The sequence below is a fragment of the Macrotis lagotis genome, chromosome 1, assembly GCF_037893015.1.
Source record: "Macrotis lagotis isolate mMagLag1 chromosome 1, bilby.v1.9.chrom.fasta, whole genome shotgun sequence".
In the NCBI taxonomy this organism is placed as follows: domain Eukaryota; kingdom Metazoa; phylum Chordata; class Mammalia; order Peramelemorphia; family Peramelidae; genus Macrotis; species Macrotis lagotis.
In genome coordinates, this window is record NC_133658.1 from 88,583,958 (window position 1) to 88,728,136 (window position 144,179).

General features: G+C 35.8%; 1 protein-coding gene across 4 annotated transcripts; it reads right to left on the minus strand.

Moving 5' to 3' along the window:
* Nucleotides 1–11,220: 11,220 nt before the first annotated feature.
* On the minus strand, nucleotides 11,221–51,542 carry THUMPD2 (THUMP domain 2 tRNA and snRNA guanosine methyltransferase). Of its 4 annotated transcripts, none has more exons than XM_074204387.1 (10): nucleotides 51,408–51,542; nucleotides 46,527–46,662; nucleotides 38,329–38,726; nucleotides 34,775–34,852; nucleotides 32,700–32,752; nucleotides 28,493–28,580; nucleotides 27,171–27,242; nucleotides 23,671–23,785; nucleotides 14,208–14,316; nucleotides 11,221–12,655 (listed from the first exon to the last, which is right to left on the minus strand). In XM_074204387.1, the coding sequence occupies exons 1-10, from the start codon at nucleotides 51,528–51,530 to the stop codon at nucleotides 12,319–12,321; spliced, it is 1,509 nt and encodes a 502-aa protein (XP_074060488.1). In that variant the 5' UTR covers nucleotides 51,531–51,542; the 3' UTR covers nucleotides 11,221–12,318. The 4 variants fall into 4 exon arrangements, with proteins under 4 accessions (XP_074060488.1, XP_074060481.1, XP_074060493.1 ...); XM_074204380.1 differs by lacking the exon at nucleotides 51,408–51,542 and adding an exon at nucleotides 50,872–51,042; XM_074204392.1 differs by lacking the exon at nucleotides 51,408–51,542 and adding an exon at nucleotides 50,641–50,733.
* Nucleotides 51,543–144,179: the final 92,637 nt, after the last annotated feature.

Consider the following 144,179-nt stretch of genomic DNA (forward strand, 5'->3'; position numbering starts at 1 on the left):
GACCCTTTGAAGACTTGGTCATAAATCACCAGAGCTTTGCATACAGAAGATTATTCTAAAAGAGTGGAGAGGGTATAGAGTCTAGAACACCTAGACTGGATTGGTGATGAGGGTCTGTACAAGGGTGGTCAAAGTGAGACAAGAAAGGGATGGATGCCAAACTGATCAGATTTGGTGACTGACTTAGGATAAGAGATGATGGCATGAGCAACCTTCGAGAACACATCAAAAACTGCAGGAGCCCGAGGATATGCCAGTCATTTTAATACTCTTCTTGGGTATTCCAAAGAAGATTCCTTATTCAGGAATAAGTCACTAGGACTAGGATGGATAGAGCCAGAGAATATCCCTGGATGAACGTACAATCTCCTTCTACCAAAGAAGCTTAGCATTGTCTTCATAACTCAGAGGCTTACAGAGTTTCTTAGAAGAATTCAAGGACTTGCCCAGGGTCTCAACAGGCAGCACTCAGACTCAGATTTTCCTGGCTCTAAAGTCAGTTCTTTACCCAGTGTGCCATGCAGTTTCTCATTAAAAAGTGATTGTTATTCAAGAGGGCCTTCCTTCCTATGTTTGTGGCTGGCATCACAGAAAATTATTTCAGATTACTTTTCTTTATTCCTTTTATTGAAAAAAATTTACTTTGAACCTAATTATTAACAAGCATAAACGCTCCTTTTAAATTTAATACTTAAGAGAAGTTTGTAGTTTCATGTGAAATTCTTTTTTTCTTTGAATATTGGAATGTTTATGCTTGTTAATGATTAAGTTCAAAGTAAATTTTTTTCTCACTGCCCACTAACTCACCCATTCTTCTCCTTGACCTCAAAAAAATAGAAGACCTCCTTTGTAACAAGTTTAGATGAGTGGGGAAAAAGAAACAACACTTTGAAAAAGTATGTCTCATTCTGAGTTTTTAGTCCATCACATCTCTTCTACAAGCCAGGAGGCATGCTTCATCCTGATGACTTTTCTTGATTTGTGGTAACAGTTGATGCAAAAGGAGGTCATGTGATTAGATTTCAAGGTCAATAACTCAAAAACTTTTGAATTTCAGGTTTGATGGTCATAGTGACTCTGAAAGAGTACCTGTTGGAATGAGGAAGGATCTGTCCTGATTCCCTGGGATCTTTAAAACAAGGGTGCAGAGGGAGTCAACTCCAAACACCTATGATGCCTTTTACTTGCTTCATTCAAAGTGAATTTAAATCATGACATTTTTAAAATTGCATAAGAAATAAGGTATAAAAAAATTTTAAAAACCATGTGATGGTGGATCATTAAAAGAATACTATCCACATCTCTGGCAAATCATAATCATAATCTTAGGCATTAGGGAATCTCTTTTTCTGAGAAAGAAGTTCCCAAATTTTTGGTTTTAGGACACTTAAAAATTATTGGGGACCCTCTTCCCATCAAAAACAACCTATACAACTTGATTTGCACAATATTTCTCTCTCTCTCTCTCTCTCTCTCTCTCTCACACACACACACACACACACACACACACACACACACACACACAGTTCTGTTCTCTATCTCTGTTTCTATCTCTATCACTATATCTCCAGCTCCCTCTCTGTCTCTCTGTGTATGTCTCTGACTGTTTCTGTCTGTTTTCTCCATCTTGCTTTTGGTCTCTATCTCTGTCACCCTCTCTTCTTTTCCCTCTCCCCCACCCCCTTCTCTGTATCCACTTGATGAACCCAGTCTTTCTTTGAAGCCCTCTGGTGAGGTTGCCCACTTCCAATTCTAAATATCAGGAAGTTCTTTATACAAAGGTCAGGATCCCTATGCCAAGGTCACCCCCTCTCTTTACTGTTAGGAGACACCCTGTTTTCCAGAGCTAAAGTCCAATAAGCAGGTTGTGTCTTGAGCTTGGCCTAACAGCAATCCTTCATGTGTCATTCTATAGATGATCTCAGAATTATTTCATAACAGCATCAGGTAGTCCCTGAACTTGGACAGCACCTGTTGTGACTGTGTTCTGGTCATGAAGTCTTTCTATGAATCAAATTTTTCTCATTGTTACTTTTACTCATCCATTGTCAGGGCCACAACTCACTGGAATAAGCCATTAGAATAAGTACTGAGACTTGTCCACACAGCAGTTCTCCTGTGGGAGCTGGGGAGGGAGGTGAGAGTAGGGGAAGACAATATATATGTATCTGGTTTCCCTCTTCCAATAGAATAAAGATAGCTTTTTTGCTTATAACAACTGTTAGCATTTTGATTTTATTTTGTTTTATTTCATTTTATCAACCTGTGGTTTTGCTAACTTGTGCGGGTTCTGGTTTTAAGTGACTTGCTCAGCATCACATAGCTAGGTAATTATTAAGTGTCTGAGGTTGGATTTGATCTCAGGTCTTCCTGACTCCAGGTCCAGTATTCTATTCACTGTGTCACCTAGCTGGCCTATTTGTTTATTTAAGTTAGCAGTTGCGGAAATGCTGGGGCTCTTTGGTCATTTGGTAAGAATTGACACAAGTTTCACTTACTGCTTCAAGTTCAGCTTCTTGGGGCTAAAAAGATAAAGTTTAATCCCCTTTCCAGGTGAAGCACCTTCAAATACTTGAAGACAGTTATTATATTCCTAAATTTTCTCTTTTCCAGACTATATCCATAGTTCCCCCTAACAGCTACTTATGGTTTGAATTTAAAACTTTTCACAGTCCTGGTTGCCTTTGAGAGGTTCTTAACCTGGCATCCATGAATGCTTACAAAAATATTTTGATAACTATTTCTATTGTGATATTTGACAAGGTCATGAGATGTAGTTTCTGAGTAATTAATCATTTTACTAATAATGCTAACATATTACCAATAAAATGGGTCAGTAACTCACACAAATGCCAAAGATGAATCATGGCAGTGGTCTCACAGTTTATATGTCCTTGGAAGAGCAAATGTTCCTGAGGGTGGTAATCAACTCCTTTAGGCAAACAATTAATTATAGAATAAATATTATAGTGAAAGATGGACTTATTCCATTGAGGGTCTTGAGGTATAGTACTCTAAACACCCAAATCTTAGTCAAAGAGATTTATCAGTTTCATTTCACCTGTCTGACAAAAGAGAATTCATGCATTTTTCCAGATCTGTCCATATAGACATGCAGGAACTATTCATTTACCTATTTCTTTACTGTCTTTAATTAGATCTTATCTTTCCTGGCTTGGTAAGTCTTTAAGCAATGTTTACCAAGCTGTTCGATTTCTGGATGAGGAAATAGAAAAGGGAAAAAAAATCTTGATCCTGATTCAACAATTAGTTATTCAATACAATAGAGAAATAATCATTTTTCTCACTGTGTAATGGGTTTCCTTGGCAATCCTACGAAATTTATTTTATACACTCAAAAACTTACTCTCAGGAGTTCACGGTCTTCACCAGATTGTAAAAGGGGTCACAGACCCCAAAATAATTAAGAACCCTGTTCTTATCAATGCCCAAATTGTATATTACCATTTTTAAAACAAGAAACAAAGATTCAGGGATGTCAAATGACTTTCCTGGGGTCATCCAGAGTCACATACCCAGAGCTTCATAATTTTGAGTCCAGTGGCTTTTTTTCTTTCTAACATCACACATTCTTGGATAGTTGATTAAAGCCTGGTTATTATTTTCATTTTTAACATAAGATAATTGAGATTGATTAGCATTTTTTCTGAGATTATAAAACAAGCCATTATCAGGAAATGTAATCCAAGCTGTCCAACTCCTCAGTCAGGGTATGTGGACTTTGTATATCAAGGTTGTCCCTGTGAACCCCTCTTGCTCTTGCAAACACATTTATAGACTATCAATCACCTTTTTATAGGCTACACATAAGCTTCCAGTAAATTACTATCATGACAACAGGTTACTCCAATAAAAAAAAGACTAAAGAATTGAAATTATCCAACTATGAAAGATAATCAAGGGTTTATAACAATGCAATTAGTATGATATGGATGTGATGGATTGGGTAGATTTTTAAATAAAGAATATTTCAGAGAGAGTCAGGACATAAAGACAACAAAGCTCAGAGAAACTAGGACCCTTCTGAAGAAAAATAGATCAGAGGAGAGAGAAGCACAGGACAAACTGGGGTTAATCTGGGGAGCTAGATCAGTGGATGAGGGCTATATGACCTGAAAGTGGACAATGAATGTTCTTTGTCGGTTTCTCTTTTCCTAGTTCCTGCTAAAGAAAACTGAAAAACGTGGCCAGGGGAGACCAAAGCTTTCATTTTACATCTAGCTCATTTTTTTGTTATTTTTTGAAAAACCCTGAATATAACTAATAACAATCATCCCCAGTGTGGGTCTGTGGAACGCCTACAGAACCAAAGAAGGTGTCAAAGAAAATGTCAAGCCCGTTCCCAGTAACGATTGAGCAGCTGGTTCTGTGCAGGATAATTACATGCCTGAAGACTGGTACACAACATAACAAAGAAAGAACGAAAAATGAAATCTTTAGAAGTGTGTTCATCATGGAATGACATGTGAGCATCCTGGGCAGCTCTGACTATAGATGATGTCAGCTGTGTGGGGCAGCCAAAAGAGGGTCAGCCTTGAAGTCAGAGATCCTGGGGACAAATCCTATCCCTGACACTCATGTCATCATTTAATATGTACGAGCCTCGGCTCGCTTATTTCTAAAATGGGGATACTAATGTTTGTACTGCTGTCCCTTCCACATTGCAAGAATTAGGGTTGTGGTTGCCCCCATAATTTGGAAAATTTGTGTAAAAATTGTTGGCCCTCTCAAAAGAAGAACCAGAGAATAAATTTTTCCTTTTATGGGGTGTTTACAGTACCTTATTTGAAAATTTGGTTGATATTGTGCAATTCTCTCTCTCTCTCTCTCTCTCTCTCTCTATATATATATATATATATATATATATATATTATATATATATAATGCATTTCTGAGTTTCTAGATATTTTCTTTGTCATCTGTTGGACTTCATTGTCTAAAACTCCTCCTACCTTCCCCTTTAATTTCTTAAGCTGACAATCTTATCCCTGCCCACAATTCAACAAAACTGAGAAACCGAAATGGGGGATGTCAGATGTAGAAGGGAAAACTGTACTCCAAAGGACTGTAGCGAGAGAACTCAAAGGTGCTATATAAAGGTGCACTGTTAATATTAGAAGGTGGTAATGAGTAATAATTAAGGAATTGGTGATGGAATAGGTTGAAAGCAAGCACAGTCCTACAGATAAATATATTAAATGCAGTATGGTTCCAGGAAGAAAAAAGTGAACCCTAATTCTTTTGGATTAGACTGCTGTTGTATTTTCTAAAGTAAAAAAAAAATGATCAGAAAAGGAAGCAGTTCATGTCTGTAGCCAGATAGAGGGATCACTTCTAAGCATTCCAAGAATAATCCTGGAAAGTTAGGGGAAAAGAAGAGACATTATTAAACATCTATTACAGACCAGGTACTTTTTACAAATTTTTTTTTCATTTAATCCTCAAAATAATCCTGAAAGTTAATGTAATTATTATCTCCATTTTACAGTTGAAGAAATTGAGGCAGAGAGACAAAGTGACTTACCTAGGGTCACACAGCTATTAAGAGTCTGAGACCAGATTTGAACTCAGATCTATTGGACTTCAGGTCCTGTACTGTACTAACAATGTTACCAGATGTTTCTGTGACACCATAGAGATAGGACGAGGCAAGAAGAGATCTGCTTAAACAATATGATTCAAAGTTGTTGAAGATCATTGTGTCTTTTTATATTTGACAGTCAAAAGTTTCTGTGCCTTAACTGACTTTATTTTACCATCCACTTGATTCCCAAATAAAATTTTCTAATATTCACTACATCTTTGTTGAATTTAGGGGAAAAGGGCATTTTTAACCATGTCTGGGCAAAGGCCATCCATCTCCACTCTCTGGCCAAGTCATTAACTTTTTATTCTGTTTCTTCATCTATAAAATAGGGTAATAATAACATCTATCTCATGGGTTGTCATGAAACTGAAATGAGACATTTGTAAAACACCATGCAAACCTTAAAATTCTAGTTATTGTCTCATTATTATAAATTGTCTGGTGCTCTGATCCGGAACTTGGAGGAAGAAAAGAGAGTCAATCCATGCATTTTATCTCATTTGGTATGACTAGGAAAGTTTATTAGCTTAATAACTGTATAACAGGTTTGGGTGTGTTTTATTTGCAATTTAATTAAATTATTCATATTTTTAAATGTTCATTATCATCTCTTCCTCCCTCATCTCAAGACTGAAGAGACAATTTGAATATCGGCGTCAGGAAAGGGAAGAATTAGTCCCAATTTCCTACACTTTGGGAAAACTCTACTGACTGAGGGAGTTGAAAGAAAAATTACATTATTAAGCAACAATAATTTGTAATTATGAGTTTGAATCTATGATTTATTTGTGTGATGGACACTTTGGTATGGAAAATCTTTCTACTGATATAGATCAGTAAATTATTTAATCTTCTAAGAGATTTGCAGGGAGAGGAAAAGTGGTTTTCCCATAGTCATTGTCAGTATTCAGCACAAGCAACCTGTGAATTCTGGTTGCCTTAATTTCAGGGCTGGTCCTTTCATTACCATGGTATAATGGTTCTCAAGCAATAATATAATATTTTAAGTTTTGAGCAAGCTTTTAATTTGTTGATCTTTACAACAATTTAATGAGGCTTTGTAGATATTAAAATCCTCATTTTACACTTGGGGAAACTGAGGTTCAAAGGTATTAAAGTGACTCCTCATGGTCATGCCTCTGGTGAGTGTGGGAGAGAAGATTTCAATGCCAAGCTTCCTAACTTTTTCTACTTTGTTTGAAACACTCAGATGGCAAAAATAGATTCCAGAATTTCTACATTTTCTAAGGATAATGAATTTCTGGAATCTTAATTTAAAAAATTCTTCACATAACAAGGAGTACTTTGAAATTTCAAACATTGTTTTTTTTCTGAACATTGCCCACTAATCAGTTGTTATGCTTGACGGTACTTTCCATGGATTACACTTGATTCTTCTTCTCAATCTTTCTCTTTTACCCACCCCCCCTCCTGTTTTTAGAGTTTAAAGATATATCTTTTCTAAACCATTTGCCTTATAAAATAGCATAGGTAGATTTCTACCAACAGCAAAGGACCTGAGATTTGTCTTTGGACTTCCTAGAGATGTCTTTCCTTGCCTTCCTCCTATTAAGTAATCATAATAATACTAGCCCCCAAATCACTTTGGTTTCCATTGATTAGCCAACAATAAGTCCCAGGCCAAGTGATACTTGGTCATTGGTTGAACCTATGGACCTAGATTGACTAAGAGAGAATCTAAATAGCAATTGTTTCTATTTTGATCAGAAAAATAGGTCCTCCTCTCTCAGATTGTTTTTTTTTTTTTTTTTTAACTAGATAACAGAGGCCTTTCTTTGCTTCATTTCTTTCTTACCTGGCCTAATCACTGAAGGGACATTGTCTCAGTCAAACTGAGACCTGTTAAAGACTTTAGCTTAAAAAGTCCAAGATCTCCCACTATATCCAGGGCCATTTCTAGTCAACCTGACTTATATCTGGCCACTGAACTCAGATGGCTCCAAAAGAAGAAAATGAGGCTGGTGACTTTGCATGGTCCTTCTTCACTTAAATTCAATTTACTTGCATGTCATAGAACCACATCCCTGAGATTATTATGATCCTTTTCAAGACCGAAGGACAAACAATTATTCATGTGACCTTAGGCAAGTCATTTCTCCTTGATTTTCTCATCTGCAAAATTAAGTAATTGGACTAGGTTTTCTTCAAGGTTGTATGGAACTCTAAAACCCCATGTGGAGAAGATAAAAATTAATTGAAGGACTAGACAGGTTTGGCCAGTCTGGGGAAATTAAGAACAACTATCTCCTAAACCAGACAAAGCTAAACTTTGATCTACCATAATTATCTCTTTATAATTTATCCTCTCTGCCTGTGATAGAGTAGTTTTTAAGGTACTCATGAAAATCTCAACCTTGTTATTATTATGATTACTTAATAGGAGGAAGGCAAGGAAAGACATCTCTAGGAAGTCCAAGAAAAGAAGGCCTTCTCTGTTGGCCAGGTTCTGCTGAACTAAGATTTATATCTAATCTAATCTATATATCTATATCTGTACACCCATACATACTTGTACATATACCCACATACACATATAGTTACATGTGTATCTTATATGTTTGTATATGTATATATGTATGTGTTTTGTGTATTTATATGTATCAGAGCAACTAGGTGGTGCAGTGAACAGAGCACTGGCCCTGAAGACAAGAGGACTTGAGTTCAAATCTGCTCTCAGATGCTTGACACTTACTAGCTGAGTCACGTTGGGCAAGTCACTTAACTCTGTCCCCCATCCAGCTCCATCTCCAGTCACCCTGATTCATTTCTGGCCACTGAACCCAGATGAGTCTGGAGGAGAAAGTGAGACTGGTGTTTTAGCAAAGCACCCCCTCCCCACTCAAATCCAACTCACATGTTTGTTATGGCATCACCTCCCTGATGTCATGGTCATTTTCAAAAATGAAGGACAAACAAAATTTGCATGTGTGTAAGTGGATACGTATTTGTATTCATTCCTCTGTTCTTTATCACAGAGCTGTTTAGTGATGTTAGATTTGTCTTTGATTTATTGTTTTGTTTTTTCAAACCCAGAGCCTTTTGGTTCCTGCTGGAGAAGCCAAAGAAGAATCTTCAATTTATTTATTAACCTTTAAATGAATTATACTATTGTCAAATATTGCAATTTCACAAGAGTTCAGCTGTTATCACAAAGACATTACATTATGGGTCCACATGAGAGGAGGAAATACATCATAGCATGGGATAGAACTGTAGTCAACTGCCTACCCCCCCCAAAAGCCCCCAAACTTATAGTAAAGTGTTTATTTTAAAAGTAAGATGTATATCAGACTGATTAAAATAATTTTTATTCTAAATGACGTAAAAATAGTTTCTTCATGTCAAGTTTATGTAACATGTATAAAATGTGGGTTGTGTTTATTCTAGCCAAGAGTATACATGAAAAAAAACACCACAAAGGCAAAAGTAAAAGATCTGAAATGCATGTATACTTTTCATTTGAAAAAAATATTCTGTAGTTGTAATTCTGAAAGATGAAAATGGGACAACATAATTCTGAAATATGATACAGAACTTAAACAATTTTAATTATATAATTCAATAATATTTAAGATGCAAGATGTATCATTTCTGCAAAGTTTCAAAAGCACTTCTCATTCATTGCATGTACAAGAGATGTTAGTACAAGCTAAAAATGGGTCATTAGATGACAGAAGTATATTAAGTCCCTGGGACTGCTATGTTGGCTCTTGTAATTTACACTGATGCCAGCCAAGTCAGTGAAAAACACATTTTTTCTACCTGCTGTTTGCTGCAACTTGGTTACACCCACACAGATGTCCACCCACACAAATTTTTCCCCCTACAAATCAGGACTGGGAATAATTGGAAAGAAAAAGAACGTATTGTCCAAAGTCTTTGGTTTTGAGGTGGTCTTTTTTTTAAGTGATTAAAATTTGAAATTCAAAGTAGGATAGATAAAAATATCAATGACAGAATAGCAGATCAGAAGCGGGTATGCCTTTGAGGGACATTGTGTGGAGAGGCCTTTGTAAACCTTAAAGGCTTAATGGAGCTAGGATTTCACTGGTGCGGCTATGCCCTCTGCTGACCACAGCCCATTTTTCCCTTCATAGTGGGTCAGATCATGACTGAAGAATGGATCTGCAGCCCACCTGGAGACTTAGCTTGGTTGGGTTAACATTTAAGAGTGGTCTACTTTCCATGCCATGGTGAGGCATTGGAGGAGGATTTTGTTGAAGTAAACTATATACGTATGTATATGTTTGTATGTACAGATGTCTATGTATTTTGTGTGTACATACAAATGTCATGTTGTTCTTTTGTTTTAGAAGAGGGTCATATGGCATGACTTGCATTACTTGCAGTCTTGACTAGCATGTAAGTTAGACTTAAGTCGCTCTACTGGAGTCATGGCAGGGGCAAGACAAAGACTCTGTATAGGCCAGAATGCAGTGGGTGACCTGGGCATCTTCAATATTTGACCACCTCTAAGCCCTCCAAAGCACCTGCTTCATCCACCTCCATGGCCATTGGGACAAATTGTTCTTGTCTTCCCATTCTACCAGGGGAAATCACATGTTTGGGGGAGACATTCCCCTAACGCTGATGGGTTTAAGGCATCTGCCAAGATGCTTTTTACCAAGATGTGGCCGCTGTGCACACTATAGCGTCTTGGAGTCACAGGTGAGAGTTGAGTGAAGGGTGGTTGCTGAAGTCTGAAAAGTTTCTTTTAGCCCTCATGTTAGACCTCTCTGAACACCCCATAGAGCTGGGTAATGCAATGGATGGAGCTCCAGGTTTGTAGTCAGGAGTACCAATGTTCAAATGCTGCCTAGGTGAGTGACCCTGAGCAAGTCAGGCTGTCTGCCTCAGTTTCCTCATCTGTAAAACGGGGATAGTGGCAACCACCTTGCAGAGTTGGTATGAAGATCAAACGAGGTAACTGTAAGGTGCTAAGAATAGTACCTAGTACACCATAGGTGCTATATAGAATGTTATCTATTAGGATAGATTTAGATACATTCACATATGTATCTGTCTTCATGGAGATCTACACAGATGTATGTATGCATTTACTTCTGGAAGCTTGGTGGTGCAGGAGATAAGAGAGTCCACTTAAGTCAGGAAGTTTAAATTTAGCCTCAGATAAACTATTCCTGGGGCCCTGGGCAAGTCCCTAAACCCTGTTTGTCTCATTTTCCTCATCAGTAAAATGAGCTGGAGAAGGAAATAGCAAACCCCTCTGGTCTTTGCGAAGAAAACCTCAAATAGGGTCACAAAGACCACACACACACACACACACACACACACACACACACACACACACGGTATTAAAGTACTATATATAAGTAAGCAATTGTGATTACTTGTGTCAAACTTTAGAATGCTATTATTGTTGTTACTTGCACTGCAAAAGGGAAGGAAGAATTTATCATTCTGAATGTGTTTTAGTAATTAGACTATCAAATATACCCATGAATCAGAGAAGATTATTATCACAAAAAGAAAAATTTCTTCATTTCTCAGAACTCTAGGTCTCCTCTGAAATGATAGGAAAGGAGGAAACAGGTTTTTACATAAGAAAGGTGACAACTACACAATACTTTAAAATGTTTTATTTTTTATTATCCTAAATATGTTAGCATTGCTGACATTTGCATTATCAATTCACTGACATCCTTAATATGGGTGATACAATATACTGAAAATGATAATAATTCTCATTCTTACAAAGCAGAAAAATACAAGGTGTAATAAAAGTTTAGGTTCATATCAAAATAGCTTTACAGAATAGTTTTCTATTTAAGAAAATAAGAATTTCTATAGTTATAAATTAAATATAATACAAAACACCCATTCAGTGGCACATCATATTTGCTTTCAATATACTTAATTTGAACTACTAAAAGGATTAAAAAATTTTATCTTTTTAATGAAATGCCTGACCAATAAACAGTGTTTTGGTTAGCTACACCTCATACTTTGAGAGAGTGCCAGCACCAGTTCTTTAAATTCTATCACTTATAATAGCATTTTAAAAGATATTTTAGTGAATACACAAAACTAAATCTCTTGAATAAACAAAGTACTATGAAAGCAGAATTCTTAAAGTGAGAATCTATGATTGAATGTAAGAGCATTTCTTAAACACTATCTGACACTGGATAACTGGTATACACAAGTGAAATTGTCTTTGCTCTCAAAGAGCTCCCACTCTAATTGCAAGATTGCCTATCAAAGAAAGCTGCAATGGGGATGGGACAGTCTGGAAATCCTGAGAGGCACCACTGAACAGACAGTTACCTCAATAAGCCAGATACACAGAAGCGGTGTCAGGAGGTATTGGGAGGGCAGACTGGAAAGTCTGGTTAGCGGTCCTCTAATTCATCAGAAAAAATACAATTGTGAATCCTACCTCAATGAAGTCAAGTGGACATATAAGGATTCTGGATAGATTCTGGAGGACTCTGCCCAGAGGAGGGGCTCAGGGAAAGAAAGGGGTGAAGATGCCCTGGTGGTTGTGTTTTCTTTGCTGACTGGACATCGTGGGTAACATCAAAGCCTTTGGAGGGCAGGTAACATCTTTCCACTGCTCATGTCTGTGGTATAATTTTAATGGAATTTGATTATGTAGAGAGTGATAGGAAGATCATTGGTCTTCTACCAATGTACACCTAAACTGCTAAACTTATGACCTAAACCAATTAAGAAGATTGTTGTAGTCCAGAAGTATGAATTTTCTTATATTTTGATATGAATGCCTCGGTTCTTCCAAGGCTAACTTTGTGGCATTCCATCTGCACCAAGGTGCCAAAAAGTGGCTTTTTGTCCAAACATTCTTGTCTATGGTCTTGAAATGAAGATGAAACATTGACTGGAATTCCATTTTTTTCTTCAGAATTCACATACCTTACAATTTTGAATTCATTTGTGTTGTCCTTACTGGAATTCCATATGATGTCACTTCCCTTATACTCTTGCAAGGATCTGTGGAGGTCTTCACTAAGCAACAATACAATAGTCCCTCCAACACACAGTACTCTGTAACAAAAAGATATAATGGGTAGGAATAGTTGATCTTATTTGGATACATACAACTAGATTACATGTTTAAAGGATTAAATGTACTTTCAAGTTAAAATTTAATTTTATCAATTTAAATTCTAGGATGTAGTGAACTAGCTAATGTTTTCTAAAATGCAGACATTAAAAAAAATTGCCAAATTCACTAGAATGAAATTCACTTTAATTATCTATTTTCACTCTAAAGAAAAGGAAAATCAAATAATTAACTTAAGAGTCATACCTCAATAAACAAAGTGAAAAATATGAGCAAGTCACATAATTCAATTGCTCTCTCCAAAGTTACCAGTGATCTCTTGATTGTCAAATCTAATGGCCCTGTCTCAGTTCTGATCCTCCCTGACCTCTCTGCATCCTCACACTGTTGGTGGTCACCTTCTTCCCTTAAACTCTCTTCTCTCTAGGTTTCTGTGACACTGTTCTGGCTGGTTCTCTCATTATGTTGGTGATGTCCTCCTCACTCTCCCTTACTCCACTATCCCATCAGTTGGCAAATCTCTGTGTTTCTACCTCTAATGTTTTTGCACCTGACCACTTGTCTCTACTCTGTCTCACACTGAGAAAGCTAGTTCAAACCCTTTCCATTTCACTTAGATTACTGCAATAGGTTTTCCTCCTAATTGGCTTTTGGACTCAATTTTCTCACTACTCTAGTCTAATCTCCACAATGCAGGCAAAGTGATTTTCTTTAACAGAAGGTTTTACCATGTGACTGGTTAGCTTTTAGCTCTGCTTTGCTGCTTAGCCCTGAAGATCTTGTGTCTCACTGGACAGGACCCTGGTCTTCTGTCTAATCTTCCCAGGTAATCCTCCAGCTCTTGTATCAGGGTCTTTGTCCTGGTATCCCCCCATGACTAGAATGTCCTCCTTTTCACCTCCACTTCAAAGATATCTCTCAAAAACTAACTTCGATATGAAACCATTCCCAATTCCCTCTTCTCTGCTACCAGGCTGCTAGCATTTTAGTACTTTGTATTTACTTTCTCTATACATATTATATGTACATAAGTACATAACTTGTCTTCCCATTAGACTGTTAAGTTCCTCATTAGCAGGAATTGCTTTGTTTGTCATATCTGTGTTCTAGCATAGTGTCCAGTACATTTGTTGTTCAGTCTGCCGTGTCCAACTCTACATGAACCCAGAGACACAAGTATCCATGGAGTTTTTTGGCAAGGATGACTTGCCATTTCCATCCTCCCAACAGAGGTTAAGTGACGTGCTTCAGGTCACACAGCTAGTAAGTGTCTCAGGCCAGTTCTGAACTGGAGATCTTCCTGATTCCAGGATCAGTGTTCTCTCTACTGAGTCATCTAGCTTTAGTTAGGTCATATTTAACTTTGAAATTCTAGAAAATGGCTATGACCACCTATAACACAAGAGTTAAATAAGGAGATTTTAAAATTAGTTATCATTTTGCTAAATTTTGTTAAATGTTACATATTAAAATGACCATAAAGTCCAGACATGTCTCCAAACAAAATATAGAGTGAAAATACATTATACTTGCCTTTCCATTTCATCAAGAATGCTTTTTATGTCATTTCCTAATTTAAATTTTTTTCCAAATGGAATATCAGAAATAATAACATCAACACTTTCAGAAAGTAATGGCAATTCTACAAAATAGAAATCAAAGTAATTAAATTATAAGATATTACTGTTTACTTAGAATCCAAACAACAATAAAATTTTAAAAAGGGACTTTTCTGTTCTCCTGAATTCCATATAATGAAAATTGGTGTTCATGACTTTGTGGAAGGGAAAGACTTTTTTTTTTAGGTTTTTGCAAGGCAAATTGGGTTAAGTGGCTTGCCTAAGGCCACACAGCTAGGTAATTATTAAGTGTCTGAGGCTGATCTTGAACTCGGGTCCTCCTGACTCCAGGGCTGGTGCTCTATCCACTGAGCCACCTAGCCATCCTCCACTGCGCCACCTAGTTGCCCTGAAGGGAATGATTCTTAAATGCCTCTAGAATCATCAAAGAAAGATGATTTTTATATATAATGTTATATGATACTTATACAATTTCTGGTAGAGATGATATGAATCTTGGGCGGAGAGGGGAGAGTAACTATGTTACACTGGAATATAAGAGAGAGGGGAGAGGAGAGGCATACTCTGACATGTATCTTCTTTTTTTGTGGGTCTGGAATATTGCATTTATTGCTATGCAGTAATATAACAAAATGAAAAAAAACAAAAGGTATTAACAAAATAACATAACAATTTAAAAATATAATGCCAGAACTGCCAAAGTTTAGAATGAATTAAGACTAAGGGGGAAAGCTGAGGGCATTAAAAAGTTTTTTGTTTTGTTTTGTTTTTTAAGCTTTATTAGAGAACAGAAAATCAAAGAAAGGATAGGTTTGTTGCTTGGGAGGACAAAATGATGAAAATGGATGAATGAATAAAAACATACTACTCAGTTATAATTTTCCTTTTGTTTTCTCTGCCACAGAGAATGCACATTGGTCTTGAAAGGATAGAACAAATATAATTAATGGGAAAATGATATCTGAGAAAAGTAAGAGATACCCTTGCTGCACAGGATGAATTCAATAACCATATCTAGTTAAAGAAGTGATATATAAAATTATCATTTTTGAGCTGTTGCCACTGATCTCTGAGAGATTATAAATAACATAAATACCACATTTCAATTTTTTGAGAAAGGGTATATAAAAAATATGGGCCAGTAAGACTGATTTTGATTGTTGGCAAAAGTCTATAGCATATCACTAAAGGGATGGTTAGTGTTTGCCTTTTTATCCCCAAAGTGTAGCACAGACCTTGACACAGTATAGCATTTAATAAATGCTTTCTAACTGATCAGTGAAATATTTGAAGGTTTTCTTTTGGAAGAGGGATTATTACATTGGTTCTGTTTGGTCCTGGAGTGAAGATCTAAGAATCAATGGGTAGAAGTTTCGGAGGGGAAGATTTCAGCTTGAGATAAAACAAACAAAAACTTCCTAATAATTAGAGTGATTAAACAACGAATGAAGTATCTTGGGAGATACTGAGTTCCTTCTCCCTAGAGCCCCTCAAAGGAAGGCTGGATAGTCATTTTTTGGGGAGAGCTATAGTGAGAATTGTTGATCAAATTCAGGTTGGGGGTAGCTAGGTGGCACAGTGGATAGAGCACCTGCCCTGGAGTCAGCAGTACCTGAGTTCAAATCTGACCTCAGACACTTAATAATAATCTAGCTGTGTGGCCTTGGGCAAGCCACTTAACCCCATTTGCCTTGCAAAATCCTAAAAAAAAAAAAAAAAAAATTCAGGTTGGACTAGATGGTCTCTGAAGATCTTTCCAACTCAGATTTTGTGACTTTGGTTCAGCAAGGTCAAAGGTTACACAGAGAAAGAATGTTAAGACATGCTTATTCTAAAGCATGAATACTAGGTTTTTATTGGATTATCCTTTCTTCTACAATAATGGTCCAGCTTTCTCAGATGAGTGTTAACAACTGGAATCTAAGCAGAATCTTGATGACTCTGATCTCATTCTATTCAACTCGACAAAACTGAGTAAGAAAGGAGAATTTAAACCTTTTTTTTGTCCTACTTTAAATTCTATATGGTTAAGTCAGAAATAAAGGGTTTAGTGACTGGTGTTCAGGTAAGTCCATCAAAGTTTATCTTAGTAGAGCTGAATAAGGTTATTATTTTATTCAACAACTGCTTTAGTCTTTGAGCACCCGAATCCATAAAATGCAGAGCATAAAGAAATCTCTCAAAATATAAAGTGCTTTGACTGTGAAGTCATAAATCACCTGTGCTGGATAATACAAAGTTTGCCTGTAACTAAGGAGATACAATCTTTAAACAGAAAAACAGAACCCAATATATAAACTAGTAGATAAGTAAGAAGCATTAGCTGAGTGCATTCAACTGCTGGGACAAAACAGGATCTATAAACTGTGAAATGTCAAACAAGTAAGTAAAAAATGTCTGCTCCTTTCTGTGACTGCAGAATGATTCAGAGATAGGAAAAACATTTACATTTCAGAAGCATGATACACAGGGTGTGGGGGAGGTACTTCATTCTTCTCCCTTTCTCTCAAAGAAAAAAGGGAGAGAGAGAGACCAGCTAACTTGGGACCTTCAGATTAAGGCTTCTGATGAATGTTCAGGTTCACCTTTATTCATTCAACATTCAAAATTCACTAAACACTTGAGAGGCACCATCATGTGCAGCATGGGATAAAGAACAAAGGGAAAGGGCATATGAGTCTTCCAAAGCTTACAGTTTAATTGAGAAAATAAAAAATGTATAAACAGAAGGGTTTAAACACAACAGAAACCAAGGGCCTAAGAGAAGCAGAAAGTGCTCCTAGAATTCAGATGAAGGAAAAAATTACTGGATGGGGAGGAAGATCAGGGGAGGGATGTTAGAGGCCATCTCTGGAGATCTCCATGGTGGGGGGGGGGGATTATCTCCCAAGACTTAGATTTAAGTGTTGGAAAATTTCTTAACCCTTTTAAAGAGTCTGAATTTTGCCTTACTACAACTTCCTCAATGCCCTTGTAATGACTTTCTAATTGGATTCTCTGACTCAAGTCTCTCACCAATCCAGTTCATACTACAGTCAATGGCCAAATGAAAAAAATGGGGTATTAGCATGTTTTATTATAAATCCTCTAGAACGGTACTGGTCTCTGAGTCGATTGGTGCTTTATCTTTGTAATATAATCATTACTGTATAGATGATTCTCCTGGTGCTGTCTACATTACTTCAGTTGATACAACTCTTTAAAGGTTTCCCTAAAACTACATTCAGAATATCATTATTTTCACATGCTATAATTTGTAAAACTATTTCTCACTTGATGGAATCTCCTTTCAGTTTCAAATTCTATGCTAACAGTAAAAAAAAAAGCTAGAGATTGTTTATATTTATATATGTACTTATTATCTTCCCCATTAGAATGCAAGGTCCTTCAGAGTAATGATAGTTTCATTCTCTAAACTTCTATCATCAATACCTCACACATTGCTAGGCACATAATAGGCATTTAATATATGTTTATTTGCTGACTGAATCATCGATTATTCCTAATTTGCCTTCTGGTGCCAAGCAGAAGTTTGAGAAATGGAATGATAAAAGATACACCAAGGTTTAAAATAGAGAACACTGAGTGAATGGTGGTGTAACAGACAAAAATAGTAAAATCAGTGAGAAGAGTAAATTTAAGCAAGAGAGATAATGAGTTTCTCATCTGAGATTCCTTGATTTTGTTATGCCAGAGGAATGTCCACATGAGTGGAGTGACCTGCCAGAGATGCAGGTCTGGAATATCTAAGAAGTCAGGGAAAAGGACTGAGGTCTGGAAGCCATCCACCTAGAAGCAGTAATTTATGTGGTGGGAATAAACTGGCAAATTAGAGAGTATAATGAGAGAAGAGATAAGACAGCCAAGGACAGACCCCTGGGGAACAAACCCATTAATTAACCCAGCTCTGTGAGCTGTAAAGAAAAAAAGAGAAAGAAGTTGTCAGTAACAACTGAGCTGGGTCATAAAGGATGACAGGTAAATTTTCAAAAGAAAAACATGGGAGCTGGGGGAAAGGAAGAAAGAGAGGCAGTTAAGGTGTGAGGAACAGAAAAAATGAAGGGCTGATATCTGAAATAACAGTATTTACCTAGCACTTTAGGGTTTATAAATATCTTTACAAAGATTAAGTCATTTGATTTTTCACAAGAATAAATGTTACAATCATCCTTAGTTTAGAGATATGGAAACTGAAGCAGAGGGAGTTTAAGTGATTTGTCCAGGATCATGCAGTTAGTATTGGAGGCAAGACTAGACCTCAGCTCTGCCTAACGCAAGGCCAGTGCAGGTCATTATGTGGTTTTCTAGAATGTGGAAGGGGGACAACAGCCCTTTGGTATCTGAAACTGACACCAAGAATATGGAGTCAGTCTTTAAAAGATGATACCTGCTTTTTTCCCTAATATGCAATGTTTGCAAAATTAATTTTTTCATATCACTGAAATATCCTACAGTTGGGGAAAGAAGAGGAATCATTTGATTTTTTAATAAATTTAATTGTTTATAGATCCTAACTCTTAGGTATCTCCCAATAAATTAGATTAGGGATCTCTAGTTAATGAGTAAACTAAGTAGTTGTTGTAAGGTTAGTTGCAATATAGATTATGTGAGGGGAAGTATTGTGAGATAAGGATGGAGGTTTTAGACCTGAAATACATTAGGGATAGATCTGAAAAAGTAATTTCAGGCCTCTGGATTAGAGGTCCTTCATTTGTAAAACCTTCCCACCTCTAAAAATCCAGAGTACACAAATTCCTTAGTAAAGCTCTCCATAAGGTGGCCTTACCCTACCCTTCCAAGGGCTCACAGCTATATTACTTGACTGCCTCCATCCAGAACTCCTTCTATATGCCTGGAAACCTAAGGAATTTGGGTTTTAACCCTTCCCAAAAGACTTTCCTTTGACAGAGGAGGTTTCATTTTTAGTCAGTCCAAGCCACCAAAAACCCATGACTTTAAACTTTTTTTAAGACTTAAAAACCTCTCTTCATTATGAAAAGATAATTCAGCAATCAGAAAACACTATATATTCTTTTTTTTTTTTTTAGGTTTTTTGCAAGGCAAATGGGGTTAAGTGGCTTGCCCAGGGCCACACAGCTAGGTAATTATTAAGTTATCTGAGGCTGGATTTGAACTCAAGTACTCCTGACTCCAAGGCCGGTGCTCTATCCACTGCACCACCTAGCTGCCCCGACACTGTATATTCTGAAACCTTGTTGCATCTTGGAAAAATTTTTTCAATACTTCCAATAATGATAATTAAGAAAAATAATTCAGAGGACTTCAATAGTTCAAGGAAGTCATTCTTTTTCTTTATCCTATCTAATAAGTCCATATATGGAGCAGACCCTTAACAAATGCTAATTGACTAAGGAGGGCCAGGTTTCTTTGGCTTGCTACAAATGACTGCATTAACAAGGACACATTCTTTTCTTAAGAACAATTTAAGCTTCCTCTTTTTATTTTAATATGTACTTCTCGTGCCTATATGCCCAACCTGATCCTACCAACTCCTTTCTAAGAAATGTGTCATTTCTTACTCTCTCTTGGTTGTGTAGCTTAGGAAGAGAGAATACAAATACACATGTCAACTACAACACTGTGAGACACACGTCTATCACCTCCTGATGGTGTGTGATGTCATATGTGAATGCATACCTTGTAGTATATCTGTCTGTAATCTATGCTAGCTTAATTGAACAGCAGCTGGCAAGGACTCTGAACATTCTTATGACAAGGACTTACTCTGTGCCAGAAATTTAAAAACAAAGGTGAAACATTCATTTCTGCTGTAGTTGACTTTTTTGAGAGTTGTTTTCATAGCTTTCATTTTTCCCACTGGTGTTAATACAAGTTATTTTCTTATGTTGCAGGAGGAGTTCTCATAAGATTATCTTTAGTAGCTTCCCAGAGGAGCCAAAACGATTGGGTTTTTATTGGTACTTTCCAAGAAACAAAACAATCTTTCTAGGGGTGAGAGATGGACTTGGCTAGAATTTTAAGTTAGAATTTTATTTAATCAAATACTGACAAGTTTCTATTAAAGGCAGCAATGCTTGTTACTTAGAACAGGAAAAAAAATTCATTTTGCTAAATTGAATTACTAGCTCATAATGAGTTTTTTGATATGGACAATTTGGTTCAAGTTTTGAAGCAAGAAATTTCAGGAACAAAACTTTAAAGGTTCTTATATTTGGAAATATGGATATATTGTATTTATGTGTGTATTGTGTATAACAATGTATATATATAAATATATATATACACAAATTTATATGTGAGTTTGTGTGCATATAATAATTGTGTGTGTGTGTGTGTATATACACACACACACACGTTTCCATAAAAAAGAGTGCTTTAATGGTTGATAGTAAGCACTTAATCTTTGTTGATTTATCTACCTTTTTATAATGTTTCGTAGAGGGTCTGCCTTGTGCACTATGAAGGTGATCTGCTGGTTCTTTTTCATGTTTTCTGGCCATTTATTTTGATACAATTGAATTGTTTATCCCCTATTCTAATTAATCTGCTCTTCAGCTTTCGAATGTTTTTGAATTATGTGATTATATTTAGTTTATTCTTTCAAACTGGTAAGTTTTTTTTCTTCAGACTAACAATACATTTATATATTCAGGGTTTCCCAAATGATTTAGTGAAGTTTTAAGCTTTTATACTCACACACACATAAATATATAGACATGTACACAAACATATATGTACACAATACAATACACATGTGTCCCCAAAGTCTTAGTATAGTTTTAAGTAATTTGTACTGTCTTTTGAGATACTTGAACATTTGTATAAATGTTTGATTAGGGATTTGAAAGAGTAGATAATATCACTGGTCTCAAAAGGCAATGGAAAATCAGAGAACAGATTTAAGTGAATAGGGGATAAAAGATAAACAGCCTGATTGTCACAAATTAAGTAGCCAGAAAATATAAAAATACACCTGCAGACAACCTTTACAAGGCACTTCCAATATGGAAGATTATAAAAAGACAGATGGGTCAAGTCAAAAGAATTCATTAAGTATCTTCTATGCGCCAGGTGCTAGAGAGTCAAAGAAAAGTCAAAGACAGGCCCTGTCCTGGAGGAACTCCCAGTCTAATGGGAGAGACCATCCAGAAAGCAAAAAAAAAAAAACAAACACCAGGAACAAACAAGCCACAAGGGAAGGAAGGCAGGAGTTGAGAGGAGGGAGAGAGTACTAGATTGGGGCGGGGGGGGGGGGGGGGGGGGGGGGGAGGCAGCCATGAAAAATGCACAGGTGAGCATGCTGTAAGATGCAATCTGTCCGGGAGACCAGGAGTCCATTCAAGGAGTGAAATAAACCATGAAATGTATTTCTGTGCCAATATACTGCAATTCTCATTCTTGTACATGGTGTGCCACTAGGGACTTCTTTATTTTGTAGATTCAGAGAAGGTAGAACTCAAATCAATGAACAGAGATCAAAGAAAAGGTTCCAGGTCAACAGCTATGAAATGGATAGTTCCATCTGGAAGATGGGAATTTTTAAAAACAACAATAAAATCCAATAGTCTGAGGCGTTCATAAATGGAGAAAAATATTTTGTGGATCAAGTCAATTCCTTTCATTTTTATCCAAAGTATGAATTTTGTATACAAGATCCTGCCACTGAGAAGTGACCATTTAGTTTTTTTTTCCCTGAAGACCTCCAATTCTAGAAAATTCACTAATCCTGGAGAAATTTCATTCCATTTTAATTATAATGATAACAGTGAGAACAAGCAGTATTTATATAACACTTTGAAGTTTGCAAACTGGGTTGAGCATACTATATACTCTACCACCCAGCTGTCTCTTTCTCTAATTGTTAGGACATTTTCCCTTATATGAAGTTAAAATCTACTTTTCTCTAATTTTCATTTACTGGTCCTAGTTCACTTTATTTGGGTTTAATAGAATTAAGTTTAATCACTTTTCTACGTGAGAACCCTTCAAATTTTGAAGACAGTTATCATGTCCTTTAAAAAAATCTTTTCTTCCCTCTTAATGATTCTCAAATTAACATCCCTAGCTCCCTAAACTAAATCTCTGTATTGTTTCTGAGTCCCCTCAGCAGCCTAAGCAACTCCTTCTCCATTGGTTCCAACCCATCAATTTCTCCTTTAAAAATGTGATGCCTAGAACTGAACTCAATACTCCTGACATAATCTGACCAGAGCAAATCACTCCAAGCCTATCAAATTATCATTTGGTTGTCATATCACAATGAATCATATTGAGTTTGCACACCACTAAAAGTCCTATTTTTTTCACATAATTTACTTTTCAAACTATTTTCTTCTCATCTAGTATTTTATGGCTGCTTTTAAAAATTCAAACTTAGACTTTTGCAGTTCTATATATCAAATTTCATCGTTACCTTCAAGCCTTTCATGATGCTTTTAGATCATGATTTCATCATCTAGTGTATTAGATTTTCCTCTTTGCTTTGTGTCATCCATAAAATTAATAAGCATGTATATGATCTATGGTTTATCCAAGTCACTAATTAAAACGATCAAAAGAGGAAGGTGAAGTAGTAAATTCTCCATTACTGAAAGTATTTTAGCTGAGGCTGATAGAAAATCAGTCTGGGACATTGCTGAGGAGAATTTGACCTGGGATGTGAGGCTGAATGGATAACCTCAATGGGTTCTTCCAAGACTGAGAAACTACATTTCTAGTTCTGTTACTGGCAAGTCCTTTTTTTATTTTCATGCCTGAATACACATTTGGTTTGGTAATTTCTTTTTACCATAGAGTGGGAAAAAACACTTAATACACAAAATATCCTAAAATGACTGAAAGACATTCAATGAATTATTGATCTTTGGTTTTTCTTTTAAAATCTATTCTATATAATATGCAATTTTAAGAAAATTTTCAAATTCATTAAATGCATTTTAAAACAAAGTTGGACATATCGAAGGGGCATCCGATTACTTTTCTGAATATGTATGGAAAAATGACTGGTTACTTGAATCACACTTTTCAAAAATAAACTTCTGGAGAATATTATAATTTCTTTTCTTTTAATAACTATAATCAATACTGAGATGCACAAAGTATAAATTTCACTAATAAAATACTTTTTATTCTTTAAGAAATATGCCTTTCAGGGGGTGGCTAGGTGGCACAGTCGATAAAGCACCGGCCCTGGAGTCAGGAGTACCTGAGTTCAAATCTGGCCTCAGACACTTAATAAGTACCTAGCTGTGTGGCCCTGGGCAAGCCACTTAACCCCATTCGTCTTGCAAAAAAAAAAAACAAACCTAAAAAAAAAAAAGAAATATGCCTTTCTAATTATATGTAGAAAACCAAATTTGCTAGACATGTCCTGATACCAAACATATACTGAGTTGCACCTGATTTTGATTGCCCTTGTATTTTGAACAGCTTACCTGTTACGGAGAATTTAAGTAATTCTATTCTGCTCACCAGACCAGCAGTTTTCAGATTGTCACAAGCACCCAATAATTGTGAGTCACTTACATCAGCACCCAAATAAGAGGCATGCTAGGAAGAAAAACATTTTTTTGAAAAATAAGCAAAATTATGAAATATGTTGTTTATCTAAGCAAGTCTATTTCAATTTTTTAAAATGAAAGAGAATACACATGTAGCAAAATGTAGAATGTTTCAAAAAACTGGATGATAACATAAAGACAAATTTCAATTTTATGTCTTAATACTGCTGTTAAGAATATATTATAGAAAATCTTCATTGGTCAGGTAGGCTATCTATAAAAGGAAGCCAGTAACAAAGGCACCTTCAAGAACAGATGATGGCACAATAATTTCCTTTTCTTTTTTAATAGGATTATTAGAATGGAAGATCAGAGTTATAAAACATGAATCAGAGAGAGGTCTAAACCAGATTAAAATGTAATTGGCAAACATTTAACAGAATAAAAATAATATGATGGAACAAAGAAAATGTTATTATGTGGTTTCAAAAGTCAATAGGCAGCTGTTAGTATCTTTACATAGGGGTTAGTGGCCTGATTCTATTTGAATTTGATATCGCTGCTATAGATAATAGTCTAACTAGACAGTAGATTATCAGACAAAATCTCGTTTTGTTCTTGTGGAAAAGATGACTGTAAATGTAGATTCAGAACTGGTTGACTGTTCAGACCCAAAGAACAGTCATAAATAGTTCATTGTCAACAGAGGAGGTTTTTAATAGACTGCGCTAGTGACAGGGGCTTGGCTGGAGGGTATACGACATTTTTATCAATTATTTGGGCAAAGACAAAGAGAATGCTCCTCAAATTTGCACATGACATAAGGCTGGGACTGATATGTACCAAACTATGCCAGAGGCAGGGTCCAAAAAAATTCTGACAAGTTAGACTGTTAGGCTGAATCAAATAGTAGCAATTAGTCTGAAAAACACTGGAGGGTTTGATGGAGAGGTCATATGGTGTTAATGAGGGATGCTCTGAAGTTGGAGTGCCTGGGTTCCCATTTTCACTCTGCTATTGTCCACCTGAGTGACTCTGACCAAGTCACTTAACTTCGGCTTCAGATTTCTCATCAGAAAAAGAAAGGAGTTGGATTAAAATAGCGATTATTCTCCTGAGGTCTGTAAACCAGGTTTAAAAAATACATCTTTATTTCAATATAATTGTTCTCTTTTATAATCCTATGTATTTAAGCATTTAAAAAAAATCTTCCTGAGAAGGGGTGGTCCATAGGTTTCACCAGACTGTTGCAAAAGGGGTCTGTGACATAAAAGAGGTTAAGAATCCTCGATCAAGATGGACCTCTACATCTTTTTCAGTTCACACTCTGAAATACTATGATTTTAAGGATAAGAACCAAAAGGCAAATATGATGTTACTCTGCTTTGAGAGCTACTCTGCCTAAGGCAAGGTCTTGTGTTCTCTTCTGGTCAGACCTCATTTGGGCTACTGTATGTTCTGGGCACCATATTTTAGAAAGAATTTAGAGGGAAAAAAAAAGAGTCACCAGCAGGTCAAACAGAAAGGTAAAAAGCTTTGAGATAATGCTAGTGATGGAGGCAGCCAATGTTTAGCCTAAAAAAAGGACTATTCAATCCATCTTCCACTGAACTGCCAAAGTGATATTCTTAAAGCACAGTGAGGTATATAATATTACTTGCTAGATCTGTGAACTCCCCCTCTCCCTTTTACTTTTCTCTCTTTTACCAAAACCAAATATGAATTCCACCATTGAGTCTATCAGGCCTTCAGACCTGGTTTCAACTTATCTTTCCACAACGGTGACATCCCTCCCATTCTTACAGTCATTATTCTAGTCAGACCTACATTCTTCCCGCGCCTTTCCTACCTCTTGTCTTCTAGCCTTTACACTGACTGTCCCCTGTGCCTTCTCCTCTCTACCTCATATTTAGTTTCTTTCAAAACTCAATTCCAATGCCATCCCCTATGTGAGGCTTTTCCTGATGCCCGAGGTGCTGGTGCCTACTCTTTAAATTACCTTGCAGTTAGTTTGGGGCACAGTAATTCCCCTTTTAGAATGTAAGTTAGCTGACAAAAGGACCATTTCCTTTAGTCTTTGTGTCTCCAGTGCCTAGCATAGCACAGCTTCTGATCCATAATACCCATTTAAAAATACTGTTTGATTGTATGCCTCTGGCATATAGTTTGGTACATATGAGTTCTAGCCTTATGTCATGTGCAAATCTGAAAAGCATTCTCTTTGCCCAAATAATTGATAGAATGCCGTATAACCTCCAGCCAAGTCCCTGTCACTAGCGCAGTCTATTAAAAAAACTCCTCTGTTGACAATGAACTATTTATGACTGTTCTTTGGGTCTGAACAGTCAAACAGTTCTGAATCTACATTTACAGTCATCTTTTCCATAAGAACAAAAGAGATTTTGTCTGATAATTGATAATGTTAATTATCTTAAGGTCTTGCCATGTGGAAGGAAAAGGACATTAATGCTTCCATTATTTAGGTAATTATCTTATAATATTATAAATTCTTCAAGGTAAGGGATATATATATATATATATATATATATATATATATATATATATATATATATATATATGTATACCCCTACTATCTAGAATAGTAGCACTTTTCACATAAGTGTTTAACACTGTTTGTTGAAATGAATTTTTGAAATATTTGTATATTTTTCTAAAATGGTAAAAGAAACAGATAATCCAATCACTTATTGGTTTGAGTATGCATTACATTTATGCTTTGCTTCCATAAAAACTCATTACCTGCTATTGTACTATAACAGGCCCCATGAAAGGTACAAGAGAAGAAAAATACCGTACCTTCTGGAGATACTTATAACTGAATTAGAGATAAGTTAAACATGTGCAAAACAACCAAAGAATTATAAAGCAACATATACATAAGCTTATAAAACATGGCATGTAATCATTTTCCTACAACAAATTTATTTCATTATTTATTAGTTTATTATAGATAATATTCATTTTAGTTTGTATTCCATTGCAGAGGAGGCAGTATCTTAGGGCTGTATGCTACAACTAAGAGCCATAGATTTGGAATTAGCGAACCTAGGGTCAATTCTTACACTTTTGTGTACATTATGTCACTTTGGACAAGTCAATCATAAGTTTTCCCATCTATACAGTGAGGGTATTAGACTAAATGACCTCTAAAGACTTCATTTTAAATTTAAAGTCCTATAATTTTTCAAAAAATAAGGAAAATTTACCTACAAATGAAGATTGGTTACAAAGGACTGTATTCATGTAAATATCCTTAGAGTAATGGACAGACAGCTGGCCTCAGAGGTAATCAGGTCTAGATTCAAGTCCTGCCTCTGAGGCACAGGCTATGTGACCCTGGGTCAATCTCTTAACTTCTCAGTGGCCCAAACAGCTCTAGCTTTAGTCAACCCCTTCTTAGCTTAAGAACTTACAGGCCATTCCTTGGCAGCTTCCAACAGGATTGTTCCAAGTCCACACATTGGATCCAAAACTAATGCACCAACCTTTAGAAAGAAAAATAGATTTTAGGGGGCTGCTAGGTGGCACAGTGGAAAAAGCACTGGCCCTGGAGTCAGGAGTACCTGGGTTCAAATTCGGTCTCAGACACTTAATAATTACCTAGCTGTGTGGCCTTGGGCAAACCACTTAACCCCATTTGCCTTGCAAAAAAAGAAAAACAGATTTTTGAGTGACAGTCATAGTGAAGAAATATCCATGTTTATGTCTCTTGGGGAGGTCCATAGATAGATCTTTGGGGAAAAACACTAACAATGAGAGGGATCAGGAATGGCTTCAGGGAGTTAAGGGGCCCTTCAGTCAGGAATCCTGACAATAGAAATGAGGAGGGCATTCCAGGCACAGGGAATGACCTCTGTGGAAGCCCATGGGGGAAATGGAATGATGTATATACATATGTGGATATCCGGGGCAACTAGAATGGTCTTCATATTTGTAGTTCTGTATATGTGTGTGTGTGTGTGTGAATGTGCAGTAAAGTGAAATAAATCCATATAACAAGTCTGACTAAGCCAGACTACAAAGGGTTTAGGAAGCAGCAGGTGAGAGTGCCAGGGCTGGAGTCAGGAAGACCCGAGTTCCGATTCTGCTTGGACCCTTACTACCTATTTCAGTCTGGCAAGTCCTCCAGTGTCAATGGGAAGAATAACAGCATCTCCCTGCAGAGTTGTTGTGAGACTTAAATGAGATAATGTCTGTAAATCACTGAGTACAGTGCTATAGAAATGTTGGTTATTTTGACTGTTGAGGTAACTAAGAGAGATTAGGAAATATAGGATGACGATTTAGTAATGAAGGTCCAGCTGGGACTAGGTAAAAAAAATGTGTAATGGACCACTTCCTCCAGGAGTGTTCAGAAGCCAGAGGAATAGAGAAAGATGGAGGAAAGGCTGAGATTGGGAAGGAAAAGACCCAGGGTTGGTAGGTGGAAAGGAGGGCATTTCTTTTTATACCAGGAAAGTAAATGAATAGAAGAGAATCCATAATTCTGAGTACTAAATAATCATGTTTTTGAGAAATGTTTTTGATGATATAAGAGAGTCTGAAATTGTCTTCAATCTTGCCTATCATAGGAATAAATGTATTAAGTGGTTTTACTAAAATCTACAACCTAAATAACTTTCACTTTAGGGGATGGAGATGAGGACCATGGAGGTGAATTATGTCAAGGTATATTTCTTGCACCCATTTTAAATCAAAAGCATTCCCATGTACAACAATGACATTTTTTCCTTACACTAATTTCAGCAAGAGATGCCATTGTCCAAGCTATAGTAGAACGAAGTCCTGCCATCTTGATATAAGCTCTGCTTGCCAAAGAAAGTCTACAAAAGATTTGGTTATAAGGTTAACAAGATTGGACATCAAATTAATACACATTACTGAAGATGTAAAATAAGGAAAAATCATGTATTCCCTTATATTCACAGACATGGAATAAAATGTTGAAGATAATATATTGTTTTTAACTTTATAATATAAAAACATTTGTTACCTGGCAGAGTCGGACTTGAGGCATTCTAGATAAGTTGAGTTTTCTAGGCAACTGAAATTAATTAGGTAGGCAGTATGAAACAGTGGAAAGAATACTGAATTAGGAGTCAGTAGACCTGATTTCTTGTTCTAGAACAGCCACTTACTAACAGTCGGAGAGCCTGAGTATTCATTTGTCTTTTTCTACAGATAAGTTTCCAAGGTTATTTTGAAGGATCGCAGAATATAGAAGTTTGAAGGGACATTTGAGACCATACTGTTCACGTACCATAAAGGTGGTTTATAAAGACTTTGTTGGTAGATCTCCAATGAGGCTGAGAGAATCGTAGACTTAAAACTAAAAGGAACCTTTGAGTTCCAATCTAATTCTCTCATTTTTCAGAAGAAACTGAGGCCTACAGAGATTTGGCCAAGAGCTGGGATTTGAATTCAGGTCTCTGACTTCTGATACAGAGTTCTTCCTACTCTAATCATTAGTCTTTCCTTCTATCCAGCCTGATCCTGCCTCTGCAAATTCAACTCACAATTCCTAGTTCAGTACTCTAGGATTCAGCAGAATATGTCTAATTTAATGTGAATAAATAATTCTCATTATTTCAGCAATATATGCAAGGTTGTTTTGGGGAAGTAAATCTTCATTAGAAGAAAAAAGATAATTCTGTAAAAACAGACACTAGGATATAATTTGCTCCAAGTTTTTCTTAATATTTGGGATTCAAAAAAGGGAAGAAACTGGATTATATAAACTATAGACCAATGGATTTGATATCTACCTAAAACAAATTTCTAGAATAAGCTAATAAATAACTGGCTTGGAAACTTTAACGAAAGGAAACAGTCAAAAAAAATGGAACAAGTTATGCTATCTCGTTCCTCTTTGAAATAAGTTGATATAAAATTCATATAAATACAAGCTATAAATGAACATGGGCTCCACTCCCTCATATGAGATATTTTAGAGAAAAACATATATAACAGTGAATGCTAATTATATAAAAATTAGTGAAAAAATAATATATTTACTACAAAAAATGTAAAATTGATGAAGGGCACAGGAGTTTCAAGCATGTCTTGAAATTGTTCAAATGGGGCCCAAGGGAAGGGGTCCTGACGTCTAAGTTTGCAGGAAGTGGGTACTGCTGGCAAATGCAGAGACCCTCATTAAAGTGAGAAATTTTTAAAAAAGATTTATTGTTGCCATTGTTCAGCTGTATATGACTCTTTGTCACCCTTTTTGGAGGAGTGGGGAAGAAATTTCTTGGCAAAGATACTGGGATGATTTACCACTTCCTTCTCTAGTAGAGCAGGCAAACAGAGATTAAGTGACTTGCCAGGGTTATCGAGATAGTGTCTGGGCTATATTTGAACTCAGGTCTTCCTGACACTTTGCCTAAGTGCTCTATCTACTGACCCATTCAGCTGTCTCTTTTAAAAGATCAGTAGGGATTAACTGAAATTTCAAATTTCTTGAGGATAAGAACTCAATAATTTTTTTAAAATTTTATATGCCTAGCTCACGGACTGCAGACAGTAGCTGATGAATAAATATTTGCTGAATGACCTTTCTGTTTTAGCACATCAAATCAGAGACTGAGTAGACAAAAATACAATTTGAGCAAAACTGTAAATTGTTGTGAGGTTTTCTATAATTTTAATTTGGGAGAAAACATGAGGCCTATCTTAAGATCAGTGAAGAAATATAACCACAATGAATTAAGAATATTTAGGAACTCTGAATGCGTCTTTGCTGAAGATACTGTAGGAAGACTGCATTCACCAGGAAGGAAATTGAATTAGAATACAAATCTCAATATTTACTCTGACCTGAGGTCTACTATAAGGCCCAGTTTTTCTGATCAGATGAAAATAAATTAGAACAAACTTTTGTTAAAGAGAAAAAAAAAGTTCAGAGAGTAATTAGTAAAAATGGACAAACTTTCTAAACTGAAGACAAACAAGAAATGCGAGTTTGAGAACATTGGATTTCATGTAATTGTTGAAAAAAACCCACAAGAACTTCAGAGAACATTAAGTCTAACACAATAAACCCCTCCATAATATACCCAGCAAGACATCATTTGGCTTCTATTTGATCCCCTTTGGTTAAAAGGAATTCAGTACCCATTTGATTTTTAAAAGGTTCTAATTTTTTGAAATTCTTCTAAAGAGTAGGCCTCCTGGGGACTTCTCTACACTGGTCTTATTTCTCTCACTGGAGTCATATAAAATAAATCTAATTCTTTCTCACTCGTGAAAGCCTTTAGTTTTACTGAACACAGCTATAACATTCTTCCAGGTTTTCTCTCTAGTTAATTTAACCAATCTGCATATGATATGGTTTAGGAGTCTCCTCATGATCCTGGTCATATTTCTTTGGCAAAAATGCACCCTGTTAACACCCCTAAAAAGGTGATACTCCAAATGCAGTCCAAAGTTTCTGGTGATTATCTGGCAAGTACCCTGAGATGTCCACCTTTCTGGTTTTGAACATTACATGTCTATTAATATAGCTGAAGATTACCATGACATTTTGGGGCAGCCAAGGCACACAGCTAATGCAAGAAACAAAATTTAAAAATGCATTTTTGATAAGATTGTTTTTTATGGTTCCATATGAAATCAAATTTTTGTCTATTTGATGTGAAGAAATAATTCTCATTTCAGCATTTGTGCAAGATTGTTTTGGGAAGAGTTTAATGCAAAGTTAATTAAATCTTCATTAGAAGAAAAAAAAGATAATTCTGTAAATACAGACATTAGGATACAATTTCCTCCAAGTTTTTCATAATGTTTGGGATTTCTGTAACAAAATTTTGTATCTGTATAATGAATAATGAGTAACATGGGAGGCATGGCAAAAATATTCTCCTCTATTAACTTTGTTTTCTCTGGACGAATTCTATAATTGTCTAACAGTCAAGAGGCCGTGTTCTTTGGAAGAAAGTCTTTGGTTCTGCAGAGATGGGAGTATTATTACTATGATACTGTGATGGCATGGGGAGGAGGATATGAGAGGGTTGTATGGTGGTAAAACAATTTGTGAGGCAATGGAAGCGTGGAACCTCTAACTTGTTAGGAGGAAGCCCTTGAGGCACTCAGTTGTCAATCTCCTGATGTCCAAGGACTACCACTTACATCCATCCCTGATTTTCTTACTCTAGAGGTGTCACATACAATACAATATAAATATCTTGAAGAATTGTTGAGATATCTGTAGTAGGAATTATTTTTCTTATTATTATTTATAGTAACATGACAGTATTCTACTGTATAACTAGAGAAACATTATATTTAGATTTTCTAAAGCAGCAGAAAAGTTTTCTCCAGACTTTTCCAAAGAATTACAATGCATCAGATTTGGCAACGAGCACCATGGGTCCCAAGAATTGCATTGTATGTTCAATTGTATTGTTTTTTTTGTTTGTTTTTTTAGTTTTTGCAAGGCAATGGGGTTAAGTGGCTTGCCCAAGGCCACATGGCTAGGTAATTATTAAGTGTCTGAGGTCGGATTTGAACTCAGATACTCCTGACTCCAGGGCCGGTGCTCTATCCACTGTGCCACCTAGCTGCCCCATATGTTCAATTTTAATAAATGCATGCTATATCTATAAGAAAACATTTATGCAGGTATACATTTCTTACCTAGTCTAGAATATAATTTTCTAAATTAATAAATAATTTAAAATACTTTAGGCCCTAGATATAATTTGTCAATGTATTTAAAGTAATTCATGACTTTGTTATCCAAATTTTTATATACTCTAAAATAACAGATAAAATAAAAACTGTGTTACCAGAATATCTTAAAGGCACATATAAAACACAAAATATCAAGCCTTAACTTCCATCTAATGTCAAATTACTCTTCCTTCCTAACACATGGAGTTGTTGACTTTAAAAATGTTACTGAACTTAGAAAAATCCTGAAGTGCAAAAATATAAGCATCTACCTGAAAACAGGAATCCCCACCACGGAGTAAATGTCATTTAGATGTATAAATATCTGAAAGAGCAAACATAGAATTAGATTGAAAAACAAAACTCCACTATTAAGAGTTTTGGGGTGGTAACTTGAATGCTTTAGTTTTATTCCCATGAGATCTGTATTTTAAAAAGAAGGTCTCAGGTCTTCAGGGTTTTACAGTAAAACGAAAAACATCTTTTCACAATCTTTTTCTTAAGCAAAAGTTTCAGTTAAATTATATATTCACTTAATACATAAAAAGTGAGTGCTGTTAGAAATTCATGTATCAGTGTGGGTGGGAGCAATCTGATATAACAAACATTTAATAGGCACTTAAAGAAGGCTAGAGACCTGGGACAAAAAGGCATATTAGGAACAGAACTGGTTCTCAAGAAGCTCACAGACTACTTTTACTTTTTTTGTTCCATTCTTCTACTTACATGCAATGGTAGTTTTTCAATATTCATCCATTTGCAAATTTACAAGTTCTACATTTCTCTATCACCTTCCCTCCCTCATCCTCCCTCCCCAAGGTGGTGAATAATCTGGTAAAAGTTGTATATGTACATTTGTATTTAACATATTGTCATATTAGTCATGTTGTGAAAGAGGAATTATAACTAAGAGGAAAGAAAAAACCATGAGAAAGAAAGGAACAACATAAACTAAGTTTTAAAAAGTAAACATAATATGCTTTGAGGAGCTCACATCTAATGGAACAGGGGATATACACAGATAGCTTTCACTGTCCCTGGTAGTGTGGTTAAGGGCAAAGAGGAAGTTTAGGCAAATGTTATGAGAAATCAGAGAATGGAGATATGTAAACCAGATCAGTGAAGGCTTCATGGATGAGACTTTAATGGGAGGGACACATGAAAGTTAGGAAAATAAAATCTGAGGGGTGAAGGAGAGAACTAGTCTGAGTAAAAACAGAGAGAGAGAGAGAGAGAGAGAGAGAGAGAGAGAGAGAGAGAGAGAGAGAGAGAGAGAGAGACTGTGAGAAAAAGAATGGACATTCATTTTGTTAGCTGGAATAGAATAGAGTGGGAAGGCAAACTGGATAAGATAAGATTGGGAAGGCAGGCTGGAAGGAAGATCAGGTAGAGTCTTAAGGGCCAGGGTCAGCAGTCTCTAGTTCTTCTTGTGGGCAGTACAGAACCACCGAAGGTAAGTTAGTAAAGAGTGATATGATGGGGTTATGCATGTTAAAGAAACATGCACACCCACATCTCAAAAGTTCAGTAATGAATATGGGGTGCTGGGGGTTCAGGAGTAATCTATCTTGAGGACATCTCTGCATAACTCAGGTGACAGCCTAAATAAGAGGTCCTGCAAGGCTATGGGCTAAAGTGGCTCCTCAGGGCCTGCCACAGGTCATTCGGAGGCTTCTCCATACCTGACGGATAACAACAATCTATCTGAAACATTCTTTTCAATCTGTCAGCCTCCCTTTATCCTCACCCTATTCTCAGCATACTTTGTTTAGGTTCTATCTCTGAGCTCATGAGGATAATTTTCTCATCTCTCTAGTCCTTACATTCTTTCCTTCTAAATGTCACCAAACAGGATCCTTCTTCCTGTAACCAGTAGTCTATGCCCTGGCTTGGTCCAAAGAACAATTTTTAAGTTGAGGGAAGATATTGTTCCATTTTAAGTTGGGCATGTCAAATAAATAGCCCTTTTGATTAATGAAAAATAAAGTTACCTAATTGTGATCATTTTATTTGATGATGTCATAACAATACTAAAAGGATTTTCTTATAGCTAACATTTCTTAATGTCTATGGGAGGTGGTAAGTGCTCCAAGAAAGTGCTCAAAATGAACTTTATTACTTCAATACTGTCTCCAACTGTGAATAAACAGATCAAGTCCATATCTGATTGAGAAACTTTTATAATGAAAACCATCAAAGTAAACCATATTCTCTATTGATAATGAAAATGGCTTGCTTCTGCACAGCTGTGCTCTTTAAAAAAAAAAAACCCAAAATAAAGAAAATAAAATGATGAACCTACCCAATAGGTCAGTTTAAAAGTAAAATTTTAAAAGATATTCATTACCTCTAAATTGGGGTTTCTCAAATCTGCTGTCCAGCCAAACTGTTTTATAAGAGCAATTCCAATTACTCTTCCCACCTCCTGGAAAAGTAGTAGTTGAGGAAAAGATTTAACTATTAAGAATGAAGGTATTAGCTTAGAGATATAGCAAAAAACTAATCAGATGTGTAAGAAAGGAATATGTGATAAAAAATATATCATACCAAAACATTTCCTATCAGAAATAAGAGTTGCATTAAAAAAAATACATACAAACATTCAGGCACCTACATGCAACTATCTAACAAGACATAATCAAAATTAATTTTGTCCACTTAATAATTTAGTTATTTGATTAATTCATCAACAGCTTTTATAATTGACTCAAGAAATAATTTTAAAAGGTACTTTCTTTAACCAGTCCACAAATACAAATCCTTATAAATCTGCTAATTTTGATGCAATAGCCTCATCTTTTTGTCTGTGAAAAAGCCATGTCCACAAGGATGTTCAGATCACAAAAGATAACTTTTTCATAATCATAAATCTTTTGAGCAGTAAAAAAGAACCTGAGGGTTATCTAGTATACCTCCCTCATTTGATACTCTGGGACACTGGGGCCCTGAAAGTACCACAGGACCAGGATTGGAGATGAATTCTAATCCAGGTCCTCTGAGTTCAAATCTCCTCCTCTATCCATTACCAAAAGTTTATTTGGGGAAGAAAGGATAGTGGCAACAGGCAGGGGCAGAATGAGTACTGTGGGGGGGTGGGGGGTGGAGAGGGGTGATAGAACCTGAGTTCCAATCCTAGCTTGGTCACGTCCTATTGGGTGACCTGGGGTAGATCATTTAAGCTCTCAGAGTCATATAGCTTTCTCATTTGGAAAATGAGTGTTGAACTGAGTGATTTCCAAGTCTCCTTCCAGCACTAAATCTAAGGTCTTTTCTGTACTAACAGTTTGCCATCAATATATAATACACAAAAGACTAAATTATAGTATGGTAAACTTGATAACTGTAGATATCTAAAACACTGATGGGAATTGCCAGATGCCTGGTTCAGCTCCAATAATTTGTGTCTCTCATACATGTTTAAAAAAATTGGCTTGGTGATGTCACTGGTCCAGTTTGGTGGTCATAAAGAAACAACTTTCTCTGGGTGCTTACTAGGCCCCAAACTATGCCTTTTCTCCCACAGACCCTTGTGTGGAGAGGTGACACTATTTTGTCTTTTCCAGTAGTCCAGGTGTCAGGCAGCAAATTTAACATTGGCATGTCATTTAGCTTTAAGGTCCAGGTAGCATGGCCTCTGACAACACACCAGGATGCACATTTCACTCTTTATAATGTTGGCAAAAATGTCAAAAAGGCCTTCAAAATAAACAGGAGAAAACCAGTGCATTAAAAAGCTGATACAAGGTGCTTTAAGGTTTTCAATGCATTTTTCACATTACTTCATATTATCCTCACAATAACTCTGTAGCAACAACACTTATTATTAGTAACCCCACTTTAAAGATGAAGAAACAGAGGTTGAGAGATCAAGTGACTTGCCTAGGGTCAGAAAACACTGAATTATTTGAAGTAGGATTTGAATTCAGATGTTTCCCTGCTCTATCCACTGCAGCACCCAGTTGCTAAATTACTGTATGATGTGTTGTATAATACACATTATTTTTCAGCAGAAAATTGCTATTAGTAATTAAGAGTGGGTATTTTATTGTAAAGAGAAAGAAGGTTGTACAAAAATATTCATAGTAGTTCTGTTTGCAGTGGCAAAAAGTTGGAAATTAAGAGGGTGTCCATCAATTGGGGAATGGCTGAACAAACTGATATACATAAGTGATGGAACTCTATTGTCCCATCCAAGAGAGATGGGAATTCAGAGAAGCCTGGAAGGATTTGCATGAATTGATGCTGAGCAAGATGAGCAGAATCAGAAGAACACTGTATACCCTAACAAGCAACATAGGGGTGAAGATCAACCTTGATGGCCTTGCTCATTCCATCAGTGCAATAATCAGGGACAATTTTAGGGAATCTGTGATGGAGAACACCATCTGCATCCAGAGAAAGAATTATGGAGTTTAAATGAAGACCAAAGACTATTACTTACAATTTTTGAAAACAGTTGTCTTATGTACTACCTAATTTTGCTATCTCTAATATTTGATTTTTTTCCCCTCAAGGATATGATTTTTCTCTCAACACATTCAATTTTGATCAATGCATAGCATCGAAACAATTTAAAGATTATCAGACTGCCTTCTGTGGGAGTTGGGGGAGGGAAGGAGGGTAAGGGAAAAATTGTAAAATTCAAAACCTTACAAAAAGGATTGGTAGAAACTACTATTGTATATAATTGGAAAATGAATAAAATATTTATATAATAAAAAGAGAGAGAAAGAAAGTTACTGGAATGGAGGTCTCGGGGGAGCATGCTAAAGGAGAAGAACCAGGAGAAGTATTGTATGGTCCAGAGGACTCCTGGGGGAAAATCTGTATCTTGGGAGGTAGAAAAGTTGGCTAGATTATGAGAAATTGGTACTGTTAAAAGTTGTTAAATATGGGGACAGCTAGGTGGTGCAGTGTATAGAGCACTGGACCTGGAGTCAGGAGGACCTGAGTTCAAATCCAGCCCCAGACGATAATTACCTAGCTGTGTGACCCTGGGCAAGTCACTTAGCCCCATTGCCTTGCAAAAAAACAAACAAAAAAAAAAGTTGTTAAATACAATTTAAAATGTCCTATCTATCAGAGATCTTGGTCCTGTCTCTGAGGACACTGAAGGTCTAACACTTCTATTCAGCTATTTCCTCACAGGTCTTGAATAAAGATGGGAGTCAATGCCTTCTGTGGAAGCCTAAATCCTTTCATCTTTGGAAGTGAGGTCCATTGGCCTCGGGAGATTTATAGTTGAGTACCTCAGGGGGCTCCTCCTAGCAGGTGAGGGAGGCTCTGACCTTAATACCACACACCCCTCTCATATCCTCCTCCTCCTCCCCATACTCCATATTACAGTTCTGGAATCAATTAGAACTCGAAAAGGTGGGTTAATCTATACTATCTTAGAAACACCTTAGAAATTTCTTTTATATTCCCTTATTGGAGCATTCACTCTTTGAGGGAAAGGATGTCTTCACTTTTGTATTTGTACCTCCAGAACTTAACACAGTGCTAGGGACATCAAAAATGCTAAAGAATGGTTTTTTTTTAATTATTCATTCAAACTGTATGAAGCTAAGATTCTAAACTTAAGATTCTCTAAATACAAAGAAGGATATCGTTAAGTTAAATTTAGGCAAATTAGGTTTTGAAAAAATGTTTAATTACTTAGGATTTTATAACTTTTCCTCACCTTAAATAAGGGGGGGGGGGAGAAAAATTAAATAGTTTAATAAAAACAATTAAATACATGTATATAAATATAAATGTATAGACATAAATTTTGTTTTTATTCCTACACATGCATGATATACATATAGATTTGCACATTTAATTTTATCTTCAAATCTAATTTAACTTTTATCTCTAAAAGGAAACTCTGGAGAGGGAGGGGAGGAAAGGAAGACCCACCTCTGTGGTAAATGTTTTTGCAATTGTTCCACTACAGCGACAGGAAACCCTGAAAGTGAATTTGCTCTGGTGATGCTCAACTTCTTTCTCCCCATTATTTTCAAACGTTTCTTCTTGAAAGTTTTCTTTTTCAGTTATCAGATCTTTGTGCTCCTGTATCTTGTCATTTTTTTGCTTTTCCAGTTGACATTCTGCATCCCTTGGCATTGCTAGTGTTTGTTCTATTTTTAACTTCTTAGTTACGATGTTTTCATTTTCTCCTGTCTTTCTTTTGGAGGGTTTGGACAATTCAGGTGGAAGTTTTTCTCTCAGTTCAAGACTTCTCCAAATTGAAACAACATGTAGCCAACACCTGGGATCCCCAGTTACAAGTCTTTGAATTTCATTTAATAATTTTCCTAAATAAAAACAATTATATTATTTTAACTCATTCATACTTTGAAGATAGCATATAACTTACAAATAGGTTACAAATCAATTTCTTAAAGTAAGATAAACTACTGACATCTTATTTTTCTCTGGGATTCATGTTTCACTAACATAGTACAGGTTCAGGATCAGCAGACACTATGATCTGAATCTAAAGTACTATTGTCTTCTGGGATGTGTGACTTAAGTTAACTAAGCAGATTCTCTGAAATTAGTTTATTCCAATAATGAATTATATTCTGTATGATATAAAAAAACATTGACATTTTCTCAAAGTTCAAATGTTTAGATTCTACAGCAAAAGCTGATTACATCAAACTATTTTAAGAACAAGAAGCAAACTCAGGAATTCTATGGCTATACTACTTAAAAACAAATTAATAAAGAGATTGAAGACATTCAAGAAAGCACAGGAAAAATCTAGAGAACATGTGTGAAGCTTCAAAATACTGACACTACCCTAATACATTAGAAGAATTTATCCTTGTGAAAAATATTATTTTCAGTTCTAAATTCTCTTCCTTTCTCACCCATGGGAAGACAAGAAATATAATATCCATTGTACATTTGAAGGCATGCAAAACATATCTCTGCACAGTTATGATCTAAATTTTGTAAAAAGCAAGAAAAATAAAGAAAAAAATGTTTCAATTTGTAGTCAAAGTCCAACAGTTTTCTATCTGGAAATGGATAGTATTTTGTATCAGGAGTTCTTTGGAGTTTTGTTGGATCATTGTATTAATTAGAGTTACTAAATCTTTCTCAGTTGATTATGGTTACAGTATTGTTATTACTGTACAGATTGTTCTGCTGGTTCAGCTCCCTTCACTTTTCCATCAGGATTTTTATGAAATCATCCCCCTCATCATTTTTACTATCTGCACAATGATACTCCATCACATTTATATACGAAAACTTATTCAGTCATTTTCAATTGATAGGTATCCACTTAGTTTCTAATTCTTTGTCAAGGAGCTGCTAGGTGGTGCAGTGAATAGAGCACTGGGAGTTCGAAAGCAGCCTCAGACACTTTACTTCCATTAGTGTGACCTTGGGCAAGTCACTTAACTCTGACCGCCTCAGACTTTGCACAGCACCCACTCACTCAAATCCAATTCAGGTGCTTGTCATGACATCACCTTCCAGATGTCATGGTCTTCTTTGAAATGACAAAATTCATTGTTATTATTATTATTATTACTTCTTTGTCATCACAAAAAAGAGGGGCTATGAATATTTTTGTACACATGAATCTTTTTCCTTTTTCTTTTAAAATCTCCTTGGAGAATAAACCTAGTGGCAATATTGCTGGAGTATATAGAGTTTTTTTTTTTTGTTTGTTTGTTTTTTAGAATTTGGCAAGGCAAATGGGGTTATGTGGCTTACCCAAGGCCACCCAGCTAGGTAATTATTAAGTGTCTGAGACCGAATTTGAACCCAAGTACTCCTGACTCCAGGGCCGGTGCTTTATCCACTGCGCCACCTAGCCACCCTAAGAGTATATAGTTTTATGGCCCTTTGGACATAGTTCTAAATTGTTCTCCAGAATGGCTGGAGTAGTTCACAACTCCCCAAAAGATGCACTTGTGAACCTATTTTCCCACATCTCTTCCAATATTTGCTATTTTCTTTTTCCTGTCATCTTAGCCAATCTGATCAGTGTGAGAGAGTATCTGAGTTATTTTAATTTTCATTTCTGTTTATTAAGTGTTCTAAAGCATTTTATAAGATTTTTGATAATTTTGATTTTTTTCCTCTGAAAAATGGTTACTCTTATTTCTTGACCATCTTATCAATAGGAAATGGCTCCTAATTTTTTATAAATTTGGTTCAGCTCTCTACATATCTGAGAACTGAGACAGTTATCTGAGAAATGTATTGTAATTTTCCCCATTTTCTGCTCCTTCCTCCCCTCCTCCCTCCCCACCAATTTTGGCTGCATTGATTTTGTTTGTGCAAAAAAGCTGTTTAATTTTCTGTAATCAAAATTATCCATTTTACCTACCATGATCTTCTCTATCTCTTGGTCATGAATTTTTCCCTATGTTTAAATTTGACATGTAATTTCTTCCAAGCTCCACTAACTTATTTATGGTATCACCCTTTATTGATTAAATCATGTATCCATTTTGAGTTTATCTTGATATATGGTGTGAGATGTTCTGTGCCTAGTTCCATTTTTCCAACAGTTTATATGCCCTAATACATGGTCAGTTTTTTAAAGATGTCATACATAAAAAAAAGAAAAAAATCATTCTTCTTTCTATTCACATTCAATATTCATATTAACTTTTCTAAAATTCTATTCACCTCTACTGCTTTTCTTATTATTTTATATTTATCATTATCCTGGAGTCTGAGGGGACTAGAGGATGGTTTAACTATTTCCTTATTTAACTTTTCCTTCAAGTATTTTTATAATTATTCCAATTGTCCCACATATGTTCAGTGTTGATACTAATTCATTGTCCAGTCTTCCTTTTAGTAAAATGTTGTTTCCTTGATTATCTTTAATCAGGTCTGTTGTTATTTTTGCTATATCTGAGATTTTTTGTTTTTGTTTTTGTAAGGCAATGGGGTTAAGTGATTTGCCCAAGGTCACACAGCTAGGTAATTATTAAGTGTCTGAGGCCAGATTTGAACTCAGGTCCTCCTGACTCTAGAGCTGGTGTTTTATCTACTGTACCACCTGGCTGACCCAACTATCCCTACCTTTTTTACTTCTGCTGATGTATAATGGGTTCTCCTTCAATCCCCTTTTTTAAATTATTTTCTTGGATGGAGGTGGAGAAGCATTTCTAGATAAATGAAAGTTAATGTTTCAATGGTCTAAATGTTTTATTTCAGTCTTTTTATCAGTTCCTATTTTCCTACTTTTGTAAATTTGGATTAATCCATATAAACGATAGTTGCCATCAGAATCCTGGTCAGCAGTATTCTTTCTTAACATAACCTCTAAGGCTTAATTTTTTTTCTTTTAATTAACAAGCACTTGTTTTTCTTTCCTTCCAACCTCCTCTCTCACATCCCTCTCAAAAAAAACAAAAAGCAAAACAAAAACCTTATACCAAATATGCAGAGTCAGCAAAACAAATTCCTACAATGGTGATGCTTAGAGCTGCCATAAGACTCCTTATTGGGGCCTTATCTCCAATCTTCCTGTCAGATTCAAGTTTCAGGTCTTGAAGGATCAAACATAAAGAATATTGGTAGAGAGAGGAATAAGAAGACCTGGAATTAAATCACTAGTTGGATGATTTTGGGGAAATCACAATTTCCTGGGTCTATTTTCTCATCTATAAAATGGGATAATAATATACTCTATATCTTGCAAGAGCTGTGAAGAGTCAATGAGATCAAGGATAAAGTGATTTTGTAAATTATAAAGTGTTATATAAGTATAGGTTATTATTATTATGGATTAATAGACTAGAAAAATCTAATCATTTAGACTGATGTTTCTACAGGAAAATATGCTAGGAATTTCAAACAATTGTTTTACAAACAAACTTTGCAGGGGGAAGGAAAATAACTATGCTGGGAGGATACAATGTTCCTTGGAGGGTCAGTAAATGTTGATTATTCTTTCTGAGGCTGTTTAAAAGTCAATTCTTTCTTTTAAAGCTGATCATCAAGCCCAGGTGTAAAAGAGGGTATATGTGTGAAACATGGGAGGCTGGGCACCCCCTCATGGAGAGCATTTGAATGGTAACATGGCAGTGTGGGGAATATGGGTTGTGACTAGCAGAGCCTGTGCAGACTCAAAGAACTCTGGGTTCTGCTGCCCTTTCCTGCAGGTATATTAGCATTTGGGGAAGCAGAAGAGATAGACCTGGAAGGTGCAGCCAACCCACTGCTTGGAAGAAACCTTGGGACCCACAGTCTGGATGTCAAAGTGAACAGGGATCCCTCTTTTCTAGTTGGTGGCTATCTGGATAGGAAACATAATTTCTGTTTTTCTTGATGTTTTGGAGTAACCAACATGATCAATGAAGGGAAGTAAAGTAAAATGGAAAGAATATGGAATTGGAACAAAGACAAACCCCAGCATTACTACTTTATACCTGTGACCGTGGATCATCTGTAAACTAAGAGAGATCAGACTGGCCTCTAAGGTCTTTTCCAAGTCTAAATCTAGGATCTTATTATTTGAGGCTGAAAACATACTTACACTGAAGTTCCCTGAAACTTATTTGCTTGTACATCTTTGAGAGCTTTATTTCTTGTCATCCTAATCATTCTTGACTGTCAAATAAACTTACTAGCTTTTGAATGAGTAGTCACTTATTTTCTGGGTCTCAGGTATCTTACCTGGAAAACAAGGATGAAAATAATATATGTATTATTTCTTTCACAAAACAACTTATGAGGATCAAGTGATATTAAGATATGTGAAATTATTGGTAATTAGAAGAGTTAATACATGTTATGTTCAATTACTATTGGGTTAAAAGGGTCTTTGAAATAAGTTTCTCATACTTTTAAAAGAATATTCTTAGAATACTAGTGTCCTTTGAATTTTTTTTCTTATTTCAGCAATAAACCAGTTCAACCTCCTCCCTGACTTCGCCCCACTTTTAACTTTCTTTTTTCAACTTTATGGAAGGGCATAAGAGAGAAATCATACAACATTAAGTACTTTGCATTTAAATAATAAAATTATATTTTGCAAATTCTAGCTTAAGTGAGATTTCATTGTGATTATCCATTTAACAGCAGATCACCCTGGCTTTAATTACTAGAGAGCACCAGACTTCTGGGTGTTGTTCATTCTGTTTTCAAAGAGGCCCAGTGATGTCACAGATGATGTCTTGATTTGGATCTAAGTGAGGAAGAGTTGTAGAAAGTCAGCAGCCTCTTTCTTCCAGTCATCAAAGTCCAGGGGCAAAACAAAAGTCAGAATGACCTGTGATGGCCCAGGCGGCAATGGACTGTATATTCAACACCTGACCAAGCTCTAAGTGCTTGCTCCCCAGTCACACTTCAGCTGGCAGGCTTCTGGGTACCAGATACCTCAAGTTTACGTCCTGCTTTTTATTTAGTTATTTCATCTTCCAATTAAAATTTGTTCAGTCAGGTTTAATGGGCCTGTTCTAGGCATTAGGTTAATAAGATTAAGAGTTGAAAGGGCCCTGAGGGGATCATCTAATCGCATTTACCTCATTTTACAGATGAAGGAACTAAGACTCTGAAAGCTAAATGAGAGTCTTCTGACTCCAAATCCAGTCCTTTTCATTTCACCTTGGTCCTACCAGTTTTAGGGTACAAAATACAACTTTTTTTCACATATCTCTAAATATAGTAGGTAACCATAAGTACTTTTAAAGCAGTGGTTTACAAAATGTGATCCAGGAAGCCTTGCTGGTCCCAAGATCCTTTCAGAGACTCAATAAGGTCAAAACATAATTTTATAACTCAAAGGTCTCTTAATCTTCTAATATGGTTAATCTTGATAGATAAAACCTAAATAAACAAAAGCACTTTGAGGGTTCCCAAGACTTTAAAAGTATAAAGGTCTACAGGGACCAAAAAGTTTGAAAACAACTCCTTGAGAGAATATCATAATTTAATACAAATGATCATAATTTCATAATATGGAATGAGATAAAGATCAGTCTTTGAGGACAGATAGGCCACAGAGTGCAAAGGGAATATGCAAACAAATTTATACACGCTAAATTCATGATTAATACACTCATGGAAATAAACTCAAGAATCTTAAAAATGTTAGGGAAAATATATTTAAAATTTTATCTGTAAACAATCAATCTCCAAAAATGTATTTAGTAGGCATTTAAAAACTGGAATATCTTTTAATACTTCAAGGATCTATGACTTTGCTAGTATGCATTTTCCCAATAAAGACTATTAACAGGTCTACTCCTTAGCAGATGACTTTCAAGGAATACTATGTCCAAAAACCACATTGCATTGCTTCTAAACTGGTGATAAATCTCTCCAAAATGAGGTAGATCACAAAGAATAGAATGTATAGGGAAAAATAAAAGTCTTTGGGAATGACAAATGTTTTCAACCATTTCATCACCTTCTGGCCTAGAGTACTTCAACAACTGCCAACTCATCTCCTTGTCGAAGACTCTCCCCTCGTCCACATAATTGCCAAAGTAATATTCATAAAGCACAGGTCTGATCTGGTTCTGCCACCTGGCATACAGTGGCTGGTAACAGTGGGCACCCAATAAATGTTTATTGACTGACTTTCAGTGGAACTCTAGTAGTTTCCTACTTCCTCTAGAATCAAACGCAGAACCTCCATTTGACATCCGAAACCCTTTACAACCTGATTCCAACCTAACTTTCAGGATTGCTAGATACCCTGCTTCAGATATATGTGCAATATTATGCCAATAAATTAAGGAAATCACATCAGGATGGATGACTAGCTCTTCTCCCTGACCCCCGTGCCCCCTCCCCCACTCTGGCCTTCCTGCTGCCCTTCACCCTGGGGATTAGGCTCCCAAGTCTGGCACCTGGAGCACTAGATGCTTACAGATCTGGAATGCTCTGTCTCTCAGATACCTTCTTTTGGTTCCCTCATGGCTCAGCTCCCACTTTCCTTATCTACTCCAGGTGCCAAGGCTTCTCCCCTCAATGCTGCTGTATTTGTCACACATACTTACATAATCAATATTGACTAAGTGTCACTAAGTGAGAAGGACTGTGCTAAATGCTGTGGATGTGGACAGAACATAATATTCTTGAGGGGCATCCCCTGCCTTCTTCTAGAGAGAAGAACCAGGAGCCAAGAGTAGAACTTGAAGAGAATGCAGTCCTTAGGCAAATTTTAATGTGAAAGAAAAAAAGTGACAAACAGTTAAGGCCACTGTGGATATAAGGCCATTGCCTTGGGTGGGAGTGGATTCTTCTAGAAGAGAGGCCTTCAAGCAAAGGAGAGTGACTCTTTGTTGACTTTATTGGGTATAAAAGGAATTCTTTACTGAGGGTTGGAATGGGCCAGATAGACTCCCAGGCTTCTAATTCTGTGACCCCAAACTTAAGTTACCTGTGTGAACGCTGTTTCCTCTAACCTAGCTCCATACAGGGCAGCCCAATGGTCACCATCTTTTATGCGCCTTCCTTCCTTCCTGAATACACTTGCTGTTCAACTTGTACCATATCAGTTAGAAAACCCGGGACAACCAGATGGTCTCTTTGCATCCAAGACTGATGCATAATGAAGGAGAGTCATTACAACAGAACAGTGAGGAAAGCACTCCTTTCTGTATGCTCTGAAGTGGAAATGGAGTATTAAGATTCTGCCTGACCCTTAGGTTTCTGACAATGACAAAAGTGACTGGGCATGATTATAATTATCATGATAAGGATAGCTCCTCACCTTCTCCTTCCATGCCCCAATCTTCCCTGTAATGTTTAAGGTGGTCTCAGAATCATAGCATCTAAAAGCTGGCACTTTAGAGCCATTGAGTTGAACTCATACCTGCCAAAGAATTCCCTAAACAACACATCCAACAAGAGCCTTTGTTGAAAGACCTTTAAGGAAGGGGGATTTACTCCTGTGCCTTTTAGTTCTCAATTCCCAGGGGTATGGTCAGGATAAAGGGGAGGATGGATATATAGACCTGCCACATTGAATGACCTCACAGAGTCACTCTGGGAAAGACAGCCTTACAAATAATAAAAGTTAATATTCATAAACCAGGGGAAGTATAAATTTCAGATGAGATCTCATTTTAAAACAATTCTGAAACACAGTAGAAGTTTTATGTAAAAATCTAAAATTTTCATACCTTTACTTCCAGATGAAATGATAAGTGGAGGTTGCCTTTTAAGCAGCAAGAATAATCTTTCTGCAGATTTTAGTTGCTTCAGCATTGTTAAATCAGAATTGGTATGGAAAAAAACCTTTCCTGAAATATATTCAACCTAATGAAAGAGAAAAATACAGATGCTATCATGCTAGAATTTAAAATTTTGCCTTTTTCTTGAGCCTGGAGCACTAGATGGATCTGTGGATCTGGAATGCTTGCCTTCCTCCTCTCTGCCTCTCAGAAACTCTCCATTGTTTCCCTCATCACTCAGGTCCCAGACCACTTTTCTCATCTCTCCCAGGTGCTAATGCTTCTCCCACTCAATTATATTTTATTTATTTTCTGTAGATTTTGTACACATTTATTCAGAATTTGTGGGAAACATTACTGACATATATTTAAGTAATATATTTCAAGAGATAAAAATAATAAGTCATTTGCCTTATAGAACAGCTTAAACTTTGCAAAGCACTTTCCTCACAATAATCCTGCCAAATAACTCGTGCCAATATTATCATTCCCTTTTCAAATATAAGAAAATGAGGCTTTGAGAATTTAAGAGACTTACAGAAATATAGACAATATTTACCTAGTGCTTCAAAGTTTGCAAAGCAATTTATATATTTCATCTCATTTTATCCTCCCAATAACCTTGAGAAGTACTGTTATCATCATTGGGCCCTTTTTTAGTTGTGTCCTGACCAGAGGCCCTGTACTCTAAAATAATTTTTACAGTTGAGAAACGTAGGGTCCAGAAATATTAAACAACCTTCTAAAAAGTACACACAAAGTAGTACATAGAAGAACTGGGATTCAAACTTAAGTTCTCTGAATAAGTCATCACCTCCCCTTGGCTGACTTATATAGAATCTTTAAATATTTTAATAAGGGATTTTTTTTTCATGTTGAATATGAGGAAATGGAAGTCCACAGGGTGAAGTGACTTGCCCAGGGTCTCGAAGCTGGGGTAAGTGTTTGAGGTAGAGTTGACCTGGGGTCATCCTACCAACAGACCCAGGAGCTGCCTCAAAGCATTTCACAGATGGAAGAAGAGCACTAGGTTGATCCATCAGCCCCTAAGGCCCCTCAAAGGGTTTATCATAGAAGGCAAAGTGTAGGATTCCAAAATATAAAGAACACTATGAAGAGACTTAGAAGTGTTGAATACATTCTTTAAAAAAAACAAAATGCTAAAAAACAACTTCCTTTAGTCAATGTCTGACTCTCTTCCTCTTGCAGCAGAAAGAATTAAAGCAAATCTGAGGGAGGAATGCATGGATGGCAACAGAAACCAGCTGCTAAGCTTAAAGCTTTCTAACTGATCACTTATTTTTAGTCACAAGACTTAAGTAGAAGGTGCCAGTTGAGTGTATTTTCATCCTAATATTTGCTGCCTGAAAACTTATTTATATAGATGGAATTTGTTTTCCTCCATTTGGGAGTACAGCCAAACCAATAAAGCCAAGCCAAGCTGCTTTTATGTCTAGCACTTTCAAAGTAGATACCACAATGCTGTTATCCAAGTGCTAACACTTGGAGGCAGCTGGCAGTTTTACTTTTATCCTGAAAATCACAGATTTAAGTCTGAGGCAGAAAATCAAATGGAGATCCAAGTCAAACAGTAGAACGTGGGGAACCAGGTACCAAATTCATAGGACTTGTGACTTCATAAGAGACTTCCACACTCCTGGTGTGGAGACTGTCTCCACAGATACAAAACTAAAACATGTTCTTCACTTAATGTCCTAGAGAGATGACTAGGGTACATGCAAGAAACTTCCTGGCTTGCTCAACGTCGGTCACTATGAGTCCTAGGCAGGGCTTAAACTGTTAGGCCTCCAAACTGGCTCATGTTAAAAAATACAAAAGGAATATTGTTTTCAAGTTTCATAAATTAAAAGGTACAATTTGGTCTGAAGAGGTTTAATATGGAAATATGCTTTATATACTGCACTATATATCAAACTGCTTAACATCAGGGAGGGGAGAAGGGAGGAGGAAAGGAGAAAATCTAGAACTCAAATTTTCTTAAAAAAATGAATGTTAAAAATTATCTTTACATGTAATTAAAAAAATGCTATTTTAAAAAATTGTTTTTTTCCTGATTGCTAAATGACATGGATGCTAAGAAACAGGATTGATGTATTTATTTCAGTACAACTTAGTACTGAAAATTCAAAAACATTTTTTCTCCATTGTGGTCTTAGCTGAAATTAGTCAACTTATAAAAGAAAATAAAACATTTAACCCACAAAAGTTTTATAGAAACTGATCACACAGAAACTTAAATAATTATCCTGATTCAATTGTAGCAAAGAAAGATTCCTGGTTTTTAAGTATTTTACAGAGCTTAATTGAGTGCCTTCCATATCATCAGTATCACAAATACTAAATGAATGGATGAGAGAAAATTTGTTTCTTATGATAAGCCTTTATATACTCCCATAACATCTAAACGATCCATAATATTCTATTTTTCAGGTTAAATGATTCCAGGTGCTTTAACATCTTTATTCTTTAATCATTTTTATGTGTTTCTTTGAATTCTTTAAAATGTTTCCACATTCCTCTTATAATTCAGTGTCCAAATACCTACGTAACAGGCTAACCAGGTTTTCATGAACACCAATGAATAATGATTATCTTTCTGGCAGCACAAATTGAAGTTCTAGAAACATCTTAATCCCTACTCATGGACTCCAGCAATATCTTCCCTTTTATAGCTCTCTGAAAGAGGATTTTCTTAAGGGTTAGGTTTATGTGCCTAATAGCAACACATAATTCATATATTCAGGTTATATTCTCCAGTGATATGTGGCTGTTTTGGTATTTGCTGATTTGTTTTTTTCCTCCTGAGAAAAAGAGATTTGGGTTGGACAGCTGTTTTTGTATAAATAGATGAGTAAGTTTTTAATTAGTTGGTCCACTATCTATTCTTCAGACCATTGTAGGGGCAGCTAGGTGGTGGATAACTCTGAAAGAGAAAGTGAGGTTGGTGACTTAGCACTGCACCCCCTCACTCAAATCCAATTCATGTGCTTGTCATGGCATCACCATCTTCTTTGAGAAAGAAAGACAAACATTATTCACACCACTGTCAAAGTAGTTTTTCAGAAAGTTCCAATATGCCACCTTTTGCTCAAAAAATTATCAGCGATTCCTTCTATTAGGTAAAACATAAATTCTTGATTCTGGTGATCAAAACACCTTCCTCCCTTGCAATTTAACTTTCTTGTCTATGTACTATGTACTCTATTTAAGGTCCAGGCTGGATGGCTATACCCCCTTTCCCATTCTACCCTGTCTTGCTGGGCCTCTCCTCTCCTTGACTCCCATGCCTAAAATCTGCCAATCCCGGCCAAATCTAATAGATGAAGCTCTGAGGTCCAATTCAGATGCCATCTACTTCATGAATCCCTCCCTGCCTTCTCTGATGCCCTAAGTAAATGGGATCTCACATTTCTTGTAACACTCTGGGCCTTTCTGCTCCCCCTACAATTACCCAGCGCCAGACTGAAAACTTGGCCAACACGGGTTTGAGATGATAAGGGCTTTGGACTTTAAAGGTGAGTCAGGTTTGCTGAATGAATGAAGAATTAATTCAATAAGAGTCCGCTCCCGTCCATCTTCCATCCGGCCACCACAATGATTTTCCTAAAGCAGGAGACTGCTCATCCAATACATTCCAGCGCCGGGTCAGATACAGACTCGTTTGTCTGGCCCCCAAAGCCCTCGGGCCTGCTGCCTTCCCCAGCTCCGGAGGCCTTTCTTTTCCAAGAACAAGGCTCCTCTTCCTCGGGGCTGGAATCCCAATCCCAAGCCTGGGATGTGCCAGCTCATCGGGAACATTGCCCAGCCCTCTGGCTCCCGGGGCTCTTCCGATTGTGCCCTCTTTATACGGTATTTGTTTTTATTTTATTTTATTCCCCCCCCCATGACATGCAAACACAAGTTTTAACATTTAACAACATCTAACATTTTTTAAACTTTGGAGTTCCGGGTTCTCCCCGCCCCCCACGGCGGGGATAGGGCGCGCGCTCCAGTTGTGCGGCAGCCCCCCCCCCGAGGGCAAGGCCTCCGGCTCGACACCCACCAGAAGATGGCCGCGACGGGGCTTAAGTCTCGGGGTCCGCTCCCCTTTGGGTTAGAACCGAAGCTCCCGCTCGCTTTGGGGTGCGGGCGTCGGCCCGCCCCTCCCCCTCCCCCTCCCCGCCGGCGGCGCCAGCTCTCGGAGGAAGTCGGGCCGGGAGAGGGGAGGGGTTCCGGCTCTCACGCGGAGGCCCCGCCCCCGCCGGCCTCGGCTTCCGGGAAGGCGGGCACTCACCTCCGTGGCTGCCAGGCGGGCTGCCACCTCCCGCATGAGGAAGGGCTCCAGGCCGCGGCCCACAGTGCAGAAGTACCGAGCCCCCGCCCGAAGCGGCGACCGGGGCTCTGCCGGGGAGGGCGGCCTCTCCTCTTGGGCCGCGGCCGACATGGCTCCGCGCGGGAGCGAGGCGGGGGGGGAGGAGGGAGGAGGGCGCGACCCCGACGCTCCCGGATCACGTGGCTTCCTGCGCGCGCCGCAGAGGAGGAGGGAGGGGGAGGGGTGGACCACCCGCGGAGGGGAAGCCCCCACAGCACTGGTTTAATAATAAAATTAATCATAATGAACACATTTATTATAAAAAATACTCAAATAAATAATAAAATTTAATCATAGAATCAAGTACACATTCCATTGGGCCCCAGGGATACGAAGGCCCTTACCCTCAAGCCCTTGACCTTCTACTGGGGGGGGGCGGGGAGAGATAAAGTGAGCATGCGCCTAACCCAAAGTAGGCCTGGAATGGGCTAAAGAGAGTCAGTTTGGTAAAGAAGTACCTGGGAAGGACGAGGCCAAGCGGACGAGAGGTGCTGAGCTTGAGGCGGGAACAGGTGTGACCACAGCGGCTCCCCTAGGAGCTCAGGAGCGGGCAGCTGGGTGGTGCAGGGGATGGCGCACATGGCCGGGCTCAAACCCGGCCTCAGGCACTGAACGTCACCGAGCTGCGTGGCCTTGGGCAGGCCACCAAGCCCCACGGCCTTGCAGATAAAAAATAAAAGCGCTCAGGACAGAAACTAGAGAGCATAAAGGTCAATGAGGCTATCCTCCACCTCCAATTTTACAAAATGGAGGAACTGAGTCCCATAGATGTTAAAAGAAATGATGTTAAAAGAAAAAAAAGACACTCAAGTAGTAAGTGACGGCTTGGCTACAAATTCAATGTTAAAGGAAACCCAGAGTCACGGGTATGACAGCTTGGTTACAATTCAAATTGGCTGTCATGTGTATGTAATATATTTGTATTGTGTGTGTACTTTATAAAATGGAAGCAAGTTATATATGTGAACATCTATACCTACACATGCATGTGTCTATATAAATGAAAGTTATCTGTAATAAATGTAATAAAGGAAAGATCACTGTGATAGTACAGAAAGAAAGGAGAGAGTGGTACAGCACAGATGCCTTAGAAGAAGGATTGATGGTTGACCCAGCAAAGGAGACTGAGAAGTAGATATCACTGCAGAATCTCAGTGTTCTCTCTCTTCTGTAAGATAGAACAATACATTCTTTCCAAACTGCTTTTTATAGAGGATTCAGATTTTTCCAGGTATCTTCATTTTCCATCAGTTATTCTGCTTAGTTTCTACTACATTAGCATCATGTCTCCCCCACCCCCTAACCTTCTGCCCTTTTTAAAATACTTTTAATTTTTATTTATTTATACTTACATGATGTAATTTTTATTTATACTTACATATAATAAAGTATACTTACATATACTATATTTATATTATACATATAAATTATATGTAAATTTTATAATATAAAATATATATTTAAATAGATGAATATACATAAATGTATTGATATGAAATATAAATGTATAAAATATTTACTATAAAATAGTTATATAAATAATATATAATTTTTTCTTTTAGATTATTTTATATACAAAATATATTCTTTTATATATTATCTTCCCCATCAGTAAGATTCTGGAGGGCACAGACTGTTTTTCTTTTACATTTTTCTGTCCTCAATACTTTAAATATTAACTGCCTGGCACAGAGTAGGCACTTAATAACTCTGATTTTGAAAGGATGGTATCAGAGTATGAGGAGGAGGGATTGGTCAACAATATTGAAAACTACAGAAAAGATATGCAAGATGGAGACTTCATGGTATATTTAACAAGGATAAAGGTCACTATCAAGTTTAGAGAAAGCAAATTTTGTTACAATACGTATTCAAAGATTAGTTTTCAAAGGGATGAAGGGTTAAATAGATGATAAGAAAGTAAAGGACACGAGTATTTTAACAAGTATTTTAAGTGGAAAAAGGAGAGCTCTAGGACTTTTAGAATGGAGAACAAGGTCAGGGGAAGATTTTTGGGGGAGAAATTTATAAGGTTGTGGGGATCAAATGAAATAATATTTGTAAAGTGCTTAACACAGTGCCCTATGTAGCACATAGTTACCCCATTTTATTCATTTGTGTATTTTTGTCAGCTGGAAGGGAAAAGTCAGTAGAGAGGGAAAAATTCAGGATGAAAGAGAGGATGATTGATGGGTCAAGATTCCAAAGGAGACAGAGAAGAATTAGCCTTGGCAGAGAGAAAGGTTATTGATTCTCTGACACTACAGCAAAGAAAGAAAAGATCGAAGAAGATGTACAGAGGCTTTGAGGGGCATAGTAGAGATGAATGAGTCCACAATGTGTGGCCTGGATTTTCCTGCTTAAGTAGGATGTGAGATAAGCTGCTGAGAGAGAGGGAGGGGAGTTTGTTGAGGACCTAAAGACAGGAGAAGACTTAGAATGAGGCTAGACCCAGCTTTCCCTACTTTGCCGTGGAAGATCAATTTTAGTATTTAAGAGTTAAGTAATTTTTGTAACTTTATTATTATTATTTTAAACTTGTGTGTTTCCATGTTGAGTTAGCAGCAAAAGTTCTTTTAAAACCTAAAGAAGACCTATATGTTGATTTCAGGGAGCAAGCAAAGAAGGATTAAAAGAAAGCAAACAGCATCCCGTTACTCATAGAAGAAGTGGGAAGAATAATAATAGCTCATATTCCTTTGAGAGGTAGGAGGTATTGAGACCAGTACCTGGTCATGTGGCTGTCACTCAGCATCATTCTTCTTTTATGCAAACAATACCAAAGGGCACTGTGGGCTACCTGCCAAGTTCTCTGTGCCTCCTTCAGACTCTTTGAATAACTGAATGCCATTCAGCCCTCAGCTCTCCTCTCATGCGTAGTGTCGGCATTCTCTTATTAGTCTAGGTTTTGGTTCTGCATCATTTAATTGAACAGTGCGTCTAAAGCCTCCAATCTTCTTAGGAAAACTCCTTTTCATCTGGTCTATAATACACATCTTGGAAAATCATTAAAAAAATTTTTTTTGTTGCTATTGTTTCAGATATATGATTTCATCAGCATAAGGAGCTTCCAGGAGGAAACATAATTTACCAATAAGATTGTTAACTGTTGTGCAGCTTTCGGGCATTAGAGAATTTCTTGGAGTCCTCAAAAGATAGAAAACTTTCCCAGGCTCTCTCCTACTACCCTAATATAACAGAAGCAGAATTGAGATTCCATTTTGCTGGTTCTAGGGCCATTCTATTCACTTTGTCACATTGCTTATTAAGACAGTTTGTAACTTAATTAGAAGACTAGCAATAAATTAATGAAAAGGGTGTGTTTCCTCAGCCTGTAACAGCCAGTTCCTGTGCCAACTCCCTAGTAGTAGGAAGGACAAAATCCTGGAACTTTAGTCACATTCTTTCAGGCCTGAGAGGTCAAAGGTAATCAAACAAGCCTACCCTAGCCCCTATCTTCATCTCCAGTCTGGGGATTAAGCTTCATGGTAATACCTGATGAATTTAAGAGTTCTATGCTTCTCTCCTGACTTGGAAAAACACGGATTCCCATAAGCAGGATGCTATTTTTTTTCTTCTCTTTCCTCAGTTCTAGACCAGACCCTCTTGAAATCTTTTGCTTTCTCTATTCTACATATGGTGGTCACTATTATATCTTCAGCTATGATCAACCCTAGAGCTCAGTATGCTTCAGGTGCCACATTGACACTGCTTTGATCTGCAAAGAATAATTAACTTAGTTCTTTGAAGCTTGCAGAACAGTTTGCAAACCCTATCTCAGTTGATTCTCACAACAACCCTGAGAGGTAGATGCTATTATTCCCCACTTTACAGTTGAGGAGACTGAAGCAAACTGAGGTTAAGTGATTTGGCTAGAGTCACTCTTTCTAGGTAGGAGACAAGATGATGAATTCAGATCTTCCTGACTCCAAGACCAGCTCTGTATATACTGTGCCATTTCATTGCCTAGGCATACAAATCACTTTATATATATATATATATATATATATAGTATTTTATTTCATTTGTTCACAACAATCCTATGAGAGAGGTTGTATAAATCTGTTTTTCTCCATTTTACAGATGAGAAAATTGTGGAAGTCAGGTGACTTGTCACATTCTTGTAAAGTAGTTTTATTAGATAGAAATATAAGTGTGCAGAAATATGACCAACCAAGAGGAAGCAGTAAACTAAGCTAAGAGCATATGAAAGAAAAGAGATGGGAACAGTGAATACCCATGGCAACCAGTTTGGACTCAACAACCTGGATGTACAAGACCCCTACATATTCTGTGTTCTTGGTTATGAAACCTTCAAAATTTAGTGTCTCTGCCAACTTCAAGAAAGTCTTTATTTAAAAAAAGAAAAGCAACAAATCAAGCTCCCCCAAACATTCTGAGGTTGTGTTTTTTGGAGTGCTTTATTTTTGTTGCTTCTTTAAAATTTTTTTTTCCAATTCCAAGCAAAGATGATTTTCAACATTCATCCTTTTGCAAGTTTTTGAGTTCTACAATTTTCTACCATTCTACTTTTCCTTCTCCCCTCCCTATTGCAGCAAACAATCTGATACAGGTTATACATGTATAATGGTGTTTACCATATTACCACATTAGGCATATTGTGAAAGAAGAATTAGAGCTAAAGGGAAAAAGAGATCATAAGAAAGAAAAAAAACAGCATGAAAGTTTTAAAAAAGTCTGTGTATTATATTTTGCTCATTATTCAAACTTCATAGCTTTTTCTCTGGATGTGCATGGTATTGTCCATAACAAATCTCTCAGGATTGTCCTTGATCATTGAATTGCTGAAAGGAGCTAAGTCCACCATGGTTTATCACAATTTTGCTGTTAATGTGTTCAGTGTTTTTCTAGTTCTACTCACTTCACTCAATATCAGTTCATGCAAGTCTTTCCAGGCTTTTCTGAAGTCTGGTCACTCATGATTTCTTACAGAACAATAGTACTTCATAGTATTCATCTACTATAACTTATTCAGTGATTCCCCAAATGATGAGTATTGCCTCAATTTCCTGTTCTCTGCCACTACAAAAAGAACTTAAATATATATATTTTTGTACATGTGGGTCTTTCCTCCCCTTTTGGGATATAGACATAGGAGTGGTATTGTTGGCTCAAAGGGTATGACAGTTCTATTGTCTTTTGGGTATAGTTCCAAACTGATCATTTTCCTTTTTTTTTATTTTAGCCTAATAGGTGTGAGGAGGTACCTCAGAGCTATTTTAATATAAATTTCTCTGGTATGATCACTAATTATTTTTTCATATGACTATAGATAGCTGTAGTTTCTTTATCTCAAAATTGTCTGTTCATATCCTTTGCCCATTTATCAATTGGGGGATGATTTGTATTCTTATAAATTCAGTTCAATTATTTATTTTAGAAATGAGTCATTTATCAGAAAAACTAGTTGTGAAACTTGTTTCCTATCTTTCTGTATTCCTTCTAATTCTGGTTGAATTGGTTTTATTTGTGCAAATACTTTTTATTTCCCTCCATCCTATCTTCTCCCTTTTTGTACTTTTCTTTCTTCTTCCCCCTTATCCCTCCTCATCAATGTTTTGCTTCTGATTGCTGCCTGCCTCACATTGTCCTTTCCCTCCCACTTCCCTTTAGGGTAGCATAAATTTCTAAACCCAGTTGGGAATGTTTATCATTCCCTCCTTGAGCCAAATTAACATTCTTATTCCAGTACTTTTTTTTCATTTCTTTATTGTTTTATACCTGTCTTGTACCCCCATTCTCTGTCAAAGTGCATTCCTTTCAACTATCCTGATAGAAGTATAATTCTCAAAAGCCATAAGCATCATCACTATCATGATCAATTTTTATCCATACCCTCTGTTCAACACTCTCCATCTTTCCCAATAGAACTACAACCCTCATGAGCTAAAGTAAATCATTACACATGATCAATTTATACCTATACCCTCTGTCTAATTATGTTCCTTTCAACTGTCCTAAGAGAAAACCAATTCTCAAGAGTTATAGGTATTGTCTTTCCATTTAGTCCTATTGACCAATGTTTTTTTCTTAGTCTTTTTAACTAATTTTTTTCTTTCTGTTTACCTTTTTATGCATTTCTTGAATCTAGTATTGGATGATTAAATTTTCTGATCAGTTCAGGCTTTTCTATCAGATAAGTTTGAAAGTCCTCTATTTCATTAAAAATCCATCTTTTCCCTTGAAAGAATATGCTGAATTTTGTGTGGTAGTTGATTCTTGGTTGTAATCCATACTCCTTTGTCCTCCAGAATATCATATTGCAGGCACTCTGATCCTTTTATGTTGAAGTTGACAAGTCCTATGTGATCTTGACTGTGGTTCCTAGGTATTTAAATTGCTTCTTTTTGGCAACTTGCAGTATTTTCTCCTTTAGCTGGGAATTCTGGAATTTAGCTATATTACTCCTAGGAGTTTTTATTTGGGGATCTCTTTCTGGGATGATCAATGTATTCTTTTAAAAAAAAATTTCTTTGAGGCAATGGGGTTAAGTGACTCGCCCAAGGTCACACAGCTGGGAAACTTTTAAGTGTCTGACATCAAATTTGAACTCAGGTCCTACTGATTCCAGATGCTCTATCTACTGCTCCACCTGGCTGCCCCTCAGTGGATTCTTTCAAGGATGATTTTATCTTTTTGTTCAAACATATTAGGACACTTCTCCATGATAATTTCCCACATGATATTGTCCAGGCCCCTTTTCTGATAATAATTCATAAATTGTCTCTCCTGGATTTGTTTTCAGGTTGGTCGTTTTTCCTAAGAGGTACTTTATATTTTCTTCTTCTTTTGTTCAGCCTTTTTGTTTTGTTTGATGGAATCTTGGAGTATCCTGGAATCAATAGTTTCCATTTATCTAATTCTAATTTTTAGGGTTTTATTTTCTTCAGTTAGCTTTTGTGTCCCCTTTTCCAATTTTACTTTTAAAGAAGGTGATTTCTTTTTCCATTTGGCCAATTTTACTTTAAAGCTATTGTTTTCTTCAATCAATTTTTCATAATTCTCTTGTATGACTCTCATTTCTTTTCTCTATTTTCTTCTTCCTCTCTTTGGTTTTTAAAAATCCTTTTAAACCTATTCCAAGAGGTCTTTTTGGATTTGAGACCAATTCAAAAACCTCTTTGAGTCTTCAAATATAGCCTTTTTTGTCACTGCTTTTCTCTTCTGAGATGGCATTTTCATTATTCTAATCAGAATAGTAGCGTTTATGTTTAGTGTTTTATGTTTAGTTATTTACTGTGGTCATTTTGATGGTTTAACTCTGCTCTGGGAGCTCTTGGGAGCAGTCCCATACTTTTTGTACTGGGGTCAGAGGTCTGGTCCCTGGCTTACTACTTGTCTATGGCAATTCAGGAGCTAGTGGGCTGTTTCCCTGCATTAGGGTAGCCCAATTAAATTCTGGCAGTTTTTCCTGTGTTCTTGGACCATACCTCATCTGGTCAAGTGGAGAGAGCAGTAATGAATGGATCTGGAGTTAGGAATATTGTGTATTAAGATACTAGTTGTATGCTTAAAAATGGAAATAATACCAGGTTCTACTTCCCAAGTTGATCTAGGTAAGGATCAAATGTGATATTTGTAAAGTGTTTTGAAAAACTTCAAAGTGCCATATAAATTACTATTATTATTATTATTATTAATAGAAATTAATATATTTTCCTCCCTGTCGAATCCTAACCCTATTTATCTCCCCTTTGTGAATGTGCATTTTCTGCCTGTTGGTGATATCTATATAATTTTATATTAGACATGGCCAAGGCTAAGTTCCTAATGCAGAGTTAGGTACCTGATTAAGCTCATTCTCATTTTGATGAATGATTAATTGAATATTTCTTTAAACTGAAATTTCTACATTATGAGCAATTTATGTGCTTTTACTGTGTACTTAGTAAATTTATACTGCTGCTTTCAAAGAAAGACCTGTACAAGTGAGAGTTGTTGGATACAATATGTGCCAAGATGCAATATCATCAAAGCTTAGAGCCTCTTGAAATAAATGTAAAAGAAGCCCATGTTCTCAGAGGAGTCTTACTAACATGAATCCCAATCCTCTATTCATTTCACTTCCACCACACTGCTTCCTGAATAACGGAGTACTGCAGGGAGCCCAAACAAATGATGTGGCATTGTTAAGGACTGCTGGGCAACCAGAAAAGCAGACAAACAAATCCATCGTATGAACACAGCAGAACAAAGGAATTATACAGACTGTGAAATTAAGAATCAGAATTGCTCATTGCTCTTGACTGCCTTTACATAAGTATTACGACAGACAAGTGGCTCTGTTCAACCAATTTGTACCTCTAGCAGTCACAAGACCAAGTTTGAATACAAATTCAGTTCAGTGAATGCTTATGGAGTATCTCCTATATGCTAGACACTATAATGAGAAATTGTTAAAATAGATTCCCATTCTCAGTCCTCATTCTTCTTGAATTGTCTGTGACTTTTGAACAATATTGACCACTTTTTCTTCCTGGATACTGTCTCCTTTCTTAGCTTCCATGATATAGCCTACTTCTGCTTTTCTTCTATATGATTGACCATTTGTTCTTGGTCACTCTGGATTGTCATCCATGTGTCATTCCTGGATTTTGGATATTCCCCCTCTCCCCCATCTAGATTTTTCTCCTGGACTTTTTATTTTCTTTCTCTATATATTTTCTCTCTTCCTCTCTTTCTCTCTCTCTCTCTCTCTCTCTCTATATATATATATATATATATATATATATATATATATTCTCTTTCTATACATATATTCTCTCATCATCTCTCATGGATTCAATTATTATCACTATACAAAGAATTTCCAAATATATTTATATGTTCAATATATGTACAGCTGTATGTTAAATACATGCACACATGTATTGGTACATGTATATATACATGTTTATTGAATGTGTGTGTTTATTCCCAACACTCTCTCTGAGCTCCAGCCCCACATTACCAACTGTCCATTAGTAATCTCCATCTAGGTATCCTTCAATCATTCACAAACTCAATATGTCCAAAATAAATTTATTATCTTCCCTCCTAAGCACCATCTTCCAAATTTCCCTATTTCTATGGAGGACACCATCATCTTTCCAAGTCTGCTTCTTTAGAGTCATTGTTGATTCTTTACCTATTTTACCCCTTCCTCTTCAGATGACAATAGTTGCCAAGTTTTGTCAATTCTAACCATAACATTTCTTCTATCTGAACTTTCCCCCTCTGGATACATTGCTGCCAAATGAGTTCACCCTCATCTTGTTTAATTTATTGCCTTTCTATTCCCTACCCCTTTCAATCCAACATCCATACAATTATGAAAACTCATGTTTCTAAATTTTAAATTTGACCCAATTTAAAATGAATTACATTCATAAGATTCCTTTTCTGCCATGAACTGATGCTTAGGCACATATTTGCTGTCAACCCTGCTCAAGAATTCTTAGTACATGGGGCACCTAGGTGGTACAGTGGATAAAGCACTGGCCCTGGAGTCAGGAGTACCTAGGTTCAAATCTGGTCTCAGACACTTAATACCTAGCCGTGTGGCCTTGGGCAAGCTACTTAACCCCATTTGCCTTGCAAAAATCTAAAAAAAAAAAAAAAGAATTCTTAATACCAAAATGGAAATATGTTTTGGACATGTATAACCTATATCAAATTGTTTGCTTTCTTAATGAAAGGGAAAGGAAGATAGGAGTGGAAGAATTTGGAACTCAAAAATTTTAAGAACAAATATTAAAAATTTTTACATGTATTTGGGAAAAATAAAATATTTTAAAAAACACACCAGAAAAAAAATAAAATGTTAAGTACCTTCTTGTTGCTTCCAATTTAAAATATATTTTCATCAGCTTGGTATTTAAACTCTTTTCTATTTGGTTTCTGCCTTTTTTTTCCTAGACTTGTTTCATATTATTCCCTTTGTAAGCATTTCATTCTAGTCAGTAGCTTCCTTTTTGTTCCCTGAACTAAAGAATTCCAACTATGACATGTTTTCATGCCTTTGTATGGACTGACTCTTATATTTGCAGTGCATTTCAACCCCTCCTCTACCTCTTTAGAATCCTTAACTTAATTTGTGAATCATCCACCTTCTATAGGAAGCCTTTCCTCATTCTCATAGTTATTAATGTACCTACAAATTATCTTGCGCTTTTTCATCTGTGTTCTGTCATCTCGGTGGAACATAAGCTCATGAGGGTAGGGACATTTTTTTGTTTTCTCTTTTATCCTAGGCCTTAGCAGAGTCCCATTCATTTAGCAGGTGGTTAATATATATGCTGCTTGTAAGTGTTAGTATGTGATAGTTTCTGAGCTCAAGAGCTTTTCAGTCTTGTACTGTGGATAAGATACAAGGCAGAATAAAATAAGTGCCATGAGTCCCTGATTTAGTATAGAAAACATGAAGCTGGTTATCATAGGCACTTGGACACTCAGACTGCCCTATTTGTGGTTTGAGGATTGTGTTCATTCATCAGAAAGTATGATCTTTAATTTGGAAGAATGGGTTTTCCATTCTCATATTCTTCTGCTGAGTAACAAACCTCCATCCAAGTGTGCAAAATTTAAACAAGATTTTTATCAAATCTGCTTGGAGTCATCAAGACTCAGAACAGTTTGAAAGGCCACTTCTTAGCCATTTCACATTTTACCTCAATATTTACCTTTCTCCCTGTTGCACTGTGGTCCTGGTTCCCGAATTTCTTTTCGGAGGCCTTGGTGTACCTCTTCACTCTTAAATGCTTCCTCTACCAACAGCCACTGATTTTTCCATTGCCTCAGATTTCTAGACTTTTAAAATCTCACATGTCTTCATCAGTCCTAGACACATCCACCATGTGATGTTTGGTTTAAATTAGGAAAGAACAAACACAAACAGAAACAGCCTTGTGTTTATGTACCCTGTGTGAAAGCTAGGTAGGAGGTAGGGATGCTACCTCCCCTCCCTACCCAACTCTCAGGACAAACTCAGAGTAGCTCAAAAACTAATCAAGAGGAAAACAAAGAAACATGTATATACTGAATTTTGACTCAGTAACCAGTTTGGGAATTATTCATCATCTTGGATTAAAAGTTCCTAAGTCACAAAGGGTCCAAAATATGCTCAACCCAAGTTTCCAAATGGGTTGGAATGACAACTGAGCATTTTCCAAGGAAGATAAAGGTAGCCACTATAATGAAAAAGTACTTTGGACACTCAGGAAGAAGAGGACTCATTCTCCTTGTGGATAAGATATGATGTGATTTTTGGAAGGTAGACAGGGTTTCAACAAGTAGAGATGATATGGGAATGTGAAAAAAAGCATTCCATGGAAAGGTAATAGATGAGTATGATTGACACCTACAACATGAGACAGAAAAACTCTTCAGAGCCCAGTGAACTGACCCAAACAGCTGTGCAGATTCAAGATTTGGGGCACTGTTTTGCTGAAAGAGTTTATGTTGTCTCAAAGCCCCAGACACAGAAGATTAGAATAGCTCTGCAGACTTAGGGTCTCTGTTTTCACTAAAGGAACTTAACACAGTTTCGTTGGTTTAAAACTGTTGTCTAGGAGAAAAGTGACTTCATCCAGTAGAAAAGAGAATTCCAGAAGAATGACCGTATCTAAAAGATGAAGGTCTGACAGACTATTCCTATGGAGATCAAGGACATAAAGGTCTATAGTTCAGTCTTGCAGAGTTTCCTTTTTCATGAGACACCTTATTTTTTACTCACTATTTTCTAAAGACACTGCATTGGTAGGATAGTATAAACCAGGTGGTTTATAATGACTGATCTTACTTTTGTCTAATTTCAGTAAATTTTAGCAAATTTTTCAAGATTGAATGGGATGAAGTGGATAGTTTCAGATAAACCTTAGAAGAATTATATGAACTGACACAAAATAAAGTGAGCAGAACTGAGGGAATAGTTTATATGGTAATAACAACAAAAATCAAAAGACTTAAGAACTTTGATCAATGCAATGACCAATGATGATTCCAGAGGATAGATAAAAACATACTACCCATCTCCTAACAGATACTAAATGAATTTGCATATGGTCACGGGATATTGGCTTTCCCCAACCATATATATTTGTTACAAGGGTTGTTTTTTTTTTTCAATTGACAAGAGATGAGATGGAAAATAAATGCTTATTTTAAAACAATAAAATAAAAATTATATTAAAAAGAGTAATTGTGGATAATTTATTTGTGGATAATTGTGGATAATTTAATTGTGGATAGTTGTGGATAATTTATTTGAATGGAAAGCATTCTTGTGGCAATTTAAGGCACTACAATTGTGAGTAGTAGATGTAAAACTCCCCCATATCAGGGTTACCCTAAAAATCTGGACAGTAAATTTACAGCAATGTGACATATCCACTCTGGGGGAATCCCATCCTTAGAGGATGAACACAACTAAAATAAGCTAGTTCAAGTTAGAAAGGGAAGTGTCAATGACTGTGACTCTAGATCCATGATATATTTATTTGTAATTCCTTTTCTCTGTGATGTGCAGTCTAATTTTAAAATATTGGGCTAGTCAATAAGTTTTATCTGCTTAAATATTAGAGTTCATCAGAAAATCTCTGCAGCTGGTAACATCATATAGATTCTTCAACTGGCAAAGAATATGGAAGCAATTTTCTATAATGCATTTGCAATTTGCTTCTCTTTCTTAAATGCTTTACATTGCTTTGAATGAAATAATAAAGCAATTTTCAGCTTATTATTATACTTATCTTTAGAATGTTCCACTATTCCACTAGACTATTTTTTAAATATTTTATTTCTTTTGCATTTACTATTATGATTATCTAAGCTTTCACTTAGAGGCTCTTGTGCTTCAACTTCTTGAAATTGGCCTAGGATATTATATTGTTATTTTCTTCAGTCTTGCTGCTTTTTCAGTAGACTCTCACACTATTTCTTCCTTCAATAAAACAACTCTAATGGACCATGAATTATTTGTGGGTTTTGAAAATCATTCTGAAATATAAGATTACAGTTTTTCCACTGCCAGGCAAGTAGATAGATATTAATACATTAAAAAATCAATCAATGCACAGTTTTATTTCTACAAGGCATATATTTGTATGTACATATGTGCATATATTTATCTCCTTTGAATAAACTCAGGAAAATTATCTCGATAGGCTTTTAGGAGATTTTTACTCAACAACATAAATCTAGAAAAATGAGAGTGAGCCATTGGACAAAATAAATTTGCTTTAGTATTTTTTCACTTCCTTAACAAAGTACTTTGAAGAGTGATTTTTTTTTTTTGCTAGTCATAATAATGCTACCAGGCAAACTCCTCTCTACCCCTCCTTTTTTTTTTCTTTTTCATAAAGCATATTTGGCACTATTTAGCAATCTAATGTGACAGGAATCAGTGGGGTCGAGTGGAAAGTACTCTGTAGCCACAGAATCTGGGTTCAAATTCTGCCCTAGGTACTGACTTTGGTCAAGTCCTTTAAACTCCCTTGGCCTCAATTACTGATTTTAATTAAAAGAAAAACAGCATTTATATAAAGTTTTAAGTTTTAGAGGGTGCTTTACAAATATTATCTAATTTATACTCACAACAACCCAGAAGTAGGTGTTTTGATTAACCCGATTTTAAAGCTGAGCAGACTAAGAGACTATATGACTTGCCCAATTACTTAGGTAGTAACTATGTCAAGCCAAATTTGAATGAATAAGTGAATGAAAGAATGAATGAATAAAGTATTTGTTAACTGTTTACTATATGCAAAGCCCCATGCTAAGAGCTGAGTCTACAAAGGAAAAGAAAATCCCTGATCTTAGAGAGTTCACATTCTAACATGGGAGACAACACAAATGAGTGTTTCAGGTGTAAACTGCTTAGACTAGAGCCTCACACAGGGTAGATGATTAATTCTTATTGATTGATTGATTGAAGTTAGATGGAAAACTTCCATTGTCCTTTGGGTGAAATAGTAAAACAGATATTAATGCCTGTTCTTTAATGAAGAAATCATATCAGTTTCTCATGTTAAACCACTTGACCATGCCAAGGACTGAGGTGGCAAGACTTTTTTTTTCCCTGATTATTTACTAGCTGTAGTTTTAGCACTTTCAGAAGCACTTGCCAGGCTGCACTTCCATTGGTATTGCTTCCCAGAGTCATGGTGGAAGGTACTGAGGCAGAAGCAGTGTTGTTTTCAAGGTTCTTAGGTTTGAATTCTGTGCTATTTCCATTAAGGTTTGAGGGAAGATGGTAGTAATGGTTTAATTGTCCTAGGACATGCTGCCTTTTTTTTTCTGTGTTGACATGTCAGCGAGGCTGGCTTCCCTATCCTCTGTGTAACTGTGGGTTGACTTTTGGTGGGGATGACCAGACCATTCACAGTAGTTGTTGCCCTGGCTGATGGTTGTGATCACTAGAATGGGAATAGGACTGGTAGGCTTGGTAGTGCTACCACTCTCAGTGCTTATCTGTCTATTGGTGGCAGTTGATCAGTAGTTGTTGCTAATGTTGGCCTCTTCTCCATTATGATTTCTCCTCTTAGCTAGAGAGATTTAAACTTTGGTTTCCTTGTAAATGAGAAGAAGGTTGAACCAGAGGACTTCTGCCTTTCCTTATCCAAATTCCTTATCCAAATATATGATCTTCAGGGATGTGTTAGATTGTTAAATTTTCAGTATGGGAGGGTAGCTAGGTGGCACAGTGGATAGAGCACCAATCCTGGTGTCAGGAGGACTTGAGTTCGAATCCGAGATCGGACACTTGATAATTGCCTAGCTGTGTGACCTTGGGCAAGTCACTTAACCCCATTGTCTCGCAAAAATCTAAACAAATAAATAAATAAAAATTTTCAGTATGGAAATTGGCAAAAGCTACAAATAATGACCTGATATATTGTCTTGTTTCTTTTCTAAACAAAGAGATGGAGAAAATGGTAATGATGCAGACTAAACTCAAAAGTATGTCATGCATATAATTTTTTGGATGGGAGGAGGGGATCTAGTTGTTAAACACCAGCACAATTCTATTAGTGATCCTTTTATTATGATACTAAGATTACATAGTAAGCCACTTTCTAAAATCATGAAATTTGATCTCTCAAAAAAGTTTATGATCATACCAATGGCATAGGCAGAAATTTTCTCTTAGTATCAGACTGGTTACTTTCCCATCTCAAATTATAAAATATTGTTTTCTTAGCTCAGAATAAATGATATTCTCTATATTTTCCAGTTTTATATTTGTCAATCAATTTCTCTGCCTATTGTAATAGAATGGACTTTTCTGAATTAGCCACAAAATCAAAACACATTTCTCTCTCTCTTTCAAGAATAAGATATAAATCCAATTTCTAATAGTCGGTGTGAATATTTATTACCATGAAGTCTCGAGTCCTTAGTCTTATGGTACTAAAGGCTAACTAATGGAGCTCTTTCTCTTGGTATGATTTTTGGGCTTGAATTATGGGAAATTCAGGCTATAGGAACCCCATAGGGGATTTTCATGGGTAACTATATCATGATGTGCTGGTAAATATTTAGCAACTCATTTCACACACACACACACACACACACACACACACACAGACACAGAACATACTTTCAAGTTTAATCTTCACTATTAACATTTTCTCCATCACTTGAGTCTAGACAATCAACAAGCAAAAATATAAACCCTGATTTGTAGCATTTGCTGATTTGCAAGTTATAAATATTCACACTGAATAATTAACAATTTCAGAAACCAATACCAGCTAGTTCTAGCACAACTCTGAAATTTATCTAATAAGGCAATATCAGTCAAAATTTTGTAATTGCCTTAGAACTGTCTGTTTGCAGGAAAGCTTGCTTTAAAGAATTATATGGATAAAGAATATGCAATTATTATATAGAAGCAGTATTTTTGCATAGGAATCTGACCCTAAGAACCCAATGTGAGGAGAATTATGTCTGCCAAGGGGTGCTGAAAGAGGACACAAAAGGATCTTGGTGCCTGAAGGAAGTAACTACAAAGATGAAAAGAGCTGAACTGAATTTAGATAATTCAGTGACACACTCCTCATAGGACTAATCTATTATTGTCAGTGGACACTGACATGACCTTGAAATAAAATGGTACCAGATAGTCACATCATGAAGTTTTCTAAGTTACTCTGATCCTTTAGGGTCATAACTTTAGAGGGAGGAAGATGGCAAGAAATGTCAAGAATCTTTAATTTTAAACTTTTGGAAGGTAAGTTTTCCTTTCCACAGTACTTGAAACAAAGTAGATGCTTAATATGTGTTTCCTGACTGATTAACTTGTCTTATCTAAACTTTTCATTTGCATGGTGCTCTGCATAGTATGATTAATACATATTTTAGTATATATTAATATAAAATTATTTGTATTTATATTTATTATATATAATATATTTTTATTTATTGAATGAATGGATATACTTGAAAATTTTCAGAATTTATTATAATATTAAGTCTAGTTTTTGGATATTAAACTGAAGTTTTTTGAGAGTATATTAAAGATCAAACAAAACTGAATGGAAAACATCTTAAGAGGGGAAAAAAATTAAAGAATTCGAAACTGTTTAGCCTGCAGATGAGAAGGCTAAGAAATAGCTCCTTCTAAATAAATTCAATAAATATTTATTAAGTGCCTGTCATATGCAAAACGCTTGGGACCAAGGATCTTTTTTGGTTCTTTAGATTTGTCCTATCAGTGAAACTTCTACTCTCAAAAGGAACTTAAAAGAAATGTTTGTATGTTCCTTTTATAACTCTGAAAAAACAAAGAAAACTTAAGAAGATTGGCACCTTCTCTGACTGAGATGCTAAATGACTTACCCATAATCACATAGAAAATAGATTTTTAGAGGTCCATCTTGAACCCATATCTTTCTGATTCTAAGCCACTCTTTATCCATTCTGTAGGATGGCCTCTAGAGGTTGAATATATGAAGGCCAAAAAAGAAAAAAAAAACCCATATACATATATATATATATAATCTATTTATATCTAAGTCTGTCTTTATCTATATCTATGTTTATGTCTATATCTATATCATATCTCTCAAAAAGGGAGCAAAAAACATAGACAGATTAGAGATTAGATTAGAGAAAGATCACCATTATTAGAGGAATCAGGAAAGGCTTTCCCATGAAAATTTCTTACCTTCTTAGTTAGTTTTGACTGTTAAGGAAGAATAAATTAGACAAACTATTAAGAGAAGAAACCCTGCCAAAAGATATCCTACGGGTGGCTAGGTGGTACAGTGAATAGAGCACCAGCCTTGGAGTCAGGAGTACCTGGATTCAAATGTGACCTCAGACACTTAATAATTACCTAGCTGTGTGGCCTTGGGCAAGCCACTTAAACCCATTGCCTTGAAAAAAATCTAAAAAAAAAAATCCTGAAAAAATAACTACTCATCTTTTATTTTTTGGTCTAAGAGGTTACATAAAAACTGAGAATTACCTGATAGAACCCTTCTTAATAGACCTTTTGTCACTTTTTTTTCCCTGAACATATAACTTCTTGCCAGCACATTGCCTATAAATAAATGTAAATGAGGTTTGACTTTCAATAACTAAAGTTAATTTGGGCTCTTCATTATAGGCAATTCAGGTGGGTTGCTTCAGACAGAGGTCACTGCATGTCTGAAACCAAGAGATCTTTGGCCAGTAAATAAACTCTTTAGTAGACTTTCCTATTGACTGTGGGTACTTGCTATGAAATTAGTATGTAGTTAGTATATAAAATGCTTATTTCATTATTTTTTGTTGATGCTCAAAGACATCTTGAGATATCTTACATAATTTGCAATGACCACAATTTCTTCATGAGGGGAGAAGAGAATATGGAATTGCTCAAGGCCTGGCATATTGCTGGAGAAAAGATAAAGATAGAGACTTAGAAGAAAGAATTGAGGTTGAAAGTGGCCCTTTGATATGACTTTCATCTTCCCTTTCATTTGCATAGGATGCCTAAGGATTTTGAAGAAATGGAATAATAGGGGCAGCTAGGTGGCATAGTGGATAAAGCACTGGCTCTGGAGTCAGGAGTACCTGGGTTCAAATCCAGTCTCAGACACTTAATAATTACCTAGCTGTGTGGCCTTGTGGCCTTGGGCAAGCCATTTAACCCCATTTTCCTTGCAAAAACCTTAAAAAAAAGAAATGGAATAATACACAAGGTCTGAAACCCAGATGACTCAGAAAGATGCTTTTGTAGAATGTCCCTTGTTCTTCATCCTTCATACTTGAAGAGGACCAATGACATCAGGAAGGGGATGTCTTGACTTGCAACCCAATTGGATTTAAGTGTAGGCAGAACAGTTATCACTCTCACTCTCTCCTCCAGAGGCATCTGAGTCCAGGAGCAAGATATAGGTCAGGATGACTGGAGATGGTCCCAGATGCAGAGGGAGACCTTGGTCTTTTTTTTTTTTTTTTTTTTTTTTTTTTTTGCTAAGGTCTTTTCCAGGTCTCTGAGACAAAAACCAATCAGAGTTGAGGCAAAAGATGGCCTAATTTGCCTACTCAAAAGAATCAATCTGGGAGGGGAAGGTCCTCAGGTTTTCTAAATAGGACTTGAAGGTACATGATTTAGATGCTGAAGTGAAAGAGAGAGTTACAAAGAGTTTCTAACCTGAAGTGTAATGGGTGCTTGTAATAATGCACAATGATTCAACCCCAAACACTAGATCAAAGACAAATGGTTTGGATGGATTCTAGTTGACTGACTGTTTTGTCTTCTAAAATAACTTGATTCCTGTAAGGTAACAATTTCTAGAAAGAAAAGTCACTTAGGGGAGCTGACTACTTGTTTTCTTTCCTTGTATAGAGGAATAAATAGAGAAGGAATTTTCTCTCATGACCTGGTATTGTGTATTTGAGAGATTTGCCTTTAAAGTCTTTGAGCTTTAAACTAAAAGACAAATGGTAAAGTTTCTACTCTTAAAAGGAACTTAAAAGAAATGTTTGTATATTCCTTCAATAACTCTGAAAAAAAAAGAAAACTGAGAAGTTTTCTACTCTTAAATAGTAAAGTTTTTCCACTCTTAAAAGGAAATATTTTGTTGCTCCCACCTGAAGCTATAAGTTTGAAACCTAAACTCTAGACCCATGTTGTTGTTATTGTTTGCCCTTTGTGCTCCAAGATTACCAAAATTGCCTTACTATGTTGGCCACAGTGTGTTTGGCTGTGATTGCTAAATATACCAACAGGAGCTCAGAATATCCAAACCAATGTGAGCTCAGAATGTTGTAACACAGCTATGTACCAGTAGTCCATATGACCATTTGGGAGAGATATATCTCTTAAGTTTGTGCACCTCCCGTTTATTTTGAGATATTGCTCTTCTACTTTTAAGCCACATACCCAACAAGGACAGCTAGATGACTCAGTGAATAGAGCACTGGCCTTGGAGTCAGGATGATATGAGTTTGAATACAGCTTCAGATACTTGATACTTCCTAGCTTTGTGATCTTGGGCAAGTCACTTAATCCTGATTGCCTTGCATTCAAGGTCATCACCAGTTATCCTGATTCATATCTGGCCACTAGCACCCCTTACTCAAATCCAAATCATGTGCTTGCCATGGTATCACTTCACTAATGTCATGGTCTTCTTTGATAACGAAGGACAACATCATCACGGAACAATGTCTAGCAGCAACTGATACCAGTGGAGGAATGTCTAATCGTGGACCACAAGCTGAAAGACTATCAGACTGACAGGAAACCCACCTACCATTAACAGAACCTGCAGTGTCACAAGTGTGAGCTAATTCTCTGGGCAACACTGATGCACATGTATCCTATATGTGTGAACCTTCATCTTATATACTAAGTATTAAGCTATTAAAGCTTAAAATTGTCCAAAGCTTAAAATTAGAACATTATATAAATTTCACATACGTGGGCTTTCTATCTGGTACTCAGGACATACATTTTCTCAGTATATGTCTCTCTCATTAATAATGGTTGTACTTTTTGGAGAATGGGATTTTATTGCTACTTTTCTTACTGTTATTTTTTATATCAGTTATTCTCTGGTCCTGCCCCTCCAGGCTCCCCCACTACCCTAAGAGGGTGGGGGGAGGCTCTTAATTATTAGCTGAAGTCCCCACTGATTGTGTTCCCCAGTTTTAAAGGACCAAGAACCCTAGTTCCATTTAACAGTCAAATGAGTTTTTATAGAGGAATATTTTATTCAGAGTTATAGAAGGAACATGCAAACATTTCCTTCAATACCTCAAGAGTATAAACCCTATACCACTTTAGTCTCTGGGGAGGGAAAGGGCATTATAGTAATGATTTAACTCAGGTTCTATATAGCATTATTCTTACTAAATTCAAGTCCAAAAATGATTACATTAATTAAACAACCTTCCATTACTATGTTTAGTAGTTTTTGTCCTCATAAATGATATTTTATTGAAGGCATTTTCTTCATTTATTAATATACTTTTTGTTATTTATATGATTAAAATGACTAATTTTGATAATTTCCCTAATATAGAAACATGATTGCATTCCTGATAATTAGCCAATTTAGCCATTATCAATCATATATTGCTGTAATCCCCAAAACTTAAAAAATGCTTTAATTTATTCTACTTTATGTTACTGTAACTTCCCATTCTCTCCCTCCCACTCCCACTCTCACAACAGAAAATGAAAATAAGAACAAATCTACACATTTACCATGCCTGTGATGACACATATTTCACTTCATTCTTATGGTCTGCTATCTCTCCATTCAGTGAACAAAAAAGCATGCTTCTCCATCAGTTCACTGAAGTAACAGTTGATCTCTCCATTGATCACCACATTAAATAGCAGAAGTTTCAGTATGTGGAGCTCTATGATCTGGGGATGTGGGGTGGGGTGGGGAACACTTAATGATTTAGAAAGTTTGCTTAAAGGAATTGCTATAAAACTCAAGAAGATTCACAAAATGTAAGTGCTTACTGGAAATAGGGAAACCGCATTTTCTAACTATAGTGTTGCAGCTTATGAATTTGAAACTTTAGTAGTGGAATATTGGGTCAGGAAACATTAAATATACCCTTCTTAGCAGAGCCTATATATCAGCATCAATTCAGACTCCCAGAAATTTCAGTTCTGCCACTAACTATGTGACCTTAGTCAAGTCATACTTTCTGGACTCAGTTTCTTCATTTATAAAACAAGGGTGTTGAAATAGAGCACCTATGAGGTCCCTTCTTATTCTAAATCTGTGAAAATATGAAATGAAAGCCCAAGAAACATTCAGCAGCTTGGAAAGATACAGATTTGGCATTTGTTCTCATCCTATTATTAGTAGCAGAATAGGTTATGTATGGTTTGTGACTTCTTTCTATATCAAAGACAAATATATATTTTCAAGCCTAGGACCTTTGAATGGGGATAATCATTTAATACTCTTTAGATACTATGTATATTTCTATAACAACTTGGCCTTTTCCTCCTCTGAAGTCTAATAAAAAAAAGGAAACTTAAACCTTCTTTGCTTTGACATGTCATAAAAAAATCTTGCTTCAAGGAGTGCTTTTATAGCATCTCATATGTTTTGCTATACTATTCTTTACTACTATCTTCTCAAATAAAATTTTTTACTGTTTCCATGATTTGATCTTTGAGGCACTCATTTTTTTTAAATTCAAATTTCATTTTTTATTTTGAACTTAGCAAAAAAGAGAGCATTTTATGTATATAGTAGAATACAACAAAGTGATTGTTAAATATTAATTTTTAAACAAACTATATAACATCACTTTTAAAGCTGTCTTGTTTGTCTTTGCTTTTTTCTAAAATTCTCTTTTCTGTGGATCTGCTTCTTTTTTGGCAATTGTATTGTTAACTCTCTCCCTTCCTCAACTCCCCTCTACCAAAAAATTCCTAGATAAAGGGGGAAAAATCCCAACCTTATCACAACTAAGCATAATCAAGAAAAGCAAGTCACACAATGACCATGTCTAAAAATATATGCCTCTTTGTGTATATTGAATCCATCACTTCTCTGTCAGGAGCTAGATAACATACTTCCTCAATGATCCCTCTAAAGATATGATTGGTCATTGCAGAGTTAAGTCTTTCCAAGTTGTTTTCTTTATTGTGTTGTATTTGTATGATGGTTTTCCTACTTCTACTCAATTTATACTGCAGTTCTTATTACCCAGGATTCTTTGCATTCATCTCTTTCATCAGTTCTTAATAATACAAGCAAAAATTATTGCTATTCTTCAATCAATGAGAAATTTAACTTTAATCTATCCTTTAGCATCAGGAAGTTTGTTATTATCCTTTCTCTTAATCTCCCCTACTCTACCCGCCATGGCCACTTATTTTTCAGTCGAATTTGATGTATTTTTATATCACACTGTGTTGAATACATGTGGGTTCAATACTCTGTTTATTTCAGATAAGAATGAAGCTCATCTGACACTTGCTCCCTCCAACCCTTTGTCCATGTTTGTATACTCCTCTCATGGACTCCAATTACATATATATATCTATATATCTATATATCTATATATCTATATCTATATCTATATCTATATCTATATATGTAATACATATATATGTATATGTATGTATGTAATATATGTAATTACATATATATATCTATATATCTATATATCTATATATCTATATCTATATCTATATATATATATATATATATATATATGTAATACCATCCTCACCCTTTTTTTCCTCCCTTGTAACACATCGCTTTTATTTTCCTTTCTATTACTCTCTTCAAATGCTCAGAAAAGAATGAATCCAACTTTAGGTCATCTTTTTTTAAATATTTTTTGAAACATTAAAATATTAAGGTTACTAAGGGACATGTTTTTCTTTCCCCCATTTTTGGGATACTAGCAAGACATTAAAATAAAACTCTTTTAATTGCTCAAATGAATTTCTTTTTTATATTTTTCTGGGTTCTTGTGTTTATATATCAAAGTTTCTAGTCACCTCTAGTCTTTTCATTGAAAATACTTGAATATCCTCTCTTCTATTAGGAGGATATTGCAGAGTAAGTTTACTCTTTTTTTTTTTTTAGGATTTTGCATGGCAAATGGGGTTAAGTGACTTGTCCAAGGTCACACAGCCAATAGTTATTAAGTGTCTGAGGTTGGATTTGAACTCAGGGTACTTCTGATGTCAGGGCGGGTGCTCTACTGCACCACCTAGCCACCCCATAAGTTTACTCTTGATTGTAAGCCTATAAATTTTGCTTTTTGGAATACCAAGATCTCTCATTTAGAGTAAATCTGCTAGGTTTTGAGTGATCCTGATTGTGGATCTTTGGTATTAGACCTATTTATTTTTAGATGCTTTGCAATATTATTTTTCTTTGATCTGGGAGCTCTGTATTTTTGGATATAACATTTCTGGGACTTTTTTTGAGATTTCTTTTAGGAGATTATCAATGGATCATTCCTAAATGTACTTTGTCCTGGCTAATAGATTTAAGCAGTTTTTAATTTATGATTTTTTGAAATATGGTGTCCATTCTGTTCTTTTAATATTGTTTTAGAAGTGCAAAGGAGAGATAATTTATCTAAAACTACTCAGAGAATTCATTGTTTTATTGAGATTTTTCTTCTCTCTTTTTGATGTTGTTAATTATCATTCTTTTCTTCTTGAATTCTTCCTTACATAATCTTACTTCTAATCTTATAAATGACAGATTTTACTTTATATCTTTTAGTTTGATTTTGTCATTCAAGAGGTTCTTGCAGTGTGTCTACTCTTTGTTTGAGAAATGTAGATCTGTATCAATCTTTTTCTTTCCCTTTAGAGATTTATCTTTATTTATATTTATCTAGAGTATTTGTCTAATGTATTAGAATTTCTTTTTGCCTACAAATTTCTTTATCTTTTTCTTTAGGATTCCTGTAAATTCCTCTCACAAAAATTTCTATATTTTTTCCATTTTTTGATGGCCTTATTTGTTGCAATTTCTACTGTTTTTGAGTTGATCCAGATTTGTACGACCATGGACCATTCACTAAACCAACTTGTCAGAAATGTAAGATAAAATAAATTGTCAATAAAATAAATTACAGTACAATGTAAATTTCTTGAGCTTAGGTATTGTTTTATCCACAATGATTTAAACTATGCCTGGTACATTGTTGATGCTTAATAATGGATGGATAGATGGATGATTGAATGCATGAATAAGACCAGAATAGAGTAAAAAACCTTGTGCTCAAAGATATGGCTTTCTTTTCTTTTCTTTTTTTGATAATAATAGAGATTTCATTTAAAAAAACTTAGTAGTTCTTGAGATTGAATGGCATTATTTATCAACTAAGTTGTTAAGGTTCTTAGGGAAAACTAGTAGAGAAAAAAATGATTATTAATCTCACAGGCTTTCTTGACCAAATAATATTTTAAATAGAATTTTAAAAATGTATTTTATTGAGAATGTAGATCAAGGAGGAAAAGAGCAAGTACTGAAAATGAAGGGAAATGATTTCATTCTGTTATAATAAATTACATGAAGAGAAGACAGTGTGAACCAAACTATTGCTCTAGTAAAGAAGAATGTGTTCTTTTAGGGGTAATCAGTGATAAGAGAATATTGCTCAGAGAAAAAAAGTACAGTTATAAACAAAAAAATGGTTTAGGGTTGTCTAGAGAAGCAGATGGTGTCTGAGCAATACTTTTATGGATAGAAAATTTAGACAGCTTTTTGAGCTGAGGAAAGTATGTTTTTCTTCTACTTTTCTATTATTCCTTCTGAGTTTCTGGGAGGGTTAATGACTCAGGGGATAGAACATCAGCCTGGAAATCAAGAGTACAGGAGTTCAAATCCAGCCTGACACTTTAAGCTTACTAGCTTTATGACCTTGGGCAAGTCACTAACCCTGGTTACCTCGCATCCAGGGCCATCTCCAGTTGTCCTGATCCATATCTGACCATTGATCCCAGATGACTCTGGAGGAGAAAGTGAGGCTGGTAACTTAGCACAGCACCTCCTTACTAAAATCTAATGCATATGATTGTCATGGCATCACCTCCTAACATCGTAGTCTTCTTCAAAAATGAAGGACAAACATTCATGGCACAGGATTAAAATTATTTATTTTTCCTAATATTACACATTATATGTGTGATACATTATATAAAATTATCTAAAATTCTCCCACATCTAATCTGTTGCCAAGGTCTGCTGATTTCACCTTTGCAACATTTTTTTAATATGTCCACTTTTTTTCCTATGACATTGCTACCACTCTGGTGTCAGCCTTCATTGTTTCATGCTTGGATTATTATAATAGTCAGCTGATGTGTTTGATGTCTGTTCCCTCCAATCCATTTTCCATTTAGCCACCAAAGTGATTTTCCTAAAGTTCAGATACCTCCATGTCACCCTCTACTCAATAAGCTCCTGTAGCTTCTTATTGTCTTCAGGATCAAATAAAAAATCCTCCAGTCTTCTGACAGTCTTATAATATAATCCCAAAGTCTCTCTGGAGAACTTTGGAATCAGTTGTGAGACATGAAAGACACTGGCACAGGACCACACACTGGGGCATACCCACATCAAAGAAGGTGCTGTGCTCTATGAGTAAAGTAGAATTGCAATCTCTCAAAAGAAACACTAGATGAAATTTAAATGTTTCTCCACTCCAAATATTTATATGAACTATTTCTGCCTGATCTATGGTAGAGCCTTCTGAGCTCTTAGTGGTTTGAGCAGTCACAGTCAGACACACTGTACCTTGACCCCAACATTGTGATATCATTTTAGTATTTTCAAGATGGAAGGACAACAAACAATAACTTATTCCTCAACCCTTTAACCCAGTGACATTGGCCTTCTTCTGGTTGTCTTAGAAAGACAAAACTCCAAGTCTCACTCTGGACTTTTTCTCAGGTTGTCCCCCATGCCTAGATTCCTCTCCCTACTTGACCTTCCTGGCTTCCTTTATGTTTCAAACAAAATTCCATCTTGTGCAGGAAACCTTCTTAATTTTAATGCCTCTTAATTTAATTTCATTGCTTCCCTCTCTTATTTATTTACCATTTATTCTTTATATAGCTTGCTTGTATAAATTTGTCTACTCATTAACTCCTCTATTAGATTGTAAACTCCTTGAGGGCAGGATTTGTCATTTGCATCTTTTTGAATCCCCCAGAATTTACCACAGTATCTGACAAATAGAATCCACTTAATACATATTTCTCTAATAACTGACTAAAGTTTCACTCTTGATTCATTGAAACAAGAAAACATCTAATAGGACAAAAATTGAACTCTGAGTTCTTATTTTAAACCAGCTCTACAGTGGTTACCTTAATGGTTATATAACCCAATCTCTTCACTTTAAAGATGAAAATAAACAAAGCAGGGAAATAGTGAGAATAAGGAATTTATACCAGTTTATAGATAGTAAGAAAATATCTGAGATTTGAATTCAGATCTTTGACTTTAAATCTAGTGATCTTTCCACTATAGCAAGTCATGTAAGGATTTTAAATCCTTATACTTGACTATATATTAACATAATTATGGTATATGACAAATATTTTCAAAACAGAACATTAGGAACTCCCTAAATTAATGCTAGCAGAACCTAATAAAGAAACTCACAAGACTTTCTATATTTAAAATATGCAGCATAGATATATGTTCTCCCTCATTTTCTAGATAGGTAATGGATGACCCTTGAACATTTTATAACTTATGCTTTTGGAAGAGTTTTAATTTTAATAAAGCATTTTCTTTCATGTTAGTAATATATTGAGTACCAGCCTTAATGCATGCATTCTTAACACTTGGCAGAAGCAGAGATCCATCATATTTTGAAGAGTGTATTTTTTGATGGAGGTTAAATAATTATATGTGTTAAAATTATTGACTATGGGACCTATTGGAATAGGCTGGCTTAACAAAGTGGTCAAGATGATCTCAAAACTAAAGAAGACTAAAAAAGGGTTCTGATAGAAAATCTTCATATTTCAAATTTTGCAAAGGGGATTTCCACATCTTATGCATGAACAGAACCTCAGAGTGTTTGGGAAAGGGCCTTCTCAAATTTTTTGTACTAATTGCAGAGTAAACACTTAATAGTTTTTCAACTGGACCAAATAGAAAGTGGACCATTTTATATGGAGTCATGTGAATCCTGACTGTTTTTTTAACTAGTCATTTTTATCCCCTGAAATTAAAAAGATAAAAAAAATCCTATTTATTTAGAAGCTGAAATAGTCAATATTAGTATCTACTAAATGTTCTTCATCAACCTCACTTTATAGGAATTATCTTTCACCTCAAATTGAAATTCCAGTTAAATTATTTTCCTAAATATATAGTTTCAAAATCTAAAACACAGGTGTATAATTAATCATACAATCCACATCTATTTCTTTTAAACCATATCCTTCATTTCAAAGAATATATCCTCCTAGCTATAACCAGGTGCCAAGTACTGTTTTGGAATCATCTTTTCAAAGCCATGGCTAGAGTTCTTATCAATAGATCTCTATTCCAGACCATGCCAAATGATTCATTAATTCAGAAGCAAAAGGTATTTAATTAAAATAGATCAGTGAGATAATCAACAATTAAGAAAATAAAATTTTATATATTCCTGGTTGTCAGCCCTATGCCTCTAGGGGAGTACTCCCTCTCTCATCCCTCTGCATCTTCAAAACTTCAGGAGAGGGACACAGGACTGAGACTTATACTTTGAAACTGCTCTTCCTCATCAAATTCTTCTTTAGTGTTGGCATGGTAGGCTTGATATTCATTTGTAAGGTTTATTGTCATTTTATTTTTTTCAATTACAGGCAAAGATAGTTTTCAACATTCACCTTTTTATAAGCTTTTGAGTTCCACATTTTTCTCCCTCCTTTCTTTTCCTGCCTCTCCCCATGACAACAAGTAATCTGATATAGGCTATCTATGTATAACATTTCCATGTTAGTCATGTTGAAGCCCTGCATCCTTTTGCTGCCTCTCTTGTAGATGCTAACATGGTCCATAAGCAAGAAAAGAGGTCATTGGTAAGTATAAGATGGCCAGATCCATGTCATTTGTTTTCTCTTCAAATGGCTGCCCTTTATTCTGCTCTTTTCTCCATTGCTTTCTCTGCTGCCTGTGCTCCACTTGACAATGAAACCTTTTGTAGCTTTTTAAGCCTTCCACGCTGTAGAACATCCTCATCCAATTAAAATCTGTGCCCAGCAATGCCTGTGCACTATGGTCCATGGACAGCCTTCTCAGAAATGTAGTCCAGGGAATTTCCTCCAAAAATCAGCACTCAGAATTATCAGGAATGGAGCTCAGAAACTTGACCTTTCCTTCCTTTGGTTTTTATTGTAGTTCCACATTGATCGCTAAAATTGTAATCCTGATTCTATTTTTCCTCTAACCCTAGGTCTTTGAATGTTCCTATGAGTTGATCTTAGTTTTTACTGTTAAATTTTTATGTTATTGATTGATAATTGGCTTATACATCTCCCTGAGCCTAGAGGCTCATCATCACCTCAAATTTCCACAATTCTACCTTATCCCCCCAAAAGCTTTACCTCTTGGGAATTATACTGCATAACAAAGAGGAAATAAAATCTAGGGATTTGGGTTTTTTCCAACCCCAACTTTTTTACTAACAATATGTTCCTTGTTTTGAATGTTTTCTTTTTTTTGAAACCTAATTTTCTTTTCTATAAGATGATGATAAATTCTTAAAATCTTTTTTAGCTCTGATCCTAAGAGAAACAATTTTTTAGTTTAAAAACCAAGTGTAGATTCCCCAGTTGATAAATGTTTAAAGGATATGAACAGGCAGTTTTCAGATGAAGAAATCAACTCTATTCATAGTCTTATGAAGAAGTACTCTAAATAACTTTTGATTAGAGAAATATAAGTTAAAACACCTCCTATCAGATTAGTTAATATGACAACAAAGGAAAATGCTCAGTGCTGGAAAGAATGTTGGAACTTTGGGACCTAATTCACTGCTGGCGAAATTTTGAAGTGAACCAGTCATTTTGGAGAGCAATTTAGAGCTATGCCCAAAGGACAACTAAACTGTGCATACCCATTCAGCAATACTGCTATTAGTTCTGTATCCCAAAGAGATCATAAAACATATCTACATTTACAAAAATATTTTTAGCAAAATGTAGAGCCTATATTAGATTGCTTTCTGTCAGGGGGAGAGCGGATGGAAAAAATGGAAAACTCAAAACCTTGCCAAAAAATGATTGGTAAAAGCTACTGTTGTATGTAGTTGGGAAAAAAATAAATGAAATATCTAAAAATATTTATAAATAGCTCTTTTTGTGGTGGCAAAAGATTGGAAATTGAGGGGATGCCCATCAATTGGAGAATGACTAAACAAGTTGTAGTATATAAAATGTAATAGAATACTATTATGCAATAAGAAATGTTGGGCAGGCAGATTTCAGAAAAACCTGAAAAGACTTGTACAAATTGATGCAAATTGAAATGAACAGAAACAGGAAAGCATTGTACACAGTATTAAAAACATTGTGTGATGATCATCTATGAAGACTTGGCTCTTAGCAAATAATGATCCAAGACAATTACAAAGGACTTATGATGGAAAATACTATTCACATCCAGATGAAGAACTGATGGGATCTGAATGGAAATCAAAGCATACTTTTTCACTTTTTTTCCATTTTTTCCTCTTTTGATCTGTTTCTTTCTTTCACAAATGTGACTAATATAGAAATGTATTTTACATGATTAAAAAATAACCTAATGAATATTGCTAAGAAGACTAGGTATCTTTTTTTTTAAACCCAAAGCTCTTGTTTATTATTCTATCATTACATTCATTATAGTGGAATACCTGACTTAATGATTATAATAAGGTTTCAAAAAATTAAATGTAAGGTATCCATCAGGGCTGGGATTTTGAATTCTATTCCTCCTTAGAAGAACACTCTCCTCTTTCTCATTAGCTTCTCTGTTAAATAAATTTTATGGATATTTGTTGTTTTTATATCACAGACATGTGACACAACTAAGTCGCACTTTAAGTAGAATGCCCAGCCTAGAGTCAAGAAGACCCATCCTCCTGAGTCTAAATCTGGCTAGCTGTGTGTCTCTGGGCAAATCCCTAAACCCTGTTTGCCTTATTCCTCATTTCAAAATGAACTGGAGAAGGAAATGGCAAATTACTCCAGGATATTTACCAAGAAAACCCCAATTAGGGTCATGGAGAGTTGGACATGACTGAAACTACCCAACAACAAAAATTCCTGATAGAAAACTATCAGTCATTTCTGGCAATATTATTTTGTCTGATTTTTCTGAACTGTGGCTACATGGTTGAAATGAATAGTAAGAGACAGAGTCAATTCAGTCATTCTGATAGTCTTTAATATTTGGTCCATTTGCTATAGAAGTAATATATTTATTGAAATTATTTTCAGTAATGAAAATTAAAATGGTTTCTTAACACTACACTTTGGTTATCATGCAACTTCTAGACATGACCAGAAGATTTTCTTAGGAGAGAGCAAAATCAATTTTCATGGGCAGAAGAATTCTTAGGATCATATTTTTAGGCATGGAAGGGATTTTTGCATTCAACTAGTCTCCTCCCCTCATTTTATAAATGAGAAAACATGCTCAGAAAGGTTAGGTGATTTTTCCCAAAATCACACTGGTATTAAGAGAAGAATTGTGATTCAGGCCCAGGAACTAACTCCAGACTAATGCCTTCCCATGTATCATGCTGCCTCCTTGATCCTCTAGCCCTACACCCAATTGACTTGACCAATCTTATTGACTTATTGTTACTGCCAAGTTCCTCCTGAAATGTATTTCATTTCAAAGTTTAAAATTGAATTTCATTGTCATTGATTTGTCTTTAGAGTCAAGGATTTTATCCCAGCCCTGTAAATTGTGAATCTACACATGACCCAGACCTGTCAGCCCACACTAAAGAAAAGAAAGATTCCTTTTTGCCAACTTGATTATCATTCAAGTTCATCCCCCTTTAAGTCTTTCAAAGTAGGCATATTTGAGGGATGATTTGGATGGTAGCTGTAGTATGATCAGATCAATGATTTATGGAACAAAGTCTTTGAGAGGTGAGATTAGCATAATACCATTACAGAACTTTTACTATTAACCCATGTAAATCAGAAATCATTGCCAATAAAACAAGAAACACTTTTAAACTGTATGGTGAGGGATTTAGATTAGATTTAAGAAGAATTACTTTATAGTGAGGTAATGTTAAATAATGAAAATAATTGAGATGAAGTGAGAAATCTTTCTCTAGAAACCTTTAAAATAGCCTGAATTTTTATTTGTCTGGGATGGTCCAAGAAAAGTCATGATTGACACAGTGAGATAGAGAGAAAAACTTCACGAGCTTTTTTCCGGCCCTATGATTCTCCCAAATCAGGGTTGAAAAATGTTCCATAGTTCAGTGCTTTCCTCACCCATGAGATTCTTTTTATTAATCACATGTATCAATTTTTGCATTCATGGATTTGCCAGTAAGTTTTAAGAATGTATTGAACTTGCAAAAGTTTCTATTTGATTTGCAAAATTTGTATTATTCAAGTTGTTATCAGATAATCCTTTCTACCTCTCTATCAATTTGCACTGATACTTTCTACTTTTCCTTTGAATAAACTAAGAGAATATATTTGCCTCCTACAAATAGTTTCAGAAATTCCTATGAATATAGCTCCTTTAGTTTTCATAAGTTTCACCTTGCTTCCTTTTTAAAAAAAATGATATAAATGTAAAATTATTTCAGTTAAAGGAGCATTCATTAGATTTTTTTTAACAGAATCTCATTTGTTCATACACAGATATATGTGTAGCCTTCTAGATTGGACCAGATTAATAAGCATTTGTTCATTCCTTGATTGTATATAGAGAGTCTCATCCGTGTCTTAAATTATTGGTTATGTAAAAAATAAATAAAAATACATATGATACAATTACTAAGCTCCTTTACTGAAATGTGAGTTCCTTGAGGTCAGAGACCATGGCTCATATTTCTCTGTAACCCCTTAGTAATGGGTAAAATGCTTTTTACACAGTAGTTTTTCAATAAATATTTGTCAACTTGATTTTATAAGTTTCTGAAGTAATTTATAAGACCCTGCCTGAAGGACTCGAAGATAATTGAAGATTCCTATAGACTGTCTGAGTTCTTGAAACCCCAGCCTTTCTGAAGAGTGCCATGAATTTCTGAAGCCCACCACTAGACTACATGATTCCCCTCCTCAGTTTTTCATTTCTGGGGCTAGGGTGTGAATTCTATGAGAGAGCTATGTAGAAAGACCTTCAATCCTCCAAAAAACATAGGTTTGCTTTCAGATCTATAGTTTGTGATTAGCTTTCTCCTTTTAACTTGGGCATATCAACCTTTCATCAGAATTGGAACTATCATATGATTTCAAATCCACAATAACCTGACCTTCACATTAGATTGCTCCCTCTATCATCCCCTCTGTCTCTTCATCCCCAAGCACTATCTCCTGGATGTTTCCCTGCTGCTTACATTCAAACTCATGTCTCCCCCCATCTCCTTAAAAAAAACCCACAAGTTTCAACCATCCAACTCATCTATTGCCTTAGATATCTCCTCTCCTTCTTTTGTGTACAATAGATACCTTCGCTTCTCTATTCTCATTCAATTCCTCTATTCTGTCTCTCTGTTTCTTTTTCCCTCTCTGTGTGCTCCTATTTCTGTCTTCCTCTTCTTTTTTCATAATGTAAATGACAAATTTAGTTTTAATTTTCATTTAATTAAAAATGAGTACTTTATCTAGATAGAAATTAACCTATTACTTGATCATATATATATATATATATATATATATATATATATATTTCCATAAACTCTTCAAAATTTGGCTTCTAATCTCATAATTCACTGAAAACTACTTTCTCCAAAGTTACCAAAAATCTGTCTCACTTTTTCTCTGTTTTTACCCCTCTCTATGTGTGTTTCTGTTTCTCTCTTTTCTTTTTTTTACGTTAATGGAAAATTTTGTTTTAATTTTAATTAATTGATTAACTAAAAGTGATCACTTTTCCAGGTAGAAATTAACATATTATTTGCTCTCATATATTTTTCCATAAGTAAAAGTAGCAAGGTTTAGTGGATAGTCCTAGACTTTATAGTCAGGAGGTGGGTTGAAATTCCCTCTAATATTAGCTGTGTGAGCTTGGGCAAGTCATCAATTCTTTGTCTCTCAGACAACCCACAAGGTCACATATATTAAGTTGAAGATGTCCAAAGAAGGGAAGGAGACCTATATATTCACTAGGAGTTCTAGCAAGACTTTGCACATATATATGTTTGTGTTTGTGTGTGTGTGTGTGTGTGTGTGTGTGTGTGTGTGTGTGTGTGTATGTAGGGTTAAGTCTTAGTATACCTTAAAGCTTTTATAATTTTGGAAACATAAATGATACAAACATACCAAAGGGATCATTTGAAGATGAATTATTTCCATTTAAAATATTGATATTTCATGTTAAAATTCAACATAACCATTATTGTGCTATACATTGCTCAAGTCTATTTTTCAACTTTGTAAGACTTTCATTAGCCTTTGCTCTCTTACTGAATTTCATTTGCAATCCTGGTCTTAAAATCATCTAAAGAAAGGGGTTTTGATGTTCACAAGAGAGATTTGATGTGATCCCATGAAAAAAAAATCTAGTGGATATGTATCAGGTGCCCAAGGTGGCCAAGCAATAAGAGCTCCTCCAGCCACCTACTTATCTGAAAAAATGTCATCCAGAAACAGTCATACACTCAACACATAATGGCAGGGATATTCCATATTATTAAAATTAGAACATGTGTTATTCAAAATTCACAAAACTAAATAGATATAAAGAAAGTAAAATAATTAAACTTTCAAATTTTGAGTTTTTTGCTGTCTATAGCTATTTGTACTTCTGAAATTTTTAAAACATGAAATATGCTTAAAGCTGTGACTTTTGGGATACTACACATACATATGGACATACATACAAATATGTCTTCCATTTAGTCTAGAAATTCTATGTAAAATTCAACTTGTGGGAATCAATTTCAGTTTTAATAGCTTTAATAATTGCCAAAATATGCCTAAAAACAAACTAAAAGCATTTTAAAAATATGTCATAAATTTTAAAGGATAAGAATAAAAAAACCTTTAAAAAAACTAAAAAAACTTAACTTCATTAAAATAAAACCTCATTCTATTCCTGGTTGTATATTTTAAAAAATATATTTTAACAAAAATTTATTATCTATTATTTTGACAATTTCATGGACATAACTGATTAGTCAAGTAAAAGGAAACTTAGACAAATACTTAGATATCTTTGGAATGTTGAGACTTCAATGTGTAGCTATTTTTTATTTCTGTATTTATTTCCAGAGACTGTCAACTTCTGAGTGTGCTTCATCATTTTCTATGTTTGCTAAAGCTTGGGGAGAGTACTCAGAACTTGGAACTGTTTTTTGCCTTAATTTCAGCTTATCTTCAACTTTCTCTTTTATGTGAGAAAGATGAAATAATTCTTTCCCCTTGCAAGCATCTAGTTCCTTTAAAGTTTCATGCCTGTCTGGATAGTACTGTATCACTTTGGCTAAAGCATCATATATAATTTTTTCCTATTCATTTTGGTTAAATAATCTGCTTTTTGTACTCAGCAACTTTTAAAGGTGTTTCAGTTTTGCTGTTTTCTAATGTCTTTGTAAATTTATTTTTTACTTTTCCATTTATATGAGATTCGTAATACAATCAAGTTCTTTTTTCTTTTTTCCTACAGATCTAGCATTGCACAATTTAAGAAAACTTTTCACAGATTAATTCTCCAGTCAATATTAGCCTTAGCACCAGCAATTAAGAGTAGCTTCCTTATGCCATCATTGTTTTTTTAAATATAAATATTAAGAGACTTAAGAGGTCTCTTTTTTTTTTTTAGTTTTTGCAAGGCAATGGGGTTAAGTGGTTTGCCCAAGGCCACACAGCTAGGTAATTATAAAAGTGTCTGAGGGCAGATTTTGAACTCAGGTACTCCTGACTCCAGGGCCGGTGCTCTATCCACTGTACCACCTAGCCACCACCCCCCATCATTGGGTTTTTTTCAGAATTTTATTTATTTAAGGCAATGGGGTTAAGTGACTTGCCCAAGGTCATATGGCCAGGGCCAGTGCTCTAAACACTGAGCTACTTGGCCACCCTTTATGTCATCATTGTTGATAACAGTCCCCATGGTGGGATGGAATCTTCTCAATGGGATAAGCATGAAGAGTTGTCACAATGAAGGTCAAACTGCCAAAGCATAGCTGTGTGAAAAGTATGGAGGACGAGGAGGTAACCTCTGAGACTCCTCATTCCTATTGATCCAATATATTTATTGCATTGCCAAGTCTTGTCATTTCTATCATCATCATTAGCATCAGCATCATCAATATTTATGTATCCCTTTTAAGGTTTGCACAAGGACTTTACAAATATTATCTAAGAAGTTATTATCTGCATTTTGTGGATGAGAAAATCTAGTCAAACCAGAGGCCAGGTGACTTGCTCAGGGTTAAACAGCTAGTTTTTTTTTTACTTTAATTGATATTCTATTTTATTTTTCCAATTACATGCTATGGTAGTTTTTTAATATTCATTCATTTGCAAATTTTTAAGTTATATATTTTTCTACCATTGTCCCTTCACTCCCCCTCTTCTTGGTACCAAAGTTTGGTAAAAGTTGTACATGTATATTTCTGTTTAATATATTTACATATTAGTCATTTATATAAGAGGAATTAGGATTAAGGGAAAAGAAAGAAAACTATTAGAAGGGAAGGAAAAACATAAGAGAAGTTTTAAAAAAAGTGAACATAGTATACATTCAGATTCTGCGTTTTTTTCTCTCTGTGTGTGAATGGTATTGTCTAAATGGGTCTCTTAGGGTTGGCTTTGATCTCTGAACTACTGAGAGGAGCTGCATCATCATACCTGATCAACTTACAATGTTGTTCTTAATCTATTCAATGTTCTCTTGGTTCTGCTCCCTTTGCTCAACATCAGTTCATGCAATTCTTTCCATAGTTGTTTTCTTGAACTCAAATCTTCCTGACTCCAAGTCCAGTACTCTGTCCATTGTGCTACCTAAATCCCTACATCACCCATATAAGTTCCCTTCTTTTGATTCACATAACCATCATCCTGGTTTAAACCCTTATCACCTCATTCTTAGATTAATTAATTATGGAACAGACATTATGGAGGGAATGGAAGAAAGGATGGGCAGATCCAGAGCAGAACATCTGGTGGGGTTGATGTGGACAGGAGTAATGTAGCAGGCAGTTGCAATAGAAAGATTTGCAAAAGGACTTTACAAAATAATCACTGGGATAGGAAGAGTGTTTAAGAGAGTAAAAGTATGCTAAGTATTGAGAAATGAGTCCATAGGATCATACTTCTTGAATCTGAAGCAATCTCATAAGTTATCCACTCCAACTCCCTCATTTTACAGATGGGGAAACTGAGATCCTAGTATCCAGGAGGCTAAATGACTTATCCAAGGACACACAAGTAGGTAAAATTTAAACCCAGGTCTGACCTGAGAAGCAATTTCTTTCTAGTAAGATGCCTTATCTTACGTAGTTAGGTAGAGAGAAAGCTATATTAATACTTGATATTTTTCCCAGCAATCTGTTGTAAGACTCTTCAAGTAATTAAAATTTGTTTATTAAAGTCAATATGCTATTTACTATTCTTAAATGCCTGTCTTTTTCAGGTTCGTTCACGTGGTTTAATACTTTAGAATGGTATTTTAGTTCTAAAGCTAAAATATTACCATTCATTTGTTAAAGGACCCCATGGTTCATTGCTCCTTAATGCTATTTTCAGTGATACCAATAAGCACTTAATTAGCAACCAAGGTGTGATTATTATTAAATGATTTGTGCTTTTGTTTAGTTTTTTCCTGTGGTTGTGAATCCTTGGGGATGTCTCTGGTAACTGTTCAAGAAATAATGTATGTAGCTACTCCCCATGGAACACATTTTATGGTTTTAGCAATCGAAAAGTATCCATCATGTTTTAATTCAGTTTTAAGGATGAAATCAAACCCCCCACCTTCAGTTTCAATTTCCAAACAGTACAAGCAGTTTCCAAATGTTGCAAATCAGTCACTTTCAGAACTTTATTAAAGCTGAGCAATATAAGTCTATTTTCAAATTATAAGAAAGTAAGAATTTGCCTTAGAGAAATGAATTTTATTAGTTCCCAGCAACCAAAGGGACCACTTCCAAATTGCTTGCTCTGAAATAATGATTTTGGGTAAAGGTAAGCAATATGAAATGATCCTGTGCAATTGTTTTCCTCTCTGAAGAACAATAAGTTTTCACTTTCTTTTGCCAGTGAATTTGATATTGACTTTATAAGTTTCTGTATCTGAATATAGCATATATTGAATTCATAAGTAGGAATCAAATGGTCCATCAGCACAAGTATATTAAATGTCCACTACATATGGTTTATATGACCTAAATTGCTAAGATACTTAGTTATTATTCACATTTTTTATCATAGTATTTGACTAGTTAAAGGTTTAGCTATGGAATGTAGATCGTGGTAATGGACTCCTTTGCTAAGTTGGCCTGGCTTCTTGTTGGGCATGGATCTTCTACTGATTGGAAGGTTGCTCCTTGCACACTGCAGCATCTTCATTAACTGGACCAGTGTACCACCTGGCTGATGGACACAGCTGCTGCCAAATTGAGTTTGGCAGACTGCCTGTACTCACTCAGATGGGCAAATGTGCTAGTAGCTTTGGGTTCACTCATTGATGGGAAGCCGCAGTCATCACTACCCCCATTTTAACTGGGTGTTACTGTGTTCTTTCAGCATACATAGCTTTAACCTAGCATTGGCAGAAGCCTGTCCTCTTCAACTCCCTTAAGGGTCTGGCTCTTAAGTTTTATCAACTCCAAATAGAAGAGTCTTTTTTTTTTTTTTTTAACAATTCTTAACACTTCAGAGCAAAGCTCCCTTTGTGAGAAACTCTACTCTTATATTTAGTGACCAGATAGTTACATTTCCCAGATTCTTCCTGGGGTCTTAGTAGATGAGTGACTAGGGACAAAGATATGGAGGCAGTCTGTGTACTGGGACAAGTTTGGTGTTTTTACTGGGTTTTTCAAATGCATTTGAACTTTAAAGTCACAGATCTTTCTAAGACACAGAATGCTTCTTTTACCCCTGGAAGAGATTTCAATGTCTCTGTCTTTGACACTTTCACTCTTCATTATTGCTGAAGTCTAATAGGGAAATGCCTTTATATAATCCATCAACAGACATTTGTTAAACCCTTGCTATAAAAAATGTGATTGGCACTGGAGATATAAAAGCAAAGCAGTCCCTGGTCACAAGAAGACCATATTATTCGGGTGAAACAATATGTATGTACATGTAAATACAATTTGTTTAATATGTATGTTTATATACCATATAGATACACACACAGACACACACACACACACATATATATATATATATATATATTGAAGTTACTGTCCCTTTAAAACTATTTTCTCAAGGAGTTTAGCTGAATGGTGCAGAATTGCTTTTGGGAAAAAAGAAATGATTTAAATCAACTCTTAAAGGATATAAGTTATTGCTGCTTTTATAGAGGCTCATTTTGATTCCCAAAAGGAGCAGGAAAATAAATTTGGTTTAATAAAATTGTTGAAATATGTGGATGAAGAATGACTTTCAGATACGATTTGGGCAGCTTGGGAAGGAAGCAAAAATATAAATATTGAAATCCCTTTATTAAAGATATAGGATAATGCTTGATTTGTATGTGAACAGTTTGAGTGAGTGGAGAGTAGGGTAAATATATTTTCCTTTAGCAAGATCTGCCTTGGAATCTGAGACAATTTAAAAATAATCACATTGGTGAGAGCCTTTCTCTGGTAACCTAAACCTCTCAGAATGACTTCACTGGGAAGGAGAGAACGAGGATGTAGGTGTCCACAATGCCTAGATGAGAGGTGGGAGGCCTCTACGTGGTACGTGGTCATCCTATGTCACCCACCTAGAATTTCTGGAGAGCATTAGGTATCTGAGGAGATCAGAGAAGGCTTCATGTCTGAAGTGTCATTTGAGCTGAGATTTGAAGCAAGAGAGGGATTCTAAAAAGCAAAGATTCTTACTTTTGGTTCTTAAAACCAGTATTCTCTAGAGAGAACATTTCATGGATTGGGGACAAACTTTTGCAACTTGCTGGGAAGGAGGTTGCATGAAAGGCATAATTATCCAGAAAAAGTAGGTTGAAACCTGTAAAATCTTTGTCCAGTATTTTGTCTTATATCCCAAATCTTAGACTCTGGCTAAATGCATGGGTAAGTCCTGGCTTACTAGATAAGAAACATTCCTCTAGTTCTAAATTTTGCAGATTTCTCCCATTACTTAACTTAAAATTCCAATCAAGGTATTAGCAAGCATTAGTGCCACCTTAGACTAGGTTATGGAGATGCAACCACAAAAATGAAACAATCCCTGCCCTCCAGGAGTTTACATTCTATCTAGGGAGACTGAATTCCACACATAGGGAATAGGTTTACAAAGGCATGGATGTGGGAAATGGTATGTAGCATGTGACGAATAAGAAGAAGGCTATCATCAGATGTACCAGTTTGTGAAAGTAAATGCTGTATGAAGTTGGAAAGGTAGGTTGGAATTAGGTTGTGGAGAGTTTTTTTTTTTTTAGAAAAAGCTTTATTTATTTTTCAGCCATATGCACATGTATATTTTTAAGTTACAAAATTTCCTTCCACTCTCCTTTCCCATCCCCCATCCCCTCAGCAGCAAACAGTCAGGTTAGCATTGTACATACATGTTTTTGATAAACATATTTACAGATTAGTCATTTTCAGTATAAGAAATTAGGATTAAGGGAAAGAGATACATAAGAGATAATTTTTATAAAGTTTTATAAAATTTTGATCAAATTCTGAAGGATTAGGTTTTGGTTTTGGTTTTGTTTTGTTTTTCTTCCTCTGCTTGGAGATAAAATTGTCCATAGCCCATCTAATACAGTTGTCCCAGTTCTCTGAATTGCTGAGAGGAGCTGCTTCCAACAAGGTTGATCATCTCACAGTGCTGTTGTTAATGTGTACATTGTTCTCCTGGCTCTGCTCCCTTCACTCAGCATCAGATCCTGTAATTCATTTCATATTTCCCTAGAGTCTGACTATTTATGCTTTGGGATATAAGATTTGGTATATAAGACAAAATACTGGATAAAGATTTTACAGGTTTCAGCCTACTTTTTCTGGATAATTATGCCTTTCATACAACCTCCTTCCCAGCAAACTGGTTGCAAAAGTTTGTCCCCAATCCATGAAATGTTCTCTCTAGAGAACAATAATGAATAGAAAATTGAATTTTCTGTAGTGTTGCTTATCAACATTTTTTATATTTAAACACGCATGCACACACATGCATAATGATTCAGTATATTTTATAACTGGAGTCAAATTTAAAATATTTTGAGGGAGAGTTAGGAATAAATATATGCTAAAAGTAGTCAGGCTGAACAAGCTTTATTTAGAAACTGCTTTGATTCCTTTTTTTTTAGGGTTTTTTTTGTAAGGCAAATGGGGTTAAGTGGCTTGCCCAAGGCCACACAGCTAGGTAATTATTGTCTGAGGCTGGATTTGAACTCAGGTACTCCTGACTCCAGGGCTGGTGCTCTATCCACTGCACCACCTAGCCGCCCCTGATTCCTTTTTAGGATCTAACTTTTTTACCCAATTCTTTGGGTCCCCAAGAACTTGAAAACTAGACAAATAAACCATCATTGAAGGAATCAAATAAGAAAAAAGCACAATTTTCAAAAATAATAGTGTTAACATAGAATTCTAGTGCTTTTTAATGTAAAACTGTTTTCACAAGAACTCTTTGAGATTAGTAGGAAAAAAAATCATTTCATAGATGGGAAAAAAAACTGAAGATAAGGATGACTGTCTTTTCCAAAAGTTATAATCAATGATACAATAAGAATTCAACTCAGATGATTAGCCTTCATAGCTTGTCTAATTTATTGTATGAATATAAATAAAATTATCTAAATATAGGGACAGCTAGGTGGCACAATGAAGAGAGCACCAAACCTGGAGTCAGGAGGGCCTGAGTTCAAATTTGACCTCAGACACTTATTAATTACCTGTGTGACTTTTGGCAAGTTAACCACATTGCCTTGCAAAAACCAAATCCATATCCATATCCATATCTATATCTATATCTATATATCTATATCTATATCTATATATCTATCATCTCTATCTCTATCTATCTCTAATCTATATCACCTACATCTATGCTATATAAATAATAGGTAGAAAAAATAAAGCTCCAATGTATTATCATTTGCATATTAGAGAATGTGGTAAAGGATGCGTGTATACACATATACATTCATGTACATAAATTTATATGTGCATATATACATATATATGTATTTATATTTTCAATTACTTTCCTATTTTTAAAATTACATATGACTGTCCTCCCTTCAAATGAAATGGAAGTTCTGAAGGCAACTGCTGAATTCTCCTGGTAAAAGGTCTTTTGTTTACATCAAAATGTTCCATCACTAGACAGGAGGGATTTGTATTAAGGAAGAACCATATGCTTCCAGCTGCATTTTCTCTTTCTATATCCTAAATTACATTCAGAGCTGCTGAAGCCTACAATTTTCAATGCTACAATACATTACACTGACCACTAGAGCTGAATTAAATAAAATCTATTGTCTTAGGTGGACAAATGCATGCATTGGGTCCCTCCTGACTAACCTATTCCTGCTTAAATGGCTATGAAGGTGAATTTCACTGTCTTCCGATTTCCAGTCCCCTGCTGGCAGAGTTTTCTAAATGGGAACACCTAAATTTCAACTTAATTTATTTATTAAGTTCCTAGAATGTGCAAAGCATTGCATTGGAGATAAAAAAGACAAAAAAGGACATAGTTCTTGCCCATGAAGAATTTATTATATTTTTAAATGGGGTAAGGGAATACAGCATATATCTAGGTAACTAAAATTCAAAGTAGCCATATTGGAGGAAAAGGAGAAATTTAGCCATACCTAGATCTAGAGATCATGAGATCAGAGAGTCACAAAGTGTCTAAGCAAAATCTTAGAGGAATAGAAAGATTCTGTAGGGGAAGATGAGGAGAGATTATATTCTAGATATAAGATATACAGAGGCTAGAGAGAGCATGTTAAATTCTGGGGAAAACCAGTTGTCCAGTATGTCTGGAATGGAGACTGCAATAAGGAGAAAAATGTGAATTAAGTTTGGAAAGATAGCCTCAGATTAGGTTGTGATGGACCTTAAATGCTAGGCAAAGGAATTTTTTTATTATCTTGTAAATAATGAGCTAAAGAAAAGCTATTAAGCAAGACATGATGATGTTAAATCTATGCATCAGGAAGAGTATTTGGAAAGCTGTTTGAAAATAGATTGGAAAATAAAGAGACAGGGAGATCAGTTAGAAGTGTAATGGGGATATCAGTCACTAAGGATCCAGTCCATGAAGCATACACACATTTTTTTTTGCCTGCTTCTAAGACAAATAAACAACTACTTCTAGCCAGGAATGGTAAAAGAGTACTGTGTAGGGATTAAAAAAAATCTGATTTCCTATGGAAGACTGATAACTCAGAACCAATACTGTGTGTGTGTAAAAAAGAGACAATTCACCTACCTCTCACATTCTTTCCTTTGTGAGACAGGACTAATTTTATCTAGTTCTTAGAACCAGAAAGGGAAGGGATAACTTCTTGTCTCCCAAAAATCAAAGACCATTTTTCTTTCATTGATCATTTTCATACTAACTTTAGTGGACTTTGCCACTGATCCTGGTTAATGGTGGGGCTTCTAACAGAACCTTTTGCTCTCCCAAGCCTAATGGGTCACTTAGGCATTCCCATCTTGGTGATGTTGCCAAGGAAAGAAAGAAAGTGATAGATGAGTTGTTCCATTTCTCTGCAAATTCATTTCTACCTCCTCACTTTCTGAATCACTTCTTCAAGCTCCATGGTCTGTTAGAAAATTTTTCATCATCACACAGCACTAAACTCTCAGCCATTTGTGGTTGGAATAACATTGACAAAATGTTCAAATGTTTGGATTAGAAACAGGGTTAGAAAATATAGGCACATATTTCAAGTGAGCTTTCATTAACTACTTCCCCTCCCTCATTACATCTGTGTTGGAATTTTTGCCAGGAGTTAAAATCTAACTCACTTGCCTACAGGTTATTAAAAACAAACAAACAAGCAAGCAAAAATATCTTCTCTTTGAAAAAATTAATATTTTCCCACTATAGTACCAAAACTATCTTCTGTTATACACACCAAAATATGTATTTTGTGTGTGTATCTTCTCTCTCTCTCTCTCTCTCTCTCTCTCTCTCTCCATATATATATATATATATATATATATATATATATATGTATATATACAAAGAGAGAAGAGAAAGTATATTGTTCATAGTTACAAGTAAAATAAACAAAGTTAAGATTTTATACCTTGAAGTTTGGCTAAAATGATTGAAGGCGAAAGCAACAAATGTTGGAGGGAATGCGGAAAAATTGGGACATTAATTCACTGTTGGTTGAACTGTGAATTGATTCAACCATTTTGGAGAGCAATCTGGAATTATACCAAAAGAGTTATTAAATTGCTTACCCCCTTGTCCCAGTTAACCACTCTAGGTACATTTCCAAATTTGATTAAGAAAAAAGGAAAAGAACATTTCTATTCTAAAATATTTATTTCAATTCTCTTTGTAGTGACAAAGAATTGGAAATTGCAAGGGGATCTTTCCTTTGGGGAATGGCTGAATAAGTTGCGGCACATGATTGTGATGGAATATTAGTGTTCTGTAAGAAATAATGATTTTGATGATTTTATAAAGTCATAGATAAATTTCCATGAAATAATGAATGAAATAAGCAGATATTTTCCATATCCTTGAAGGAGGTGATAGTGACAATTTTTAAGATGAAATATTTTCTTTCCTGCTTGGTTCTCTTAAAATACTTACCTATGATTCTTCTGTGGACTCAGCTATTTTACATCATAGTCATTTATATACATGCCATCTTCCCCCATTAAACTGTAAACTCTGAACTGTCATATTTCTTCCCTTCATAACCCAATTCAATGTGTTGGATAGCAGGTACTTAATTGTAAAATCTGTTTGAATTGAATTGGTATAGTATGTTCTTTATAGTTTACCTTTCTATTCCTTTACTCCATGTGAATCTAGTCATTCCCCCAGTTAGCCCACTTACATGAATCTAATTTGATCTTCATAACAGTCTTTGGAGCTAAGTTCGTACAAACACTTGACAGATCTATGATTTAGTCAATGTGAGCATCCCCTCCCTCCCTGGGCACCCCTTTCCCAACTATCTATGAGAATGTGATTCCTCTACAATTTAGTAGATGTTTTTCAAGAGTTGTTGTGACTAAAATTTCATTATATGAAGCCAACCTGATGATTAGTTTCCTCTAAATGCACTATTGGTTCCCAGACAAAACAGAACAAACAAGTAAAAATAATGTTATTAACCCTCTTCCAGGAGACTCCTGCTATAAATTCAATTGGGATGAGCCCAAGGGACATATTTGTAGGCATTAAAATTCCCAAAGTACAAAGTTTAACGTGAGTATCATATCAGCAGGGAAATTGGCTTTGCTTTGGAGAGTCTAACAGAAGGAAAATAAGACACAGGTCATAGAAAACGATAACTGTGATGATTCCCCTTCTTAGATCAAGAGCAGAAATTTGATTTTCTTCTATTCTGAAAGAATAGTTAAAGTGTATATGATGCTTTATTAAATATTTTGATATAATACATTTCCAATAAAAGCTTTAGACAACTTAGGGTTTAGGACTTATAGAACAGATATATAGTAAAATTATGCCAAGGGGAGAGGAGGTTTATTACATCTGCTTTGTGCTATTCATTTAGTGACAGAATGGTTTACTATCTGGTAGGAGAAATAGATAAAAATTTAGATTTTTTTTGGAGGGGAGCTCTTCTATGATTTCTTTATTTGTTGTGAGGAACTCCTTTTACTTCTTCCACTAATGCAGATTCAAAAAGTGGTCTCTCTAAATTATAGTTTTAGGCAGTTTTTGGTGATATTGAGAGGTTGTATGGTTTGTTTATGATCACAAAACTACTATTTGCCAGAGGAAGATTGAATTCAGGTCTTTTTGACTCCAAGAATAGCTTGCTATTCAGTACATCAGATGTGTCAAACTCAAATAGAAATGCATCCTTGTGGACAGCTGCATATGAACTTAGAAAACCACAAATTAGCATTTTCTCTATTGTATTATATTTTTATTTATTGTTAACATTGTCCAATAATACTGTAATCTGGTACTATGGCACTCAGGAGGTTTTTTATTTATTTGTGTAGTTATTTGTAAGCAGAATAATGTATTTTCAATAATCTCTTCAAAGATTACAGTTTTGGGGAGTCACAGGAATCTAACCTATTTCCCATAGATTCAATGTATTAACACTGTAGTTTTTTTTACTTTTGCACTATTTTCTACCCACAAATATTGAGATTTACTATATATGATGTAACAATATTATAGCAGTTTCACAATTTTTTTGTTGAGATTGAAGCAGGTCCATATTTGAAATTCAATGGAAATGTAATCCAATATGTCTAAAAGCAACATGGCTAAAGATGCATATCAAAAATGTGATTTTTAAACAAAATCTACCACTTTATCACCAAACCACATTCATCTCTTTGAACATCAAAGCATTCAGGAGTTTTGCAGATACTTTTAGGACTATAACATATAGGGTCAACTCCAAAAAGCCTTTTAAAATGATTTCATGAATGGGGAGAAAAGGTTTTGGTGTGAAGAATAAGGAACAGCATTACCTTCTAGAAAAGATAACTGAGGAAATTTTATGATGAGGAAGCACATTTATATGACTTGAAAAACCCATTATAGTAAAAGGGAGACAGGCATAGTTGCATCAACTTCAAGGGGCCAGCATAAAAGAATGCATGAAAAAAAGGAATCAGCATCATTTGCTCAGATGAATAAAAGAAGCACACTTGGAGTGGTTAGAGAATTGCAAGGCAGGGGTGAAAGGAAGAGATAGAAGAAAATAAAGAAGAGGAATTTCAGATAATGATGGGGGGAGGCAAAGAAAAAGGAATAAAAGTGGGTAAGGGTAAATATAAAGTACAGCAAAAAGGTGAAGATTAACTTAGGCTAAAGAAAGGAAATATAGTAAGATTTGCTTCAGAAGAAACAGCTTTGAGGTCAACAGAAAAGAAAGGAAATGGAGTAAAGAGAGGAAGCTGTACAGAAAAAGATGTGATGCAGACAAAGAGTAAAGAGAGTGAGGATGATAGACCCATCATCAAGAGAATGCAAACCCCATGAGGAGGAACAGAAGAGAAAGGAAGAAACAGAGTCATAGACAAGTATAGGAGGTGTCAAAGAGACAGTTGAGAGAAGGCCTTGAAGTAGTAATTAAAACCTGACAGATGAGGACAAAACTTGTGAAGTTCTTTAAGAAAAAGCAAACCTTTTCTCTGAATTCATGAGAGCATAAGATTTGTAGCCAGTCAGCTGTGATAATGAAAGGGAGGGAAACAGTAGGAAAACCTCATTATCATGTGGGAGTTTGGGACAGCTAATTTCCCTAATTTAAAGGGAAAATATGATCTTGGTCTTAAGGATAAAGAATCTGGGATAACAGCAGTGGAATTATGTAACTCTTCAAAAAGAAAAAATGACATTAAAATGTAAGATGTTAGCAGGATAATCATTATTGATAAACTAGTCATTGTTTGCTTCCTTTTACAGCCACATCCATAGCTCTGTATTAGAAATTACACCTTTTTTGCATAAAGTTTTTCTAAGTCCTCCTTAATGCTACAGTCTTTCCATTAAGGTGTTATCCTGGATATATTTTGTTTGTAATAAGTTGTTTGCATATTGTCTCCCACCTCCTATGCTCTACCCAATTCCAGTATTAGACTGGAGCTCTTTGAGATCAAGGACTGTTTTTATCTTTCTTTGTCTCTCCAAAGCTTAACTGAATATTTAGCACACTAGGAGTTTAATAAATACTCATTTACTTGAAATCTAACCATTCAATAGATTTCTTTTAATAGAATCAGAAGTAAATTATGATTCACTCTATCATCCTACAGTGTTGGTCCTGTCCATCCATATCCTTCTAACTGTACTTGAAAAGAAAATCCAATCCACCTATTAATAATTGCACAAAAGTCTATGACTTTAGGGAAAGGACATGACATATTTATTAGTTTGAAATTTAATCCAATTGAATCCAAATTCAACAGGCATTCCAGGCAGACAAAGAAAAAGCAAAAAACAAATGAACTAAAAAAACCCAACATTCTACCCACACCCACAAAACTGTTCTTCTTTTCAAAGTGTTTATATTCTATAGGGATAATATAGTCAGGAAAGAACAGCTAGATGGTGCAATGGTTAGAGTACCCTGCCTAAATTTAGAACCACTAAATTTAGAACTCTTCCCGAGTTCAAATGTAACTTCAGACACTTACTTGTTTGTTTACTCTAGCCTTAGCCTCATCTGTAAATGAGCTGGAGAAAGAAATGGTAAACCATTCCAGTATCTTTGCCAAGAAAGCCTTAAAGAATGGGAAATGACTAAATGGAATAGGCTTGAAACTGAGAATGGTAATTTGAGTAGAGAAGTACTAATAATTATGGGGCTCTTAAAAGGATCCCTTGGGCAAGTGACATATGAGTTGAGCCTTGAAGAAAGCTAAGCATTGGGCAGCTAGGTGGTGTAGTGGATAAAGCACCTGGCCCTGGAGTCAGGAGTACCTGGGTTCAAATCTGGTCTCAGACACTTAATAATTACCTAGCTGTGTGGCCTTGGGCAAGCCACTTAACCCTGTTTGCCTTGCAAAAACCTAAAAAAAAAAAAAAGCTAAGAATTCAGAAGACTTTGGGGACAGCCTAGGCCAAAGCATATAAGCAAGAAGTTGAATGTCAAAAGAGGTGAATAAAGAGTGAATTCTGGGTGAATAAATGAATAAAAAGCATTTACTGTGTGTTAATCATTGAGCTAAGTGCTGGCAGTACAAATAATGAAATTGAGAATGATTCCCTTCATCTTCCTCAGGACTGTGATTTTCATGGGTATTCTAAGTAAAAAAAATTATGAGGACAGTGGTAGAGACTTGATATGGGAAGAGCTGTTGGCACATTTAATGAGCAAATTGCATGTGGATCTACTTTCCTTTGGAGTAGAATTATATCAAACTAATATGCAATGGCTTTTCTCTAAAGGGAGAGTTTATGTGTGATTGATTATTAGTAGGTGGACTTTTTCTCAAGCATAGTAGCTATGGATGGACAGGACCAACATTGCAGAGTGATAGACTGGATTGTAACTTACTTCTGATTCCATTTAGCAGAAATTTATCAAATGTTCACTTAATATAGTATAAGGCACTGGCAGGAAATTGCAAGAATTCTTTTCTTCCTTCTTTTTCCCCCTACCATTGGCTGGATGGCCCACCAGTCTATTACAATTCCCAAAATTCTAAGATAATAGACTTATTCTTTTTAAGATAGGAAATTGCATCTCAAGTCTCCTATCACTGAGTAATCAGTCAGTAACATTTATTATAGTCTATTATGTGTTTTTTTTTTTGCTAGAAATACAGTACATGAGCCTCATTCTCCAAATCCTTTGTTGATTACATAAAAGCTGACAAGTCCTGTCCTCAAGGTGCTTAAAAACCACCTGGGGCAGTAGAGGAAGACTTAAGAAACAATTTTAAAAAACCTTATAAGGCAAATAAAAATTAAATAGTAAATTTACAAACTGTAAAATAATTCAGAGAATAGTGAGGATAGTGACTTTGATGGTAGATATGAGTTGAATAAAGGGAACAAATGGTAGAGAACTTTACAAATGATGGCAGCAATACATTTAGGAAAGCCAAGTTAGCCTAGCTGAAGTAGCAGGGCATCTTTAGGAAGAGACAGGCAGTGCCATATGTCAGACAAGTCAAACTACCACAACCATCACCACTACCTTTCCTCGTATTCTTATGGACATGGTCTTAGACCTTAAACCGAAGAGCTTTTGGAATAATGATACTCTTAGAACATACCTGCCCAACATCCAGCCTTATAGCTATCATTGAAGAAAGCAATTATGGTAGAGGAGGGAACTTCATTGCTCATCATCCATCTATCCAATTGCAGTCTTTGGGAAGGTAAGTCCAAGAGCTTCAGGACTGGCAGAACTCTCAATTTCTACTTCTAATTTAGCCTCTACAACCATCATTCCAAAAAACAATTCATGTGAAGGTGGCAACTGAGCCCCAACAGCAGCTACCAAAAAAAGGGAAAGGATAATTCTCACTATTAACCTCCCAGATTTAATATCAGAAACAGATATGACTATATCAGTGGAAATGATATCTGCTTTGCTGATCTTACTTTGAAGAAGCTTATATATATATATATATATATATATATATATATGTATATATATATATATGTATGTATGTATGTATGTATGTATATACATATTCTTTCCCCAATTAGAATGTGAGCTCCTTAAAAGTAGACATTCATTCATTCATTCTTTCATCATGGGAGGGTGGGAATAATCCGACCAAAACTAAATTTTGTTTACCTACTCCTGTTAAGGACACCATTATCTTTGGAATCTTCCTTAATTCCCCCATACACACACCCTTTCCTCCACTCTACATTCAATTAATTGCCACAGATTGTCAAGTGTACCTCCATGGCACCTTGCATTGACCTACATCTTGCCTTACATTGCTTCCACTCTAATTCTGGGCCTCATTACTTCTCATCTGGGCTATTATAAGAGGCCTGAAAATTGGTCTTCAAGTTTGCTTCCAGTAGGTCTTCTTTCCCAAATCCTTCTAATTCATCTATCCAGTTGCCAGAATAAGCTTCTTAGAAGTTATCTGATGACAATTCTCCCCTAATCAAAAACTTTAAGACTCCCCATTGCTGATATTAGTGTTCTCCAAACTTTTTTTGATTGTTAATTCTATCAGTAAAGAAGTTCTGAATATATATTTATAAATTGTGTTGGTGTTGAATCTTATCATCATGTCAGACTCTCCATGACCTCATTTGAGGGTTTTTTTTTTTTTTGCAAGGCAATGGGGTTAAGTGGCTTGCCCAAGGCCACACAGTTAGGTAAATTATTAAGTGTCTGAGGCTGGATTGAACTCGGGTACTCCTAACTCCAAGGCCAGTTCTCTATCCACTGCACCACCTAGCTACCCCTCATCTGAGTTTTCTTGACAAAGATACTGGATACTCATCATTTCCTTCTCCAGTTTATTTTAGAGATGAGGAACTGAGGCAAACAGGATTAATTAACTTGTCCAGGATCACATAACTAATAAATGTCTGAGGCTAGATTCAGACACATGTCCTTCTCACCCCAGGGTAGCATACCATCCATGGCACTAACTAGCTTCTCCATGTGTTTACTTAATTGTAAAATACTCTCCTATGTTAATAAATATGTACATGATAAAACTTAATCAACAATGGAAATGTTTAAAGGATGAGAGAATATGAAGTAATCCTTACTCATAAAGTCAATAGGGAGCCACTGGAGTTTATTGAGTAGGGGGATGATATGGTCAGATCTTTGCTTTAGGAAAATTATTTTGCTGATGTGTGGAGTTATGATTGGAAAGAAGTAGAGATTTGAGGGAGGGAGAGTGAATAGTATGCTATTGTATTAGACCTTATTGTAATAGGGATAATTGGGTGGCCAAACTAGGGTGGTGGCAGTAACAGAGACAGAGACAGAGCGGGAATAGAACCAACAAAATTTGGCAACCCGTTGGATATGTGAACATGGGATAAGGAAAGATGAGGAATCAAAGATAATATACTAAGATGAAGACTTGGGGGAAGGATCTAAAGATGTAGTAAGGACTTAAAATTTTTCCCTTTCAGCACACTCATTCCCCTCCTGCTTCTCCACTTCTCCCACCCCACCCCCCCACTCCATCCTCTCAACTTTCTGGAAATTGTCTTGGATAATTTAAATAATGCTGACCAATTTCCCCAGAGGAAATTGTGGTGAGTTGAAAGGGAGTGGAATGCTAACTTGAGTCTCTGGACATCAGTGGAAGAGACCAGTGTGGGTGGAAAGTGTGTTGTCTGGGCTCTAAAAGAGAGAAAATATGAAATTGTGATATCATCATGGGACTACATAGGATGGGTGGAGATGAGACCTATTTGTAAGGTCCAGGTAAATGTTGTTATTCTAAATCCTTAGGAGAGTCAAGCTAGGAGCTGAGGGAACAAAGGTACAAGAGAAAAGAGTCCAGAAATAGAATTGTGTTTTAATTTATATCGTTGATAGAGAGGAGAGCTGATTGCTTGGAAAAAGGGAATGACCACCATCTTCTGGAACTTGAGGAGAACTACAGGAATCTTTGGCAGGTCAGCAGAGGAAGTAGAAAGGGATAGGTGATGGGAAAAATAAGCAACAACCATACATTGATTGCTGAGATGAACTTTAGGAAGAGGAAAGAGAGAACAATGAAAGTGGTATTGATGGGACCAATGAATGGCAATAACTATAAGAGTGGCAGAAGGAGTCAGAGGAAACATGAAGGAGAAGACTTTTCTGAAGGAACTACTCCTGGAAACCCTTGCTAGAGCTAATAGCTGTGGTTTCATTGGGCTATACAGGTTTCTGGATTATTGGTATACTATATTATTTTTTACAGACTTTCTTCTGCATTTTAACATGCAAATAAATCTATTTGTACTTTCAGTCTCATGAACCTGAATGCTGGGAAGGGTAGTTGGTGTATATACATATACACCATAGGGGGATATGTATGCTAGATTTGGAAGTTACCCAAGTTGCTATTGTTGCTGTTTGTCCTTTTCTTTGCTTTTTTTTTGCAAGGCATTAGGGTTAAATGATTTGCCCAAGGTCACACAACTAGGTAATTATTATCTGAGGCGAGATTTGAATTCAGGTCCTCCTGACTTCAGGGCCGGTCTCTATCCACTGTGCCACCCAGATGCTCCTATATGTTCTTCATTCTTGAAGAGGACCAGTGACCATCTGAATGGAGAAAATGAGTCAGAGAAGTGAGAAATCTTATCCAGTAAATCTAAGCTTTTCTTGTTAAGAGGCAATCCTGATATAAAGGTCACATAAAATTATTATTGTTTTTTACTGTAATTAGGTATAATCGATAAGTAAACAAATTAAATGTCTGTAATTAGTATTTTTTTAGGATCACATTAAGAATTTCTGAGATCTTTGGAAAGAGGAAGAAGGTGAGAAATATTCTTTAAAATGCAATTTGATGGGCAGCTAGGTGGCACAGTGGATAAAGCACCGGCCTTGGAGTCAGGAGTACCTGGGTTCAAATCCGGTCTCAGACACTTAATAATTACCTAGCTGTGTGACCTTGGGCAAGCCACTTAACCCCATTTGTCTTGCAAAAAAAAACCCTAAAAAAATGCAATTTGAGGGGATCAAGAAAGGCGAGTTTCTGAATTTCTGTTCAGGGTATGCACATAAGTTATGGCCGTGAGTCTAAGAAAATTGGTCTAGCTGGGAGAATTAGACTTGAGGAAAACTCCTTTTTTGGAAGAAGCTAAGGGGATGAAAAAAAAGAACTTATTCTCTTTTCCCTAATTTTCCCCCTCTCCCTTCAGGGTTGGCCTAAGAATAGACAGAGAATGTTGAATATTTTGTGCTAAGAAACACTTCCCTTCCAGTTCCACTAATTAGAGTTATTTAAGTTTTTTAAAAATGCTCCCTTTTTGCTCCTGGGAGAATGGAGGGTGAAAATAAATTATTCACACCTTAGAGGCAATTAATTTAAATTGTTTTCCTTGCTGAGATAGAAGAAAGAAATGACAGTTTTGATGGACTTTCAGAGAACAGAAGGAATGAAAGGTTAGGGAAGGTCAGATTTGATAAGATACTACTAAAATGTGGGATATTGGCAAATCAGAGGGCAGCATGGAGGTGTTGGGTTCCTGGCAGACTGGGGAGGGAGTCCTAAGAAATTCTAAAATTTCAGGGATTCAGAAAAGAAGATGGGCAGTCAAAACGGTAGATTTCTCCCATTCTGAATATTTGTAGGATCTGTCCCTGTTTAGTCATTTTTTCTTATCAGGTTCTGACCTCTGACATTTACCAGCTCTAGAACTACAGACAACATGTTTTATTTCTGTTTGCCTCATTTTACTTAGCTGTAAAATGGGGATAATCATAGCACTTCCCTTTCAACCTTAAGCAATTTTCTAAGGTTTGGCTATTTGGTTCAGATGGGTTATAATCTCTTGGTATGGGAAAGGATTAAGAATTCTTGATACATTGATTCAGTCATAATCAGCTTATTATCTATTGTGCTAGTATTGTACTCCCAGAACCAGGTGACTTTGGACATTATCCTGCATAAAATGTGTGGGAAGGAAGATGAAGTCATACCGTAGTCTTATCTGCTACTCTCAAACACAAAGAAAACACCACCCACAAAAGCAGCAAATTGACAGTATAACATTCTGACCCAATAAAAGCCATTAGGGCTCCTGCAAGTTGGCTAGATTCCATATCAAGTAAATGCCTTCTGTTCAATTCCATTTCCTTTAGAAGTCCAAGGAAATAGTTTTCTTCTACACACCTCCCCCTCCTTCAATTACACTCCCCCTCCTCATTGTTCTAAGCATTTAAGGGAGACTTCAATAGTTACTATTCATTACAAGAAAGTTAAACAGAATTGCCCTAGGATGATGATAATAATTAATATTTTGTGCTCAAAACAATGACAATGTGGAGAGATAATCTTCAGAAATCTGAAAAGAAAGGCCCATGTTCCCGGAGTCATGATTACTGTCAGGCAGAAAAAATATTGTTGGGATGGTTTGTTTGCCAAACAGAAAGAAATCAATGTCCAATCATTTTGCTCTCTCCCCAAAGACTATTTGTTCCCTAGGGAAATATATATGTGTATATATAATTTTTTTCTTTATTTTAAATAAAAGTTTATACATTTCTAGTCAGAACAAGAATATTTTCATCAGCAAAAAGATTGTCCATAGATGAGAAACAACTTTACTGTAGCAACATGTTTTTGTGCCACAAGATGCCACCCTCATCCTTAAAAGAAGAGAAAATGATGGTAACCAAATAAAATGCACAGCTTTTAGAAGATGTCTTCTTTTAAGGTGTAATGGTCTGATGGCAAGGAAACTAAATTTTCACAACCCAAAGGGCCAAATTGTAATCTAAAGGGGAACCACATATTTAGTTTATCTTTGTAGAAGTTGGGTCAGAGAATTGAATCTGGCTTCTCTTAGGAAATCCTACCCATCTGATTTTTTTTTTGAAAGGTAGTTTCCCATTTCATTGTCAAATGAACTTTTTGCAGTTAATATTATGATGGTCCTCTCAGTCTTTTCAAATGAGAAGCTCACCTTCAGAGCTCTGATGCCTCAGGTAATCTGGAATGTAAGCACAAGTATATAGGTGTTCTCTATGTATGTTCTTATTTTATTTTTATTTTTGTAAAGCAATGGGGTCAAGTGACTTGCCCAAAGTCACACAACTAAATACATATTAAGTGTCAGAGGCTAAATTTGAACTCAGGTCCCCCTGACTCCAGGGCTAGTGCTCTATTCACTGCACTATCTAGCTGGCCCCCTCTATATATAGTCTTACTAATATTGTACTCTCAATTAGAGCTTACTCTCCCATGAATGTGTGTATTTGTAGTAGAGTGTTTTATATTACATGTTCTTATTAAACATATAAAATTCATATATGTCTATATATCTTCTTATATAGCTATAGTCTTATATAGTCTTCTTATATATTATATGTTTTATATATCATATATATTATACATACATATAATTATATAAAGTCACTTTGTTATATGTGAGGCAGTTTGAACACATGATTTATCCAAATTATAATAGTAAGACAAGGGAAATTTATTTTTCTTAGCTCATGCAACCATCACTAGGTAGCTATGAGACATGGAAAGAGATACTTAATGTTCCTGTTTTCTCACCTGTAAAATGAAGTGGTTGTATGAGATGTATCAAGCTCCTTCCAGTTCTAATATTTATGTTTTTGGAAGATTTTTAGGAACCACTTGTTACTCAAAGCAGTAAACCTTCCATAAGGCTTTCAAGAAAGACTGTTGTTCTTGTAACTTCAGGTTTTTTGTCGTTGTTGTTGTATTTGTTTTTGTTTTGCAAGGCAATGGGGTTAAGTGGCTTGCCCAAGGTCACACAGCTAGGTAATTATTAAACGTCTGAGGCCCTTGCACGTGAATTGAATTTAAGTGAGGTTGAGTTATACAAAGACTTCAGTCTCACTCTCTTTACCAGTCATCAAAATCTATTGGAAAGACAGAAGTCAAGATGCAATAAATGACCATGGTATCTTCAACATCTGATTATGCTCTAAGGACATGAGAACAAATTGTTCTCATCTTCCCATTCTGCTGGAGGAAGTCTTTACATGTTTGAGGAAGACACCTCCCACTCTCCAAATCACCAACAGATTTGAATCCTGTTGATTACCTTCAACCTGGTTTAGCCCTTCTACCAAGACAGTTTTACTAGGGTATGACCAGTGTGCATGAACCACAGGTGAGAAGGAATGTTCTTCACATTATTATTATTATAGCACTAGCTGGAAAATTTTATAAAAATTGCATGAATCTAACATTTTTTTTCAATTCCCTGTCCCACAGTTTGGCCCTTGACTTCTGGCCAGTAGCACTAGCAATAATAAGAATGTCTAGATTGTGAAATTACAAAAATGAAGCATGTTTACAGACCTGTGTTATTATTTTCAGCTGGCATGCTTGGAATGTATTTTATTTCTTCTAATTCCATTTATAAAGTAGAATGGTACAACCTTTTGGACTCTTAGTTTTATTTAGTTTCATATTTGTTGGTGCTTTATTCTTATAGTCTCATTCTGGTCTTTTTTCTCATCCAGTGTTAAAAGATTATTAAAGAAATGATATGAATTTAGGTGAAAAAGGAATGGAGAGAAGCTAGCATGAGAATGTAATTCTAGGGCTCATGCATTTTGCAAACATAATTTATTTATCAAGATTTATTTAAGGTTCAATCATATATCATTTCTATTCTCACTACTAGTGAAAAAAAGTAAAAAAATTTAAAATAAAATTGAACATTAATGATACAAAATTTTGATCAGTCATAGTCTTCCTAATACTATTTAGAACACATTTAACTGCTTACCTTCAGCAGTATAATTTTTGCCTCTGAACTGACATTTCTGAATCTAGAGAATGTTAATGAAATTTCATTGCTATGTGGGAAGTTACATTGTTTATCTTTTGAGTTGGATTGTTGTTGTTTGTCCTTCATTCTTTTTTTTTTTTTTTAGGTTTTTGCAAGGCAAACAGGGTTAAGTGGCTTGCTCAAGGCCACACAGCTAGGTAATTATTAAGTGTCTGAGACCGGATTTGAACCCAGGTACTCCTGACTCCAGGGCTGGTGCTTTATCCACTGCGCCACCTAGCTGCCCCTGTCCATTATTGAAGAGGACCATGACTTCAGGAAGGTGATGCTATGACTTGCAAGTGTCTCAGTTAAGTGAGGGAGGAATGTGCAAAGGCACCAGTCTTACTTTCTCCTCCTCCACAGCCTTCTGGGTCCAGTGGCCAGGTTTGGATCAGGATGACTGGAGATGGCCTTGGATGAAGTGGGAGAGCTAAGATAATTTATTTAAGTGTTTTCAGTTTTACTGAATTGATGCCCATTCGGTGATTAAGGTTTAGGTCCAAAAAGACTAGGCAAAGAATGGTCTCTTAGAGATTTGAGAAAAATACAAGGAAATCAGTAGATAATGATTAGCATTTCTAATTACTTTTAAATTAAATTAAACAACTCTACCATAAGAGGGAGAGGAATATGCAGAGCAAAATAAACAAGTTCCTTTTCTGATTGGGCATAAAAGATGAATGGGACAAAGAGGGAAAAAAGGATATATCTTTTGGAACACTCCTTCCCCATTAAGGGATAACAATGAGGAGCTCAGCTTGAACAAAAAAATTATCTCCCCTAGACAAACAATATTTGAGGGAGAAGATAGGTTTAAGTCTAGCATGGTAACCCCTTATCTCTGAGGAGGGAAGAATGGCTGACCTCTGTCCACAATCTCCTGCTTCCCCTTCTAGCAGCAACTGAGCTTCCTTGGAGAACGTGGGGGGTGGGGTGGGGAGATGACTTTGGAGACATCTGTTCTTGTTTCTCTGTGAGCCACATTTAGACAGACCTATGTGGGCACATAATCTACATGAGGAAAACAAAGTGCACCACATGCCTAAATATCCCTCACACTCATATGCGACTAAGATGGATAAACATATTTATAATGTGTATATACACATATACACATATAATTTTTTTTTGGTTATTTAGCCCTGTGATTTCACTGATTGTAGGGACCTCCTAATAAGAAAGCTCCTTCTATATGCTATAGATCAACATCTGTTCTGCAATTTATAGTATGGGAGTTTGGGAGCTTGGGAGAGAGATGGACACTGTGAGATTTAATGATTTGAAGATTGACCCAAAGGCACACAGATGATATGAGTCAAAGGTAAGATTGAATTTTAGTTGTCCTGACTCTTTTACTGTCTATCCATGTCATGGTTGCCTGCCTGCCTTCCTTGCTTTGCCTCAGCCCCCATATCCCTCTCCTTCTATTCTAACTACCTCCTCACTCCTCATTAATCTCTTGGGCTGGTTGTCTCTTATATGGAAAGAATTGGGAGAAATGTGTCTTAAGATTAAGAAGAAAAAGTATCAAGAAAGAGGGAAGGTCAACAGAATCAAATGGTGCAGAATTGTCAAAATGGATAAGAATGGAAAGGGAAAAGAAGGAAGAAAAGAGACTTTATTAAGAACTTACTGTTGTACCAGTAAGTAACTTAAATATTATTTCATTTTATCTTCACAACAACTCTGGGAGGTAGGGGCTATTCTTTTCCTCATTTTACAGTGGAAGAAATTAAGGCAGATATATGTTAAATAATTTGCCAGGGTCCTACATAGAGTTAATGTCTGAGGTCAGATTTGAACTCAGGTCTTCTTGACTCTAAGTGAAGAGCTCTATCTACTGCCCCATCTGGCAGAAGACTATGTCTAGGAATTAAACATTTTGAAGGTAGAGACTGTGCTGATAGAGCTCAAGGGACTTCTTCATCGTAGGAGATAAACACACACTTCTGCAGAATTTAATTATCTCCCTAGTATATAGCAAGACTAGAATATAAGGTTTTTTTTAGTTTATTAGTTTTTGCTTCTTAGCCTCTCCTGAATGGAGAGTTATTTATTTATACCCTGACATTTGTATTGAGTGAAAAATATACCTTTTGACTAAAGAATAATGTTTTCATGTCCATTTAAACAGTGTGGAGTCCAGAGCCTAGAAGTAAAGAACAATCTTGACCCTTCTAGCTTATGTAGAGTTGGATATATCCCTGTGTCAGCTCAGAGTTATTTGGGAGCTAGCATTTGTCACGACTGTCTCCTTATACTTCATGGATGCAAGCTGATTGATGAGTTCGGTGCTATGGAGACAGCTTTATCTCTACTGAGAAATTTATCACAGAGCCAAGAAAATAACTGCACCAAAGGGAGGGGAGCTTAGACACATTGATCCCAGCCTTAATTAAGTGAAATACCAGACCTGCACTCACCCATTCCTAAGACTATCCATCCTGAACATCTAAGGAGATCACCTTATCTCATTAGTTAACTGAAGAGCTTCAGTAGTAACTTGCTTTGCCTGCTCCCTAATGGAAGGGGCTCCTTAATAATTTTTTTTTCCAACTGTGTTTTCCCTATAGCAGTTCTCCATCTCATCCTATTATAGTGATTTTCACCAGTAGCATTCTGGCTGTAGAATGTAATTGCTATGGAATAAATTTTTAAAAGTATGTAAATATTTTATGGATTATACAATAAACAAGTCATCTTTAGTTAGCATAACACAGCTGTCAACTTTGGAATCAAAGATATATGTTAATTTGGAACAGTAGCAAATTCCATTACCTGTATCTGGCACAATGGGAATTTAAATATAATTTAGATTGAATCAGAAGCAACATTGACATAGAAGTGGAGATAAGGACCTGGGCTTGGAGCCAGGAAAATCTATATTCGTATCCAACATATATTGACTGTGACCTTGGGCAAGTCACTTAACTTCCCAATATTAATTCTTACATTTTACACTGTTTGTCCTTTGTTTTTGAAGAGGACCAATGACATCATTCGGTTATGTCTTGGTTCATGGATGAAATGGATATAAGTGAGGCAGAGTTGTACAAAGTTGTCAACCTCCACTTTTCTAAAATCATCAAAGTCCAGTCAGGAAAAAGTCAGGATGCTGGTGATGACCCAGGATGCAGTGGATGATCTTACCATCTCTGATGTTTGACCAATGAACAATTTGTTGGAAATTGTTGGAATAAATACCCATTGTGCTAGAGGAAATCTTCATATGCTTGGGGTAGTCACCTCCCAACTCACCAATGGGTTTGAGACTGACCCCGCCCCGATTTATGTCATATGTGGAAATGGTTTACCTGGGTATGGCTGTTGTGAATGCTTGGGGCTATGGGTGAGAAGTGGGTGAAGGTAGAGACTCCAAAAGTGGATGAGCAGCCCTGAAAAGGGCTCGAAAAACCCTCATACCAGAGGTGCTAGATCTCCTTGAATACTCTCCCCCTGCCCCAAATAGATAAATATCTTTAGACTTCTACTTTTTTATATAAAAATGAAGACATTGTTTTAACATTCTTCCATCGTGTTTCTCTATTCTACTCTCTCTCTTCTATAGTAATAGCAATGGCTATGCAGGTTAGGGAAAGCTGAAAATGCTTGCATCATGTGTTATATTCCCTCAGAGAAATATCTTTTGCCTTGGTTTCTATATCCCCTTTAATTTTTAGAACAACCTTGTTAGGCAACTTCCTCAAACATTATTATCCTTATTTTATTAAAACAAGCAAACAGAAAAAAAACCTAAGGCTTTCCCCATAGAGGACATGGCTTGTTCCTATTCACAAAGTAAGAGGAAGAATTGGAACAAGCCCAGACTTTGGTTGACTTAGTTCTTCTAAACTTTCACTCTACCATTTTGAATAACCAAAAGTTCATTACTATTTTATAGAGAGGGTTGTAGGAAATGGGATACTTAGGTAATTCCACTGGTAAACTTGGGAATTGAATTCAGAAAATCATCCCATGTCAGAGTTTGACTATATAGATTGGGGGAGAAGAATGGTGGTTGTGGAAGATAGGATGCTTAGGTATTTCCACTGGTGAACTTGGGGATTGAACTCCAAGAATCATCCCATGTCAGAGTTGAAAATGGCTTCAGAAATCATGTAGGACAATACAAGTCTTGCCTGAAAATTCCCTCCTTAATATCTCCAACAAATTGCTATCCAATTTTCACTTGAAGACTTTTGACAAGGAAGTCTTGAGACAAGATGAAGAAGAATGAGGAAGAAATCCTTAAAATGTAGCCTATTTCAGGGCAGATAGGTCATGTATTAGAGAACCCAGCATGGAGCCAGAGGACCTGTTCTCAGATATTTATTAGCTGGATGACCCAGGGCAAATCACATAGCCTTGATTGCCTTCCATTCCCCCCCCCCATGGGAAAAAAAATGAATGTAGCCCATTCCCCTTTTGGATAGTTTTAAATTCTTAGGAATTTTTTCTCCCACATTGGGCTAAAATCTGCTTCTTTGCAGCTTTTCCCCATTGTTCTAATTCTTCTCTTGGGGGTGGGGGGGTCAAGCAGAGCAAGTCTTGTCCTTCCTACATGTAACAAGATAGTTGATGATAACTAATACTTCCCATTAAGTCTTCACACAGGGTAAATATCCCTAAATTATAGATTCTTGTGTGACATATTCACTTGCTCTATGAATAATAAAACTGAGAGTTTTGACCATATAACATGTGTAAGAAATGATTTTTTAATAAATGGATAAGTCACTGAGTCAATCAGCTCCTACCAAGGAAATTTATTTCAGGTGGCTATTTATTGAATAGCTTTCAATGAACAACCTTGATTAATTCAACCTATACTTATTTATGTACTTATTGTTTTTAAAGTACTTGGAAGTAAAAATGCCTGCTGGTCATGATCTCTAGCCTCATAGGACTTATACAATGATAGTAGTTTCTTTCCTTGACATTATTAATGGTACATATAGATTACTACAGAACTTCAGCCTTAAGAGAAGATAACTTCTGATCAAAGAAATCTAGACAGGTTTTATGAAGGAAGTATCATGTGAGCTGGACCTTGAAGAACAGTTCATGTTTTAATTTGTGAGTACCTATTCTATAATTATTTTATAATGTTTTGATTTTTATAACTTTTTAATTTTATTTTTAGAAATATTTTATTCATCTTGAGTTTTACAATTTTCCCCCTAATCTTACTTTCCTCCCTCCTCCTCAGAAGGCAATCTGTTAGTCTTTACATTGTTTCCATGGTATACATTGATCTAAGTTGAATGTGATGAAAGAGTAATCATATCCTTAAGGAAAAAAGTAAAGTATTTTTATAACTTATAATAAAATTATAATTTAATTTTAAATTTATAATATAATTTAATCTATGCTATTTTATAGGACAGAATGCAATTTCTTATCATTCAAAGAGATGTACAAAACAAATAAATTCCAAATAGAATGCTTCTCAATTTCTTCTAGGTTGTTAGCAACTATAATGTCACTTGATTTGATGCTATATAATTCTTTCTTCAAAGCCCATCAACTACATCTCTATTGACAAGTTACAATCATGTTGGTTATTTTTGAGTTCACTAGAAAAATTGAGAAAGGATAAAGTAAAATCATATTATACACTATTTTGTTATATAGTTAATATTAATAGCTCATGTAGTGTTTTATGTTTTTTATACATATTATCTCATTTGAGTCTCACAACAATGCTGTTGGATAAATACTATTATTTTATATTGCAATATTATAATGTTATTTTATAGATAAATAAACTGAGGCAGCAGAGATTAGCCAACTTGTCTAGGGTCACACAGCTATGAAGTATTTAAAACAGGATTTGAATTTATATTTTTCTGACTTCCAGTCCTCTAACCCAGTACTGAGTCACAGAATAAGTCAAATGATAAGTTCAGGTGCATACTAACATGTTTTGTTTTCTCTAATGCATAAGCTTTATATGGAAAAGTCATATACATCTCCTGACATCCATATTATCATGGAATGCTATTACATTTAAATAGAACTAACTTAATTTTACATTCACTCACTCACCCACTCCACAACTCACCTACTCTCTGTTCCTGAAAGTTCTTTTCCTGTCACAATATTGAGGTGTTTCTGCAGATATGAATCTCATTCAATCCAGCAAGAATATATTTAAGTAACTACTAGATACAAGGCCCTGTATTAGGCTTTGGAGAGGTAAAGACAAAAGGAAAAACAGTTCTAGCCCTCTAGGAGTTTATATTCCCTCCACTCCTGTTATCTCCCACTATTGATTTCTTCTAGGCAGCAGACTCTCTCATTCCTTTCCCAGCTCTTCTCCAGACTAAGCCAGTAGTGTTCACAAGAATTTACCTCAAAACTTGTGACTTTCTCACTCTGGAATATCCTTCTATCCTTTTGGTTCCTTTCTCCTATTGATGAGTTCCTTCTGGGGCCTCCATTTGGGGATGAGCCCAAACTGGGTATATTGCATTCCTTTCCAGACTGTGCTTATGAATATCTGGACTTTGCCACCATATCCTCATGTAGGTACTTTCCTCATTACCTCCCCACACATATCAGCTCCTTTCTCACAGTTTCTCTTTTTGTTTATTTTTGCATTCCCAGGAATATGACTTTTGCAACACTCTCCCTCACTAAAATCCAAACCTAAAATAAGAACTTATTAAATGTTTGTTGACTGACTGAGGATATATGGCATATAAATAGATAAGCATAAATATGATAATTTGAGGAGGAAGGAGAGAATCAGAAATCCCATAGGAGAGGAAACATAAGTTGAACTTTGAAGAAAACTCGAATTTTTAAGGGATAGTGGCAAAGAGAGAGTATATTCTACACATGGCAGACAACCTGTAAAAAGGCATGGGTTTGGGATATGCATTGCTAAATTTGCAGTATAGCAAATAGAGCAATTTGGTCAGAATGTATAATGCCTTAAGGGGAATCATGTGAAATAACCTTGTGAAAGGTATTATATGACAACTTGAGGAGTTTGTATTTTATCCTAGAGGCCAAAGGGAGCCTTTGAGAGTTCTTGAGCAGGGGAGTGACATAGTCAGACATGATTTAGGAATGTTACTTTGGCAGGTATAAAGAAGGTGGATTGAGGAGAGGAAAAACTGGAACCTGAAATCCATTTAGTAAGTGTTGCCATAGTGATGAAGATATGAGCTGGATCATGGGAAATGAGAGAAGAAGATTGTTGTTGTAGATACTGTAGATGTAAACTAAACAAGACTTTCCATCTTCTTGGATATGGAAGGAGATAGGGCAAGGAAGAGTAAAAGATGTCACTGAACCTGGGTACTTGAAAGGATATTGGTACCCTAATAGAAACAGGGACTTTTGGAGGAAAGATAATTATGAAGTATGGGAGATAGAATCTCTTCTGTTTAAATGGTATTGAGTTTGAGAGGTCAGTGGTATATCCAGGTAGAGATGCCTAGCAGGCAGTTGGTAGTGTGGGAATAGAGCTCAAGAATGAGGATATGCTAGATATAAAAACCTGGGATTTATGTACATGGATATGAGATTACCAAGAGAGGATGTATATTGAGAGAAGAGAGTTTACGGCTCATATTCTTGGGGTGGGGCATGGATGAGAAACTATCATTTGAGAAGTATTCAAACAGATAGGAGAAGAACCAGGAGAAAATAGTGTAACAAACCCAGGGGAAAAGTCAATACTTAGGAGGAAAGGATGGTTAACAATGCCAAATGTTACAAAAGTCAAGAATGTCTAGAATGGCCTAGTGTAATTAGTAATTAAAGAGGTGTTGCTAACCTTGGAGAAAGAAGTTTCAGCTGAATGGAAGATAGATTCCAAGAAGTTCAGAAATGAATGGGAAGAAAGAAAATGGTAGAGTAGGAGCTTGGCTATGAAAGGGAAGAATGACATATAATGATAACTTGAGGGGATCATCGCGTCAATTTAGTTTTGCTGTTACTGTTTTGTATTTTAAGGAGGGGGAGATTTGTACATGTTAATTGGTAGCAGAGAAAGAGCCAGTATATAGGAAGAACAATGATTATAAAGGGGATGAGGGGTGATGAAGAGGAAAAGCCATAGGAGATGGGAAGGGATAGAATCAGGGATAAAAGAAGAAAGTTTTGCCTTACTGAAAAGAAAGACCACTTCTTCAGAAAGCAAATGAGGAGAGAGTAAGGGATAATTTTGAGAGGTTTAGAGCTATGGATTAGAGAAGAAGAAAGGATTTCTCTCAATTATCACTTGTAAGGTATGAGACAAGGTCTTCTACTCAGAGGGAGGGAGTGGGAGGGAGCTGCAGGATGTTTGAGGAGAAAAGTGAAGTTTTAGAACAGTTTTACAGAACAGGGGAATTCAATAGAGAGTCAATTAGGAATGTGAAAGTGAGTAAGCCAATTGGTTGGAGTGGAGAGTTCATAAGGAGAAAGAATAAAAGATTAAGAGTGTAAAGTTGACTATGACCACATGTGGTAGAGATTTTGAGGACATACCTGACAGACTGCTAAAATCAGAATACACAGGGGTCTGCCAAGACTGTCTAACCCAGTCTCAGCCCACCTATTAAGGCACTGAGTTGCCTAGCTGATTTCTCGGAAGTTCTTCATTTTCCTTTGATTTAATATCCTTTGTTCTCCAGCTCCCACTCTGATGTACTTTATCATCAAAGGATATACTCCCTCAGATAGCCCAGGCCTTAGTTTTATGTAGTCTAGAGACACTGCAGATCTTCAGCTATAAATAGACTCAGGTAGAAATCAGCCATTTTAGATGAGAAATTAATGAGATTTATTATACAGTTGACCCAGCCAGAAGCACAGAATATCTTTTCTCCATGAGAATCATCATTCTTATCCCACCTATGTCACAATTGTTCCCTAATATATTTTCTTTTTAAACAGTTATCAAAAATCCAGGAAAGGTAGAGTGAGTTGTATAGTTCTAGATTTCCTGTGTTTAAATTTCCATTCTTTTAGTATCAAGTGACCTTCATTGGAATTCCAAAACTTCTTACCTCCTACACAGTACAGGAGGGTAAAAGAGATAGATTATGATTATGTTTGTGTATGTTGTGTATGTTGCAACACTCACTGTATAAAAGCAACTGACAAGTTTTACCTAAACTTTGCAATTTCCTCTAGTTCTTAGATCCAGTGCTCTGCACATCTGTCAGCCATAAAGAAATATTTTACTGTATTTATATATATTATCTCATTATAATTATGACCAGTATAAACATTACTATTCTCACTTTACAGATGAAGAAACTCAGCTTTCATGAGATGCCCAAGATCAAATAACAAGTCAATTAAGAGTCAGGATTTAGTATGATAGGATTTGTTATAATGGAAAAACACCGACCTTGAAATTAGAGAATCTGGATTCAAATTTCCTATCTGAAAGTTACAACTTACATGACATTAAGCTAGTCATTTAACTTGGGCCTCAGTTTCCTCATCTCTCATAATGAAAGGCTAGACCAGATGTCTTCCGAGGTACCTCTTATTTCTAGATAGGTATTCCCACAATATAGATAAAAAAGTAACTTTAGAGATAATTTAGTTCAAACTCCTTTATTATACAGATGAGTAAACTAAGACACAGAGAAATTAAGGAACTGGCTAGTAGTCCATAGCATAGCCTTTATTCAAACCCCAAGTCTTCTGATTACAAATTCAATTCTGATTACAAATATAATTCTCTTTAATTATACAGACTGACCTGTTATGCTTTTCTTAGAACCAATGAGGTGGCATAGTGGATAAAGCACCTAGAATCAGGAAGTCGAGTTCAAATTTGACCTCAGATTCTCAGTAAGATTCAGCAAGGATTTCCTTTACTGAAGAGAAGGAACACCTCTGTCTCAGTTTTCTCAACAATATAATGGGGATAATAATAGGACTACCTGTACATGTTTCCTCCTAGATAGTAAGGTTTTTTTTACTTCTGTCTTTGTATCCCTGTACCTGGAAGAGTGCTAAGCTTATACCAAAATAGTTTCTTAATCAATACTTATGGATTGATTGTGTTTTAGTTTATCAGATCCTTATTGCTCTCCCCCTTAGCAACTGAGATCATGATATGGAAGAAATGGAAGTTTTGGTGAAGTGGGAGGACATACCATTTTCAATTAGGTTGGTATTATCTAGGGAGGCAACCCTGGGTGTCCCTAAGAAACCAATAACCATTTAATGGGGGCAGAGGTAGGGGACATAAAGAGCAACTGCCCCTTTTTGTTCTTTAGATCAGCATTGTCCCAGGATACAGGATGGAACATCAACAAAATTCTTCGTTTGACTTTTGAAGGTTTATCATCATGAAGAATTATCATATATAGTTTATTGGACAATGAGTATTAATAAAATACCTATTATGTTCAGGGCATTGTGCTAAGAGTCAGATATTTAGGGGAAGGCACAAGATAAGACAGTTTAGAAGGCCAGGGAAAGAGACAATATACAAACAAGCTATAGACAGGATAAACTGGAGAAAATCAATAGAGGAGGCACTAGAATTTAGTAATCAGGACAGGCTTCTTGTAAAATATGAGATTTCTAACCAGAGTTTCTGGAAAGTCAAGGAAACCAGGAGAAAGAAATGATGAGGGAAAGCATTCTGGGCATGGGTGCAGCCTAAAGTCAGAAGATGGGGTTTCTTGTTTGAGGAATAGCAAGGAGGCTGATGTCATTGTATCAGAGTGCTTGGAGGTGGATGTAAAATAAAAGACTGGAAAGGTAGGAGGCAGCAGGTTATGAAGGTCTTTAAAAGCTAAACAGAAGGTTCAATATAAACTCCCAGAAACAATAGGAAGCCACTGGATTTGATTAAAAGGCATGGTGGGGTGTGATACACAGTGAGACTTATGCTTTAGGAAGATCAGTTTGACAGCAGAAGAGAAAAAACTGCGTGTGAAGAACGGGACATGAATTAAAGGAAGAAGACTAAAATGGAACTATATATCTATTGGAGAAATAATAATTTTGAGGGCAGCTATGTTGTCAGAGTTCTTGTTTTCCCTAAAAATGTATTGTTTGACCAGGGCACATTGACTTAAAGTACTTTGTGCTTGGTTTGGTTTAATGAGTTTTACATTTATTGTTTATCATAAATTGAATCCAACACAGCTGGTTTAGCATTCTGAGGAATGCTACATTTATTAGAAAGCCAACACCAGCCAGAAAGCAGCTTGGGTTGAGCCATTTCAGAAAGGTTGGCAAGTGGATTTGTTAGTGGCATATCCAATCAACAGCAGGTCTCCAGAATGGGAGCATTTTAGAGCCAGGGTGAATTCTCTCCATATCATTTCTCATATGTCACAGTTACAGATTTCATAATATCACCAAATTTTAAATCGTAAAGCAACCTAGTCCCACCATATTTATTTTATAGATGAAGAAACAGGATCACAGACATAAATGATTTTGACCAAAGTCATCTAGAAAGTAAGGTGCAGAGTTTGGATTAGAACTCCTGTCTCCTGAGTCCTGATTCAATATTTTTATTACTCTACCTTGGTGTTCCCAGCAAATAGTCAACATGCTAACCCAGGAGTCAAACATCTGGGTCCAAGTCCTTCCTGCCTCTGATTCTTCTTAGTCTTATGACTATAGGCAAGTTGAGTAACTTTTGTAAAATGGAGAGAAAATCCTTACACTAGTAGAAATATGAGAATAGTGTATTGTGAACCTAAATAATTAATTGATAGCTTACATTTGTTTAGTGCTTGATTTACAAATATTACTCATTAATTCTTCACAATATCCCTGGTAGATAGGTATTATTTTCCTCATTTTTATAGTTGAGGAAACTAAGGCAAGCATGTTAAGTGATTGTCCAAAGGCACAGAGCTAGTAAGTGCCAAGGTCAGATTTGAATTCAGGACTTCCTGAGACCCACTATATCATTTAGATGCCTTAAAATGTTTTATAAATATGAGATTTTAGTTGTTTTCCTTCCCTCCACTTGACCTGATTTGCGTTGAACTCTAGATATAATATGAATAGTTTCAACAGGATCATAGAATTTCAGAGTGAGAAGGGACTTTAAATAAATAGATTATGGGAGATTTTTCTTTCAATTGAGCCAAAATTTATGAAGTATTTGAAAGCACTGATTAGCAAGGCATCTGAAGGAGTGAAGGTATAAAAGACATAAAGAAAATCTTGGCAATTACCATTACTTCAAAAAGGATATTAAGAAAACATCCATAGCTATTACTCACATGACTAATTTAGCATATATATATATATATATATATATATATAATTACATATTACAACTTTCTGTACAAATAAGCTACACATGCACTAAGAGAATCCATGATAATAATGATGATGGTAAGGAAGAGAATGAGGATGGTGGTTAGAATTAGAGAGCACTTTACAATTTGCAAATTACTTTATTTAACATTTTAACTTTATTTTACATTTTAACCTTAAAACAACCCTGGGAAATAAGTATTTGCTAAATATCTATATCTATATTACATGAGGTACTATGCTAAGTGCTTTACATTTGTAAAGCAAATTACTTTCATTTGTCCCTTACACCTACCTTGGAAGGTGATTGTTATTAGTATCACCATTTTATCAAAAAGGAAACCAAGGCAGATAGAAGTTAAATGACTTGCCCAATGTCTCATGGCTTTTAAGTGTCTGATACTGGATTTGAATTTAGATATTCCTGACTCCAGGTCAGGTCCTGTGCCATCTGATACCTTGTAGCTGAAGAGAACCTATAGGCTTGCATAAGTGTAGAGACCCTGTAAATTCACATCTTTATCATCACACAATTGATTGAAAGGTGTAAAGATGACATCTTATTGTGCCTGTTGACTGATTACACACACACGTGCGCGCACACACACACACAAACACACACATGCACAGACATACAGACAATTTTATTTTGTAGAGCAAATATTGCCTTAAAGGTTCTCTTCTGACAAGATGTCTCCAATGCATATATCATAATTATATAAGATTTCTTGAAAGGTCTAAACACAAAAATAACTATGATAACAACTTGATCATTAATAAAAAATAAGCATAAAATAGGGAGATAGAGACTTACTAAAATTGTTCCCCTTTGTCATGAAGGGTTAGTCAATCCAATCTAATCCTTTTAGTGAGACTCTGAGTCTAGATGCAGATGTTCAAGTCATGGGCTGCTTTAATGGAATATATGTATAAAATATGGTTTAAACCTATCATTCTGCTTTGCAGTTTTCCTAGAATCTTTTTTTTTAACCCTAGTAGTTGAAGTCCTTGGATTTCTCTTCTATGTTTTATTGCTTCCAAATCTTGTGGACCTAATCTGATCCACTGATCTCTTCCACTTTCTATTTTTTTTTTTTTTTAGTTTTTTGCAAGTCAAATGGGGTTAAGTAGCTTGCCCAAGGCCACACAGCTAGGTAATTATTAAGTGTCTGAAACCAGATTCGAACTCTGGTATTCCTGACTCCAGGGCTGGTGCTTTATCCACTGGGCGACCTAGCCACCTCCACTTTCTATTTTTTTACCAGATCCAAATAGTTTGGATAATTAGTGCATCTAATATTGATAGTTCTCTTTACTTCCCACCCCTTCCCTTGCCTTTTTCATTATTTCCCTTGAGCATCTTGACCCTTTGTTCCTAGAGGTGAATTCTATTATTAATTTTTCCAGTTCTGTAAAATAATCCTTTGGAGGTTGATTGCTATTACATGGAATAAGCAAATTAATTTAGATAGTATTGTAATTTTTATAATACTGGAATAACCCAGCCATCAGCAATTAAGCTCTCTAATTAGTAAAATTTATATTTCTGTTAAGAGAGTTTTGTGAGGTACTATATAAATACTATTGTATATAATCCCTTGGTATCTGGATTCCTAAATATTTATAGATTCAGTAGTTATCTTGAATAGAATTTATTTTTTATTATCTTTATGCCGGTTTTGTTGGTAATATACACAAAGTTAATGGTTTTGTGGGCATATTATATATCTGCTTCTTTAAAATAGTTTAATTTGTTGTTGAATCTTTAAGTTCTTCAAGTAGACCTCCATAACATCCACAAAATGAAATAATTGTTTCCTCTTTGCCTATCTTTATTTCCTCATTTTCACCCTAGTTCTATTGCTGTAACTGGCATTTCTAAAACCTTTATTTTGTTGTTGTTAAAAAAGAAAAAGTGTGAAAACTCTCTCTAGCAATAAAGGTTGGTCACTCTTCTGCAATTTATAGTCTAATGAGAATTGCTCAGAGTCACCAAGAGGTTAATTGTGACCCAAGGTTACTAAGATAGAGCTTGACTCTGGGTCTGATGATGGCTGATAATAGTAGTAAACAATGGATATTCTATAATTATGATTTTTATGACTTCAACTAAGTCATTGATAGTTTAAACAAAGATCCCTGAGGCACCTTTCAAGAGACCTTCCTCCAAATTGATATTGACCCATTAATAATTGATAAAAGACATGATCATTTAAATGACTCTAAGTCTGAATTCCTACTACTATACTATCCTACAGCCAATATCTTTCCATTTTTTGATATTTTGAAAACTATCAAATTCCTTTCTGAAATCCATTAACTTGATTTATATCCAGGGACCTTGTTAAAACTGGGAAAGAAATTTAACCTGGTATTCTTGTAATTGATAAATCAACATTCATTCATAGTGATTATCAATTTCCTTAGAAGCCAAAATCATATGCATTGACCTTTACTTGAAGAATCCATCTTTCTCATTTTGAAAATTAGGATAATTTTTTTTTTTATCTCAAGTCCTATAGTTTTCTCAATCTCCATGTTTTTACCTTTGATTTTTTTTTTTTTAAAAGCAATAGCCATTGACTTTGCAATTCCATTTTCTCAATATTTCAGTACCCTAAGATATAGTTTGGGCCTGATGCCTTGACTTAACTGAGACACTGAACATTTAACAAAGGAAAAGTTTACTTTGACTTAACATAGCCATTACATTCTACAAGAAAAGCGTGGTCCTCAGCTTCCTTAGATGCTTTTCTAGGCATCTCTATTTGGAAATATATCTAGTCAGCATGTTATCAAAATCTGATGACCTGTATAGTTTTAGATACCCACCATAGCTGAGAGAATATGTATTTTTTTACTATATCCTGCATGATGGATCTTGACAATTTTGAGTCTTTTCATTACTGTTATATACTCAGATCTGCATCATAGAGACCAGCAGACCCAACACTGCTACAAAATATTCCTTTGAAGATATCATTGACTTTTTTTCTTCTATGGTTGTTCCTTCTAGTATAAGCTGACAGATTCAGAAAATTATACCATTTGGAAAAAGTTGCCTCTAATAATCAAAGCAGAATTTAGAGTGTGGAAGATGCTATCTTGAGGAGGTAAAGTACTGACTCATTTTCCTTTCTTGTTCATAAAGAGCTAACCCAGAACAACTTCAGACTCTGTAGCAGATCAACCAATGCCTAATCTGTTGGATCCTGTTTGTAAGAAGGCTCTACTATTTCATCACTTGCAGTTTCCTGGCAGATGTATTGTTGTGGACTTAAATTGAATCACCCAATGGATCAATCACCATGATAGGTCATTCTATAGACCATAAACTTTTCAGCTCTTTAATTCCAACTGAACTGACTGAGTTATTTTTCTGCATTTTACATGGGACACATACCCAAGGCCAATTGTCAGTCTTTTATGTGGACTTGACCTTGGAGGAGCTAGAGGTCAGAAAGATAGATTGAGACAAACAAGCAGTTAAAATAGCATACAAACAGAGGGCTCAACACAATCTCATTACCAGGTAGTCCTCCAATATAGGAACAAACTATTCTCTTGACCTCTGAGTCAGTTGAACTTTCCATTAAACTGGAGTAAAGGCTAGTAGGCTTCTTCCCTAACATTTAGGTCCTTAGTCTGGAAGTTCTGTTGAGTTTTCCAATGAGGGAAACTACCAGAACAAAGCAAAGACTCCCTTGAGGAACAAAAGGATAAATTTTATATATCCTTAATCTACAAAGGAATGGGGCAGCTTCCAGTTAAAAAGATATTGGGAAACTGACTGACTAAGTCCATTCTTAGTCTGATTCATGTTCCTTGTCAGATTCATTTTCAGCCAGTCCTTGCTATGCTGGTCCTTAACTCCACTACTCAAGTCCTTGCCTTGGTGGAAGGGAAGGGAAGGAAGAATATATTTTTCCAAGATGTCTTTGGTTTAACTTAACAATGGGGCTGCAAATCTAGTGAACTGGCAGCAATATGTGGTATAATGTGTAAATCCCACCAAACTAAGACCTAAAAGACTGGGGAGACTTTATGTTGGAAAAGAATGTTGTATGGACCCATGGCTCAGCAAGGATTAATGAGTCAGGAGGAGAGGTAGTAGTACCCATGTAATTGTGGAGCACGCAACTGAGCACAACTTCCTCCATCTTTGGTGAACTGCACACTCTCTCTACCCTGTGTTAAGCATGACATCATCAATTAAAGGAACTCTTTGCCACACTCCCCAGCCGCATTACCCCCTCCACAAGACTATCTTCTTGTGATAGCACCTGTGCAGGTAGATTTCAAAGGTTCTCAGATCTCAGAAATCAGCTCTGTAATTCAGGTCAAGGAATGTTACCTAATCAACCAGCTCTTAGAATATCTTCTTCCAATCTCCTTTTGCTTGAAGCTGCTCCATTCCTTTGTATTTTAAGTATATCTATCTATATAGCTATAGCTATAGCTATATATATCCACATAATCAATATCCAATTCATTTAGCTTATTCCCAGGGACCTAGCAAAATGGGAACATTTCAGGACAATCTCCCACATCAGTATAGGGATCTGCTTCCTTCTTTTTTTCCTGTCCTTATGTTCCATCCCTTCCACATTTGCTTCTCCAGTGTTTGTTGTTCCCTAGAACTAGAAGTAGTGGTAGAATTCCAAAGAGGGCAATTTGATGAAAATGCTTGTCTTAGTCTATCTGTAAGGTAGATGGATAGAAGTCTCTCTCCCCTGTTTTCCCCCTCCCACCCCCATTTTACAACTGAGGAAACCATAATAAAGAGAGGTTTTGTAACAAGCTAAGGGTAAAAGAGGAAGGGAACCCTCTCCTTGTCTTATTCTTTTTTCCCTAGAGTATGCAACATCTATCTGTGTGCAACTACTAAATGGTGGTGGCAGTAGGGGAGACCCAAAGTCTGAATGGTCTTTTTTCTAGTCTATATAGGGTAGTGATTGGACTCATCCAGAACCAAAGAACTGGCTTGTTCACAGACATATGGTATTCTGAAAGAGAGCCATACTCAGTTTTATTGTAGGATTCATTTCCTATCCCCAACTGATGTCTTGTCCTTATCCTTACAGTTGTGGGCCAAGTCACTGCAGAGTTTTAAATGAGGGGTTTTGTTGAGCAAAACTAATGTGTTGATTTTTCTCCATCTGCCTAATGCAGAAAATGGTGTGCATATGAGAAGTACTCTGCCAAAGATTTGAAATGCTTGTCACATTTTCTGTTATAAACTTGACTCCTTGGGGAACAGCAGTCTATCTTGACCATGTTTAGGTGCAAGACAACACCATCAACTGCAATATTAATCTTCCTTCTACATGACACAAATTGATTTGAGAGCCATTTGGTCAGAGGGAGGAGGAGGAGGAGGAGGAGGGGAGGAAAAGGGGAGTTGAAGGGTCTCAGATTCCAGAAAAACCTTTTGTTTCCAAGTAGCTTATCTCTGACACAGAAAAAAAGTGTGTGTGTGTGTGTGTGTGTGTGTGTGGCAATATTTGCCTTTGGGTTTTAGCTGGCAGGATTTAACTTGGCTAATTATTCTTTGCTGGCTTCAAGGTTGCTGTTAACAATGCAAGAGTGTGCTGATAATTACAGTTAATGAAGAATGGCTAAGCCCTTGCTGGCTTGCAGTAAAATTCCCTCCTAGTGGCAGGGTCACATAGGGAACAGAGACTGAGTTCTCTTTAACTTCATCATCTAAGCATCCCTATTTCCTATGAGAACCCAGATGTCAAGAAATAATGAGCATTTTTAAATAAAAAGACTTTTCAGTACATTTCATGATTTTAGAGGACTGATGCTTTCATTTATTAAGCATTTATTATATGTAAAGCACTGTGCTGTACCCTGGGAATACAAATACAGGAAGACAGAAAAACATTTTCTACCCTCATGGAATTTGTATTCTGATGGGGGAAGATTGCATAAAAGGAAACTGAATCAAAAGAAAGCTGAAAAAGAAAAACTGGGAAGGGAAACTGAAGGACTAAGAGTTGGGGCATGGTTTAAGAGGTCCTGGAGAGGGATATTATTTTATTATTATCCACTGTAGAGTACAAATTGTTTTCATTTTGTTGTTGTGTGATTATTTCTCAATCTTGTCCAACTCTTTGTGATTCCCACTTAGAATTTTCTTGGGAAAGATACTGGAATGATTTGTCATTTTACTTCTCCAGTACATTTTACAGATGAGGAAACTAAGGCAAACAGGGTGAATTAACTTGCCCAAAGGGTCCCAAAGCTAGTAAGTGTCTGAAGATGAATCTTCCTGATTTCAAGTCCAGTGCTCTATCTACTCCATCTAAGTGCCTAATACATTTATATATCATATTTTGTTCAACCATTCCCCAGTTGATAGACATGTCTTTAATTGCATGTCCTTTGTTACAACAAAAAGAGCTACTTTAATTTTGAATATCTATCAATCTATATTTGTTAAATGTCTATTGCATGCCAGCACTGTGTTCATATCAGCACCTACTCTACAACTTAGTTTTGCTTAGAACATACAAACATAGTCAATAAACATTTATTAAGTTCTTAAATGCTCGTTGACTGATTAATTATGTGATCCTGGGCAAGCTATTTAATCTCTCAGTGTTCTAAGCAAAACTGTGTATCAGAGATAGGACATGAACCTGAGTCTTTTTGGCTTCAAAAATGTTTCTCCAAACACCACACCAGCTTCCCTGTCTCTCTGCTATTGAAACAAAGGAAGCAATAAATGTGGATTTTTTAAAATGTCCTTTATCTGGAGGAGTTGTTATTACCATGAGAATTTTGCATTTATGCATCAATGCCTAATTTTGTAACTGCAACAGTCACAAAATAAAGTCACTTTTAATAGCAGAGTAGAAATAATTAACAAGTCTCTCCAATTAAGATAGAATTTACATTAGGGAAAAGTCTCTTCAATTTTTTTTTCTTGGCATGCAACTTTTTCCATTAAATTTGCATCTAAACTTGCAAATTCTTGGCAAGCTCTCTCCCAAGCAAAGGCCAAATTTTCATCTGAGAACTTCAGTGAGGAGACTGAGGAGATGTCTTTTGTTTAGATACTGCTTAGTCATAGTCAATGAAAAGAAATGAGCCAGGAATTTGTGATGTTGGGAAGCCAGGGAGGCCAGCTATCTCTTCCTCTCCTAGAAGAGGAATAGCCAGATTAATATTGCTCTGACTGGCTCCTGGCACCCCAATCAGCATTTCCTAAGTATTCAAATTTGTTAAGAGAAATAATTCTTCCCTTTTTGAGATTTCCAGAATAGCAAGTGAAATAGAATGTCTTTGGTCTTAGGGACTCTGAGTACTCAACAAAGCCAGACTGCTAAGGTTTGATTTGGAGATGGAAAGGTCTCAAGGGATACTGAGTGAAGGACAAGCACAGAATAACCCATATTGCCATAAGTTCTTCAATATCTGGATCCCTGTTACTACCCATTAGGCAGCAACTTTGCCTAATGCATCATAATCAACACAAGTATAAAGACTTTGTTGCTTATAACCAAGGGTGATTGTGAATTTTGTGACATTTTTATTTCCCCCTATTTCTTTCACTTTACTCATCTATCCATCCATCCATCCATCTTGTAGTACACAAGGAGCCAGCCTTGAAATTGTCATGATAGACTTGAAAATTGGTCAGTGTCTGAGGTCTTTTGGGGCAGGACATACTCTCAAAGAATAGTTTTTCTATATCTGGTAATTTTTTATTTTGTTTTGCTTTTCAGGTGTGAGTTATCAAATATGTTGTCCAAATTTAAACCCACTTTCCTCTGGATGCTATATATAGATATATATATGTCCTGATGAGACACTGTCAGACTATAGGGAGATATTTTCCATCAGCTGTTCTGATTATTCCATTTTAGTAAATATACTTTCATAAAAATTTTCTGACTTACAATTAAAATTAAAATCAAAATCAACTGATAATCATGGGGATACACTGGTGTGGAAACTCTTGGGTCATGGCATCAGAAAACAACCCCAACCCCAAGGGGAGAAAGAGTAGGGGTTTTCTGGAGATTTGACCTGCCATTGCTATTGAAGGTTGGAAGAGTAGCTCCAGATCATGTATTATACTTCAAGTAATAAGCATTATCAAGCATTTACCATGAATCAAGTACTATGATAAATACAGGAGACACTAAAGTCAATATGAAACAGGACTAACTCTCAGAGTTTACAATTCATTTAGGAGAACTTAAAATTAGTTTCTTCCTTTTGTGGAATCAGTTGTATAGTTAAGCTTAAAAAATATTCAAAATATATTTCAAAGTTGGAGGGGACCACGAAGTCATCTACAAACCAGAACACGAATCATCACTACATCTCTATAAAGGTGGTTATTCAATCTTTTCAGATCACTACTAGTAAAGGGGGATGCTTTGCCTTTTGTTTAAGGGAAGGAAAGAAGGAGAAGGAGAGGAAGAAGAAAAGAAGCAAGAAAAGAAGCAAACTTCCATGAGAGCAATGGAGGTTTAAGAGGAGACAAATGTTGTTATTGCTAAATTTTAATCTTGATCAGGGAAAGCCTTGAAGCTGTGTGCATGTTTATGGGGTGGGAAAATGAAGGACAATTAGGGAAGGAAAAGTTTCTCAACAGTTCCCCTAGGAATCTGATTGCCATATTTTTTTCTTTAGGGTATTTTCAATTAAGAGTAGATATAGGTGAAAGAAAAGAAATGACATATCTATCTATCTATAGATGTGCATATATTTGTATACACACACACACACACACACACACATATATATATATATATATATATATATATATCTTTATAGATAGATACCTAGAGAAAGAGAAAAGGAGGAAGAAAAGGAAGAAAAGAGAGAAAAAAGAAAGAAAGAAGAAAAGAGAAACAGATATACAGAGAATGATATTATTCTGTTCTGGCCTCAGAAGAAAACTACTAAGGAGACAATTGTGCTATAGGGGAAGCAGAGATTATACCTTGCTTCAGTGAGTACAAGTAATTAGTTCAAAAAGTCCAGTTGCATCTACTTAAGTGTACTGGATGCTCTGCTAAAAAGTATACAAAGAGAACCACATACATAAACCTAGACCCAGCCCTTTAGGAAGTGTCTTTTCTAAAGACTTTTGGATTCCCAGGAGAAAAATGTGACCAAAAGGAGACCATTTATTTTGTGTGGATAAATGAACCATTCACCATAGCCCAACTTGTTTACTTACTACTCACTAAACACACCTTACTTATTCCTGCTTCTGCTCCATTCCTCATGTTTGGCATCTCGTGAGTTCTTCATAAATGCTCCTCCATTCACTATATTCCAGGTAATGATTTGTAGTTCATTTGGCTGTCTACACTTATCCCATTGAAATCCTAATGTATCTAACCTGTGTGACTTGAAAGATGATTCATTTGCATATTGTTAAAGTATATTTATTTAATGAAATTGCAAATGAAATGTTACACAACCAACTCCAAAATGGTTGAGCTCAGGGGTTTGACATACCTAAGACTTTGAAAGCCTATTTCCTTCATTCTTGGTAATATATGTCCTGGCTCTTGACAAGACTTTGAGCTATTCTTCTTTAGCTTAGATTTGCTTAGCAGTCCTTGTTTTGAGTCTCCAATCTTCTCCTAATACCCTCTTTCCTAGAATACCCATATAAACATTTCTTGTTTCCTGGGAAGTTACGGATTTAATGGTCTTTTAAAGTCTGAACTCTTATGTATTTAGTTTCAGACTGCCATCTCATGGTTAACTTGTTTGCTTCTCCTCCATACTTTATTCTTGGCAGGAGAAGCAAATTTTCTGCAAGCCAGGCTAGTGATAATATGGGAAAAAAGTTTCTAACCTGATGAGTGTAAACTCTTGATTTGATTTTTCTCATGAAAATGCAAAATTAATGAAACTCAGTTATTCTCTTAATTATCAAGGGAGCTAATGGTATGATTTTGAAAAGTTCATTTACTTCTTTCATGGCATTATAGAGCAACATGCTTGATACATATATATATATATACATATATATATATGTATATATATATATGTTTTTAGGATCTCATGGTCTCATTACCTGATAAGTGATTTCAAAGAGCAGACAGCATTAGAAGTTAATTTAGACTATCTAATAAAATGCCTAATGACTTTAAAAACATTCATTTTTTTCCATACTGCTAGAGTTTTAACACTTTTATTCCTTAAATATTTTCAAGACAGAGGAAAAAGTGGTCAATATACTGCTAAATATAGCTGTGGCCTATAAGTAACCATTCATGCATCCATTATTCAAGAATACTTTTTTATACTCAAAATGTTATGCACAGTTCATAGAGAATCCTATCGGTAAGGGGACTGCAATTCACATTTAATAGTGCACATATTTAGTCAGAGGACAGGGAAAATAAGATATGTTTGGGGAGAGAATTAGCTAGTCTGGCTCCAAGGGAGGCCTCATTTAGAATTTGGCTTTCTTCAATCAATCAGTAAGAATTTATTTGTTGAGTATTTACTATATGTCAAGGTGCTGTAATATGTGGTAGTATTGGGAATATAGCAGAAAAATGAGAAAGTATCTGACCTTAAAAACTTACATTTATTAGGGTGATAACACATATGAATTTGTACATGTAGTTATATTCATGTATGTATATAGTCATAGGCATATGCAAGGCCTGTAGTTAGAAAAACTCATCTTCTTGAGGTCAAATCCGACCTCAGACACTCACTAGATCTGTGTCTTACCCATTTGCCTCAGTTTCCTCATTTGTAAAATGAGCTAGAGTAGGAAATGACAAACCCCTCCAGTATCTTTGCCAAGAAAACCCCAAATGGAGTCATGGAGAGTGAGGTACAACTGAAAATGACTGAACAACAACAACAACAACCTATACATACCCATAAATATATATTTATAAATATTTGTGTCTATAAATAGACACAAAAAACCAAAATGAACATTTATGTGTGTGGGATCAGAACTGTATCTCCTTAAATAGAATAATCAGAAGACCCAGACTAGAGAACAAAAAGGAGTTTATTTGCCCTTCAAGAAGAGGGCACAATCTCCATAACATGAGTTACAGATCTAGGAGGAGGGTAAAAGTATGGAGGTGTGCAAGTCCCCTTTTATCACAGTCCCTACAGTAGTCCCATCCCCCGGCCCACTTCCTATTGGCTAGATAACTGAGCTCCCAGTCTTTCCATGACTATCTAGCTAATTGATGAAGTATTTCAAGCCCTATTTGCATAATTATTCAGATATAGTTTTATCCTATCAGAGAAAAAATTCTGTATCTTTCCATATGTGGGGTCAATCTGCACAGTGCAGTATAATCTTTGTCACCACCTGACCCCGGGGAAGTGGAAACTGCAGTTCCTGCTGACATGGCCTTGGGGAAGAGGGAGGGTCATCAAAACTATGAAGGGAGTCTTCATTCAGTCTTAGTCCCACTCATATGTATAGGCTAGAAGAGTAAACTTTTTTTCAGGAAATCTGTTTGTATACATATAGAGCATTCCACGTTAAAGCTTACTGGTTTAAAATTGTACTAAGGCTTCAGGAAAACCCTGTATGTATATATGCATCTATGCATTTATTTGCCTATATGTATATATACAAATATTTGTATAACTTTATATATATTCTTACACAAACATAAATCTTAGGCAATTTTTTTAAGCAGCTAGGGGATCAGGAAAGATCTTTTTCAGGAGATGACATTTGAACTGATCTTTGAAGGAAACTAGGGATTCTTGGAGGCAAAAGTTAGGTAGGAGTCAGTTCCACATCTCTGTGACAGAAGATGGATGGTTGTGTGAGTAATGTAAGAATGCCACTTTGATTGGACATAGAATTCATGAGGAGACCTAATGTGTGTGCAAAAAGTATATTGGAGTCAGGTGATAAAGGGCTCTAATTGCTAGGGGAGTTTGAAAGTAATAGGGAGTCATTGGAGTTTATTGAGTGGGAGACATATTAAGATTAATTATTTTAAGAAAATGTCTGTGGTATCTTTTAGAGGACAGATTGGAAAGGGAAGAAATGAGTTTTCAGGAGGCCAGTTAAGAGGCTTTTTTACAATACACTAGACATGAAGTGATCCTATGTGATGAGAGAAAAGAAAATGGATGAAGTAGATATTATGAAGATAAATAAATGAGAAAAAGACAATTGATCAATTTATCATTCATCAAGCATTTTTAGGCTCCTAGTATATATACTTGACATTGTGATAGGCTTTGAATTTTTATGTAGGATAATAGTGAGGAGTTCAGGATGACTCTTAGGTGGCAAGTTGGGTAACTTGAAGGATGTCACTGACTTTCCAGTGAAACTGCAAGAAGGGTGGGTTTGTGGGAAAACATAATATCAAGCTCAAATGTCCAATGGAAGTCTAGAGATCAGGAAAAGGATTAGGGATGGATATATAGATCTGAGGGTCATTCCAAAGAGATGATAATCCTACCAATGGGAACTAAGGAGATCATTAAGAGAGTGTAGAGAGAAGAGAAGATGACCAAGAATGGAACCTTGGGTAGTATCCATGATACTGGGGGCATGATTCGAAAGGCTGAATCCACATAGGAGAACCAAGAAGGAGCAATCAGATAAATAGGAGACTCAAGAGGGATCAATGTTATATAAACCCAAAGGGGAAAGAGGATCTAAGAGGGGGCAATCATGGGTGTTGGAGTCTCAAAGAACTGTGTAAACCTTGAAGAATTATACAGATAAATGCTAGCTATTATGATGTGGTTGTTAGTTTTATTATATTTGAGTAATGACTTCATTCTGTGTCTTCTCCTTCACTCTGGCAGCTTCTAAATAATATTTATAGAGCAATTTAGGGGTGTGCTAGTAAATGTTTAAGAACAGGCCTTAGGAGATATATGTATGAAGGCTTTGAAGTTTAATCTGTATTATTAATACCTTCTTAAGACTAGATAATCACCAAAGCAATGCATTAAGCATTATGTAAAAATAGATTTCTGAGTTGTAAGTGCTCTTGATAAAAATTAGCTCCAAAAGCTGGTTAGAGCCACCCACCCCACCACTGGAGTGAGTGATCAATAGTGTCAAATGTTGCAGAAGAAAGGATCAAGATTGAGAGAAGTACATTAGACTTGGCAATTAAATGATCATTAGTAACTTTGGAAAAAGCAGTTTACAGTCAAGTGATGAGTTCAGAAGCCATTTGCAAAGCTGTGAGTAATGATCATGAAGAAAGAAAGTATTGGCAAGGAGAGAAAAAATGTCCTCTTCACTCTCCATCCCCCTTTAGCCTTCTCCCTCCCAAATTTGGTTGTTAAAGAGAGGAGAGTTTGGTTGTTAAAGGGAGGAAAGATTCAAAAAGATAGCTTGAGAGGATGGCAGAGTCCTGTAAGAACTTTTTAAAGAAGGGTGGAGATGTGGACTAGTTTATAGGCAATAGGGAAGTAACCAGTAGATAGCAAACAATGACATAGTAAGAAGTAGATATTGTGAAAATAAATTAATTAGAAAATGACAATTGATCTGTTTATCAATGAACAAGCATTTTTTAAGATTCCTAGTATATATACTTGGAATTGTTATAAATTTTGGATTTTTATGTAAGATAATACAGAGTGAGTAGTTCAGGATGACTCTGGGGTGGCAAGTTGGATGAGATAGACACAGAGTAAGAGAGATAGATGATTATAGGAACAATCTGCCAGAATAGCCTGAAAGGAACAATATTACAAAAGGATTGATATGGGAGGAGAAAGTCTTCCTTATTAGAAATTTGAAAAAATAAGGAGTCCATTGGAACTATCTCAAAGAATTTTGAGATGTGGAGAAGAGGGCATAGCAAATGACCTCTATTTTCTCAGTAAAGTATGAAATGAGGTCCTGAGAAGAGTGGGGGGGATGCTTTGGAAAACTTGAGGAAAAGTGTACCCAAAACCACAGAATAATAATTACATTTATACATCACTTTCAGGTTTGCCATGTAGTTTCTATATATTATTTCAACTGCCTAAGGAGTAAGGCAGGACAAAAAGAGAGCCAGGACAAAATTAGATCTGTAATGCTGCCTCCTGACTCTTAGTTGAATGTTCTTTCAGTAGCTCAAAATTAAGTTGACAAGAAGGTTTTTAACTTTGCCCTTCCCATCTGTACCTCCTCCTTCTCTCCAAATTTTTAGCATCTTCTGCTCACAGGTGAATGAATTCTTTGATATGGTATCTCCATTTCATTATTCTGATGAGAAAGCCACTCTCAGAAGAGCAAATATGTATTAATAGCCTCTTCTCATGAGATTTCTCTGAAGTACCTAATCGGTGTAATTGCCCACCAAATGATTATTTATTTTGTTAGAATATATGTATGTGATTCTAGAGTTATCCAAGATTTGAACTACTCCACTGAAATCCATTTGAGGCAACAGAAATTATAACAGAAACTATATCCAGTTTTCATATTTTGGGGAGATATTCTACAAAAAAGATGCATTTGTCAGGTGTATTTAGGTTATATTATTTAATACAATTTTTCCTCTTGCTGCATTTTAAGTTATTTAATTATATTATATCTGATTTCTGTTTTTCCCAATGCCTGTTTTGCATTTTAGTAGTTGAGTAGTTTCTGGCTTTTTTCACTTAGTTAACTTCAAACATTAGAACTATAAAAATAAAAAGATAAATGAATTATTGACTAACTTCTTCTCCAGATTCTCTGCCTGAGTCTAGGGGCCAGAAGTTAGCAAAATTATATCACAGAAGCTGTCTGTGCTTATTCCTCATTGGGGAGATATCATAATAAATCACAAAACTACTGCTTTTCCTTTGAGACTACCATGAGTTTCTCCTATGATCTTGTTTGCACATTGATATCTGCATATTGTCCCCCCCCAAATACATTTGGAAATCAGAATTCTCCTGCCTTAATGGCAGAGACTGTTTTGGCTTTTTACTTTTCTTTGTATCTTCAATATTGGGTCCAATTAATTTCTTCTCTTATAATTAGTTAAATAGTATTTATTGATTGATTATTTTTTTCTTATGTAATATAGCCCTTTCTACTTCTCATGTACTTCTAATTAATTTGCATTGTGTTATATGTGTTTATATGTACATATCTTATCATTTTCCCCTAGAATCAATTCATAATATTAGGCAAGGTATGTCTTTGGGCAGCTGGAATATATTGTGGTAGGAATCAGGAAGACAAAAGGGGATCAAGGTTCAAGTCATACTGATGAAGGAGAAAAATGTAGGTGGCTAAAATTTCATGTGGAACATGAAAGAATTGTTGTAAAACAGTGTCTCTGACCCAGAAGTAATTTTATGGGCAAAAAAAGATTTATTTAAGTATTGCTCTGATTAACTAAAGCTAAGGGAAAGAAAGAATAAAAGTAGTTGGAAGCTACTGATCCTCTAAGGAGATTAGCAGCTATAACAGTCACATCAGTGACATAAGCCACCATGAGGGAATGAGCAGTAAGGAAAGGTAGAGAGGCATGAGAAGTTACCTGGGAAATCATACCCCCCAAGCAACCTGCCTGAAAGAAGAGGGAGCTTTTAAGAAGTATTTAGAGAGATGCAGGGAGACAAAGGTGGGAAGATAGGTAGCTCTGAGAGCACAGATGAGGTTATGAGAGATAAGCTGATGAAGGGCAGTATAAATATAAATTGATGGAGGGCATCCTTTCAAGTTAGGGTAGGAATTCATTGTTTAGTTGATAAGGTTTTAGAGAGGGACAAGGTACTTTATTAAAAGTTCATTGACCTAAGTAACTTGAATAATGGGATGAAGTAGGAGGATGGTGAGTACAGAGGGAACAGATAAATTATAAAACATTTTTCTGTCCAATATTTCTCTAACTTTAATGTCATGATCAGAAGACTTCACTATAAGCAGAAAGATGGGGTAGAGACCATTTGATCAGAGTGGGCTTATGCCAAGACAACTTCAAATAGCTCTACAGGGGCAGCAATCATTTTAATGAAGGGAGGTTATTGATTGACTGTGGGCTTTTAAACACACCGGGGCTGACTGGTTGCTCCTGTTATCAATCAATCTACATTTATTAAGCCAGGCACTATGCCAAACATTTTCTAGATTTTCTTCCATACAAACTGTTAAAGAGAACATTGTTTAATTGTGATTATTTTTATGGGCATAGAAGATTATTCTCCCATACTCATAAACTTAGGATATCAATGTAAGATGGTAAGGTCCTATATTCTGACATTTGTTGATTATCTTAGGGATTTCTATTTTGAAATTTAATGATTGATATGGGAAAAATATTAAGATATCAATTTTCTCCTCATTGAAATGTTCATTTAGGAGAGGGCCCTAATGATGGTAAATGTCCTTTTAGTTCCATGTACTTTAATTATTCTTTCTCTAAAGGTACTATAATATTCCTCTTTCAATTAACATCCCAATTGTAAGTAATTCGGTAGCTCTCTTGACAATTCTATTCTAAAAATAAAATTATATCCAAATTTTACTGCCTTGTATAACCCTTATGTATATAGCTTTGTATAACTACATATATATAAATACATATTGTCTAAGTATAATAATTACTATAAGTTTTTCTAACTATTCTGGTCAAAAGTTGATGTTTCTTAGCTATTATGAGGAATGGAATGTGTCCTCCTTAGACATAGATAGGAAGACTTGTCCTTAATCCAGAAAAGAATTGTATTTTTAGACTTTGAAAGAAAGATTTGTCTTGCCTTCTTTAATCCCATTTAAAATTTGAAAGGAAAATCTTGTCTTGACCTCCTTAATCCAACAAAGAATTAGGTCCTCCTTTAGATTTCAAAACCCAGTACTGCCTTCTTGGTACTTAAACTCAAAGAAAGTTACCTCTCTCTCAAGGAAAATAGCTTTGTAGAAGGATGGCTCTCTGAGATCAAATAATAGAATGGTCTCAGGCAAGTTTGAGGTTTTGTCTGCTCTTATATATATATTCTGTTCCCCTCCCCTGTATACATTTTCTGATATCTCTCATCTTGAGGAGATCATTCTGAGATGGTCTCCTTTACCTAATGTTGGTGGGTAAATCCTGGAGAAACTTCCTGTCGAATTTATTTTTATTATTGTTGTTATGTTATTTTAACTTAATGATTAATTTTAGGTAACATACATATATATGTATAGCCTTAAAACCTTGCTATGCTTTGAGCTAGAAAGGACTGAGGGGACTGACCCAATAGAGTCATTTTTTTCATTTTGATCTTATATGTCCCCTCCTAAACTCCAATGATAGCTTTGATAGTGGTCAAGTCTGATGTTTCCCAGTTGAGGGTAAAAATGATCCCCATAATCCATCCATGCACTGGAGATAATGCATTAAATTGGATACAGAATAATTACAAAAAATTCAGACGACACAAAGGACTCATGAGCTCATAAACAGATTTAGAAAATGCACATAAGGCACTGTGATGATTCATAAAATCTCATGACAATACACATAAAATAGATAAAAATCTTAAAGGGCTCCAAGACTTGATCTCATACAAGAGAGATTAAGGTTAAGCAGCATTGTCAATGGGCTTCTTTCTTGTCCTATGTGAATAAGCATGTCTGCTATTGCCATAAGTTTCTGTAGCTTCTTGTGCAATGAGGGTCTGACCAGTGGAACTCCATCTCCAGAACATGCACTGTATCCCAAACTTGTTAGCAACTTTGAAGAGGATGGAAAAACTAATTTTGGAAAGGCATGGTGAAAGGCAATGAAAGGGTCCTAATCCCTAGAGATGCTCTACTTTATTCTGTCGGCTAACTATGCTGGGAACAAATGGACTCATTCTTTTTTGGCTTTGTTGAAGAGGGATACAGAGAGAGCAAGAGAGAGATTCTGCAAGTCTTTTCTAAAAATTCTTCAAAAAATGTATTCAAAAATTTATTTAAGAAATAAAATAAACATTTCCATAACATGGCAGAATAGAAAAACATATTATGTTCAACTTGGTATTCCTTTTAAATATATATTAAAGTATCATGTAACTTTCTTCCCCCCCTTTTTTCTTCTCCCACTCCCTCCTACCCTAGACATGACTATGAAAGTGTGTGTGCATAGATATATGTATATCTATATAAAATCATTCTATATATATATTTCTATTTATCAATTTTTTTCCTTCTGGATGCAGATAGTGTATTCCTTCATAGGTCCTTTGTAGATAGAGAAATAGTCCAAATGACTTAGTCATTCAAAGTTGTTCTTAAAACAGTACTGCTTTACTGTATTCAGTGTTCTCTTAGTTCTGCTCATTTTGCTCTTTATTATTTTGCATGTCTATCCATGTTTTTATAAGAGCTATTGAGATTATGGTTTCTTATAGTATACTAATATTCCATTGTAATCATTTACCACAACCTCTTCAGTCATTCCCCAAGTTATGGGCATCCCCACAATTTTCAGTTCTTTCCCACCAGAAAGAGAGCTGCTATAAATATATAGGCTCTTTTCCTTTTCCACATCTTGTGGTATTAATGAGTCAAAGGGCATAGGCATTTTAAAAACTCTTTGGTCATAATTCCAGATTGTTCTGCATCAGTTCACAATTCTACCAACAGTCAATTTGTTTCCCAATTTTCCCACATTCTTTCTAACATTCATTGCTTTCCCCTTCAATCATTTTAACTAATCTTATAGGTGCAAAATGATATCTTAAGGTTGTTTTAATTTGCATTTCTTTATTCATAGAGTAGTTTTTCATAAAACTATAAATTGTTTTGATTTCTTCATTGAAAAACTGCCTGTTCATTGAGGTATAAAATGGATAATTTCAATTACATTAAACTTTTAAAAATTTGTAAAACTTAGCAAATGTAGACTCTTTTTGGAATGAGATGAAGTTTTAGGCCTATCACACTTAGAAATACTACATCTGTTCTTTGTGTTTTTGTATTTCCTCCCTTTCTTTTAAGTAACAGAATATTGTAGTTAGCTGCAATATGGCTTGAAGGGTGGGAATAGAGAGCACCAGAAGTCTAGGAATTAGAAATCTATTCTGGGATTGGTCAGAAGACTAACAATGAGGAGAAAATTCCTGAGAGACCTGCATGACTCAGCATGAATAAATGACAGCCAAGAGGGAGTTAAATTTATCTATTTCCTATGCCAACTTTAGGAGTGAACTTGGGATGAATGTTGTTTAGAAAATATTTTAAGTTTGAGTCCACTTTCCCCAGAGAATGGGAAGTGTCCTCTTAGATATGGAGGAAATACTTTCTAACATATTCTTACTATACTTTGTAGTAAATATTCCTTTGGAAAAACTAATTGATGTTATTAAATGAAACTAGAGTGCTAAATATTAGCACTTAAAATTGAGAAAAAAAATAACTAGATGGTAGGTGAGGAAAGAGGAACCTGAAATGATGGCACTGAAGAGAGAGACCCCCAACCCTTCAGTGAAATTCTTAGGAGGAGATGAAGTCAACCTAGATTTGGGAAACTGTCCTTGTGAATATGTGAGTTAGAAGGGTAAGTTCAGAATATCACTTCACTATCATCAGCATAACTAGTGCTATATTGGGTGGAGAAATTCCAATCTGAGGAACTCTCTTCTCAGGCCACATGAATAAATTCATAATTTTGATATATCCCAAGGCAGCTATTAGTACTTTCTGGGTGGTGGAAGAGACCATGGATTTGCAGAATTTACTACTTTTCCCTCCTGTTGTACCCCAATCTAGGACATGGGTCATGGTGTTGTATTTACAGATATAGCTAGTGGTTCAGTGAATAGAAAACTGCGTTTGAAGTGAGAAAGACCTGAATTCAAATTTGATGGGCAACTTGAGCATTTAACATATCTATCTTAATTTCCTCAGCTATCAATGGAGAAAATAATGGCAGTTACCTTCTGGTATTGTGGTGAGGATCAAATGAAATAATATTTATTTGAAAAAAGTACCTGGGAGAAAAGTACTATATTAATATTATTCTCTTACCTTTTAAGCTATTCTTTGACTAAGGAAAAGGCAAAAAAGACTTAGAGAGCTATCACTCTTATTGACACAGTAAGCTGAAGCAAAGGAGCTGATTCCTAAGAATCTGTCCTTCTGCAATATAATTAAACAATCCCCCTCAGGACTTGCCTCAGTCACTGTAAACTCTTCAGGAAAGTAGTCAATTGTGCAAATCAGTATTCTATAGGGAGGAGTGTTTTCCTGGGCCCAATCAAAGGCAACTGCCATAAAAACATCATAAAATTGATTGGGACTTCTCTGATCAGTTAGTATATTCAAGATAGGGAAAAAAAGACTTAAGTCAGAACAAATGAAAATGAGAGATTACACATTTTTGAATGCCTCCAAACTCAAATCAGAGTCGGTTTTGGTAAGAAAGCGAACTGATTGACTAATCCTGAAGGGAAAGGTGCATTTTACAATGATCAAAACAAGATTTACCCTTCTGAAACTTCTTAGGCCTAATCGAACATTTATTCAGCAAGCAATTGAGTGCCTGCTTTCTTCAGAACATTATGCTGGGCTCTAGAGGAGACAGTAAATTTAAGAGATAGATGGTTCCTGCCTTCATGGAGATTATTTCAATTATGATCTTAGGAGAATTTTCCTTTTAAACACAGAGATCTAATTACATTAACATTACCACATCTATAGCCCGATGTCAAAACAAGTAGGGTATGGACCAATGGAAAGTGACTTTAAAGAAAATCTCTTCGAAAGGACTTTTTCTGAAACTTTGAATCAATTTCCTGGACATAAAGAAATGAACAAAGGAATACCACTTCTTTTTTTTCTTGGTAGTAGGAAATATTTCCTCCAATCAGCTTAGCAAAGAAATTAATATTACTTACAGAGATTAGTTTACCAGAAAATGATTACTTCTCCTTGGGTTCAATTGTTTCTGACCAGCAAGTGATAGGAATTCCATTAGAGTGAAATTGATTTTTTTTGTCCCATTTTAATCTCTGTGGGTCTAAAATCCTGTTGAAAGACTCATATAATCAAGAGCTTGTCTTCTAATGCACATACTTCAGAATTTTTAAAATAAACCATTAAAAAGAGTATTTATTAGATGAATACTTGTGTTTTGTAAAGGCATATCTAATTACTAATAACTAGACATTCAGTAAGGAGGATAGAATGTTGGAAAATTAGATAAAGAGAAATTTGGAACACCTTTTTCTGTTTTAGTCCTCCAATGCCTTTGTCTACCTGTAAAGACTTGGGATCAAGAATTCAGGGGTGATATCCCTGGACAAATCTCCTTGAAATTATTAATGTAAAAATAAATAAATAAATCACTTACATGTGGGTATCAGTTTTAGGAAGAATATGTAGGAATTCTTTGATTTATGAGAACATTGTGAAACTTTGTCTCTTCTGAGGTGAATGGGTCTATGATATATTTTGAGCCTTCTCATGAGACAAAAGAACATGAGTAGCCAAAAATTATTTATTCTCTGTGATAAGATAAAAGAACTAGTGAGTAAAAAATGAATTATTTGCAATTCCAAAAAGCCTTCTGAGGATTACCTAGATTTGATTAAAGACAAAAAAATGGATTTAAATTGTTCTATCAATGGCAGTGTGCCATAAAACTTTGAATTTGAGCTAAGCCTGACAAGAGGCCTTTGGACATAGAAATATAATCATGAGAGAGTCCCTAATACCTAATCCCTGGTCCTTGCTTGGCTGGAAACAGGCATGTGAAGATACATCCCTATCTCCAGAACCCCATGAATAGCCCTTTCTCCTGGGAATAGTTTCTCCTTCTGATTTATAAAGACTTCCATTGATCATACTTGGACAGTTAGATCTTTCCTTCATCCCTTTCCCTTGGGAACTTAGCAGATCAAAGACCCCACTAACTAGGTATCTGAGACTAGTGGGGTGCGGGGTGGGGGTGTCTGAATTTCTTATTTAAATTCACCCTGCTCTCCTTAAAGGAAGTAATTAGTGGCCTGTAATAATTATCTCCTTACTGCTCCAGAGCAAATTCATAAAAACCTTAGCTTAAAGGGGATTCTTTGTTCTTATGTATGTGTGTGTGTGTTCTTTCACCAATCAGACACTGGACCAGGATACCAGAAACCCCTGCCCGAGAGGCTTTAGGAGTGAGTTTCTCTGGTAAACAGGCCCACCCCGATAGCTGAGACTCCCTGACTGAGGAGCTTTAGCCTCCTTTGGGGAGTTCCTCAGATAAATGGTTACACCTGGGTACCTGGGACCCCTAACGGAAGGGCTTTTGCCCTTTTGGGGGTGGTCTCTTTGGCAAACCACAAAATATTTAACCCTGTAACAATGTAGAGATTTCTAGAAGAGAGTTGTAACAACTCAAAAGGGTTTGACCTGATCATCTATCTACTCATGGAAGACCAAGAACAAGATGAAGAATGATTATTATTCCTTACTGGCATGCATTAAGATAGCCAGACATCCTATAAAGTTTGTCCATCCCTATAAATATCTGTATAGCTAAGTGGCTCAGTAGATAGAGCACTAGTTTTGGTGTCAGGATGACCTGAGTTCCAATCTAGTCTCAGATACTTACTAGCTGTGTGATTCTGGGCAAGTCACTTAACCCTATTTGCTTCATTTTCCTCATCTATAAAATGATCTGAAGAAGGAAATGGCAAACCACTCCAGTATCTTTGCCTGGAAAATCCCAAATGGGATCAGAGAGCTGGACATGACAGAAAATAACTGAACGACAATAACATCAACATAAATATCTACGACAATGTAGATGGATAATAAGTTAGGCCCAAAAGACAGCAATCTGTATTGCTCTTTTGGGAATTACAGATAACTTCTAATGACCCAATTCTTCCTCTAGAAGATTAATAACCATTTTAATAGTAATTTTCTATTGGTTTCACTGTTGTGTTTGTGAACTGTGGAACATGCCAGTTTGAAGAACTGATATCATGGAGAGGTCAATGAAAACACTCCTGGTGGATGTGAGTAGGATGTTACATGTATCTAGAGGAATTTTAAAGGACAGGAATAAAAGATATTATCAGAGAAATGGATGCTGGAAAGAGATGAACTGGTTATGTAGTATCAGTGAGAACTCACAGGTATATAGCCAGATTGTTCCATTTGTGTCCTTGTGATGTCAGGAGGAATTGAGAAAGAACTCCATCACATTGTACCCACCTTTGGTGAATGTAGGGAAGGACACAACACAAGTCATATGGGATGGGTAGACATGCTTGACTTACAGTCCTAATTACTGGAGGGAATAACTAAATTGAGGAGATCATAGGTCCCATTGAATTTTGAGATACATTTTACTTTGCTGGTATAGAAATAACAATCTCTCTCTCTCTCTCTCTCTCTCTCTCTCTCTCTCTCTCTCTCTCTGTCTCCTCTCTCTCTCTCTCTCTCACACACACACACACACACACACACAGCATTTGTTTTACTTCTGATTTAGCATTGATTACATTGCACATACAAATATATATATGGATAGATTCTAGAAGAAACTATGCTATATCTAAAAGAAATCAATCTGTGGAAAATAAGAATGGTGGAGAACATGGAAAGTATTTCTCCTATGAAGTAACAAAGAGACAAACATAGTGTCAAATTTAAATAGATTTTTTCAGGCTAGGAATCCTTTTATATGGATCCCTTTGAAAGCAAATAAATTTAGTTGTAAATTTTAATGTTGTCTATGTTTTATGTTTTATTATAGTTTCATTTATTTTACTAAGTATTTCCTCACTACATTTTAATCTGGTTTAGACTGCACTCAGGAGTATTGGTGGGTTACTTGTGACCCAGAGGCCCTGAATTTGAGACCCCTGGTGCAGAGGTTAGTCCTGCATGTGGAATCAAAAAGGTGATCTGGGTTTGAATCCTTTGCCCATAACTCTCTGAGATTCAGTTTTTTTAATCTATAAAATGGAAATAATACAGGATTGTGGTGAAGATCACATGAGACAATAATATTCAAAGTGCTTTGCAAACCTTAAAGCTTTAATGCTTTTGCCACAAGATAAAAATGTGATGAATCAAATGAAGCTAATACCTATTACTTTGGTTAAACCACCCATTGAACCTCTCTTCAAGTCTATTATCTGACTATTATATACAAAAGAAAGATGAAATATAAGAATAAATAAATTTGCTGATTAGACTGTGAAATATATCTCTTTATCTGTCTTTATTTTTATATTCAGTTGTATTTGATTCTTTATGACCCCACACCAGGCCCTTCCTTCTATCTTTCACTATCTCTCGAAGTCTGTCCAGGTTCATGTTCATTGTTTGTATGATAACATCTATCCCTCTTATCCACTGCCATCCTCTTTTTCTTTTGCCTTTAGTTTTTCTCAACATCAGGGTCTCTTCTAATAAGTTCTATCTTCTTATAATGTAACTAAAATGTTTAAGCTTTAGCTTTAGTATGTGTCCTTTGAGTGAATAGCTTGAAAGTGATGACTGATTTGACCTCCTTGGTGTGCAAGACCAAATGTATGGTCATTTTAAGAAAAAGTACAGTTAACGGAGTATCTCTGGCATAATGGAAAAAATATTGAGTTGGGAGTCAGTCTGGAAAATTGAGTTCTAAGTCTGGCTTTGTCATTTCCCCTC

Excerpts from the sequence above, each read along its gene's own strand:
- THUMPD2 (XM_074204380.1), bottom strand. The coding sequence starts at position 51,021 with ATGTCGGCCGCGGCCCAAGAGGAGAGGCCGCCCTCCCCGGCAGAGCCC. Across the intron at positions 28,581-32,699 it reads GTGGGGATTCCTGTTTTCAG|ACTTTCTTTGGCAAGCAGAG; the intron begins GTAGATGCTTAT and ends AATCTTTTGTAG. Across the intron at positions 27,243-28,492 it reads CATCTCTTGCTGAAATTAGT|GTTGGTGCATTAGTTTTGGA; the intron begins GTAAGGAAAAAA and ends TTCTTTCTAAAG.